Genomic DNA, 144,179 nt, shown 5'->3' with positions numbered 1-144,179 from the left:
TAAGTGAGTTCTACGCTACGTGAGCGGCACAATGGATTGCGACATCGTCTACAAGACCGCGATGCCAATACGACTTGAGGGGTACACAGACGCCGATTGGGCCGGCAACAAAGCCGATAGAAGATCAACCTCTGGATTTGTTTTCTCCCTCGGCAACGAAGCAATATCCTGGAGTAGCAAGAAGCAGCCTACCGTCGCTCTTTCGAGTACGGAGGCGGAATATAGGGGCGCAGCCATAGCTGCATGTGTAGCCGTATGGCTTAAGAGGATTTTGAAGGATTTGGGCGTTCCCATCAAGGATTGAACTCCCCTTTATTGCGACAACATGAGCAGTATTTATCTGGCTCGGAACTCGGTGTTCCACGCGCGGACAAAGCACATCAAAGTGCACTATCACTTCATTTGAGAGCGTGTTCTAGCTGGCGATGTCGACCTACAACACATTAACTCCAATCTCAAACTGCTGACATCTTCACTCAATCCTTAGGAACCGACAAGCTATGGCAATTCATGACCGATCTCGGATTGATGATCCCTGACCTGCCAAGCTTGAGGGGGAGTACTGAAGACACTACGCAATAACGCGTGGATTCCGCAACCACCCAACAAAGCCGCGAAGAAAGACGCAAGTCGAAGCACAGACTTCGCAACTACGCACGCAAGCCGAAGCACAGACTTCGTAACTACGCACAACGCAAGCTGGAGCACGGATTACGCAACTCCGCATACATGCGAGTCGACACGAGTCGACGCGGACTCCAGAATGTGAGTTGAAGTGGATTTCGGATACCGTATGAAACCGACCCGACTTGAGCTTGAGGGGGCGTGTTGAGAATCAAGCTCAACTTGGTCTAGTGTGTGAACTCACCTTGAGAGTGAAGAGACACTCCAACGGTCAAGAGTCACCATTATGTCACCACTTTGTATTCTAGCATTTAGTATGAGTCATAGAATCATATTCTATGACACATAACTTATGAGCTTTCACATTCCCCATGCTCCATGAGTCTTGTAGTTAATGAAGAGAGAGGGTGACTACATAAAGCACCCTCCTCCCACCTTGTAAAATGTTGAGTCTTTCTCCTTTGTCAATATACTTTTACCTTGCGTATTCTCTGTGTTTCTCTCTCTCTCTCTCTCTCTCTCTCTCTCTCTCTCTCTCTCTCTCTCTCTCTCTCTCTTACACACACACATAACTCACATCTCTTCCGCTTCACAAGAATCCATCTCTTGATTCTTTATAGAAAGTCGTGGCCACTATCGGACAGTGTGTTGACATAAATGTCCTTCAGCACGTGGTGAACGACACGAATGCCCACAAGTTGTGGCAGAAGTTGTCGAGTCTTTATGAGAGGAAGAATGCATTCAACAGAACCTCATTGATGAGCAAAATAATAAACCTGAAATACAGAGACGGCGAGAGCATGGTTGAACACATAAGCACATTCATGGGGTATGTAAATCAACTTGCAGCGATCAAGTTCCCCTTGGATGATGCAATGCAGGCAATCATGCTGATGTGTACGTTGCCGGAAAGCTGGGAGAACTTGGTGGTTACTCTCAGCACCTCCTGCCAAGAAGAGAACTTGTCTTTGCAGATCGTGAAGACAAGCATCCTGAACGAGGAGGCGCGTCGGAAGGACAAGGAACCGATCCCCGACTCAAAAGCGCTCCTTTCTGAATCGGAACGTGGAAAACAAAGGAACCGGAGTCCCCAGAACCGGGAAAAATCGGGGACACGGTCAAATTCAAGAGGGAGGCCTACTTGCTTCTACTGCAGGAAGCCGGGGCACTTCCAGAAGAATTGTCGCCATTTCCGGAAAGACAAGGAAATCGATAGTACCAATTCGAAGAAGTCATCGGATCGACGAGGGCAAGACCGGAAAGGAACGACGGCAATCGAGGCAAACGAAGAGGAGCTAATGCTTATCACCGAGGAGAGTGAGCTGAACCTTGCCGGCGACGAGATGACCTGGGTGGTCGATTCCGGAGCGTCGTTCCACCTGATCCCGGATAGAAAATGCTTCTCATCCTACTGGGCCGGTGACCACGGTCGTGTTTGAATGGGGAATGAAGGTACATGCCGAATTGTCGGCATAGGAGATGTGTGGTTGACGACATCAACCGGATGCAAGATGCTGCTGAAGGATGTTCGACATGTTCTGGAGGTTCGATTGAACCTAATATCAGTAGGTCGGCTACACCACTACACGGGTAGCATTCGGAACGGTGTTATGAAGTTTAGCAAAGGGAGCCTAATTGTGGCTCGGGCCCGGAAAGTCAACACTTTGTACCTGATGAATGCCTGGTTATGTCCGGAGGAAATGAACGTGGCATCCGACACTGCCAGTGAGCTGTGGCACAAGAGGTTGTGTCACGTGATCGAGAAGGGGATGAAGAGTCTTGCAGACGACAACCTCATTCCACTGAAGAACGTGAGCTGTGCACTAATTGTCTGGCCGGTAAACAAAACTGGACCTCCTTCCGATCGAGGCCACCGATAAGACGTAATGCACCACTGGAGTTTGTGCATACTGATGTGTGTCAAGTGGACACGAAGTCACATGCCAGATCGCAGTACTTCGTGTCAAGATATGGCAAGACTCGAACCCATGACCTTATGGTATATGGTTCGAGCTCTTAACCATCACACCATCTATTGTAATTCATAGGAGATTATTTTCATTTATGTTTTATCATAACAAAGTAATGTATATTCCAGATTTCTCTAGAAGTTTCAGGATTACTCCTGACAACACTATAAACGAAGGCACTAGGCATTATGTTGAACCAAATTGGTTCAACGCCAGTCCTAAGCCTCTTAGCCACTTTGTACTTATCTTTTCACATAATATATTAGCTACTGTCATCATCTTTCTCTCTCTTTCATTCTCGCTATCTCTCTCTCTCCTCTTCTCACTTCCTCTCTCGGGAATCTTACGCAGTCCCGTCCTCTTAGTACTAATAGTACTACTCTTCTTAGTACTAATTCCATCTCTGCTTTAGTACTATTCCTGACAGTTTGAACCAATTTTCTTCCTCCAACCTACTTGTCGTTCTCCCTCATCCTCCTATCCTTTTCCCTATACTATGGCTACTGTTAGCGCCCAAGAATATCAATCCGTTTTCTCCGAGCTACAGTGCCTAAAAGAAAAGTTTGTTGCCTTGGAACAAGAAAACCAACGGTTGATAGGGGATCTGCAACAAATTGCTCTCAATAAACAACAAACACAACAACAACATGGGGAGTTAGCGTTACGGGTACAACAACTCAAAGTAGCGTTGCAGCAACAAGGATCAAGTCCCCAAGGATTTCATAAAGAGCCCAAGATTGGACTTCCTGTGAAATTTGATGGAACGCGATCGAAATTCCGGGGATTCCTTAATCAGGTACGCTTAGTCATCCAGATGCATCCTTCCCGATATCCCACTGATGCATCTCAAGTTGGCCTAATAGGCACGTTACTTAGTGGCTTAGCTTTGGCATGGTTCGCTCCGCTTCTAGAAAAACAATCGCCCTTGCTTAATAACTTTGAAGATTTTATTGGTGAGTTTAAAGCCTGCTTTGGAGATACCAACAGCATCAGGACGACGATCAACAAGATCCGAAGATTGCGTCAAGGCGATTGTCCAGCCTCTACCTACGTGGCGGATTTCCGTCTACTTGCCTCAGATATCCCCTGGGATGATCAAGCCCTCATGGAGCAATTTCGCTACGGCTTGCGCAATGATGTCAAAGACTTGCTTTTAACCTTCCCCGAAGAACCAAGTCTCTTACGGAGGCAATCAGTCAAGCGGTCCGATGCGACAACCGCCTTTTCGAACGGCGTTCAGAACGTCAGTTACAAATACCACGCTCTCAGCCGGAACCCACAAAAGCCTCAGCCACGACTAAACCGTTTGCACGCGATGTACCTCAAGCCAATATTCCGACACCGATGGAGATCGACACCATGCGTCGACGCAGCCCGTTATCGGAAGAAGAAAAGCAACGACGACGTGCCAATCGATTATATCTTTATTGCGGTGGACCAAGGCATATCGCCATCAATTGTCCCCATAGGCCAAGAAGACGGGTAAATCAAATCGTCGCTTGTACTAAACCCGAGCCAATTCTTCCCTTCGGAGTGTCTGATAGTATTCATAGTACTAATAGCCCAAGTATCTCAAACAAATTTGAAATCCTTAGTCAATTAGATGAAGAGTTAAATGATTGACTCCAGCCAAAATAGGAGTCGTTTGGTTGGACAACAGCCCTAGATCTGTACAGCCCATTAGTGGTTCCATTCCTTCCAAGAAAGTTATCAATGAGTTCCTAGCCCAAGTCATTGTTAGGTCTAAAAGTACTCCCCCAGTACTTGTCCTAGCACTTTTAGATTCCGGAGCTAATTCCTGTTTCATGGATCGAAATTTTGCCCAAGCTTCTCAGATATCCTTAAGAAAACTTCCTTGTCCCGCATCTGTAGTAGTCATTGATGGTCGTCCCATTGCTTCCAGGAATATTGTAGAAGAATCAGAACCCATTCAAGTTGTCCTAGGTAGTTTTGTGTGTGTAGTATCATTTAATATAATTAGTAGTCAAGAGCATCCCATTGTCCTAGGATTACCTTGGTTTGAATTACATAATCCAGCCATAGATTGGAGAACAAGAGAAGTCCGATATCGACCACCCCAAGAATCTACTCACCGAGTTTCGACCATTTCACTCCATCAATTACGCGAAGAAGGACACAAGGAGGCAATGTTCCTATTTGCAATATCAATACATCCTTCCAGCACTATTAAGGACTCCTCAGTACAACTTCCGGCAAAATATCATCCTTATGCCGATGTATTTGACAAGGTAAAAGCTGGTACCCTTCCTCATCACCGTCCCTATGACTGTCCCATCGATTTACAACCAGGAACCGAGCCACCATGGGGACCAATTTACAACTTGTCACCCACCGAGTTAGAAGTCCTTCGAGCCTACATAGAGGAGAACTTGGCAAGCGGGTTCATCCGTCATTCGAAATCTCCGGCCAGTGCACCCATCTTCTTTGTCAAGAAGAAAGATGGCTCACTTCGTCTCGTCGTTGATTACCGCGGATTGAATATGGTCACCATCCGGAATAGGTATGCACTTCCTCTTATATCAAGTCTTTTAGAACGAGTTAATGGTGCCAAGTTTTTTACCAAAATCGATCTACGAGGAGCGTATAACCTCGTGCAGATCCAACCGGGAGATGAATGGAAGACCACCTTTCGCACGCGGTATGGGAATTTCGAGTATACTGTTATGCCGTTCGGCCTAACCAATGCACCCGCAGTCTTCCAACACATGGCAAATGATATATTCAGAGACCTCTTGGATATCTGTTTGATCATCTATCTGGATGATCTATTGATTTATTCGAAGACCCAGCACGAGCACGATTCTCATGTACTATTAGTACTAAAGTGACTTCGCAAGAATGGTCTTTATGCCAAGCTAGAAAAATGTAGCTTTGACTGCAAGCAAGTGGAATTTCTAGGCTACGTCATCTCCTCAAAGGGCATCGCCATGGATCCAGCTAAAGTCCAAACTGTACTAGAGTGGCAAATTCCACGGTCGGTACGAGATGTACAATGTTTTCTAGGTTTTGCTAACTTCTATCGTAAGTTTATACAGGATTACTCGAAGATTATTTTGCCCCTCACACAACTTACAAAGAAGGGCCAAGCATTTCTTTGGTCCATTGAAGCAGATATGGCTTTTCGGCATCTTAAGAAAGCCTTTACATCAGCACCAATTCTAGCTCATGTGGATAAAAGCAAACCATTCATCATGGAGGCCGACACTTCAGATTTCGCCCTCGGTAGCATCCTTTCTCAACAAGGAGATAAAGAAGAGTTGCATCCTATGACTTTCCATTCGCGCAAATTCGATGTCGCGGAAATCAACTACGAAATACATGACAAGGAGTTATTAGCCATCGTGGATTCATTTGTGCAATGGCGGCATTTCTTAGTGGGCTCTCCACATCAGGTCATTGTCTTTAGTGATCATAAAAATCTTGCTTATTTCCAGAACGCTCGCGTACTAAATCGACAGCAAGCTCGGTGGGCGCAATTCCTCACGCGTTTCAACTTCAAAATCACATATCGACCGGGGAAGCAGCAAGGAAAAGCAGATGCACTATCACGACGTTCATATCGTTCATATCTTGCACCTCGTCCTGGTGATCCAACATTTGATAATCAAAAGCAAGTAATCTTGGGACCAACACGATTACGAACGATGCGGATTTTTCACACCCCAATGGATTCACGGATTACCGATGACATACGTGCAAACTTGAAGACGGATAGTTTTGCTCAAGACATCCTGGCACACATTGATATTTCTCGGGCATCCTATTCTCAGTCTCAACAACCAGGTATTTCCTACCGACAATTTGAATATCATGATGGTTTGTTATTCTTTAAAAAGCGCGTATATGTCCCCGATTGCTCCTGTCGCCTTCAAATCGTCCAGCATTGTCACAACACCCATACGGCGGGACATTTCAGTAGTACTAAGACGTTGGAACTAGTGCAACGATCTTTTTGGTGGCCCCACATGCGCCGTTTTGTCGACGACTACTTTCGGACCTGTGATGCTTGCTGCCGAGCAAAGATGCCACGACACCATCCATATGGCTTGTTGGAACCCTTACCGATTCCAAGTAAGCCTGGTAGTCTATTTGTCTTGATTTTATCACAGATCTGCCGGTCTCGAAGGGGTTCGATGCTATCTTAACCATCTTCAATCGATATACGAAGATGGCACATTTTGTGTCGTGTACTAAGGCCATCACTAGCGAGGAAACCACCGCTTTCGTCATGCGTGAGGTATTTCGGCATCATGGCCTCCCAGACAGTATCATCAGTGACTGAGGAACGCAATTTGTCTCCAAATTTTGGCAGCATCTCTTCAAGATGCTCAAGGTCTCTTGCAACCTCTCCTCCGGCTACCATCCTCAAACCGATGGGCAGGCGGAACGAACAAACCAAACGCTGGAGCAATATCTCTGGTGTTTCCTGAGTTATCAACAGGACGATTGGGCCGAGATTCTCCACTTTGCAGAGTTTGGGTATAATAATGTTGTTCACTCCTCGACTCGAGTCTCCCCATTCTATGCTTATACCGGTTCTCATCCTCGTTGGTCGGTGATCGACACCCCGGACCTACCTACCAATCCTCGTGCCGGGGATCATTTGGAGAGACTATGCAAGATCCAGACAGATCTCTCGACTCATCTTCGTCATGCTCAACAGACACAGAAGACTTACGCGGATCGTCATCGGCTTCCCTCCTCTTTTGCCATCGGAGATCGAGTATGACTCTTACGTCGTCACATCAAGACTACTCGACCGTGCAACAAGTTGGATTATCGACGACTCGGTCCTTTCCGTATTACGGGTAAGGTAAATGATGTCACATTCCCCCTTGATCTCCCTCCGCAGATTCAGATACATCCGGTTTTCCATTGTTCTCTTCTTGAACCTTATAAAGCAAACACCATTCCCAATCGTGTTACACCACCGCCGCCCCCGCTGGAGTTGGACGCCGGCCCGGAGTATGAAGTTGCTGCCATCCTCGATTCCAAACTTATTCGCAACAAACTTTATTATTTGGTCGATTGTCCTGGTTCTGGTCCGAGCGAACGCACTTGGGAACCCGTCGAGCATGTTGCCAATGCTCAAGATATGCTTGCTGATTTCCACCGAACAAACCTGGTTCGCAATCAACGCCGACTCGTTCCACTCGTCGTCTTTAAGGGGGAGATAGTGTCATGATATGGCAAGACTCGAACCCATGACCTTATGGTATATGGGTCGAGCTCTTAACCATCACACCATCTACTGTAATTCATAGGATATTATTTTCATTTATGTTTTATTATAACAAAGTAATGTATATTCCAGATTTCTCTAGAACATTCTAGAAGTTTCAGGATTACTCCTGACAACACTATAAAAGAAGGCACTAGGCATTATGTTGAACCAAATTGGTTCAACGCCAATCTTAAGCCTCTTAGCCACTTTGTACTTATCTTTTCACATAATATATTAGTTGTTGTCATCATCTTTCTCTCTCTTTCATTCTTGCTATCTCTCTCTCTCCTCTTCTCACTTCCTCTCTCGGGAATCTTACGCAGTCCCGTCCTCTTAGTACTAATAGTACTGTTCTTCTTAGTACTAATTCCATCTCTGCTTTAGTACTATTCCTGACACTCCGTGACGTTCATAGATGACCACAACCGGAAGTTGTGGGGCACACCGTTGAAGACGAAGGATCAGGTGCTATCCGTCTTCAAAGAGCTCCAAGCGAAAGTGGAAAGAGATACCGGTCGGAAATTGAAGGCGGTTCGAGGAGATAACGGAGGAGAATATCGGGGGCAGTTCAAGGAGTACTGTCGCTCAAAGGGAATCCGGCTTGAATTTACCATGCCAAAGACGCCGGAACTAAATGTTGAAAACTACACGCTCCCTATACGCAACGCTCGGCCACGACCTAGCTTAGAATCATACACAAAAAACGGGAAATGAAAAACACGACACAATGGAGAGAAAGAGTACACTGGATGTTTAACGTGGAAAACCCTGAGAGGGAAAAACCACGGCAGTCCACTGACTGTTAACTATCATTATGTCACAATAATTACAACAGTGAGCTCACGGATGCAACGACCTCGCGCTCACGATCTTCGCCACAGGCGGCGGTTACAACAGAGGCAACAACCTCGTTCTCTCTCTCTCTCTGTACATGGTTACGCGCTCTCTCTCTTCTTGCACCAACAAGAATAACCACCACAACTAAAAAATTGCCCTAAGTCATATTTATACTAATATGACTTTTCGGCTATTTACAAATATAGCCATGATGGACTCTCAGAAACATATTTACGAATATGTCTCTTCATCCGGTGAGCACTCCTCACCAGGTCTGCACCATCCGGCTCTCCATAGCCGGGTACTCCTCATCCGGTTCTCACCGGGTCTACACCATCCGGCTCTTCGAAGCCGGGTACTCCTCATCCGGTTCTCACCGGTGTCGCGTTGCTATGCACGTGCGTGGAGAAGGGCGGGACCACGGGGGTCTTGGACTAAGGAGTAGAGGAGAAGGAATCGGACATGGAATGGAAGCTTGCTCAAGAAGAAGAAGAATGAACAAGAGATTAGATCGAACAATAGGAAGATGGAGACAAGATGATCAACAAGATATATTAAAACGAGATGAACGATTACAAAATGATAGCCGCATAGGCCACACCAAACGACTACTCGAAACCCTAACCGACAAAGATGAAGATAAAGATCAAGAAACCCTAACCCTAACCCTAACGCTCGACCTATGTGGTATATCTCGCACACTCAAAATAGGAAACCCCACAATGGTGCCTTCCCTCTCCTTTTATAGCACAAGGAGGGAAGACCTTTTACAAAAGTGAGACTAAAATATCCCCTTTCATTCAAAGGGGATATTTGCCTTGATTTGAGGAGGGTGAGATTGATGGCCCCTTAACTCCCACCTCCACACAAACAACTAGGTACCTATGTACCGCATAGTACCTCTCTCTCTCTCTCTCGCGTGGATGTGCGCACAAGACCACATCACCTTTATACCTAAGGGATCTTATGGGGCATTTCTAGCACCATACACTTTACCCTTATTATTATTACAAATACATTATGTACGTGTGCAACATTGCACATCGCTCTTTCGCTCTCGTTGCTCGGGTTTTCGCTTGTGGACGAAAATCTTCACGACATCCGCCCCCACCTAACTGCACATCCACCGGTATGTGCCAAAACATAGGGGAGAGAACACGAGATTTTCGGTCACGACGACCGACGGATTCCTTAGCGTCCTCGTGGGCCCGCCCGGTTTTGTCTTCCACTTCGAGCAAGACCACCCTGTCCACACGATCCACCGCCGCCTTCCGGTCCACCATCCTCGCCGAATGGTCTCGAACCGTCGGTGCCATCCGATCCGCCACACTCGACAATGTTCGTCGAGTCGTTGCCTCCACCCGATCCGCCACGTCCACCGTGGGTCCTTGAACCACCGACTACATCCAACCCACCGTATCCGATGCCCGTGCTTTCCTCCCCGTTCGGTCCTCCCGAACACCGTCGCCGACCCGGTTGCTCTTCCTTTGTCCGCCTTGTATATCCTCCGGATGCGCTCCCGGTCGCATGCCAGATTCCGCTCTTTGCGTGCCGCACACCTCGGCGTGCCGACTCTCTCCGCTTCGTGCTTGCCTTCCGTAGGCTTTCCCCGTATGTCGATGCTCTCCTCCGAATGCGTGCTCGTGATTCAGTCCTTCGATGACCCCATCACGCGCTTTTCGCTTTCCCCTTGTTCGCCGTGCTCTCTCGCGATAGAGCGTGCCATCACCCCATCCTTCTTCGTGGCTCTCGTTCCCGCTTCGCCTCGACCCGCGCCCTCTTGGCCCGATTGGCCTCGCATGTTCTTCGGGACACTGCGTTTTCTCTTCCCGGTGCGTAGCCCTCCGTTCTCCACGCACCTCCTCCGTTTCCCTAGATACGACTCTCCGCTCATGCCGATCGCGCTCGGCCCATGTCGTCGATCTAGGTGTTTCGCTGCGCCGTCCTTCGTCCCGCGCTTGCCCCTCGAAGGCTTGACCCGACCGTCATCGTCGGTCAATCGTTGTCGCCCATCCGATGTATGCATGCTTGTGTCTTGGCCCTCCACCGGCCGTATTGCATGCGTCTCATGTCGCGCTTCCACCGTAGACCCGACCTCCGCGTCGGTCTCCAACTCCTCGCCGCCACCCACCGTTTCTTCGTTCTCCTTTCGATCCGCAACCGTTGATGCTTCACGGGTAGGTGTGGAGAGTTCCTCCCACTCTCGGTCCACCACCGAGTCCTCGCCTCTCAAAGGCTCAATCGATCCACCGTTTCCGGTCACTCTTTGACGCTCCCCCGAGTGCATGCTTGTTCCTTGACCCTCCGCCGGCCGTAGTGCATGCTTCACTTCACACTCATCCGTCGTAGACCTGACCTCTGCGTTGGTCTCTTCGTCCTTCCCACACCGGGCATCCGCTCCGGTACCCGATTCCGCATTGTCTTCCAACTCCTCGCCACCACCCGCCATCTCTTCGGTCTTCCGTTGATCCGCAACCACCGAAGTCTCAAGCATAGGTGTGGAGGGCTCCTCTTGCTCTGGGCCTCTCACCGACCCGTACTCATCGTGCCCGGCTACGTATTGATCAAGCAATCCCGGTCTTGCCGGCTTCCTTCGGTTCGGGCCCGGTTGACCGGCCCCCGCTTCACTCTTCTTCCGCTCCGCCTCCGGGTCGGGTCGGATTACCGACCGGCTCATCTTTCGGTCGGGTCGGCTCCCGACTCACTCCTTGATGCCGCTCAGGACCTCTCCTTCGGTCTTTTCGCACGTGCCCACTCCGGGCCTCTCATCCTCACGGCCACCGCCCATCTCTCCGGGTTTATGTCCACGCTCGGGCGCAACCGCCGAAGTCTTCCGCCCCGGTGTCGAGGGATCTCGCCTCCGTCCACTACAAACCTCCTCTTCGTCATTTCGGTTGCCCGCCTTGCCGCCGCCACCGTCCGTCTCTCTAGGTCTCACACCGGCTCTCGGGTCGGTTGCCAGAGTCTCTAGGACCGGTGTGTGTAAGGTCGCGGCACCGCCACTTGTCTCCTCCTCTTCCTCGATTTCGCAAGCCTCGAGTATGCTCTCGAAATCCTCGTAGAACGTTTCGGGCAACTACGTCCCAAAACTTTCGCCCACTCTCGAAGTGGTAGATATCGGCCTCATCCATGGTCGTCCTCTTCCCACAAGTCGAGAGGGTCGCTTGCTCCGCACCCTCTCCCACATCGTCGCCGTGGTCGCCCGCCTTGCCGCCACCACCGTTCGTTACCCTAGGTCTCACGCGGGCACTCGGGCTGGCCGCCGAGGTCTCTTGAACCGGTGCGTGTAAGGTAGCAACGTCGCCGCTCGTCGATGCTATGCCCGTAGCCACCTCCATTCGGACATCGTCGTCCGTGGCTTCCCCACCTCCGTATATGCAAGCATCAATTATGCTTGCCGCCTCCTCTTCCACGGTCTCCTTACCGTTGTCTCGGTTGCCCGCCTTGCTGCCGCCACCGCCCGTCACTCTAGGTCTCACGCCGGCAATCGGGCCGACCTCCGGTGCCTCTAGGGCCAGTGTGTGTAAGGTCGCGGCACCGCCGCTTGTCTCCTCCTCACTCGATGTTTCGGGCCGCCATGTCCCGAATCTGTAGTTACCAGCCTCCATGGCCGTCCATTCGCCGCAAGACGAGAGAGTCGCTCTTTCCGCACCCTCTCCCATGTCACCATTGTGGTCGCCCGCCTTGCCACCGCCACCACCCGTCACTCTAGGTCTCACGCCGGCTCTCAGGCCGGTTGCCGGAGTCTCTAGGCCCGGTGTGCGTAAGGTCCCCGCACCACCGCCCATCTTCTCCCCGCTCGATGTTTCGGGCCTCCATGCCCGAACTCCCTCATGTCCGCTCGAACCGGCGATCGCCGCCTCACCGTCCCCGACCTCGTCCTCGGTCGATCTTCCGGCTCTCCAAAGCCGGGTACTCCTCATCCGGTTCCGGCCTCAACCTATCGGCCTTGGCCGAGTTTGTTCATCAACATTGTTCTTCTCCCTTCCCATCCGGAGGGACCTGTCTCCCAACACTAAATGGGTTGGCCGAGAGGATGAACCGGACCATAATGGAGAGGGTCTGGAGTCTGCTGGCGCATGCAAAATTACCCAAGACGTTTTGGGCTGAGGCACTGTCGACGGCGACATATGTGATAAACAGATCACCTTGAGTACCCTTGGACGGAGACACGCCGCAGAGAGTCTGGACCGGTACGGAAGTGTCCTACCGACATCTGAAGGTATTCGGGTGTCTTGCATATGTGCATGTAGCGAAGGACCGGAGAGGAAAATTAGATCTGAAGACACGGCCATGCATATTCCTCGATTACGACGACGATGATTTCGGCTACCGATTGTGGGACCCGGTCGACCAGAAAGTATTCCGGAGTCGAGATATTATCTTCATGGAGGACAAGACGCTCGCCGACTGGGAGTCGGAGAAGAATATAATAAACTCCGAGTATACCGGTAAGGAAAAATTTCGATTTGATGAAATGCAATTCCAACCAGCAAGAAGCTGGTTAGCACTCGATGAACCGGACAGTGACGGTGAGGAGACAAAACCGGCCGAAGAAGAAGGAATAGGTGAAACCGAAACCGGACAAGACCCCGAATCGGATTCGGATAAAGAGCAAATGGAGGAGACAGTTACCGAAGCCCAAGGACGCAGATATCCTCTCAGAGAGAGAAGGGCCCCCCGGAGATTTCCGGATCTAGAGTACGTGTTGCTAACCGATGAGGGGGAGTCAGAAAGCTTCAAGGAAGCTAAAAGTGACGCCCATAGCCACAATGGTTAAGTGCCATGCAGAATGAGATGGATTCCCTGCATGAGAACCATACGTACGAATTGGTGGAGTTACCGAAAGGAAAGCGGGCAATCCGAAACAAGTGGGTGTACAAGTTAAAACCGGGAGATGTCGGCAAACCCCCGTGATACAAAGCAAGGATCGTGGTGAAGGGGTTCCAGCTGAAGAAGGGTGTGGACTTCGATGAGATATTTACCCCCGCAGTGAAGATGACTTCCATGCGGACTGTGCTAAGTATAGCGGCAAACATGAACCTCGAGGTAGAGCAGCTGGACGTGAAGACGCCATTCCTTCACGGTGACCTCGAAGAGGAGATCTACATGCAGCAACCGGAAGGATTCGTGGAGAAAGGGAAGGAGCACCTGGTTTGCCGGTTGAAGAAGAGCCTGTACGGACTGAAGCAGGCTCCCCGACAATGGTACCAGAAGTTCGACTCCTTCATGACCGACCAAGGGTATCACAAAACGCAAACCAATCTTTGCATGTTTATGAAGAAGTTCGAAGGAGGCGACTTCCTGATTCTCCTTCTGTACGTGGACGACATGTTGATCGTCGGACGAGACCAAGCCAAAATACGGATGCTGAAGAAGGCTCTCAACCAAACTTTCTCAGTGAAAGACTTGGGCCCAGCAAGTCAGATATTGGGGATGCACATCATCCGGGACCGGTCAAAGAAGCAATTATGGTTGTCACAGGAGAAATATGTGACAAAGGTGCTTCAGCGATTCAACATGTTAGAAGTGAAACCGGTCGGATCGACACTCCCGGCAAACTGCAGATTATCCGGTAAGCAAAGCCCGAAGACGAAAGCAGAGAAGGCGGATATGATGAAGGTTCCATATGCATGTCCCGTCAGGAGCTTAATGTACGCAATGGTGTGTACTCGACTGGATACTGGATACGCAATCGTAGTGGTGAGCCGGTTTATGAGCAATCCTGGCAAGGAGCACTAGAACGCGGTCCAATGGATACTCCGGTACTTGAAGGGCACTTCGAATATGTGTCTCCGATTCGGCTCTAATAAACCTCAGCTTGACGGTTTCACCGATTCGGATATGTCGGCTAATGTGGATACCAGCCGGTCTATATACGGGTATGTAATGACATATGCATGGGGAGCTGTTTTGTGGCAGTCGAGGCTGCAGAAGACAGTTGCGTTGTCAACCACGGAGGCGGAGTACATGGCGGAGTACATGGCAAGGAAATATTATGGATGAAGGACTTCCTTGGAGAGCTCGGTATCTGGCAAGATGAATACCAGCTCTATTGCGACAGTCAAAGTGCCATCCAGCTTGCTAAGAACGCAGCATACCATTCCAGGACGAAGCACATCTAGTGTAGGTATCACTGGATCCGGGAGCGAGTAGAAGATCGAGAATTCGCGCTAACGATGATCCACACGGCCGAGAACGGGCCAGATATGTTGACCAAAGTACTGATACCCGACAAGCTGCATGCATGTCGGAAGCGGATCGGACTAGTAAGACATCCCATGCCGGAGTGAAGGGGGAGTTTGTTAGGAAACAGGTCCCTCCGGATGGGAAGTGAGAAGAACCATGTTGATGAGCAACTCGGCCGAGGCCGAAACCGGAAATCGTGGAGATAGCCAACACGGAAGGCTAAGTTTGTAAATAGGTTGAATATGCCCCCGTGGGCTAAACTTGTAAATAGTCGAAAGGTTACTTAGGGAAATTATGTTAGAAAAGTGTGTCATGGTAAAGTTACTGTTGATGAGGTCGTTGCCTCTTTAACCGTGAGTGAAAACGAGTGTGAGTGGAAGTGTGTGAGCTCTATAGCCGCCTGTTGGCAAAGTAGGATCTCGAGGTCGTTGCCTCTGAGATCTCTGATTGTATTCCTTTCTCTCATAGTGTTCTGTTTCGGAGTTTGTGGCTTCCACGTGGTTTTTTTCTTGTTCGGGTTTCCACGTTAAAATCTGTGTCATTCTCAGTTTCTGTATTCTGTTTTCCCTTTCCATTAGATTGACTTTATTCTGCACACCTCCAACCGGTTGTGGCCGACAACGATTTGAACTACATGAACTTCGTAATGTTCCTTCCGTCGAATTGACCCTCGAGCTCACGACACACTCGACGGCCTTCTCCACGCTCGCATCGTTGTCTCGAGATCTCATCATTTGTTCGACGATCAACATCATCCTTTCGAAGTCTCCCGCTTGATTGCTTGAGGACACCATCTCCAAGTATTGGTCTCGACTTGATCCTTCCTACCGCCTCTTTCACATCGGGTTCACCACTTGATTATGTCGTGAAGATCCGTCACTACGTGCGGATCGCGAGGCAGAACCGCAGGGGTTCTGGACCAGAAGGATTCGAAGTTGCACTAGACTTAGCGAGAAAGGAATTAAGATAGATTGGAAGATAGAGAGATTGAGATAAGGTAGAACGCTTGATTTTAGATTGAGAGAGCTTAAGATTGGACCCTTGACTTTAGGTTTGAGAAACAAGATACACCATCAATTAGAGAACAAATTTTCTTCTTCTTCAATTCTTGATTCATATATAGCATCCTTTCGATCTTTTTCATCCATCCTTTTATAGATGCTCCCATGCATATGATGCATGCGGGTACAAGACATGCATACAATGCATGGAATGCATGTGATGCATGTTTGCCATTTGGCGCTCATGCATCACATGTCACTCAATCAAGCTCTAATATGAGAATTTACATGTAAAACTATAATGATAAGAAAAACAATTCTAAGGAAATGTCATAGTCTAGTGGTAAGTTTATAGACTCTTAACGTGGAGGTGCAAGGATCAAGTCTTCACTTGCACTCCTTTTGAATATACATATATGTATATATATGTTTATTATTAATGTGTTTTTACAAGGCGTTTCTCTGTCCGGTTGTCGTTTCGCCGGATGATGCCAGATGCCGGATCCCGATCTCGGCGAATGCCAGATGCCATCGGTCGCCGTCGATAACCGTCATCGTCGCCAGTTACCGTCGTCGGATTTGTCCAAAGCACATAGTTATATGCATTTGGCTACATCCATTCATTAAGTCATACAACTTAACCTTTCCATGCTCCACACATAGATATAAAGACAATAGCTTTTGCTCTGCCTTATATATGGTGGGATCTTTATTTGTCCTGTCTATGTGGGATATCACATATTTTTCTCTTCTTCTTTGCAAACTTCATACCTACATAACTTGACACTTAGATGTTTGTTTCTTACGTAGTAAAGTACATTTAGAAGCTCTTCAAGACCTTCACCTTTTTGTACCAAGATATTAAAAAAAATTTAAATAGTAGCTTTACTATTATTGTTTTATATTTCATGAGAAGAACCACACTCGATTTCGTATGTTCCTTACAAGTTTCACACTATCACCGAAAATCTTCACGACACCGGTCTTCAAGAAGGATAGTGATATCTTTTCTAAATCCACCTTTTCTGACTGTAATAGTTCTCAGTCTTTTACTGAGAGCTCATTATATCTTTTCTCGAACTCTCTCAAGAACTCTGACATTGAGAGTCCTTTACCCCCCTTCTCGGTCCATTCGAGAAAGCTTTTCTTTGACATTCGGGTCCCATCATCTAGCTTATATTCATCAAGCAATGCTTGACAAAACCCAGACCAATCTTCACGGAATTTCTCTGATAATTTAGTTACCCTTGCTCGAACATCAAGTGTGCACACCCGGTTGACATGTGAAACTATTTGTACTCCGGTTGCCCCTCTACTAGCCATCTCATATTCGTATCGTAGACCTCTAGGAATCGAGTGACGTCCTCACCATTAAATTTTCTTATCCTCTTGATGACCGTTTGTATGGCGAGTGCTAACTCACTTTCCATCTTATTCATCACACTTTGCTCTTGCAACATACGCATCATGAAACTTGTCATATTTTCATTGAAGCCCTTATTTGCCATCTCTATGTTGGCACCTTTATCCGCCATTTTCTTTGATTTTCTGACCTCTTTGGAAAACTTTAACCAGACATACCCGAATTTTGTCGTTCTTCTTTGGGACAGCGACAATCGAACTTAGCCATGTAGCTTGTTTTACCGGTCCGATAAAACCAACCCTCAACAGCTTCGCTACATAATTCGGGTTCATCCGGAACCTTCCTTGCACTACCGGTTTCGCGCCCTTGCTAAGGTGTTTTTGATACTGGTATAGTTGGGGATCCAACCCTCGCATATCTTTGTATGACCAGGCGAACACGTCTCGAAATTCTTTGAGTTCAATTGTTGATTTCTTCTCCTCTAGGAGCATTTCCTTTGCCACATATATTGCTTTTAGTGCATCCCCAGTCCCAAGGTCCACCTCTTCTAGCTAAGATCCCTTCACTCATTGAGACACCGCCATTTCTCGTTCAAGCGATTCTTGTGGTTGTCGCAGTTCAAGGATCTCCTCCCGATCCGGTTCCTCAAGGACTTCCTCTGAATGCATGACGTACGGTGTGACGGCTTCGACGACATCTACTTCAAATAACAGAACTATCTTCCAGTGTTCATCTTCGTCGTTTGTTAACCCGTCCAACATGTTTATGCTCTTTGCATATAGCGGTGTTAGCTCCTTACTGGTACCCGCACGTGGTTGGGTCAGGACCTGTACCTTCATCTTTCCTCTACGGAAGGTAATGACATTCTTTTCCCAATTTTGCTTTATATACGCCATCCTTAGCCATGGTCTCCCTAACAACATGGGATACGCTCCTTGTGCGTTGAGTTGCAAGACTACCGCGGATATCAGGAAAACATGCCCCCCGATTATAATCTCCAAGTTCCGAATGAGTCCGATTGGCCGAACCGAACTAGTATCCGCCATACGCAGCGAGAACGGGCACAGTTCCCATTCTGTGATACCTAGGTTGTTGCAGGTTCGTCAGTTTATCACGTTTACTGTGGAACCTCCATCCACAATTTTTCCGATTGTTTCTTTTCCTTTAATGATAGCCGTTATTGTCGGACTGCTGGTGTCCACTATTGTCGGTCCTTCCTCTAGGTTGGAGAAGAAGGCCGGCATCGGCTCCAAGTTTTCTGGCATTATCACCGATTTGAGTCCTTCCGTAAATCGAGGGACTACCTGTAATAAGTGACCTAGTGGTAGCATGATATGACATTCTTGTAATGCCTGCCAGGTCGAGTCATTGTCTGTGGTCTCTATTTGTGCTTCCGGAGGTTTGCGTTGTCATCGCAGCTCAGTGACGTTTCGTTCATTGGCCCTCTGTATCCATTCGGTAGCATGCTTTCGGATAGCCTCTTGAATTTCCCACTCGATAGTTTTCCCTTTAGCTCCGTTGGTGACTTCCTGAATGTCGGTCACCTCTGTGGTTACCATATTCACCATTGCCTGCTTTTCGTTGGTCTTGCCCGGGCACTGACTACTATAATATCCTTCCTTCTAACAGTAGTAGCAATAAACCCTTCGGATATTACTTGATTCTCCTTTCTCCATCGTTCCCGGCTTACTACCGGAATTCATCCGATTGGTTTCCTCTAGTCTCTATTGCTCCTGTTGCAGGACTGGGACAGTCGTTTTTGTATTCCTCTCCCTTCGGTATTCTCTAGACGGATCCCAATCTTCTTCTCGGCGATTCTTTCCCTTATGGTTGTGACGGCGGTGGTTCCAGTTCCGTTGGCATTCCGGGTACCGTCTATCCTGATCTGGGTACTCCCGTAATTCCAGGTATCTTCTGTCATCTCTTCTAAGATTATAATCCGGGGAGTAGTCGCGATCGTAACGCTCTTGATTGTAGTCTCCTCCTCACCAGTAGTTGCGGTCATCGTCGTAGTCCTCTCTTCTTCTAATGTCGTAATGGTCCATTTGTTCCGGTCAATATCGTTCTTCCCACTGGAACCGTCCCTCTTATGGTTGTTGTTCGCTCTGGGGCTCCATGTGTCCGATCAGTGCCACTTGCCGATTGAGCAGGTTGTACTCGCACTGGTTCATGGTATGGGACCGAGAGTGGCACAACATGCACTATGTCCGCATCGTGCATTCTAACATCAAGTGATCGGAGTTGAGGCACGTTGTACATTGGACTGCTTGTCGAAACCGTAAGTCCTCTTCTTTGGGTAGCACTCACTATAGAGCTCCCATCGCCATGTGATTGCTATTCTGGGCCCTATCCATTTCTAGCACCCGGTCGACGACATCATCGATGGTGCTTGTCCGCAAGTCGAATACTATCAACATCGTTCGTAGCGGTTCCCAGAGTGTGGCTAGAAAGACCGCTTTTGCCTTGTCTCCCTGAGATGCCCTTGTTAGTTCGTTGCCAGTTTCTGGAAACAGATCACGAATTGCAAGCCTATCTCATTGGATTCCTGGTAGACTGTATAGAATTGGCCGACTAGCTCTCTTCGCTCCACCTTTCGGTGAAACAACCGCAGGAATTTATCCTGCAAAGCTTTGAATATGGCAAAGCTCCCGAGAAGGTGCTTTTTGTGCCACTTTGTTGTTGCTCCCTCCAATGTCATCCCGAATTCTGCTATCTTGCATCGTTTGACCTCTACTTCTATCAACCGATGCGAGATATGGTTCGCTTCCCATGTCTATAGAAAAGCATAGACGTGCGCGTTTGCATCCGGTTCGTCCCAGTACTTTGGGTATGGGTATGGCATGGTGTCATTGGCGAAGGCTAGTATTGGGGGTTGGGGTCGATATCCAATCCTCTTCTTTTTCCAACTTCTAGTTCAGTGGTGGCGTTGGTACGTTGATCCGATGATCCGATGATGGTGTTTTCCTCTAACTGTTGATCTTGGTTTGTGCGTGGTCCGGCGGTGTCGGTATGTGCTCCGAACCGTCTTCCACTGGATTTTCCGGGGTGTCGTGACTGCTTTGATAATTCGACTACACGCTATGCTCGTTGTCCGATTCCAACTCAAAGTTGGAAAATTATTCCGATTCTCCGGCTCCTATGGTGAGAGTGTGTAGTATCGATTTGGTCTATCGTAAGCTGCTTAGGCTACTGCCTTCGTTGGTATATTGGTAGTTAAGCAATTTGAGTGACTCATCCGCGACCCGCCAAATCTCCTCGGCCGCTTACTGGTAGGCCTCCCGCCTCTGTAGTTTCTCGGCTAGTCTTCTCGCTCGTTCGGCGACTGGGTCATTTGTGTTCTAGTCATCCATTCCCCGATGTTCACTACGCTCTACATGAATTGTGGTCGCTAAAATTGTGTTATTCCTGGGCCGGACTAGCCACTAACACAAGGTGTCCTTTTGGATAACTTCACCAAAGGGTGGTTACGAGGTTTATGCTTTCGGCAGATTATAATTATATCCGACTATTTCCGGGTCAGTTCCGGATTAACAACATACACAAATTGATGCCATACGTAAGATAGAACCATAAGCACATAAGGGAAGGTACACAATACTCTCAAAGACAATTCTACTTATATTCATTTCCCCTCTCTTAATACATCATTCTTCGGATCCTTTTATAGGAATCCGGTTCTGATTACAAAACGGTGCCATACTGGCAACGGGCTATGGATCGGTCAGGATCCGGATCGTTGCAACTCTTCCGGATCCGTCCATTCCTATTTTAATTCTAGCTAATTAATAACTAATATTTTTTGCTTCCGACTCGTCCCCCACTTGTCTTTCATACTCCGGCCTCCAGCCAACATTTCTGACTCGGATTGAGTCGGAATATTAGGCCGAATATTTTCGAAACTAAGACCGGTGAGGAGTCACATGGTACGACACATCCGAGTCTAAGAGCCAAGTGCTCGATTATTGAGTTGTGACTAGAACTTTTGACTTGACTGAATTTTTAATGAACAGAATGTTCGGTTGTCCGTTATCGGTTGCCCTTATGATCAGCTATCTAAGCTTTGGCATTTTTGAACTTGAGTGCATAGTAATCGGCCTTAATGTGTCCAAGAGTCTTGCAATAATTGCATATTTGATCGTCCCTAGACTTGCTCCAGCTTTGGCCATTGTTTGGTTGTTGGGAAGAACTTCTTCCTCAATAGTTCGGTCGGTCGAACGAACCTTGTACTACATAGGTGTCGCTTGCCAAATCATGTACGAACAATTTCCTCAATCAAAATTGAGCTTGTGACTTCGGTGTACTTCACTGTGGTAGCAAACAAAAGTTTACCACGAAAGGGGGAGACTACCCATTAGTAACAATGCTTTCAACTCGTCTTCAATCGTTGTCCCCTGAGCTGAAATTTGGGAGTTTAGGCTTTCATAGTCATTGATGTGTGCCTGGACTAAGTCGGACTCTTTCATTCGAAGGTTATAGACGCACCGGATCCAATATATCTTGGTTTCTTGTAGGTGTCTAACAATGTTTTCCATAGTTCAAAGGTTGTCGTACACGACTACACTTTATAGTAGATGGATTCCAATAGGTGCATCTGAATGGTAGAGCGGAAAATTCCATCTACCTTTGTCCACTTATTCTTCTTGTATCCTTTTGGAGTGTTTTCGGTCTCGATTGGGTTGATCTGACCCTTTACTATTAGGTAATCCTGCATTTCCTCCTTCTAGAAGTTGAATTTTGATCTGTAGAGCTTGCTTAGACTCATCTCAGATGAGCTGGATGGTGAGGCCATCTATGTCAATGTTGGTTGGTAAGCTCTGTTTTGAGTTGGCTAAAAATGTAGTAGGGTGCAACCGGTTGGCTCATCCAAATTTGTTCTAGCTGAATTTGAACACAACTTGAATCAACTTCAGATGTTGGTTTGTTCTGTCTAGAGTGGATACGACCGATTTGGTGCATGGCTGAATTGAACCCAAATTTGTCGATTAATCACAAAAGCCCATTTGAATCCAAATAACAATGGATGTCGAACCTGCTCCGAGTGACTACAAGAAGTGGAGGGACAAATCCGTCTGGTTTTCCCGGATATTGCCTAGATTGAGCACGATTATTGTCAGTTTGATTCCTAGTGCCGATTTGCAAATGTTCTTGTACCAAGTGGGTACAATGTGTGAATGGACAATGCCAACTTGCCTTTCTAAATGCCACTTAGTCAAGTGGAGTACAGATGATGTCGACTGGATCAAGATTCCAGGCTAAGCGGCTACAATGACCGGAGAAAGTGTGGTTGATTGGCCTACTAGAAGAGTGGCCTAGCACAGTAGAATGTGAATCAACAAGTGTCTTTCTCTCTTTACGAAATACGACCTTGATAGTTGCCAATCAGAAGGTTTTAGTCCAGCCAAAGACAAAGAATCTATTCCAGTAAGTTTGAGCAACTTGAGACCTGTAGAGGGTGAAAGTAGGGATCATATTGATGAAAAATGACGAATGACAGTAGATTAGCAACCTCACTCTCATACCAGATGTCGGAGATGAGGCCGTCAATATGCGAAAACAAGAACAACACCAATGATGAAGAACAACAAGTTGATTTAGAGAAGATCAACAAGAAGAATAGATTGTGCAACCAAGACAAGTTAAGCAAAGATAAGATCAAGAAACAAAGTATGAGAGGGAGAGAGAGAGACATATAGAGGCACAAAAGCAATGTAACTATATTGTTGAGAGACAAGCTCAACATCGGCCGGATTGGCTGAAGAAGCCGAGGACCGGATCGGTTGGGACCGATCGGTTAGGCCGAGTGCGGAAACCGGGAGGCCGTTAGGAAAGATATTCCGTGAGGAATATATTTGGGAGTTAGTGTAGGAGCTCACAATGAGCATTGAAGTATTGTCAGTACTTCGGTCAGTCCTTCTAGGACTTGTATAAAAGTGTTCACTGAGCACGTCTTATGTACAGATTGAGTATTATTGTTGAATATAGTTTTTTGGTGTGTTTTCACTCTCTCTCTGTCTCTCCCGCGTATACTGTGTAAGCTCAAGCTCTCCATTAAACATGAGTTTCCTTCCTTCTATTCGGTCTTTATACTTGCTTCCGCACGCTACTTTTTACATGGTATCAGAGCGCGAGGGTTGAGAACCTCTCTGCAGCCGACACAGTTTGACGAAGAAGAACAAGAAGAACGATGGATAGAGGCATGGCGAGCTCACATCCAACAAAGAAGCTCGACAGAACCAACTACGCGTCTTGGTCCTACAAGATGCACCAGTACTTGCTCGGGCACGGCTACTGGAGTTATGTCGAAGGAGCTAATGACGCGGCACCCGAATCGACACACAGAGACTTCCCGTCGTGGGAGCAATCGGCGAGCAGGGTATTATACTGCTTCGCGTCGTGTGTGGGCGAACAGCTATTGAGCTATGTTCGGGATGCAAAGACGCCGAAGGGTGCGTGGGAAAATCTGAAGAAGATTTTCGCCGTGAGCACCACAGCCAGGAAGCTTTAGCTCCGACAGGAGTTGAGCAACCTACGACAACGCGACTTGTCCGTGGCGGACTATACCTCGAAGATCAAGGATATCTGCGACTCCCTCGCCTCCATAGAGGTGAACATCGAGGAGAGCGAGATGGTCCAGATCTGTCTCGGAGGTTTGGCGTCGAAGTTCGGAGCGTTCCGAACGGCTGTGTGTACTCGGGAGAATACGCCGTCCTTTTTCGACTTACAGTCGATGCTCCTGGTAGAGGAGAACCACGCGGGTGCATCGACAAGCACGCACACCGACAGCAAGATGTTGTACACGGAGGAAGATAGGCCCCGTGGACGTGGAGGACGAGGCGAGTCGGCGCGCAATGGAGGCGGCCGACGAGATCAAGGAAGAAGGCACCGAAGTGATGCCGACAACAACTCCGGACCCTCTGGAAACAGGGGGAGTCGAAGCGATGAGAACCGGCAAGGGAAGGCCATCGCGGAGTGCTGGTACTGTGGCAAGAAAGGCCACAGGGAAAGTGAGTGCTGGAAGAAGCGCGTCGATTCCGAGAGAACCGGTTCCGGAAACGGCTCCAGACATACCGACAAGGGAAATCAACAACGATCACACTACGTTGAAGACTCCGGGGGAGCCGAAGAAGGGTCTGTCTTCGTGACGAGACACGAAGCAAACTCAATGAAACGGACCACCCCAAGATCAGACGAGGTGTGGTACGTAGACTCCGGCGTGTCAAACCACATGACGAGCCATAAGGAGTGGTTCTCGTACCTTGAAAAACTGATACAACCTGGAGTAGTCGCAACTGGAGACGACACTCCGCATCCGATCACGAATGTCGGAGAAGTTCCCCTTAGCCATGTCGGGCAGAAAGGGAAACTCATGAACGTGTTGCACGTTCCCGACAATCACGAAGAACTTGGTCTCGGTCGGACAGATCGTCGACCAAGGGATGGAGGTTCGGTTTACACACCTCGGGTGCTTCATTGAGGAAGAAGGTTGTGTGATTGCTTAAGGGCGCAGAGACGGGAGGATGTTCATCCTCGACTCCACTGACGGCGGCACCGCAATGTTCGCGAAGGGACAAAAAACCGAGTCGGACATCGACTTGTGGCACAAGCGGATAGGCCACGTCAACCACCAACGGCTTCAAGATCTGCAATCAAAACAAGTAGTGTTCGGATTGCCCAAATTTAGTGGCCAAAAGGCACAAATTTGTGAAGCCTGCCAGCTCGGGAAGCAACACCGACTTCCTTTCCCAAACGAGCGAAACCAGAGCCGGAACAAGCTCGACCTTATACACTCCGATGTATGGGGGCCGGCACAAAACGTTAGTCTTGACGGGAGCCAATATTTCGTCTCCTTCATCGACGACCACACGCGGCACACGTGGATCTACTCATTGAGAGGAAGAGCGAAGTCTTCGACTGTTTCCGGAACCTCAAAAGGTTCGTGGAAACGGAAACGGGACGAAAGATCAAGTGCCTGCGGTCGGATGGAGGGAAAGAGTACTTTTCCGGTCAATTCAACAGTTACCTACAACAAATGGGAATTCGCCGCGAATTCAGTTGTAGATACATGCCAGAGCAGAACGGCGTGGCCGAGAGAAGGAATCGGTCAGTTGTGGAAGCGGCACGGGCAATGCTGGAGGAGAAGAGCTTGCCCAAGTTCTACTGGGCCGAGGCGGTAAGGACCGCGGTATACATCTAGAACCGGATCGGAGACAAGGTGTCAGCGCACGAGCTATACTTCGAAACGAAGCCGAACTTACGACACTTGAGCGTGTTCGGTAGCATTGCGTATGTGCACATACCGAAGGAGAAAAGGAGGAAGCTGGACGCAAAGGCCGAGAAATGCATCTTGGTCGGTTACTCGGATGAGCAAAAGGGTTATAAGTGTTATAACCCTCGCACCAAACAAGCGTGTGTCAGCCGCGACGTTGTGTTTGACGAGTCTACGTCCTGGTACCTGCCCCCGACTACGAACCCCGACTCCAATCCGAGCTCTGGCGATGAGGTCAGCGAGGCCGAGATACCTCCGGATGAGCCCGAAATCGAGACCCGCGAAGAGAGTCCGATTTCACTCCGTTTAAGTGGACCGATTGGACGACTGAGTCGGTATGACCAGTCCGATGAAGAGCCGGCGAGTAGTGGAGACTCGGCCGTGCATTCCCCGCGCAGGAAGCCGAGGAGACGGCTTACGCGCAAAGAGAAAGGGAAGAAGAAGGTGTCGGATTCCGGCACGGATAGGAACGAGTCAGACCGACGGGAGTCCGACTCCGAGGGAACCGGTGACGGGTCTTTAAAGATGAAGACCGCGTCGACCAAGAAGGCCTCGACATCGGCTAATGTGAGATTACGCCGATCTACCCACCAGAAGAATCCTGTTTTGCGGTTCAGATACAACGAGTACATGGCGCATCATTATGCGTACATGACCCGTGTAGCGGAAGTGCGTGAGCCGGAGAGCTACGCAGAAGCGGCTAAAGATGCGAATTGGCGTGCCGCAATGGAGGAAGAGATGCACGCATTGGCGGAGAACAAGACCTGGGACCTCGTTGACGCACCAAGAGGGGTAAAACCGATTGGGTGTAGGTGGGTGTACAAAGTCAAGTACAACACCGATGGCTCGGTCAACCGGTACAAGGCTCGGCTAGTGGCAAAGGGCTACGCGCAGAAACACGGCATCAACTACGATGAGACATTTGCACCGGTCGCGAAAATGACGATCGTCCATGTTTTGCTCGCAGTAGCTGCGGCCAAGGGGTGGCACCTACATCAAATGGATGTAAAGAATGCGTTCCTACAAGGTGACCTTGAGGAACAAGTGTACATGGTACAGCCCCCTGGATTTCCCTCCGGAACGAACTCCTCGGCAGTATGCCGACTGAAGAAGTCCCTTTACAGACTGAAGCAAGCCCTGCGTGCCTGGAACGCGAAGATCACACAACAACTGCGTCGGATGGGCTTCGTCACGACAAAATCGGACTCTTCCCTGTTCATCCAGAAAGGCCAACTCGGACCGGTTAGTATTCTACTATATGTCGATGACTTGGTCATCACCGGCGCCGACCTAGGCGAAATCAACCGCGTGAAGCTCCAGCTTGCGGCATTGTTCGACATGAAGGATCTGGGGGACCTTCATTACTTCCTCGGGATCGAAGTGATCCGTACCCCCGAAGGCATATTGATCAGCCAACGTCATTACGTGCTGGGTATGCTCTTCAAACTCGGGATGGCCGACTGTAAGTCCGTCTCGACTCCTCTGGACAAAACCATCAAGCTTCGTCCCGATACGGGAAAGGTATGCGACCAGATGAGGTTCCGACAAATTGTCGGAAGCCTCATTTACTTGACCATCACCCGACCCGACCTCAGTTATCCGGTCGGGGTGATCAGTCAGTTCATGGCGCGACCTACCAAGGAGCACCTTCAGTGTGCGCGACGCATACTTCGGTATGTCAACGGCACTAAGGACCGGGGACTGCTATATCGGACCGGTGCAGCCGCGCAGTTAGTCGGCTACACCGATGCTGATTAGGCTGGCAACGCCGCCGATCACCGATCCACGTCCGGATACGTGTTCTCCCTCGGGAGTGCCGCGATCGCGTGGAGCAGTAAGAAGCAGCCGACAGTTGCACTGTCGAGCACTGAAGCTGAGTACCGAGGAGCGGATGTCGCGACATGCGAAGCCATATGGTTGAAGCGGCTACTTAAGGACCTGCAAGTGGAGGTGTCAGATCCGACGACGATCTACTACGACAACCTCAGCAGCATCCAGCTCGCGAAGAACCCCGTTTTCCACGCACGGACCAAGCACATTGAGGTGCATTACCATTTCATCCGTGAGCGTGTCCTTTCCAGTGAAGTCGAACTTCAGTACGTTCCGACGGATCGGCAGACTGCCGAAATTTTCACCAAGCCTCTTGGTCTGGACAAGTTGCGGCAATTCTCCGGTGTGCTCGGGTTGCGTCACCTCGACGTGCCAAACTTGAGGAGGAGAACCGTCCCGAACGACCAAGCAAGGCAGCAGGAAAGGAGCGGAGACCGCGACACCGAGTCGGTTGTCGAGTTCGATTTCGGATCGGCTGAAGAAGCCGAGGGCGGACCCGCGGAAAAGTCCGGAGGCGGACAGAAGGGGAGCAGCCGAAGGAGAAAGCCGAAGCCAACCCCGCATGGGGAAGATGACGCCATCGAGGGTGAGAAGACCGAAGACGAGTTGGAGACAGCCAACTCGGACGAGAGCGAAAACCGATCGGAGGTAGCCGAGTCGGTTCGGATGTTTGATTCAGATACGCTGAATCAACCGAGGCCCAAGCAAAAGAAAAGGCAGCAGAAGAAGCGTCAACACCGCAACAACAGAAGAGCTGATAAGAGCTACATGAGCAGACAAGCCGACCAGAAGGGTCGAAGCGCGCGGAGTCAAACAGGCCGTGGAGCGCGAGCGAGGCGTGAAGCCAAGAGGAACCGGAGGTGTGAGCCCGAGGATCCCGAAGAGCCTCGAGTTGAGCTTGAGGGGGAGTGTTGAGAGACAAGCTCAACATCGGCCGGATCGGCTGAAGAAGCCGAGGACCGGATCGGTTGGGACCGATTAGTTAGGCCGAGTGCGGAAACCGGGAGGCCGTTAGGAAAGATATTCCGTGAGGAATATATTTGGGAGTTAGTGTAGGAGCTCACAATGAGCATTGAAGTATTGTCAGTACTTCGGTCAGTCCTTCTAGGACTTGTATAAAAGTGTTCACTGAGCACGTCTTATGTACAAATTGAGTATTATTGTTGAATATAGTTTTTTGGTGTGTTTTCACTCTCTCTCTGTCTCTCCCGCATATACTGTGTAAGCTCAAGCTCTCCATTAAACCTGAGTTTCCTTCCTTCTATTCGGTCTTTATACTTGCTTCCGCACACTACTTTTTACATGTATTATTCAAATGACACAATATGACACAACAACCTCATAAACTAGGTTGTTGAGTCAATTATATAATAACTAAGCTAGGGCAACTGCCCTTTGGTATAATTACATAAATGTCCTAAACCTAGTCTGTCCGAGTGGGATAGTGTGAATACGGCCATTATACAACCGTATTCGTCAACTCGTTGGGTAGTCACTTGAAGAAAAGGAGTACAAATGCTTTAACCCCTCTACAAAAAAGGTATGAGTGAGTAGGGATGTCGTATTCTACGAATCAACATCCTAATACATAGCCAACTAAGCTCACTTTGAACCAATTGAGGAAGAACTAGATATCACATCAAAGGATGAAGGTATTGTCAGAGAAAATGTGCGGAAGCGTTATGTAGAAGGACACTGTCGGTTTTCCGGAACACAATAGTTAGGTATACACAGAGGTGAGAAAGGGAGAGGGAGAGATTGAGTGGAGCAGACAACAGTAAATTCTATTACCAAATGAAACTCAATTTTTCTTAGTACAAACAATAATGCTCAAATGCACTTTATATATACAAGCCCATTTGACAGGACTATGATGAAGTATTGACATGTACTTCAATGCTCTTAAATGAGCCTTTTATATTAATTTCCTATATTAGACTTATTTATTAAAATAGACCTTATCAACACGTGTGATGTTCAGGATCAGCTTCCATAGCCGGTTCGTCATCGGTTGGGAACCTAGTTCCGAGCTTAGGCTTATCATCATAACTAGGCCTAGCTAGCCAAATGATATCTAGTCAGACTTGCCAACTACTCCAACTAGTCCGGCTCAGGTTGAGCTTGCTCGCTCAACACCCCCCCTCAAGCTCAACTTGAGGTCAGTCCCTCATGTAAGTAATAAACGGTCCTTGCATCCAGCTGCTCTTGGCGTCCTCACACCTGTCCTGCTCTCCTCGTCTGGTTTGACCCTACGTCCCACGACCCCTCTGGTCCGATGCTCCTTGACTAGTCTAGTTCCACGCACTTCAACCACGGTAGTCAGCTAATTTGCTCTTCAGGCCCTTATCAGCTCCCTCGTCATTGCGGCATTGGTACTCCCTAACCCATCGGTTCTTCCGTATCGGCCTCAGCCTCGATTGCCCTCTCATCCGCTTGGCCTTCATATGATTTGGCTCATCCGAATCATACATTCCAATTGAATCGACTATCTCCTATTCGTTCCCACTCTTGTCTGAATCAAGTGTCCCCAATTCGCCTTTTGTCTAGCCCTTAACCACATCTGCCCATGTCTTGGTCCTAGCCTTCACTTGGTCAGCTTTGCCCTTCTTGGCCCTACCTCCCCCTTGTTTAGTCGACTCTAGATTCAGCCCATTTTCAGCCGCTCCCCCTACATCTAGCTAGTCTCCACTTAGCCAATCTTCTTCCATCTGTCCACACATCTATCAAGTACTCAGCTTCTTCAACCGATCTAGACATTCTGGCTTGTTCAACCAATTCGGATTTTCGGATTCCAGCTTGGACATATCTCCTCCTAAAAACTTCACTCTGTTGGGAAACATGTCCCTCCGGATGGGAAGAGAAGGACCGTGTTGGTGAGTATCTCGGCCAAGGCCGATAGGCCAATGCCGAAATCAAAATCAAAATCAAAATTGGAAATCAAAATCAAAATTGAAATCGTTTCGGAAGACTATAATTGTAAATAGTCAAAAAATGCTTCCTAGGGCCTATACTTGAAAATATCCAGAAAGTTGCTTTGGTTTATAAGAAACTAGGGCAAACCTTATAGCTAGAGTTAGTGATCATTATTGAAAACTTAGAACGAGGAAGTTGCCTCTCTAACCATGAGTGAGAGAGTGAGAGTGTAACTCTAAAGCCGTCTGTCAGACGAAGGAGAACTCGAGGTCGCTGCCTCCGAGTTCCGTATTTCTACTTCCTCTCTACTATAGTGATCTGTTTTCTTGGGGTTTGTGGACCCCCATGGTTTTTTTCCCATTTCGGGTTTTCCACGTAAAATATCTGTCTTCACGCTTTTTTGTTTGTGTACTAGTTCTTGGTTTCTGCACACGAATATGAACGTGAAATTGGTTGTGGCCCGTCGATTCCTAACAAAGTGGTATCAGAGCGATGGAAGACTCGTTTGGCGTCAAGTTTAAGCTAACCGGCTCCAACTACTCAATGTGGAAGTCGAGGATGAGAGACATGCTCGTGTGCAAAGACCTCTGGCTGTCGGTGCAGTTCGGAGATATAAAAACCAGACAAGATCGATGTAGCGACGTGGGAAGTGTTGCATCTGAAGGCGGCCGCATACATTAGGTGTTATATAGACATGAGTCTATACAACAACTTCGACGAAGAAACAGAAGCAGACGTCCTATGGAAGAAGATCAGCGTCATGTTCGAAAACAAGAAAGGCGTGAACTGAGTCTCAGTATTTTGAAAAATCATGATGCTCCGGTATCAGGATGGCTCCAGTATGGCGGAGCACATCAATGCCTTCCAAGGATTGATGAATCAAACCACCTCTCTACAAGTACCTCTGGCCAACGAGGTATTAGCATTACTATTGTTGGGATCCCTTTCGGACACTTGGGAGACGCTCGTTATCACTTTGGGCAATGTCAGGTCGGAAGGGAAGCATCTATCCTTAGAGTAGGTGAAGTCAAGCTTGCTGAATGAAGAAGCTCGCAGGAAGGACCGTGAGTCGAATACTGACCAGATGGCTTTACTCACAGAAGGTGACATGATTTGAGGAAGACGCCAAAATCGAAGTCCCCAGAACCAAGATAATTCGGGGACCAGGTCAAAGTCGAGGGGGAGACCCATGTGCTTCTATTGTAGGAAGACAGGGAACTTCCAGAAAAATTGTTGACACTTTTGAAAAGAGAAAGGGGGAGTTGATGGTGTAAAACCGAAGAAAATCCCGGACAAAAAGAACACCTCAACAATCGTCGTGAGAGAGGAGTTGTTGCTCATCAGTGAGAAAAATGAAGCGAATCTCGTCGACGAAGAATCGACATGGGTGGTCGATTCGGGTGCGTCATTCCACCTAACCCCTGACCGAAAGTGCTTCTCATCCTACAGAGCCGGATATATCGGATCCATAAAGATGGTAAATGGAGCATGCCAAATTGTCAGCATTGGAGATTTGTGTTTGAAAACCTCAACCGGGTGCAGACTCGTGTTGAGAGATGTACGACACGTTCTGGAGGTTCGATTGAATATAATATCAGTTGGTCGGCTAGATGATGAAGGCTACATGGGTAGCATCTGAAACAGTGTCATGAAGTTTCGCCAAGGAAGTTTGATCATGGCTCGAGCACGGAAGACCAACACACTGTACATAATGAATGCTCGAATATACCGAGGGGAAGCAAACGTGCCAACCGACACGGTCGATGAACTGTGGCACAAGAGGTTGTGCCATATGAGCCAGAAGGGGGTGTGAAAGCTTGCCGAGGACTACCTCATTCCTGAGGTGAAGAACATGCAACTTGAGAAGTGCACGGATTGCTTGGCCGGTAAGCAAAATCGAACATCCTTCTGAACGAGGCCCTCGATGAGGAAGAAAATTCCGCTGGAACTCGTGCATACGAACGTATGCTATGTGGACACGAAGTTGCATGGTGTTTCATGGTATTTCATGACCTTCATTGATGACTGTAGCATGAAGTTGTGGGATTCCATGCTAAAGACAAAGGATCAAGCGTTATCCGTCTTCAAAGAGTTACAAGTGAGGGTCAAGAGAGAAACTAGCAGAAAACTGAAGGCAGTCCGAGCAGACAATGGCGGAGAGTATCGTGGACCGGTCGAGGATTATTGCTGAAATCAAGGAATCCGGCTCGAGTATACCATGCCGAAGACACCAAAGCTTAATGGATTGGCTGAGAGAATGAACCGAACCATAATGGAAAGGGTCTGAAGTATGCTTGCACATGCTAAGTTACCAAAGACATTCTGGGATGAGGCGCTAATACCGGTTGTGTACATGATAAACCTTTCACCCTCAGTACCCTTGGACCGTGATATTCCACAAAGGGTGTGGAGTGGCAAAGACGTATCATACCGAAATTTGAGGGTGTTCGGTTTTCTTGCTTATGTGCATGTGGCAAAGGACCAGAGGGGGAAGTTGGACCCGAAATCTCGGCCATGCATATTTCTCGGCTACGGCAATGATGAATTTGGCTATCGGCTATGGGACTTAGCCGAGAGGAGATGGATTCTTTGCAAGAGGAGATGGATTCTTTGCATGAGAACCATACATATGAACTGACTGAACTACCAAGAGGAAAGAAGGCACTTCGGAATAAATGGGTATACAAGTTGAAACCGTGAGATGGCGGGAATCCACCCAGGTACAAAGCACGAATCGTCATGAAAGGTTTCCAATAGAAGAAGGGTGTCAATTTCGATGAAATATTTTCCCCTGTCGTAAATATGACGTCAATCCGAACCGTCTTGAGCATCGCGGCCAACATGGATCTCGAAGTCGAGCAATTGGAGGTCAAGACGGCGTTTTTGCACGGTGATCTCGAAGAGGAAATCTATATGCACCAGACGGAAGGATTTGTAAAGAAAGGCAAAGAGAACCTAGTATGCCGATTAAGGAAGAGCTTGTACGGGTTCAAGCAAGCACCTTGGCAATGGTACCGAAAATTTGAATCCTTCATGACCGATAACGGGTACCACAAAACGCAGGCCAATCACTGTGTATTTGTGAAAAAATTCGACGCAAGAGATTTCCTCATCCTTCTGTTGTATGTGGAAGACATATTGATTGTCGGACGGGACCATACGAAGATCCAAGTGCTGAAGAAGGCCTTGAGCAAATCATTTTCGATGAAGGATATGGGTCCGGCAAAGCAAATCCTAGGGATGCACATTCTTCGGGATCGAACAAAGAAATTGTTGTGGTTGTCACAAGAAAAATATGTGACAAAGGTGCTCCAGAGATTCGGCATGAAAAGCGCGAAATTGTTGAGAGACAAACTCAACATTGGGTGCGTAAATGGGTACGTAACCCAATACGTAAACTGGGTGCGTAAAACCGTACGCAAAACATGGTCGTGGCGGTATTTAAACCGAAAGGCCGTTAGAACGTTATTCCTAGTAAGGAATAGTTTTGGGAGTTAGTGTAGAAGGCTCATTTATGAGCGGTCAAGTACTATCAGTACTTGTGTCAGCCCAATAATCCGGGCTTTGTATAAAAGGTGCTCACTGAGCACGAAATATGTAATGAGAATATATAGAGAATTATTTTGAATATAATTTGTAGTTTTTGCTCTCTCTCTCTCTCTCTCTCTGACAGTCTGTCTCTCTGTGACAGTCTCTCCCTCTCTTTCTTTGTGATTTTTGTGTTTCATTGAACTGTCGTACTACCAAACCGTGTACTTTGTGTTTTTACGTATACGCTTCCGCACACATATTCTTTTCATGGTATCGGAGTGCAAGGGTTGAGACTCCTCTGCAACCAATAGAAAATCTTGCGATAAAGATAGAGTTAAGTTATTGTTTTTCAGAAAGGTTAAGACATCAATATGGACAGAGGAATGGGAAGCTCGCTACCGACTGAGAAGCTCGACAGGAGCAACTACGCATCTTGGTCGTACAAGATGCACCAGTACCTGCTTGGTCATGGCTACTGGAGTTATGTTGATGGAGCTAATGATGCAGCACCCGAATCAACACACAGAGACTTTTCAGCTTGGGAACAAGCAGCAAGCAGAGTTCTATACTACTTCACGTACTGTGTGAGAGACTAGCTCTTGAGCTACATTCAGGATGCTAAGACGCCAAAGGACATGTGAGCGAATCTCAAGAGAATTTTCACCACTAGCACAACGGCCATGAAGCTGCAACTCATGCAGGAGCTCAGCATTGTCCGACAGAAAGATCTGTCTATGGCCGATTACACGGCCCGAATCAAGGACATCTACGACTCTCTCGCCTACATCAACATCAACGTCAAGGAGGACGAAATAGTGCAGGTTTGTCTTGGTGGGTTAGCATCAAAGTTCGGAGCATTCCAAACAGCGTTCTACACAAGGGAGATTACGCCTTCGTTCTTCGAGCTTAAGTCGATGTTGTTCGTGGAGGAAAATCACGCGGGTGTGTCAATGAGTACGCACATCGACAACAAGATGTTGTACACGGAGCAAGATAGGCCCCGTAGTCATGGCGGACGAGCCGGATGTGTGGGGACCGGCATAGAACGTGAATCTTGGTGGAAGCCGTTACTTCGTAACCTTCATCAACGATTTCACTCAGCACACGTGGGCATGCACAATCACGAAGAAGAGTGAAGTCTTCGCGTGTTGAAGAGCCTTGCGGAAAGGGAAACGGGGCGTAAGATCAAATGCCTATTGTACGATGGCAGAAAGGAATACTTCTCCGACCAATTCACAAGTTATCTACAGAAGGAGGGAATTCGGTGTGAATTCTCGTGTAGATATACGCCGGAGCAGAATGGTGTAGCCGAAAGGAAGTGTAAAGAATCAAGAGATGGATTCTTGTGAAGCGGAATAGGTGTGAACTGTGTGTGTATGAGAGAGAGAGTGAGTGAGACAAGGAGTAATACACAAAGAATACGCAAGGTAAAGTATATTAGCAAAGGAGAAAGACTCAACATTATACAAGGTGGGAGGAGGGTGCTTTATGTAGTCACCCTCTCTCTTCATTAACTACAAGCCTCATGGAGCATGGGGAATGTGAAAGCTCATAAGTTATGTGTCATAGAATATGATTCTATGACTCATACTAAATGCTAGAATACAAAGTGGTGACATAATGGTCACTCTTGACCGTTGGAGTGTCTCTTCACTCTCAAGGTGAGTTCACACACTAGACCAAGTTGAGCTTGATTCTCAACACGCCCCCTCAAGCTCAAGTCGGGTCGGTTTCAGACTATATCCGAAATCCGCTTCAACTCGCGTTCTGGAGTCCGCGTCAACTCGTGTCGATTCGCATATATGTGGAGTTGCGGAATCCGTGCTCCAACTTGCATTGTGCGTAGTTGTGAAGTCTATGCTTCGGCTTGCGTCTTTCTTCGCGGCTTTGTTGCGTGGTTGCGGAATCCACGCGTTATTGCATAGTGCGCGGTTGCGGAATCTACGCATTATTGCGTACTGTCTTCAGTACTCCCCCTCAAGCTTGGTAGGTCAGGGATCGTCAATCCGAGATCGGTCATGAATTGCCATAGCTTGTCGGCTCCTAAGGCTTTAGTGAAGATGTCGGCCGTTTGAAGATTGGTGCTAATGTGTTGTAGGTCGACATCACCAGCCAGAACGTGCTCTCGGATGAAGTAATAGTGCACTTCGATGTGCTTTGTCCGCGCGTGGATCACCGGGTTCCGAGCCAGATAGATACTGCTCATGTTGTCGCAGTAAAGGGAAGTCGGATCCTTGATGGGTACACCCAAATCCTTCAAAATCCTCTTGAGCCATACGGCTTCACATGCAGCTACGGCTCCGCCCCTATATTTTGCCTCCGTACTCGAAAGAGCGACGGTAGGCTGCTTCTTGCTACTCTAGGATATTGCTCCGCTGCCGAGGGAGAAAACAAATATGGAGGTTGATCTTCTATCAGCTTTGTAGCCGGCCCAATCGACGTCTGTGTACCCCTCGAGTCGTATTGGTATAGCGGTCTTGTAGAGGATGCCGCAATCCATTGTGCCGTTCACGTAGCGTAGAACTCGCTTAACGCAATCCAAGTGAGTATCACGCGGTGTTTGCATGAATTGGCTAAGGAGACCGACCGGATAACTAAGATCGGGTCGTGTGATCGTGAGGTCGATGAGACTCCCGATGAGTTGCCGATACTGAGTTGGCTCACACGCTTTGGTGTCGGAGTTCGCATCTAGTTTGAGATTACGATCGAGCGGAGTTGCCATGGATTTGCACTCAGCCATCCCGAACTTGTATGACAAGTTGAGGATGTAGTGCTGTTGAGAGATCATGATTCCGGCCGGAGTCCGAATTACCGCAATGTCGAGGAAGTAGTGGAGCTCCTTCATGTCCGTCATCTCGAACTTGTCAGAAAGGAGGGATTTGACTTTATTGATTTCGACGAGATGCTCACCTCCAATGACTAGGTCATCCACATATAAGATGATGATGATCGGACTTGCGGAATCGCTTCGTATGTACAGGGAGTTGTCTGATTTTGACATACGGAAGCCGATTTGATGAAGATATTGCGTTATCTTCGAATGCCAAGCACGCGGTGCTTGCTTGAGGCCGTAGAGTGGCTTCTTGAGTCGGCATACGGCTTTCGGATGGGTGCTCGAGTTGAAGCCGGGTGGTTGGATCATGTACACCTCCTCTTCTAATTCGCCTTGTAGAAAGGCATTCTTGACGTCCATTTGATGGAGGTGCCACCCTTTCGCCGCAGCAATCGCAATTACGGTCCGCACCGTCGTCATCTTTGCCAACGGGGCAAAGGTTTCTTCGTAGTCAACGCCATGTGTTTCAGCGTATCCTTTCGCTACGAGTCGAGCTTTGTAGCGGTTGACGGAACCGTCCGCGTTGTACTTCACTTTGTAGATCCATCTGCATCCGATCGCCTTTTTGTGTGGTGAGGTGGGAACGAGATCCCATGTCTCGTTCTTCCGTAGTGCCTGCATCTCCTCGTTCATTGCTTCGATCCATAGGGGGTCCTTCGCGGCTTCGGAAAAGGTTTCCGGCTCTCGTACTGTCGCTACCTTCATCATAAAGGTGTAATGATACGCCATATAATCGTTGTAGCCGAATCGTCTTACAGGGTTCTTCTCACGAGTGGATCGGCGGAGCTTTTCATTTGCAGAGATGAGGGCTTTCTTAGCTCCGACTGGTACCTCGAAGCCGCCAAACTTACTATCGAGTGAGTGAGTCGATTCATCGTCATCAAAGCGATCGTCTTCATATTCCGCCATTTTCGCCTTGCCTTTGTCCATCTTCGGGCTAGGCCGTGATGTGCTTTGATCGCTCAAAGGCTCTTGTGGTCCGCTCAGTCGGGTCGTGATCGGACTTTCTTCAATCATGCGCATACGGCGATCTTCATCCCCGATCTCTTGGTCGGCAGATTCCGGGTCAAGCGGAGTCGGAGTCGGAGTTGTCTCTGGTGCGTACCAGGATGCGGACTCGTCAAAGAAGACCTCTCGACTTACCCGAGATTTTCGAGTTGAGGGGTTGTAGCACTTGCTCCAGTGAGTATCTTACGAGGATACATTTCTCCGACTTCGGGTCGAGCTTTTGACACTTCATTGACTGATCAGTATGCCTTTAGGGTTGCGGATCACTTCGATCCCGGGGAAGTAATGAAGGTCACCGAGATCCTTCATTTCGAATGATGCCGCGAGTTGGGATTTGACGCAGCCGATTTCATCCAGGTCGTTGCCGGCAATAACAAGATCATCCACATAGAGCAATATGCTCACCGGCTCATTCTGACCTTGTTGGATGAAAAGTGAAGAGTCTGATTTCGACAAAGAGAGAAAGAGATTAAGAGAGAAATGATCATTGTATTCATTCATTCCCCATAAGGGTTTAAATAGGTACAAAGGGGTAGATACACAAGGGTGTAAGTCCCCGTGGGCATTCACACCTAGTCACTCACCCACACCTCTTTGTATCCACCACACTCACACTTACATTCACACTCATAATCGTATAACATTACACATACATTACATCTTTCACCCTCACTTATCAATCACCCATACATCTCGTACGGTAACAACGTTGTTGTATCGTACAAGCGTAATCGAACAGTTAGTTGGCTCGGATGCCAATTGGGCCGGAAATGCCCACGATTGTAGATCCACATTCGGATACACATTCTCATTGGGAAGCGGGGCGATCGCGTGGAGAAATAAGAAGCAGCCAAATTAGCGTTGTCGAGCATGGAGACCGAATATCAAGGGGTGATTGTCGCTACATGCGAAGTCATTTGGCTGAAACGACTATTACAGGATCTGCATGTGGAGGTGTCCGATCCAACGATGATCTATTGCGACAACCTCAGTAGCATCCACCTTGCAAAAAACCTTGTATTCCATGCCCGGACCAAGCACATTGAGGTGCACCACAATTTTCTCCGCAAGCATGTCCTTTCTCATGAAGTCGAACTAGCGTATGTTGCGACGAGTCGGTAGATTACCGATATCTTCACCAAGCCCCTTGGTCTCGACAAGTTGCGGCATTTCTCAGGTGAGCTGGGTTTGCGTCACCTTGACACGCCGAACTTGAGGGGGAGATAGGAACAGGAGTGTGAAAGGAGCGGTAGTGACCGCGATGCCGAATCTGATGAAGAATTCGATTTCGGGTCGGCTGAAGAAGAAAACAGGGGCCATAATCGCAAGGAAGAGCCAAAGACAACCGAATAAAGGGGAAATACAGCCAAGAAGGGTGTAAAGGCCAAGACCAAGACGTGGTCTGATGTTGTCAAGGGTTGGAAAATAGAAGACGAATTGGAGACAGCCAAGAAGGGCGAAAGTGGAATTGAATCGGAAGTGACTGATTTAATCGAAATGTTCAATTCAAACATTACAAATCGATTGAGGGCCAAGCGGAGGAAAGGGTAGCGAAAGAGGCGCCAACACCGCGACAACAAGGGAACTGAGAAGGGTTGCATGAGTAGACAAGCAGACCGGAAGGGTCGAAGCGCATGGAATCGAACGGGTCGAGGAGCGCAAGTGAGGGGGAGTGTTGAGAGACAAGCTCAACATTGGGTGCGTAACCCAGAGCGAAAACTGGGTGCATAAAACCATATGCACAATATGGTCGTAGTAGTGTGTAAACCGAGAGGCCGTTAGAATGTTATTCCTCGTAAGGAATAATTTTGGGAGTAAGTGTAGGATGCTCATTTATGAGCGGTCAAGTACTGTAAGTACTTGTGTCAGCCCAATAGACAGGGCTTGTATAAAAGGTGCTCATTGAGCATGAAGTAAGTATAGAGAACATACAAAAATTTATATTTGAATATATAGTTTCGGTTTCTGCTCTCTCTCTCTCTCTCTCATATAATGTTCACAATGACTTGGGCTAAACTATTTGGATAGATGGATGTGGCTTAAATACACATAATGCTTTTTTTACTTTGAACGATGAATGGGTAAATATCCCATTTTTTGTAAACCATTTGTCTCATGGGCCAAATTTGGCCTTAGAAGACGTTAATATATCTTTCTTTCTTTCTTTCTTTCTCACTCTGTCTCTCCCTCTCTTTCTCTGTGATTTCTGCGTTTTACTGAACTGTCGTATTTCCGAATCATGTATTCTATGTCTTTCGCATACGCTTCCACACACATATTCTCTTACGATCTTAAAGGACTTGGGCATTCCCATCACTGATTCAATTCGTCTCTTCTGCGACAAAATGAGCAACATCTACCTCGCTTGGAACCCGGTATTCCACGTGTTGAGAATCAAGCTCAACTTGGTCTAGTGTGTGAACTCACCTTGAGAGTGAATAGACACTCCAACGATCAAGAGTCACCATTAAGTCACCACTTTGTATTCTAACATTTAGTATGAGTCATAGAATCATATTCTATGACACATAACTTATGAGCTTTCACATTCCCCATGCTCCATGAGTCTTGTAGTTAATGAAGAGAGAGGGTGACTATATAAAGCACCCTCCTCCCACCTTGTATTTAGTTGAGTCTTTCTCCTTTGTCAATATACTTTTACCTTGTGTATTCTCTGTGTTTCTCTCTCTCTCTCTCTCTCTCTCTCTCTCTCTCTCTCTCTCTCTCTCTCTCTCTCTCTCTCTCTTACACACACACATAACTCACATCTCTTCCGCTTCACAAGAATCCATCTCTTGGTTCTTTACTGTCAGGAACACACGCTCCCAATGAACAACGCTCGGCCACAACCGAGCCTAGGATAAAACACAGAAAACGGGTAATGAACGCACGACACAGTGAAGAGAAGAGTACACAGGATGTTAACGTGGAAAACCCAAACTAGGGAAAAACACGGCAGCCCACAGACTGCAAACTATCACTATATTAGAATGTACAATAGTAAAGCACCGAAGCAACGACCTCGAGCTTGCTATCTTCGCCACATGCGGCAGTTACAACAGAGGCAACGACCTCTTCCTCTCTCTCACTCTCTCTTTGTACACAGTTACGTCTTTTAATCTTGCACCAACAAGAATGACAACAACAGTACTAAGTTTTCCCTAAGTCATATTTATACTAATATGACTTTTCGGATATTTACAAATATAGCCCCGATGGACTCTCAGAAACATATTTACGAATATGTCCCTTCATCCGGTGTCGTGTGAATCTTCACACACTATGTAAAAAAATAATGAAATAATTATTATAGATTAGATTAGTAGCTTACTATAGAAAGATGGATATACTCAAGAGCTTCAAAATGTATTTTACTATATACAAAATGGAGAAATACATATCAAGTTATGAGAAAATGAAGTTTGATTAGATAGAGAAATTAGAACTATCCCACATAGATAGGAAAGTTAAGGCCCTGGCTATATAAACACCTTGAGCTCCCTCATTTTTCATTTGTGCTAAGAGCACTTTGGCCACTTTGTCTTGATGGATGATGGTGGCCAAATTCCCTAAAACCGGAAACCGGCCGGTAAGCAAATTTGGAAATGGGCCCGGTAAGCAAATCCGGAAACGGGCCGGTATGCAATCCGGAAACCGGCGGTATGCAAAACTGGAACCAGCCGGCAAGCAAACCGGAACTGGAACGGGTATGCAAACCGGAAACCGGTCGGCAAGCAAAGCTGGAAATCGGCCGGTAAGCAAAACCGGAACCGGAACCGGTAAGCAAACCGGAACTGGAACCGGCCGGCAAGCAAAACCGGAACTGGAACCGGCCGGCAAGCAAAATCGAAACCGGAACCGGAACCGGCAAGCAATCTGGAAATGGGCCGGTATGCAAACCGGAAACCGGTCGGCAAGCAAAGTCGGAAATCGGGCCGGTAAGCAAAACCGGAACCGGCAAGCAAACCGGTACCGGCCGGCAAGCAAAACCGAAACCGGAACCGGCCGGCAAGCAAAACCGGAACCGGAACCGGCCGGCAAGCAAAATCGGAACCGGAACCGACCGGCAAGCAAAATGGAATCGGCTACCGGACGATGTTGGACGCGGACGGATGAAAGATTGGATCATGCAACAAACTAAAGTAAAGTGAAGAGAACTAAAGTAAAGGCCATGTGGACGCAAGCAACTAAAGAAGGGAGTGCATGGAAAAAGTAAAGGTCATGTGGACAGTCACATGCAACCAAAAGAAAAAGCTAGGCAACTAAAAGTAGAGGCCATGCAACAAAAAGTGAAAAAGTTATGATCAAGGGAGAACTCCATTTTTATTCCATTTTTTTTCCTACACTAGGATATACTCTCCATATTATCTTAATTTTCTTCTCAACTCCCTTATCTTAGGGAAGCCATAACTCTCGAAAACCCTAAAATTCCCTACGGAAGCCATAATACTGATATAACCTAATCCTAATCTTCCCTACGGAAGCGATATCTCTCAAAACCCCTAATTTTTTTCTTTTCTATTAATCTTAGTAAACCTAAAACTTCTAAATCCCAATCTTGGGACATATTGTAATTTCTTTTTCCTTTGTTAATGAAAATTATAAATTTCTTCTTTCTGTTAATTGTTAAAAATATAAACGCACACATGTGATTATCCTTGGGTCGGAGGCCCCGGGGTCCTGCCTCAAGTTCACGTATCCTCGTCGTATTTTCGCGACACCGGTGAGCACTCCTCACCGGGCCTACATCATCTGGCGTGTGCCGGGCACACGTCATCCGGTTCTCACCGGGTCTTCCGTAGTCGGGTACTCCACATCCGGTTCTCACCGGGTCTTCACCATCCGGCTCTTGCTGGGTACTCGTCATCCGGTTCTCATCGGGTCTTCCATAGTCGGGTACTCCACATCTAGTTTCGGCCTCGGCCGAGTTTGCTCATCATCACTGTTCTTTTCACTTCCCATCCGGAGGGACCTGTTTCCTAACATTTACATGGTATCAGAGCGATTTGGTAGCTCGATCTAGCCCATTCGCCTCATCGTGATCGTGTGTTGCGCTCTACGCCGACGACCAAGAACCGGCTCATAGCTATCGTAGCTTCGCTACATAGCTCGCATTCGAAGAGAGAAGAAGAAGAAGAAGAAGAATCGACATAATGAATACTCAAATGGGGAGCGCTCTCCCTACCGAGAAGTTGGATCGAAACAACTTCACATCTTGGGAGTACAAGATGCACCAATACCTTGTTGGACAAGGCTATTGGAGCTACATCAAAGGAGCGCATGAAGACCGACCCGCCGAAGCGGCTCCCGGATACGCGACATGGGAGCAAGCCGCAAGCCACGTGATGTATTGTTTGGCGACATGTGTTCATGACCACATGCTCGGTTACATTCGAGAAGCCAAGACGCTGAAGGAAGCGTGGGAAAATCTACGAAAGATTTTCGCCGCCAACCCGACCGCGAGGAAGCTTCAACTCTGCCAAGAGTTGAACAACATTCAACAAAGGGACATGTCCATCACGACATACACCTTGAAGATCAAGGAGCTTTGCGACTCGCTCGGCTCAATAGGCGTAAGTATAGATGATGATGAAATGGTGCAAATATGCCTCGGCGGCCTCGCACCACGGTTGGGCGCGATGCGAACCGCCGTTCTAGCACGGGAGAAATCTCCCTCCTTCTTCGAGCTCCAATCAATGCTATTGGTCGAAGAAAACCACGTGTGTACAAGGAAGGCCACATGCTCTACACGCACTCTAATGGAGGAAGAGGACACGGACGAGCAAGAGGCCGATTCGGCCAAGGACAAGGCGGACGAGGTCCGACCTACAACAACAACTCCCAATTTCAGCTGCGAAACGGAGGCCAACGAGGAACCTTCGCAAGAAGGGGGAGCTTCCACTCCGGCCTAAGTCGTCAAAATGCAACCGAATGCGGATATTGCGGAAAGCTCGGCCACCACAAAGAAGAGTGCCGAAAGAAGATGCGTGAATCGGCTTCCACAAGCCGACAACTCATGAATTATGCAGACAACTCCGACTACGAAGATCGTGGCGGAATGTATGCGCACAACTCCGACCGTGGCGGAATGTTCATGATGAAACATAGAGCAAACTCTATGTCGGCCGCTACCTCAACTAGTGCCTCCAGTCCGGAAGACGTATGGTTCGTCGATTCCGGTGCCTTGAACCATATGACATCTCATCAAGAATGGTTCTGAGAACTTCGAGAGCCGGACTGACCCAGCTATGTCGAAACCGGAGACGACACTACGCACCTGATTCGGCACATTGGCAATGTTCCATTCGGAAAAGAAGGTAAGCAAAATTACATTAAAAATGTCTTGCATGTACCGACCATTACGAAGAATTTGGTCTCCGTCGGCCAAATTGTAGAGCAAGGGATGCAAGTTCGATTTAATCAAGGCGGTTGCTTCATCGAAAAAGAGGGCCGACTCATCGCACGCGGACGAAGAGAGAGCCGGATGTTCATTCTCGATTCACACGAGATGAAATCCGCCATGTTCGCGAAAAACACGAAAGCCGACTCCGACATAGAGCTATGGCACAAGCGAATGGGCCACATCAATCTCAACAAACTCAAAGAAATGAAATCGAAAGGAGTCGTCATCGGACTCCCGACATTCAAAGAGAAGGAGATTGAAGGTGTATGCGAAGCATGCCAATTCGGCAAGCAACACCGACACCCATTTCCCAAAGAGCGGAATGTGAGCAAAGGTCTACTCGACGTAGTCCATTCCGACGTATGGGAACCAGCGCAGATGGCTGCATTCGGCGGATGCCGATATTACGTGCTCTTCATCGACGACTTCTCTAGGCACACTTGGATCTACCCGATGCGGCAAAAGAGCAAAGTGTTCGAACACTTCCAAAATTTCAAGAATGAAGTCGAGAAAGCCATGGGCCGACATGTACGATGCCTTCGATCGGATGGCGGCAAGGAGTACTTCTCGGATGATTTCACGGCGTATCTCCGAAAGGAAGGAATTCGGCGAGAATTCACTTGCCGACACACTCCGCAACAAAACGGAGTAGCCGAGCGCAAAAATCGGCACATCCTCGAAGTAGCGCGGGCCATGATGAACGAGAAGCATACGCCCAAGTCATATTGGGCCAAAGCTGCAAATACGGTCGTCTACCTAATGAACCGGTGCACAACATCCGGCGTGCACGAGGTCACTCCACACGAAAAATACTTTGGAAAGAAGCCGGACTTATCGCACATCCGGATATTCGACGCGATAGCATACGTGCACATCCCCAACGAGACACGTCAAAAGCTTGACCCGAAGTCGGAGAAATGTATCCTCGTAGGATACTCATTGGAGCAAAAGGGGTACAAGTGCTACAACCCCTCAACTCAAAAATCTCGAGTAAGTCGAGACGTCGTTTTTGACGAGTCCGCATCCTGGTACGCACCAGAGACAACTCCAACTCCGACTCCGCTCGACCCGGAATTCGCCGAACAAGAGATCGATGATGAAGATCGCCTTATGCGCATATTCGAAGAAAGTCCGATCACGACCCGATTGAGCGGACCACAAGAGCCTTTGAGCGATCAAAGCACATCACGGCCTAGCCCAAAGATGGACAAAGGCAAGGCGAAAATGTCGGAATACGAAGACGATCACTTCAACAACGATGAGTCGACTCACTCACTCGACAATGAGTTCGGCGGTTTCGAGGTACCAATCGGAGCTAAGAAAGCCCTCATCTCTGCAAATGAAAAGCTCCGCCGATCCACTCGTGAAAAGAACCCCGTAAGCCGATTCGGCTACAACAATTATATGGCGTACCATTACACCTTTATGATGAAGGTAGCGACAATACGGGAGCCGGAAACTTTTTCGGAAGCCGCGAAGGACCCGTGATGGATCGAAGCAATGAACGAGGAGATGCAGGCACTACGAAAGAATGAGATGTGGAATCTTGTTCCCACCTCACCACACAAAAAGGCGATCGGATGCAGATGGATCTACAAGGTCAAATATAACACCGATGGCTCCGTAAACCGCTACAAAGCTCGACTCGTAGCGAAAGGATACGCTCAGACGCATGGCGTTGACTACGAAGAGACCTTTGCCCCGGTGGCAAAGATGACGACGGTGCGGACCGTAATTGCGCTTGCCGCGGCGAAAGGATGGCACCTCCATCAAATGGACGTCAAGAATGCCTTTCTACAAGGCGAATTAGAAGAGGAGGTGTACATGATACAACCACCCGGCTTCAACTCGAGCACCCATCCGAAAGTTGTATGCTGACTCAAGAAGCCACTCTACGGCCTCAAGCAAGCACCGTGTGCTTGGCATTCGAAGATAACGGTTTAGGGTTTAGGGTTTCGAAGAATCAAGCTCAACTTGGTCTAGTGTGTGAACTCACCTTGAGAGTGAATAAACACTCCAACAATCAAGAGTCACCATTAAGTCACCACTTTGTATTCTGGCATTTAGTATGAGTCATGGAATCATATTCTATGACACATAACTTATGAGCTTTCACATTCCCCATGCTCCATGAGTCTTGTAGTTAATGAAGAGAGAGGGTGACTATATAAAGCACCCTCCTCCCACCTTGTATTTAGTTGAGTCTTTCTCCTTTGTCAATATACTTTTACCTTGTGTATTCTCCGTGTTTCTCTCTCTCTCTCTCTCTCTCTCTCTCTCTCTCTCTCTTACACACACACATAACTCACATCTCTTCCGCTTCACAAGAATCCATCTCTTGGTTCTTTACACCACGTGTAGACTAAACACATCGAAGTGCACTACCACTTCATTTGCGAGCGCGTTCAGGCTGGCGAAATCAACCTCCAACACAGCAATACAAACCTTCAAATTGCTAACATCTTTACGAAGGCCTTAGGAGTCGATAAGCTCGAGCAATTCGTAAATCGATCTCCAACACAACAGTACAAACCTTCAAATTGCTAACATCTTTACGAAGGCCTTAGGAGTCGATAAGCTCGAGCAATTCGTATCGGGCCTTGGTCTCACGATTTCTACATTGCCAAGCTTGAGGGGGAGTATAGCAGGTGACACGGAAGCAACCGAGAAGCAGAAGTAACCGACCAGAGGAGTCGATGTACGATGAACAACGGGCATGAAGCCGAAAAGCGGAATACCAAGTTCGAAGATTTCGAAAGCCAGAAGCTGATTCATCTGAATCGAAGTATTCCAAAGACCGAACCGAAATGACTTTTCGACATACGGAAGTTGTGTTTGAAGGGGCGTGTTGAGAATTGAACTCAACTTCCCATAGAGAGAGTGTTCACACTAGTTAGTGGACATCGTACTAGGACATTTTTGTAATTAGTAGAAAGGGCATTTGCCCTAGACTAGTTGGTATTTAAACCAACCTCTTGTAACCTAGTTATGGTTGGATGTAATATACAGTTTCTTGTTTTAGAACTCTCTCTCTCTCTCTCTCTCTCTCTCTCTCTCTCTCTCGTTCATTCTCTCTAGTCTCACGTGCACATACACACACACAGTCCTTCTGTTGCACATAATCACTCTTGATTCTTTACAGCCCCTAACGGCCTATCGGATTCCATCAGACTTGGCCATCAAACTCAGCCATCCGGTTTGGCTTTCGGCTTATTTAGTCGATCGGTCTCCACCCGATCCGACACTCGGCTTCTTCAGCCGATCCAGCCCAAGTTGAACTTGCTTGCTCAACATGCAACATTCAAGACAACTAGCAAATCGAATCTACCCATTGGCGCAAATTTTGAATTTGGCTCAAAAATTCCAAAGTTGTAATAGTCACAAGGGCGAGCGTTCGACAAGAATGAGCATTCGACAAGATTGAGGCTTACACAAGATGTCAAACTCGGACCAACATTGGCCCAATTACTTCAAACCATAGACCACACCACCAAACGAGACGGCTCGATCAGAAACAAATCAAGAGGCCACCACATCCAACCCTACACGCTACTATGGAGGACGGGTAACCGCAAGGGTATCACCAAATATAAACCTCGCTCTTAGCCCTTTCACCAACATACCTCTCAACACCCCCTCTCACCATGGGAGTTGTTTTAAAGACCAACAAAACATAGAACAACATACCCATGATACGACACAAGAAATTCAAGCCATCGAGCAAGAGATCGAGTTATGAATGGTCCAACTCACAAAGGGAGGTCGATCTGACTTTCTCACACATCTTCTATTTGGTTACACTCTTAAAAACACGTGTTTAACCTATAGAGAAAATGGTGCTATAGAGAGTATATGGATTACCATGTATTGCTTGGAATGTTGGATGCGAAAATGCAAAAGAATCACAATACCAAAATTCTCTCATTTGGTTGGGTAATTGAAATAAAAAAATGGTTCAAAAGATGGGATGTGGGAGATATCTTAGAGCTGTCGAGTGATGGTATGAAATATGTAGTTATTGAGGAAAGATTAATAGAACTAGTAAGGAAAAGGTGGAAATATGCTAAACAGACAAAATTAGAATATCACATTGCAAGCATCATTCCTGAATGTTAGGGTCATATAAGATAAGAAGACCTATTGATCATATCCAACCTTACCTCGTTACTAACATGAGTATTAACTCTCGTAGAGCCCTAATACTCCTTTGCATTCGATCACACAACCTAAGTATTGAGGTTGCATTATGGCATTAGAATCAACCAAATATAAAGGCATGTAAGGAATACAAGGACGGGCTAGTAGAGGATGAGCATTACTTGCTTTTTACATGCTTTACATACATATAGTGCAATTTGTAAAAGCTAGAATGACATATTAAGAAAAGGTGATGACTTTGAAGTTTGAGTGTCACACTAAAGAAAACACCGGGAAGGTTGAAGTTGATATGGGTATGCATTATTCATACATCGAGATTTTGTGCTTTATTTAAAGTATGAACATCTCTTCTTTAGGAAGGAGGCACACATAAAGAAAACTTATGTACTTAAAGGTTCCATAGGTCAATATTATGGCATCTCTATGAATGCAAAAATATCTAACCTAATCTAATCTTCTTGTAATCCTCTCCTGGAAACACAATAATCCCGTCATGCATCCCAAACTTCCCTTTTTCCCCCCCCCAAAAGGAAAAGCATCTAACGTTAGGTTAGGCATTTCTCTCTCTCCTTCTTTTTATGTATGACTCCCACAATGATTACACGTGACTCTATTCTCCAAAAGAAAATGTTACACGTGCACACACATATTCAGAGCAAAAACAAAAAAGAAGAAGACATATTACATATTTATTATGTACAATCCCCTTTCCCCTCCTCCTCTCACTACCTACCGCTACTCACTCACTTCTCCTCCCATGAATCAATCAATCAATTAATCGCACGAGAGAGAGAGAACAAGAACAATAAGAAGAAGAAGAACGAAGAACGAAGTCTGGAAAGAGGAGATGAGAAATGCGATTTGTGTGTGAAACAAACGCATGGAGTGAGTGAGTGAGTGAATGAATGAATGCGCGAGTGAGTGAGTGAATAGATAGATAGATAGATAGATAGATAGATAGCAACAAACAACAGTGGAGACGAACGAACGAAGATATTTTTATCTGTGTCTGTTTTTGATCCACAGATGATGATGATGATGATGATGATGATCGAATGATGGCGATGATGAGATCAATCTCTTCCTCTTCTTCTTCTTCTTCCTCCTCCTTCTTCCACTTCTTCAGAAGGGCGAGCAGCAGAAGTAGCTTTCGTGAAAGCTTCCTGGCGAATCATAATGACAGCCCAAAAACAACGATCAACAAACCTTACCACCGCAATGCCAGTTCCTCTTCTGAGAATGACAATTCTCTCAACGAGAAGAATAGCACCCCTTGGGTTCGCACTGTTCAGAGGTATTCGTCCCCCCCCTCCCCTCTTATTTGCGTTCCTCTTTCTGTTATAACTGAGAAATTGCTGTTGTTGCTTCCGTTATGCTGCCACAAGTTTCTTTTAAATGAGCTTTAGATTGCTAGGCTTACGTTTTTGAGCTTCATACGCAATGATCCAAGACTTTTTGAATGCGTTTTAGATTTCCAGGCTTACATATCCTACATTTCTAGTGCTTGTATTTCTTAAAACTCTGCAATTTTTTCTGAAGGAGTTTTAGAACCCTAGGGTTTAATTTCTGAGCCGCATACAAAAGATGCATGATCTTGAAGGAAATTCAAATTTCTGTTGTTTAATTTTCTCAGCTTAATATGGAAGAACGGTCTAAAATTGCTTGAATGAGTTTTAGCTTGCCAAGCTTACATTTTTAAACTTCAAACGTGAAGATACAAGGTTTGAATGAAGTTTAATTTGTTTCTAGGTAAGGTTTCTGTGCTTCATAGAAGGAAGATCTGACCTTTTCCCAAAGATATATCCGTTTTGTAGAAACTTTTGTTTTCTCATCGTGTTACTTAGTTGATGAGATTTTTATGAGCTAGCAAGGAATGCTGATGGGGCCATATATGAACATGATCATGGGAATTCATAGGTTTCATCAGACCATTGGGTCTTGGAAAGTGAATTTATCTTTGCATCCCTACTTATCTGATGACATCCATTTCCTAGCTTGTAAGAAATGCTGAGAAATTTCGAAAAACAAACAAAAAGAATCACTCTCTGAGATGTCAGCCCATGTTGTTGCTAATGTTTTAGCATATGAAATCCATAGAAGGAAGATCCATGATTTCTGAAGATAGAAAGATCCAAGTTTTGTGAATGATATTGAGATTTTTCTGTTATGGATATTTCTTTCTTCTTTACTTAGTGGATGAGATTCATTGTTAGCTAGCAAGAAATGCTGAAGCTACATATCTATGTAAAATGTCCCCTCCCCCTTTCCTGGGTTTCAAAACTTCAGAGGGAAGTGATTTTATTTTTTCATTTTTATTTTTGCCCAGTGGTATCGACCTGTTGCGTAATCCCAAGTATAATAAAGGGATGGCTTTTACAAAATTGGAACGGAATCGACATCATTTGCATGGTCTATTGCCACCAGCGTACATGAGCCAAGATTTACAGGTTTGCATAGGTTTCATTGTCACCTTTCTTGATAATGGGAGGTCAAATGTCTCTATGCTTTTCTTTCCTCATAAAAAGGAAAAACTTTGAAATATGGCGAGTTTTTCTCTGTTTCCCCAAATGCCCCTTATTCATCCTCAAAACGAGTTTGTTTTAAATGCTCAAATAGCAATATAATTGACAAAAGAGGGAAATTTGGCCAAATATTAATTGCTTTTTGAGGCTCTTTGCCAAGTGCTTTGAGGGTTTCAACAAAAAATTACTCCATATGGGGAAATAAATAAGAATACAAGGGTATTTCATAGTGTTTCTTAGATGAAAGTATCCATAGAAAAAGAGTTTATTAAGGTTTATGGAGGTACGATGTTGTTGGCAAACTTGGCATATATAGGATATCTGGCTAGCAAATTAAATTTGTTGAATGAAATATATGGATGGTTGTTTTAACTGTTTTTTTTGCTTTGTGGAGGTCATCTAAGATGTTAAATATGCATTCCAAGAAAATCATAGTATGCATTGACAATTTGCTTTGAGTTATAAAATATATATATATATATATATATATATATATACGAAGCTACATTCATGCAGGTACAACGTGTCATGTCTAATATAAGAGAGACTGATTCTGACCTGCAAAAATATATTTTTCTAATGGCCTTACAAGTAAGCATTCTCTAATCATTTTTGTATCTTGTTGATCTGAAACACTGTCTGGCTACAGTGGAGATATTCACAATTTTCATTATCTTCACTTTTAGGAACGGAATGAAAAGTTATTCTTCAGGGTCCTTTTGGATAATTTAGAGGAGCTTCTTCCTATTGTGTACACTCCGACTGTAGGGATAGTTTGCCAGAAGTATGGGTTGTTGTTTAGAAGGCCAAGAGGACTGTTCATCACAATTGAAGACAAGGGACAAGTTATGGAGATTTTAAAGAATTGGCCAGAGAGACATCTTCAAGTGATTGTAGTCACAGATGGAGAACGCGTTTTGGGTATGGGAGACCTTGGTGTGCAGGTTAACCTCGACAAATGCAGATTGTTTGCTCAAAAATATGTCTATGAGTCTGGATTGTCATTTTTAAAAATATAATGTGGAAATTCAGGGCATGGGAATACCTGTTGGAAAAATAACCTTGTATACAGCTTGTGGTGGCATTCACCCTAAGGAGGTGCTTGATGGAATTTCTAATTCTTTTTATGATAAACTCTAATAATTGTGCTGGTTAAGAACTTGATGTGTCCAAATTTTATCTTCATTTAGTGTTTACCAGTCATGATTGATGTTGGGACAAACAATAAGGCATTGCTTAAAGATCCGTTTTACCCTGGCATTCGTCGATTACGTGTTGAAGAGGAGGTAAATCGTCCTCTCCCTTTTCTCTCTTTCTATGAGCAACATGCCTTATTTTCACATAGAGTTTTTATGAAAGAGTAGTACCCTCCCTTCTTAGGAAGGAGTCAAATACAAGATGAAAAGTTTATTCGATGTCATAGGTCAAAATTGGCCTTCTTATGAACAATAAAAAAATCTAATCTAATCTAATCTAATCTACATGAGTCTATCCATGTGTAAGAGGCTATTACACCTCTTTTGAGAAAAACCATTGTGTGAATCGTCTTATAGAATTGGAGGCCTATCACCTAAATGCAGATGGTAAATAAGTATTTGTGAAAATAATATTGATTTGGACATCTTAATCTTTGCGCAACATAGATATATTCAAAGGAGGCAATCATTGACGATATATAAAATGCATATATTGGGATGAGATGTGAATTATAGAAGCCAAGATGCTCTTCTTACATATTTTTATAGAACGATCTTTATAAAATGTAATAAGATTATATAGTAGATCTCACCATTACAGATATTATTGTCAGATGCTTATCGCAAACATAAACTTATAGGTGTCAAAAAAATTTAACATTAGACACAGGTTATAATGTCAATATTGCCAGGTTAAAATAGATCTAGTTCCCTTTTCTCTGTACTATGGTAGAAAATAAACAAAATGTGTTCTTGAATTGACAGTTAATAACATCATAGAGGATATCCATTGTTTTTGTTTTTCTTCAGCAGGAGTAAAATATATATATTATTCTAGAAATCAACCACAATTTCTGGTAACAGTCTAAACAGATTTAGAACCTAAACTTGAGAGACTCATGATTCAGATAGAAAGTAGTAATGAAAAGTTTAAAGCTTGACAAAAAGGACCTTCTATGGGTAACTATCGTTAACAATTATGGATATGAGATTTTTTGTTCTCTAAACTTAATTTGCTTACAAAGGGGATCGAGGCCAAATCTTGCTAAGGTAAATTTTGCCTTCTTACTTCCCCAAAGTGCTGATTCAGAAGAGATAAGTATAGGACATTAAAAGGAAGAGATTGGTCCTGCATTGTGTATTAAAGATGAGTACACACCTTATTACTTAAATAAGCTTTTTTGTCATTTTATTTAAAGAAGTTTGGTTACCTTTCTACTTTAAAAGTGAGCATGCATGCCTATTTGCAAGTAAACAAACTATCTGTCTGATGTTTAATGTAATCCTACGTGCCAGTTGTACAATGAACTTATTGATGAGTTCATGGATGCAGTCAAGTCAAGATATGGCGACAAAGTTCTTATTCAGGTGGTTAATTGATCATTAGTTCAAAAATTGGTTTAAGTGTATTTCCTTTGGACACCAGAATTGGTTAATCTCATTGTGACTTTTTGAATGCATGTTGTTCTGAATGATTAGTTTGAAGATTTTGCCAATAAGAATGCGTTTCGCTTACTTCTTCAATATCGTGGTACTCATCTTGTATTCAATGGTGATATCCAGGTCAGCAGTTCATTATTTCTTTTTTTTGACAAACTGTTTTGAAATGCTGTCTTTCGCTATAAATGTAAAATAAGTGACAAACATTTGGGAAATGAAAATAATGGGATCTTCTTTCTCTAGGCAGTTGGAGCAGTTGCTTTGGCAGGGATAATTGCATCATTGCCCTTGACTGGGGGCAGGATTTCTGATCATGTTTTTCTCTTCAGGGGAGCTGGTGAGGTAACATAAAATATTACTACGTCATACTCATGCATAGTAATTGATTTTTTGTGTCAGGATCTTAATAGTTCTTAACTATGGATTTCGGGTGACAACAATGAGAAACACAAGCATAAGCTTTTAGAATCTAACTGCTGCAGGATGGTTATTCTACCCAGTTCATGACTAGTTTGAGGGTGGCTAAAGTTGTTTTATGTGGGTTGATGAAGCGTATCTGCCACCTGTTGGAAGCTTATTCCATGCTCTAAACTTTAGATAGTGACCATTAACTTATCCCCTTGCATCCCATCATCTATCTGCCATCTATACTAGTGCACATACATATGATTCACTGGCACATCATACACCTTGTGATGTCTCTGCCTGCAGGAATTCTGACCAACTCAAGGCCCCAATGTCTTGGTTCATAACTGTTTTCTCTCACAATCTTTCTTCCTCAAAAACCTGTTGGCGTACATGTTAAGAGTAAAACCTATATACCTCTCCCCTTTTTAAGTACTTTCTGCTGCTCATCCTTTATTTGCTGAATGATGCTTATGTTTTCCCAAGTGGATCCCTCTTTGGGAAGTGCTTTTACTATAGGATATATCAAGCACTAGCATGGTTATACGACACACATAGAATCCTTGATAATGCAACAAGACATGTGAGACCTAATGCGGCTACACTCTTGTACCTATTAAAGCACGCGGAACCATACAAGCTATGGAGAAGTGTTGTGGAGAAGTGGTTCCTCCTGATGGGAGGAGAGCCTATCCGGCCAGGTGCCGGCTGTATGCCGGTTAGTTCGGTTGTGAGCCGGACAAATATGAGGGCCAGCTAAACTAGGAGCCGATTTGGCCGATCCGACCAGGGGCAAGCTGGCTGAAGCAAATGTATGGCTATATTTGTAAATACCTATATGTATGTATGTATATAGAGCTAGGGCAACAGAGATATAGAGAGATTATTATTAGAGTTGTAGAGGAGTGTGTTGTGTGTGTTATTCTACTTCCTGCTCTCTCTCTCTCTCTCTCCCCCTCTCTCTGTGTCGGGAAGGGATCGTAAATCTGTGAGGAAACTATGCAGAAATACACAACTCAGAACAGAGAACAATAAAATAGACAGACTATGCACAATACACAGTGTTTTACGTGGAAACCCTTAAATAGGGAAAAACCATGGGAGAACAGATCTTCACTATAATAGTGGATATACAAGAGAAGGATAAAACAGATTACAACACTTTCATACAGAGTGTACCAACCACACATGGCTCTTGGCATCTACTGTTACACACACAGCTATGGCACCACTCACGCTCTTGCACGTCTCACTCTTCTTCTCTCACACACTACAAAAACTCTATTCAGCATCTACTATTCTACAGTTCTACGGTTCTACACTCCTAAAGTTTTTGCCCTAGAGGTATTTATACCTCAGCACAGTATGGGCTATTTACAAATATGTCTGTTATTATAAACCTAATAATAACAGTAACAATCACTAATCAGCCGATTGATCGATTAGTCGTTTTGACTAGCCGACTCTCCATGTTGACTCTCCTTGTCTTCGACTGTCGGCTCTTAGCCTGACCAGTCGGCTACTCCTTGTATTCAATTGTCGGCACTTACTCAGCCGAACAGTCGGCTCCTCCTACAGGAGGGACATATTCCTAACACTCTGTATATCCATCCATTGAAACGAAGATTAGACCAAGGTTGTGGCCTTGGGTCTTGTACACACTCACATATGGTGAATCTGTTTGGGATTTGTGGGCTCCCGTGGTTTTCCCTTTTAGGGTTTGTCTTTGTTATTGTCATCTTTTGTTTTGTTGCGGTTTCATTTTTGCTTGTTAGCCGGTTGTGGCCGGCTCCATATTCACAACAAATTGGTATAAGAGCGAAGGTTGATAACCTCTGAAGTTCTGGAATATGGACGATCCTTTGGTGGGATGTTCAAGTTGACTGGCCCAAACTATTCAGTTTGGAAGTAGAAGATGAGAGACATGTTAGTTTGCAAGGATCTATGGTTGCGTGTACAATATGGCAAGTCTAAACTAGACAAGTAGATGCACTGACTTGGGAAGCTTTTCACATTCTAGACTCGAACCTTTGACATGTAACACACCCAATACATAGTGTTGTGTTAGGTAAACCATATGGAAACTCTTGAGGTTGGTTTAGTATTATATAGTCTTGCATATAGTACATTCCAGAATATTTTAGAAATATCCTACAGTATATTCTAGATGGTTATACTCTAGAGATATTCAATCTCAGAACTTGTATATATATGTGTGTTCACCTAGATTACAATCAAGGGATTCAACACCAGAGATTCACAAGAGAAATACGTGACAAAGGTGCTCCAAAGATTCAACGTGCAGAATGCCAAGCCGGTCGGCTCAACGTTGCCGACAAATAGCAAACTGAGAGCCAGTCAATGTCCTAAGACAAAAAGAAAAAGTTGAGATGAGGAAGGTTCCATATACGTCAGCTATCGGAAGCTTGATGTATGCAATGGTATGTACCAGGCCGGACATTTCATATGTTGTCGAAACAATTTGCCGTTACATGAGCAAATCCCGGAAAGGAGCATTGGGCTGTAGTGTAGTCAGTGCTCAGATACCTGAAAGGCATGTCGGGTGTATGCCTTAGATACGGCTCCGGTAAACCTGTACTCGAAGGGTTTACTGACTCTGACATGTCGGCTGATGTTGATACCAACTGATCTACAGTGGGGTATGTGATGACTTATGCAGGGGGAGCTGTGTCCTAGCGATCAAGGTTGTAGAAGGCTGTAGCTCTGTCAACCACAAAAGCTGAGTACATGGCTGCCGTAGAAGCCGGCAAGGAAGTAATATGGATGAGAGATTTTATGAGTGAGTTAGGAATGAAGCAAAATCAGTTCCTACTACATTGTGACAATCAAAGTGCCATCCACCTTGTAAAGAAGGCTGCCTATCATTCTCAGACAAAACATATCCAGAGGAGATATCATTCGCTACGAGAGAGAGTGGAAGAAAAGGAATTTTCCCTTGAAAAGATCCATACGGATGATAATGTATCGAACATGCTGATGAAGGCATTGACTGTGGACAAGCTGAAAGCATGCCGGTTGAAGGTTGCTTTGGTCAACTTTCCCATATAGGAGTGAAGGGGGAGTTTGTTGTGGAGAAGAGGTCCCTCCTGATGGGAAGAGAACCTATCCGGCCAAGAACCGGCTGTATGCTGGCTAGTCCAGCTGTGAGCTGCCGATTTGGCCGATCTGACGAGGGGCAAGCTGGCTGAAGCCGATGCATGGCTATATTTATAAATACCTATATATATATATAGAGCTAGGGCAACAGAGATATGGAGAGATTATTATTAGAGTTGTATGATCAGAGAGTTGTAGAGGAGTGTGTGTGTGTGTTATTCTACTTCCTGCTCTCTCTCTCTCTCTCTCTCTTTGTATATCCGTCGATTGAAATGAAGATCAAACCAAGGTTGTGGCCTTGGGTCTTGTACACACTCACATATAGTGAATCTGTTTGGGGTCTGGGCTCCTGTTTTTTTCCTTTTTAGGGTTTCCATCTTAAAACTGTGTCTCTGTTATTGTCATCTTCTGTTTTGTTGCGTTTCCATTTCTGCTTGTTAGCCGGTTGTGGCTGGCTCCATAGTCACAACAAGAAGGATCTTGATATCCATGATTCATTGGGAATGGTATTCAATTTTTGGAAGATGTTGCCAATTTGGTGGGGTGGATGTCTCGACATGATTGGCTCACGGGGAGAAAATTGGTGAATACATAAGATTTTGTTAGATTAAGAAAGGTTAAGAATAATTTTGATAAATTAAGATCAAAATCAAGGGGGATGCTGATATCTTGATGTAAGTTTCCCAATGATATAAATTCGGAACTAGTTTTGTTTTCAATCAATTTGTGTACTCGGGTCTTTATATGTGGTTTTTGGGTACTTGCATGTTCTTTTCCTTCTTGATCCATCCCCACTCTCAGATAGATGCCTTGTGCATGTCCACCCACACGACATGTTCAAATGTTCTCACCACAATAGCGAATTGTTGGCCTTAAGGTCAACCCCTTTGTTGCTACCTCCCAGGCTAGGGGAATAGCTCACATTGCCTTTTTTACTGGGAGATGAGTCTGATGTTCACCTAGATTCATGCTATGCTTTATTTCAAATAGAGACGTGCAATTGTAGGGATGCTTTCAAACTAGATAAGTGACAGGAATTTGGAAATGCATGCATTCATGCCTTTTATTTCTGACCATGTCTTTGTTGATTAAATAGAAGATGTACATTGTTTCTTGGCTGCAGACCAGTACAGGAATAGCTGAATTACTGGCAACGTATATCAGCAAAGAGGTGATGAATCTTCTTTAATATAGTAAAGAATCAGGATCATTTATGGTTTTGACCATTTCCAGTGGCACAAAATAAGTTGAAGTTTTTTTTTCCAGGCAAACATATCAATCCAAGAAGCACGGGAACATATATGGTTGGTTGATTCCAAGGTATGTTAAGAGCATGAGTGAAATAGAAAATGAATTTTCGTAAATTTCATAGATGTAACAATATGATTTCAGAATATAAAGAATCTACTAGGCATCCAGCATCATACTTTTTAAATCATATGATTAGGAAACAAAAGATTGAAATTGAGTCCCTTGGTGAGACACCAAGATTTAAATGGGGAAAAATGTATGAGAAATGGAGAAAGAGGCTTCCATCCAAGAGGAAATAAATATGTTTTTGCAGGATGAGTTTCCTCTTTTGTCATACATATACCATTCTCAATTGCGTTACTGGCATGCTATTATCTTAACATAGGAGACTACTTTATGTCTTTCTGGATGTTGTATTGTTCTTGTTATGCTGCCTAATGGTCATATTATGGCATTATGATCTCTACATTGATTTTATGTTTGTATATCATTCATCAATAGAACATTATGTCATGTATACATCTTCCTCATGATGAGAAACTATTGTTCTTATTGTCATTTTGAAGCTGACTTAGTTAATTGTAGGAAAACAATTTAACTATATAGCCTTTTCTATGCACAATTATGTACTTAGAATATGCATAACCCAAAAAGCAACTCTTTTAAGGTTTCAAGCATTGCCATCTCTAAGGTAGTAGAAATGTCTGTTTTCTACACGCATGTTGTTCAACTGAAGTATATGATGAATTCTATAGGGTCTGGTGGTCAAATCTCGTATTGATACCTTGGAAAATCATAAATTACCTTTCGCAAAAGACTGCCTGTATCAGGAAAACCTAATTAACTCTGTGAAAGTAAGTGTTACATTCATGTATATTTATTTGCTTTTTTGTGCATTACTTAAGCTGGTTAATTATTTTAGGCTGTACGCCCCACTGCTCTTCTTGGATTTTCTGGGATGGAAAATTGCTTCACCAAAGACGTATGTGAAGAGATGGCGAGCCTCAATAAGGTGTGCTAATATTATTCTCTGATTGTAAATGGCGTCACATGCTTTCCTTTTAGGAAGATCCCACAGTTCCATCATCAGATTGCCTTTATGAAGGCATCCAATAAACTAATGCAAGCAATACTGATTATCAACGAGGGCATGATTCATAGGAATGCCTCTTAAACCTGAGGTGCAGAGCAAAACATAAGGAGCAGTTGAAGATACACATGTTTTTAGAGTTCCTAAATATCTGTTTAAGGTCAGAAGTACATTGTTCTATTAGAATGTGATTGTAGGTACGTGTGCCAGTTCACACTGGCCAAGTGACCCAAATATGTCCTAGAAGCTCTTAAGAGAGCTTTTGTGTGAAATGGATTTTATAAATTTACAAATGGGGAGTTCTTGGACCTTTATATCCAACAAGCTACATGGCAAAACCAATTATTATAATATTATTGCAATGTTGTGTACAACATGAGGCTTGGCTTATGAAGGTATTAGACGAATACTAGAATGTCACCTATAAATCTGTAGTGTTTTTTTAGTAATACTCGTAGCACAACGGGGAGATTGGGTTGCAATGTGCTTAACCCCTGGGTTATATACAGTCTTCTAGTAGATCGGTGAGATTTTAAGCCCAGCTGTCCAGGTAAATATGGCTTACAAGAATGATAGAGCTGAGGACCAATGTTCCCAAACTTGGAACTAGCAATAATTACAAATTTAAAGAGTGATGAGAGATATTGCGAGAATTTATTTTCCCCACCAAATACCTCTGAGCTTACTGTCGAACAGTGGATGCACCACATAGTATACCCAGCAACGTAAACCAGCCAATCCTGAATCTGTCTTGACAAAGGACGTCTAATTATTTTACCTCTCTAGACTTAATCTGACTCAGTAATCTTAGCTTGCAGCTAATTTGCCTCTCTAGGCTTAATTTCACTCCATAATCTTGGTTATGTGAATGTTTGTAATATAAATGCAGGTGAAAAAACATCTCTAATATTCTTGAATTTTCAGCAATGATATAGAGAATGTTGAACAGTGTTTTGAAGAAACCTATGTGGCATTGTAGATACATTTCCTCGTTTCCTCATAAATACAATTGTTTTATCAAATATAGTTTATAATCGGTGTTGCTGTAAGATTGCAGGACAGCAAGAGTGATGAAGTAGAAAACCAGATCACAATATAAGGGATAGATCTTTTTATTTTGACTAGATTTCCTGAGAATAGTTCACTCAGCTTTCCTCTCTGCTATCATAATTCTTGTAATTTACACAACTGAATTTGTTACTTTGTTCTAGAGACCCATCATTTTTGCTTTGTCACATCCCACTACACCAGAGTGTACAGCTGAGCAAGCATACAGTTGGACTCAGGTAATAGACATATTTCAATGCTTATTCTATTTCAGTGCTCTCTTTTAAATAACTATTGGCAATAAACACATTATATGCCATTAGGGACGTTGCATATTTGCATGTGCCAGCCACAGTGATCCAGTGAATGTTAATGGGAGATTGTTTCATGCAGGACAGGTTTGCATTCCATATTTACATGATTCTTATCCAGTAAATATAAGAAAGGAAAATTCTGAATATACCTGAGCTTTTGTATTAAATTGCTACTGAATTTTGTTATCTCTCCTCTGCTCAACTTCATAAAGAGAAAAGAAAGAAAGAAAGATGTATTAATGTCTTTTAAGAGGCCAAAATAATTGCGTCTTTATGGGGTTTGACCAGAGGCATTTGGGGTAATAAATAAAAATACTGAACTGTATTTTGGAGTTTTACCTATAATATCATATATGATGTATATTGTTTGTTGTGAACCAGGGTAATAGTGCTTTCATATTTCCTGGAATTGGTTTAGGATGTGCTCTTTCTGGTGCAACACGAGTACGAGATGAAATGTTTTTAGCAGCAGGTGAAAATCATGTTTATGTGAAAAATCATGGTATTATGTTTAAAACCAGAATTTACATGGAATTTTCTAAACAGTTTTGCATCACTTCAATGTAATAATCAAGAACCATGTGCTGATGCAGCTGATGCTCTTGCATCACAAGTTACAGATGAAGATAGAGAAGTGGGACTTGTGTACCCTCCACTCAACAGAATTCGGAAGACTTCATTGCATGTTGGCAAGGCAGTTGCCAACATGGCCTATAAACTTGGTATGTTTATTTGGGGTGGGAAAGGTGTTGCTCATAATTCGTCCTATGGTTTATTCACATTGCTGTTTGTTCATAATCATTATAACATATGAGACCATATACACAAACCATCATTTATGACATGAATTAGTCACAAGAGTGGAAACACAAATCAACAGGTACATGAAGAAAATCTTGATCATTCAGTAATCATACCACCAGGGTATGTGATGCAAAAAAACAATGTAGATAGCTTAAAGTGGATTTATAACATGTTGATTTAAAAGTTCTATATAGAGTATACTTCTGTTTAGTGTATTCTACATTAAAATTTTTGAATGTCTTTGGTTATCCTTTCAACTAGACAGTATAGATTTTCAATGAAGTATATGTACTTTTAATTGAATGATTAATTTGGTCATTATTGGTTCATTAGAAATCAATAAACTATGTGGTTGAAACAGGAATTGCAACAAATTTACCGAAACCAGATGATTTACTGGAAGCAGCTAAATCCCGAATGTGGGACCCATCATACCGATGCTATAGTTGATCTTTAGAATGATGATCAACTTCTGTTTATGAGCAGGTACGAGACAGAATAATGGAAATCCTCATTTAACGTGTCATAATGATTTATTTTTACATAATTCGACTTGTTTACACACTGATATGATACTATCAAAATTAATTAAAGTAACGTATTCTCTCCTAAGTTTATTGCAAATTTTGTATACTACAGACCTGTCATAAAATTCACATTAACCATAGTTTACATGCTCAGATTATATTTATGGGTTTCTTTAGTGTGTCTAAGCAAGCAGGCCTTGAAGAAAATCAGCATGGAGTCTAGTTAAGTTCCTTGGAGTCTTAAGACATCAAACATTTTGCTCGTATTCAGTTTACGTTTTATATCATAAGAAAGAGAATATGCCATTTACATTTTTGCAGGAAAATAACATGGCATTTATTTGCTCAGCGTTGGCTACTATACCACTTGCCAGAGTGCATGAAGTTCGTGCTTCTATGTTTAGTGGGAATTTCTTGAGAATAAAATGAACAAAACTTTTCATAGATTACTTGAAAAGAGATGTTGATTGTAATATCTTTGAGTAGTCTTAGAAGCAAGAAAACATGTTGAGTTAGTAAGCACATGATCACAAGTCCGTATATCTAATTTATATCAACATAATATATATATTGAGCACATCCTCAAAAAACTTCCATATGTTTATTCTGTAGTCTATATAAAGAAACACACCAAGGATCTATGTATGATTGAAACTTGTACTTTTAAATAATGAGCTTCCTCTTTTTTCTGTGCATTGAATTTGAACACAACTTGCTTTGAAGGTTTGACATCAATGCCAGATCATTCTTGTGCACGCAATGATTGAATCAGTTAATGTTTTATATTGATGTTTAACTGTTCCCATATTCGTAGAACTGAATCGGTTGGATAAAATGGTGTCAAAGATGACTTTCGAATGAAGAAACGAAGTTACATAAAAAATAAACATAGAATGGAACCCATGATCTAGGTGTTTTGCCTCAACAACTTTTATTTGCAGACCGTTGTTGGTTTACTGTCTGGTTTGTTGAGGAATAGTTGGAGGTTGAGACGTGTTGTGTATATATAGCATAACAGTTCTTAGTTTGCTTTACATATGAGACCATTTCTTAAAATAGTATGTTCTTAAAGTCGTATGCCATTAAGGTGATTAGATTCCGGCATGAACTGAGTGAATTGGTTTGTGCGACAGTAGCTTGAAGTTATAGAATTTCAGGATGAGTCCGCGGACCACAAGGATGGCTTTCATCTCGAAATCATCACTGTGTTAGCTGGCTTTTCCAGTTAATTGGGGTAAATCAGCCAAGTAGGAAATTGCGACCTATAAATATAAAGAAGGGGCTCAAACTAGTTTTTTGTTGAACTAGGCCTTTAGTTTCTCTCATAGAGCAAAAAGGAAATACAGTTGATGATGTACAAAGAGTTGAAAGGAACGGATAAACATTGATTTTGGTACAAGTGGATATATTGGGTGGAAGCATGGTATCATCCCAACACCAAGATCTATAAAAGCATGAATGATAGTTAACTAGTGCTGTGGATAGTGCCCAAAATTAAGAACATAGACCCAGAAAGCTTGGGTGTGTAAGATGGTTTACATAGAGATTAATGTAGCCATTGTTGATTAATGTTTTGAACTCCTTTTAAATAACCATTTAGTGCCCACTAGTCTCTCCTTATTTAAACCAATGTTTTTTGGTCAGACAATTGAAATACTTTACGATATTTTTGACTATAGTTTCTTTTCTTACTTTTTCATTGTTGTTTACATTTGCATCACAACCAATACTTCCAATGTCTTTAGTTGAGGTGTCTAATATATCCTTTCTAATTTCTTGATGTCCCTTTAGGATTTTATGATGGCTAGTGATAAACAAGCATGGTCACTTTCCATTGATAAACCATACCTAGCTAGTTAAAAGAAGAATGAGATAAAAAGGGGGGAAATAATGAGTATTACTTGCATGATTAAGCGATGACCACATGGAGGAGCACAGAACAATTATACACTAAAGATGGGAAGGCACAGCCGTTATCGAATGCAGAATAATTAGTGAAACCAAATTGGCGGTCTATTGAGCATGTATATGTATATATATATATATATATATATATTCATGCATGAATTATATACCATCGAACACAAAGAAGCCATAAGCAAACAATAGCATGTGCAGAGGCATGCACAAAGGAATGATGGTGGCAATGTGTAGAGGCGATGACCGATGGCCTCAACACCATGTGCAGAGGCAGAAAGGAACGATAGCATATATGAACAAGAACAATGCCGAGGAGGGGCAAAGAAGGATCATGCAGCAACAGGAACATGGGGATGCCACACTAACATTACCAATGTGATTGATATTGTGGAAATCAACCTTTCTACAAATCCATCTATATGAGAGCTTTGCCTCAATAGTAAAACTTTGGATGTCCATGTCCTAGTATAAATAGGTTCCTGCTTATCCTACCACTAAAACTAGACTTTAGAATTAGTTCATAAGGCTATGATTGGAGCATGGAAATATGTGACCATCTCATTTTACAACTATATTGACCTTCATTCAACCATCTCCATCCTCGCTTGCAATCTGGAGTGATCAAGAGCCTTCAGTCTTTAAGTTGGATGTCAAAAACACCAAACTTTTCAACCTTCAAATTTGATGTAACTAAGCTAAATGTAACAAGCTACAAGGACATAAGTAGCACACATCTGGACATCCATTGATGTGTTTTGAAACGGGAGGAGGATTGGAAGTAAAATCCTCCAGCATAAAACAAGATTTGTTTATTCTCCTCTTAAGACTGACCTCCCTATTCTATGTCCATCCATCTACACCATCAATTGTGCTGCTCTCTATTCATTTGTTCGGACTTATGATGATAAACCGATATCATTCCTCCATTAACATGAGTTATTTATGCTACAGCCTACAAACAGATTATCAAATTATCGCAACACTGCAGCACAAAAATATCAGTTATCAAGTAATAACAAGAGTTGTTTAAATGAATCGCACAAATATCAGTCATCCAATATGACAGGAATTGTTTAAATGGTCAAACTAATTGCATTAAATCTTTATTATCAGTCATCCAGAATGACACGAGTTGTTTAGACGATCAAACTAATTGCATTAAATCTTTATTATCAAGAACTTGAAAACAAAACATTGATGTAATTAGAGTAAAATGTATGTATCGTTATGAGATGGTTGGGTTATTGGTTTTCTACTTCCCATTGATTAAAAGAAAAAGGCAAGTCTTTTCATCTACTAATCCAATCATGCAAATACCAGTTCCTAACCATGTTTACATATGGTCTTCTCAAAAATCAAAAGAACCTTTTTGTGGCTATTTGACATTGGAAGCAAGTGATTTTACATCATTTCAGGCATTAATAGTTTTACATCCAACAGATTCATATACAAAGGTTTATGTGTCTTCTGATGGAAGAACGCCTTTACAAGAAGAAGTTCCACAAAAGCATGGGTGAGCATCAGACCTATCAATGCTCTCACCATAACTAAAAGTTAGTTCCTCTTCATCAAGGATATCTAACCGAGCAAAAAATACAACCCTAGGGATGATGGAGCCAGTCAACCTAACCAGGCATGGTTGAAGATTACCTCCATCACAAGAATGGTTTACGAATCGAGCTACATTACCCACTCTTGTTGCATCAATATTCCAACGTATGCACATGTTCCCCGATGGCAAATGTTCCCTTATGACTAACAGAGAATGGACAAAGTTCTTCCGAGTTTTGCGCAATCGATCATACATTCTTTGCCTTTCCTGGGCTTCTGATGTGGTGAGGAATTCTCCTGCAACAATGTTGTCATTTTTAGGGTCAAAATGTTCAAGAAAATTACAATGCAGATGTGTGTCAGTATATTGCAAGAGCATTATAGATATGTGTGTAGTTTTGATCTAATGAAAGATATTTACGAGTTATGCATGTATGTGTATATGGACGTGCATTCATTTTTGGCAACATATCCAAGTTTTAATTCTTGAGCTTGCCAATAGATGAGACACTAGAAAAATATTAACCACCATGAATGCCTCTAACTCACTTCCCATTGTTCTTATCAGAGTGCTCTACAAATCTCATCATTCTGTATTGAGACGACTTATGCCCTCACCTAACAAATTATCCAAAGACTTTCTCAGAATATGTACATTAATGTAGAACTACCTCCGAGTAATAAAATTGGGATCAGGTATAAATAACAAAAGTTTAGCCTCTTAAAAGAAAGAAATAAACCTGTAAAGAAACATATAACATTAGGTTTCTATATCCCCAGTAGAAATCAAGTTTGGCACAAACTTCAAGTTCATACAAAAGATCTTTCATGGATATGATTGAAATTCCAAATTATATGGAATATTGAAAAGAAAGATTTTCAAGAAGGTGGTATGATCATCCCCGCAGTCTTCACCTCATATAAGCTTAAAACCATTCCTTACAAAGTCATGGACATTCTTCTCTCGTCACTTGTTAGAACTGTCCACAAACTTTTTCCAATTTTTGGGCTTGATTCACCCTTCCAGAATTCACTCTCACAGCCTTCACCTCATATAACCTTCAAACCATTATTTACTAGGTCCATGGAAATTCGTCTCTCATCACTTGTTGATCTGTTCCAATCTCTTTCCACTTTTATGTGGTTGATCCCACTTTCCCAAACTCAGTCCGATTGCACTTGATATTGACCTTTTCATAGCTTAACTCATATGTAACTTCACTCTGAATAATATGCAAAGGGTTTGAATTTGTCTTCTTTTCTTAAGGGTATTCTATATGATTCTAAGCTAGTTCATCGCAGTGTATCCATTTCGTCTTGCTCCAAGTGCATATCTCATCCTCAAAATCCATTTCATCCATCTCTTGGTCCAGAACCCGGGAGGTTCCATCGACATATGCAGAGATCTGACAGTCTTTCATATGACAGCGTTCAGAAGGGTCAGTGGCCCACTGGACCAGATTCCCACGGACTTACAATGACAGATTCCCTTGGATGCAGTGAGGATTACATGCTTATTCTAGATTACTACAGTCAACCTCATTGAAAACAGCATGCCCTCCTCACCTTCAAAAAATGCTTAGTAGGTAGAAAATGAACACAATTAGGAGCTACGAAAGGTGGAAAGTACATCTCTGGAGGTATTAGAGTTTAGTGAAACATGCACTTCACCTGAGAGTGAGGTGAAACAACTGAATAACAGTGAAAATGACATGAGCTATCTTTGTGCAAAGAAGTTCTCCGAGAAAGTTTTGGGCGGTAGCAGTGGTTATTTCAGTGCATAATCTTAACAGTCTCCTATACAATGGTACCTGAGAGGACTCCATCAATAGCCTAGTTTGGTAGGCAGCCTACTGAGAACTCTTACTTTGCATATCAGATGTGCTGCCTATGCACACGTGACCAAGACTTGGTTGGAGGGAGAAAATGGAAACTTGATCTCCTAGCCTTTACTTTCTGAGTAACTACCTGACTTTCTACAGGATGTATAACCCAAATTGCAGGTTAGACTACAAAAAAGACCTAGCTAGATCTTCCTTCATTCAGGTAAATGTAAGCTGATCTAGTCAATCAGCTTTTTAAAACATACCAAGGAAGTATCCATTATTGGCTCTTCTGCATAAACACACGGGTATGCTTGCGGCAGAGGGTATAATGTGTATTCTAAAGCCAGAGGTGGACTTTGTTGATACTTTTGCAACCCCCAGTTTGGATGATGGCAGCTGTAAGAAGTAGTACTATGAAGAATGTGGTGCAAACCAGAAAAGGTTTTGGGTAGGCTAGACTTGGAAAGTGCGTTTCCCTGAATGGCGATCTCATGGAGGAGGTAATATGTTGTTGAGAAATCCCCTGAACTCATGGCTACAAGTGTATAAAGCCATGGATGGATGGATGGATGGAGGAGTGATGGCTTTCTAAACTTCATCAGGACCAACCAAGCAATCAAAATTATGATTCAGTTATGCCTCAAAGCCCTTTTCAGAATAAACACAGAAAACCCCTAGAATTCTCTTCAGACTATGCTTCAAAAGCCTACAATTTGTTAAGAATATACTATCAAAAACCCAAAATTACTGGAAATTGTAGATCAACGGAGAGAGCGTACCTGCATATTCAAAGACAAATGAACCTTTGGGGATGAACTGGGAAGCTCGGACACACCAACCCTTTCTTCTATCTCTAACAACACATACTTTCACAGCTAGCCCTCTCTGAGTGACTCTATATATACATCTCTGAGAGCAAGAGCAAGAAGGCCCACATTCTGTGAAAGAAATCAAGCCTTGGAAATCTCGATCTTCAGCCAAATAGCGAAGTTTTGATTCTGCATTGTATGCAAGGTCTCCGTCAATCTGCTGTCGGCCACAAAGTGAAGAGGATGAAGTTGCTGATGACGAAGAAGAAGAAGAAGATGCCAAAGAAGCTTGGACGCAGAGGCAGGAAGAAGAGAATGATGCAGATGAGGATGAAGGCATGGAAGCTTGGGTGTAAAGGACAGACGAAGAAGAAGGAGAAGAAGGGATGATGGGGTGGTTGGGGAGTATGGAAGAAGAAGAATAGATGAAGAAGGAGGAGGGAATAGTGTCTACTGAGGAGTTGGAGTTGGAGTTGGAATTGTTGGAATTGTTGGTGTTGGTGTTGGTGTTGGTGTTGGTGTTGTTGATGATAATGGGAATGGGCCATGCCTCCACACCTGAACCCAAATCTCTGTCACTCGTTAGCCATGGGAAAGCTTCTTCTTCTTCTTCTTCTTCTTCTTCTTCTTCTTCTTCTTCTTCTTCTTCTGCTGCTGCTGCTGCTGTGACGGTAGTATCATCATCCTTCATCATATGAATTAGAGGGACATTTTGCAACCGAGGCAGATCTTGCCGTCACATTACCTAACCCAAGAAAATCATGCCATTAGATTACCACTTCCAGAAACATAACATGAAATGACTTATGGATATGTTGTAATGCCCTACATGAGTTTCTTTTAATAATGGGACCATTGCAACCCTCGTTTGTGTTGACATAATAAAAGTCTGACTCCTTTCACTTTGTATCCTAAGTGTGAACACGTCTTTGAGTTAGGGCTTGAGTATATAAGCCCAACCTTAACATTGTAACGAGACACTCGGAGTGTAAGCGTTGCAACACGAGAGAATAAGAAGTTACATTGAAGCTCTGAAGCTGTGTTCATAGTATGTCTCCCTTCTTGTTTTGTTGAGATACAAGCTCAACATTGGGTGCGTAGACTGGGTGCGTAAACCGGGTGCACAACGAGAGGCCGTAGCGGTGCGTAAACCGGGAGGCCATTGGATAATAGAGGAATATATTTTGGGAGTTAGCGTAGAGTCTCATTGATGAGCATTGAAGTACGTGTTAGTACTTCTGTTAGTCCGTATGGACTTGTATAAAAGTGCTCTTTGAGCACATCGTATGTACAGAGTTTTAGAGTATTGTTTTGGTGTACAATTTTTTGTGTTCTGCTCTCTCCGTCTATCCCTGCCTATGCTTTGTTGATTAAGCTTTCCATTAAACCTTCCTCATCTTCTTTGTCTCTTGTCTGTTGTTATCCGGTTGTGTTTGTTAAGCTTCCGCATGTATTCTTTTTCATGGTATCAAAGCCCGAGGGTTGAGATCCTCTACTACCGACAAATAGACAAACCCTAATCACGGTGAAAGAACAGAAGAAGAAAAGAATGGATAGAGGAATGACTAGCTCGCTTTCGACGAAGAAGCTTGACAGAAGCAACTACACATCTTGGTCGTACAAGATGCACCAGTACCTACTCGGGCATGGCTACTAGAGTTATGTCGATGGAGCTAATGAAACAACGCCCGAATCGACACACAGAGATTTCCCGGCCTAGAAACATGCGGCAAGCAGAGTTCTCTACTGCTTCACATCTTGTGTGAGCGATCAACTTCTTTGCTACATTCGGGATGTGAAGACGCCGAAGGGCTTGGGGAAATCTGAAAAAGATTTTCACCGCGAGCACCACAGTCAGGAAGCTCCAACTCAGGCAAGAGTTGAGCAATGTTCGACAACGAAATATGTCGATGGTTGACTACACCTCCAAGATCAAGGACATTTGCCAATCTCTCGCCTCCGTCGATGTAAACGCCGAGGAGGATGAAACGGTGCAGGTCTACCTCAGAGGGTTAGTGTCGAAGTTTGGAGCTTTTCCGAACTACGGTCTGTACGAGGGAGAATACGACGTCGTTTTTCGAGTTATAGTTGATGCTCCTAGTAGAGGAGAACCATGCGGGTGTGTCAACAAGTACGCACGCCGACAACAAGATGTTGTACACGGAGGAAGATAGGCCCCGTGGTCGTGGCAAACGAGGCGAGTCGGCGCGCAATGGAGGCGGCTGACAGGAGCAAGATAGAAAGGCATGGTCGTAATGCCAACCAATAGTAGTTCCGGACCCTCCGGAAGTAGGGGGAGTCGAGGCGGGGCCGGAAACCGGCAAGGAAAACCTGCCTCAAAATGTTGGTATTGTGGCAAGAAAGGCCATAGGGAGAGCGAGTGCTAGAAGAAACGCGTCGATTCAGAGAAAACCGCATCCGGATCCGGCAACGATCGCACTACGCCGAGGCTCCGAACGAGCCGAAAATGGATCGGGCCCAGCCTTCATAATGAAGCACAAGGCCAATTCGATGGTGGTGAACACCTTGAAACCGAACGAGGTGTGGTATGTTGATTCCAGAGCATCAAATCATATGACGTGTCTCGAGGAATGGTTCTCATACTTGGGGAAACCAGAAAAACAAGGAGTGGTCAAAACTGGAGACGACACTCCGCATACCATCGAACATGTCGGAGAAGTTCCCCTTAGCCACGTCGGGCAGAACGGGAAACTCATGAACGTGCTACACATCCTGACAATAACCAAGAACCTGGTATCGGTCGGACTGATCGTCGACCAGGGGATGCAAGTTCGATTCACGCATCGCGGTTGGTACTTCGTAACCTTCATCGATAACTTCTGATAGAGTTATGATCTAAAGTAAGCAATGATAAGGATAAAAGATAGATAGATAGAAAGGAGAGAGAGAAAGAAGGGTGTCGATCCACCCGACCACCCTCTGCGAAGGGATCGAGACGAACTCAAGCCTCGATCAGTGTCCCATACCACCGTCGTGGTGTCGAGTCGTACCTGGAGCTGGCGCGCTCGCTACAAGAGTTGACCCACCACGAAACAGAGTCTCAACGTAGTCAAGATATCATGAAATGAGGGTAGCTAGGCCTCATATTTATAGCGATACCCAAGGCCCCTAGGCAAGTTCACACTTGGCCTAATGGGTTGTCGCAATCCTGAGGATTAAAAGTAATCCTCCCCTTCTTTATACTCTCATTTAACCCTCACACTTATCCATGTGTATTGAATACTACGGTAAATTCTCATCACGGGATATTATATGGTCATGCCTGTAACAACTTCACTCGACACACTTGGGCGTACTTGATCGCGAAAAAGAGCGAAGTTTCCGAGTGTTTCTTGAAGGTGAAGAGCCTTGCGGAAAGGGAAACTGGGCGAAAGATCAAGTGCCTAAGGTCCGATGGCGGGAAGGAGTACTTCTCCAACCAATTCTCGAGTTATCTACAGAAGGAGAGAATTCGACGCGAATTCTCGTGTAGATACACGCCGCAGCAAAACGACGTGGCCGAGAGGATGAATCGGATGATCGAGGAGGCGGCAAGGGCAATGCTTGAAGAGAAGCATCTGCCGAAGTTCTATTGGGCCGAAGCGATCAGAACAGTCGTCTACCTCCAGAATTGGGCATCTACCACTAGAGGAGTGTCTCCACATGAGTTGTACTTCAAGAAGAAGCCGAACTTGGCACACTTGAGGGTTTTCGGTAGCATCGCGTATGTGCATGTGCCGAAGGAGAAATGGAGGAAGCTAGATGCCAAAGCCGAGAAGTGTATCTTGGTTGGCTACTTGAACAAACAGAAGGGTTATAAGTGTTATAACCCCCAAACCAAACAAGGTCGCATAAGTTGTGATATTGTGTTCGACGAGTCCGCATCGTGGTACTTGCCTTCGCCTCCAACCCCTGACGACTGCATTCCCATCTGTGACGAAGAGGTCAACGAGGCTGAAATGCCTCGGGACGAAGGAGACATCGGAGCTCCTGAAGAGAGTTTGATCTCATTTAGGCTAAGTGGGCCGAATTAGCGACTGAGTCGGTATGACCAGTTAGACACAGAGCCAGGGAGTAGTTGAGACTCGGTTGTGCAATCCCCGTGCAGGAAGCCGAGGAAATGGTTTACGCGCAAAGAGAAGGGAAAGAAGAAGATGCCGGAGTACGACACTAATAAAGACGAGTCGGATCGAAACGAATCTGACTCAGAGAAGAACGAAGACGGACCTTTGGAAACGAAGTCCCCGTCGGCCAAGAGGGCCTCAAAATCGGTAATGAGCAATTACGCCAATCCGCTCGCCAGAAGAACCCTATGGTGCGGTTCAGATACAATGAGTACATGGTGCATTATTACGCGTACATGACGCGAGTGGCGGAAGTGCATGAGCCAGAGAGCTACGCAGAAGCGGCAAAGGACGCAACTTGGCATGCCACAATGGAGGAAGAGATGCACACATTAGCAGAAAATGAAACCTGGGACCTGGTTGACGCCCCGAAGGGTGTAAAGTCGATTGGATGCAGGTGGGTGTAAAAGGTCCAGTACAACACCAACGACTCTATCAACCGCTACAAGGCCCGGTTAGTGGCAAAGGGATACGCACAACAACACGACATCGACTACTATGAGACCTTTGCGCCTGTTGCAAAGATGACAATCGTTCGTGTCCTGCTTCCGGTAGCCGCGATAAAAGGGTGGCATTTACATAAGATGGATGTAAAGAATGTGTTCCTGCAAGGAGAACTTGAAGAACAGGTGTACATGGTACAACCCCCCCGATTTCTTTCAAGAAAGAACACCTTAACAGTATGCCGACTGAAGAAGTCCCTTTACGGACCAAAACAAGCCCCGCGCACGTGGAACACGAAGATCACACAACGCTTGCGTCAGATGGGATTTCTGACGTCCAAATCGGACTCTTCATTGTTTGTCCACCAAGGTCGATATGGACCGGTTAGTATTTTTCTTTATGTTGATGATTTAGTCATCGTCGACGCCAACCTAAAAGAAATTGGCCGCATAAAGTCCCAACTCGCGGTGTCCTGAGGATTTTCGGCCATGGTGAGAAAACCAAGTGGGATGGATAAAATGGGGATGTGCATCATTGCGAATACACTTGGAAGATTTGTAAAAGAAACAAATGTAAACAAGGAAGGGTAAATGTAAGGTGTTAAAAGTGCACTACAAGATAGGAGAGGGAGTTAAGGCTCCATCAATCTCTCCTCCTAAGATCAAGGCCAAATATTCCCCCATTGAAAGAATGGGGGGTTGACCTCTTCTTTATGTAATGTGCCTCACCCCTTACTACTATAAAAGGGAGTGAAGGGCCATTTTTGAGGGGCTTCCACTTTTGGGTTTTCTTTGGGGAGTCGCCATATTTGTCATTAGAGGTAGACCGTTAGGATTTTCTTCATCATCTTTTCCCCGATTTCATTTTAGGGTTTCGGTTTTAGGTTCCCCTTTCGTATCATTTCCCTTCTCTCGATTAGGGTTTAGTTCTTCTTCCTATTTGCTTGAGTTTTCTTCTATTTGTGCTTTTTGAGTCTGGCTTATGGCCGCGGTTGTAATCATATCATGGCTTTCATGCCTTATAGTGTAATTTGTTTGTTTAACCTTGACTTGATCTAATTCTCTATCGTGTTAATCTCTTCTTCTTTCTCCTCCCCTTTTGAGCTCGAAGATCGTAATGGATAAACTCCCATTTCCTGTCTATTCCCTAGTCCAAGACCCCCTGTGGTCCCGCCCAAGTAACACACATGCATGAAACTTCGCGACATAAATTGGTGAATCCGATGTGAAGGACGACAAGGGAGGACGAGGATGGAAGCTTCATTGAAGGCATACGGGTACAAGAAACCGGACTGGAGAAGTCAGCGTCGGTGAAGGCCCATCGAAGCGTTGTCGAGGAAATCCTCGCGGATGAGTAGAAGTCGGGCAGCACCATGGGGGTCTTGAACCAAGGAATCGAGAAAACGAGGAGGGAGGAGTTTGAGGATCGCGTAGGTCTCGAGACCATGGGAAAACAGGTAAGGCTAGCGAACAAGAGAGGGTAAGAGAGTCGTGCGTAGACACAGACATGGGCAAGACACTGACAACAATGTATGTTAGGTAGAGAAGGTTTCTATTAAACAACACAGGTGCACGGTGCTGTGGGTGATTACAACCGGATCAGAGCCGGTGATGGAGCGCAGAGCTTGGCAATAGCAAGACACAAAGGTACGTTGGCACATGGAAGGTCGATCCCCCTGGACAGGAGCACTCAGGCGTTTGATGCGTGCAGGGGAAGCGCCTTCCGAAGATCTGTGCTTACTCTCCCCTCTGTATATCCTCTCCTCTCAAAAATGGCATCCTCAAGACAGTCGAAGGTCGTCCCCTTTATAGCACAAAGGGGCGACCGTTACAAGCATTCATGACCCGTCGCTTTCCCTTCCAAGATTCTCTCCCTTGATTCACTCCCCTCGTAACTCTCCCTACATATGCGATGTTCTATTTCTTCTTTATGCTCTAACTACCTAATGCCCCTCCGTATACTCATGCCTAGTACTTTCCCTATTTAATTCTCTCGAGGCGTGCACTTGCGTAAACCGGTGTTCCTGCGCATTTCACCTTGTTTCTACCTATGGCCCGGAATCTTCACGACATCCACCCCCACTAAACTGCACATCCTCCGGTATGTGCCGGATGGTGAATTTAGTGGAGGATTCCGGGCCATCGGTTATATCGTCCTCCTCTCCTGAACTAGTGCTTTCGGCTCCCGGGTCCGGTTCCTCGTTTCGTCTCTTGAAGGCTTTTATCCGCTTCCCGGCCACCAGAGTCGTTATTTGCGTCTCATCGAGCTCCGCGAGATGATATGTGGCGTTGTCGTTGACGCTATTTACCACGTACGGCCCGAACCATTGCTTTGCGAACTTGGGCGTAGACCTATGCTGGTTGTCGAGGCTGTTGTCGTAGACTAACACCCAGTCGCCTTCCTCGATCTTCCTTGGCTGGAGCCGGTGCGTTCGGTCGAACCGGGCTTTGTTCTGGATCCTTGCTTCTCTCACCCTTGTCGTGGCTCATTCCACGTCTTCCGGTCTTCGCTTGAGTTGCCGGATTCGTGCCGCTAGCAACTCTTCTCTACTCATTTCATTGGCCCAATCGATCACTGCCCATGAGGCGATCGTTCGCCCTACTCGCATGATGGGTTTCTGTCCGTACATTAGTTCTGCCGGCATGTACCCTGTCACCGAAGTGTGGGTAGTCCTGTCCGCCCATAACGCATACGGGAGCAACCTCGGCCAGTTGCCGACTCGACCCTTGCATGCGCATACAATGGCCTTTACAATCAGAATGTGGCCCCGTTCAATCTTTTCGTTTGCCTCCGGGTTGTACGCCGTTGTGAGGGACAGTTTTACGCCTAACTAATCGAACAGTTCCTCAGCCTCTTTCGCGTCTAGCTCTCCTCGGTCAGCTACGATTTTCCCCACGCACTTGTATCGGCATATGACATCCTCGATCAAAAACTTGCATACGGTCGCGGTGGTCTTATTCGTTAGTGCTCGTCCCTTTACCTGGTTGGTTAGGTCCTCTCTAGCCAACACTAGGTATCACTTCTGACCTTCGCCCATCGCATCGTAACTAAGTCAACCATCCATTTGAAGTGCACGGTCAGAGGATAAGTTGGGTGAAGTTCATCGCGACGTCGAACCACCGAGTGCATATGGTAGCTTTCGCACGTGGACACGAAGTCGTGCACGCTCTTGTACATGCTTGGCCACCAGTATTTTCCCTTTAACTTCTCGAATGTAGCCCATGTACCCCAGTGTCCAGACCAAGGGCTCTCGTGGAACTCCGACATCAGCTTCTGTCGGTCATCCGCCCGCGCTATTACCCGGAGCGGCGCATCATTTCGCCTTTTTGGGATCCTCCAGATTTTTCCGTCCCACAGGAAATATTGGTATGCCTTCTTCTGGAGCTGTCCGGCCTCCTCCTTAGTCATCATGGCGTCTGTCGTCATTGTCTCTAGAAACCTCCTGATTAGAAGCCACTCACCATCGTAGCCGACTTCGTCGAACTCATTCACAGGCGGAGTGCTTTGCCCTTTTATCCTCATCCTTGCCGATTTGCAGAAGTTTGCGCCGACTTCTTCACTCTCTGATACCATGCTGTCCTCATCCTCAAATCTTGCTCTAGAAAGCATATCGGCCATGGCGTTGTCTTTACCCGAGATGTGTCGTATCTCCGGGTTCAGGGACTTGATGTACGCAATCCACATGACCATGGCTAGGTCGGGAGTTGCGCATCCGGAGATCATACCGAGAATCGGCAAGTAGTCTGTTTCGATAATTACTCTGTCCCAATTAGGTAATCTTTGTCGACCTTAACCGCTGAAACGATACCCCACAGCTTACGCTTGACTTGGGCGTACCCTTGCTGTTGCTCGCTCAGTACCTTCGCACCGAACCGGATAGGGAAGCGCGTGCCGTCTTCGTCCTTTTGATTCACGACCCACCCGATCCCGGTTGGGCTGGTGTCCACAATGATGTAGACCGGAGTTCCTGGTGCGTATTCCGCTTTGCGCAAAGCCGGTGCCGCGGTAAGCGTTCGTTTTAGTTTCCGGACCGCCTCCGTATGTTCCTTCATCCATTCAAATTTCTTGTTCTTCTTTAGCAGGCCATAGAGTGGTTCGGCGACCATATGTGGTAGAAGGCGCATGCCCCTAGGAACCGCCAGACCTCTGTGATGGATCCTATTGAGCGGCAAGCTCAACCGGATCCGGATCGGCATCCAGAAGGATGAGCCGGATTGGTGAGCCGGTGAGCAAGTGAGCCGGTTAGCTGGATCAAGCCGTAACCGGAAGCCAAGTAGCAGCTAGTCTACTAAGGAGTTAATATCTCGTAGTTAGTGTTAGACGCTCGTGTGAGCATTGAAGTACACCGTACTTCTGTCAATCCGGATGGACTTGTATAAAAGTGTTCATTGAACACATACGATGTATAGACTGAGTAGTATTTTTGAATTGAGTTTTTGTGTGCTCTCTCTCTGTCTCTCCCACATACTGTTAAGCTCTCCATTAAACATGTTCTCTGTTTTCTGTTTTCTATTGCTTCTGCTTTCGCACGCTATTTGTTTCTACATGGTATCAGAGCGCGAGGGTTGAGAACCTCTGCAACCGACATTTGCTTTCACAAGAAGAAAACCTAACCTTTGTAAGGAACAAAAAAAAAGAAAAAGGATAGAGGAATGGCTAGCTCGCTCTCGATGGAGAAGCTCGACAGATCCAACTACGCATCTTGGTCATACAAATGCACTAGTACCTGCTTGGGCATGGTTACTGGAGCTATGTCGACGGAGCTAACGACACAACACCTGATGCGGCACAAAAGGACTTCCCGGTGTGGGAACAATTGACAAGTAGAGTGATGTACTGCTTTGCGTCCAGTGTCGGAGACCAGCTGTTGAGCCACGTCCGAGATGCCAAGACGCCAAAAGAGGCTTGGGGAAACCTGAAGAAGGTGTTCGCCGCAAGCACTACAGCCCGGAAGCTGCAACTCCGACATGAGTTGAGCAATGTCCGACAGAAGGACATGTCGGTGGCTGATTACATGGCCCGAATCAAAGAGATATGTGACTCGCTTTCCATTGCTAAATATGTGAGCCTTGTCTACAAACGAAGTAGGAGATTTTAGTTGATCAATAAAGGTCCAATTACTATAAATTAACTTGGTTATATGAGAGAACATTCCAAGATGTAACCCTTCGTTTCAAAGACATTTAAAGAACAATAATTTTGTACCTTGTGATGATCACACCATGTTGCCAAGCATCTCTTAACAACACATTGAATTCATTAATTAAAGTTCTACGAAGGCGGATCGGCCCCGTGGGCGTGGTGGACGAGGCGGGTCGGCACGCACTAGAGGCGACCTACAAGAGCAGGAAAGACGGCACAAAGACTGTGCCGACAACAGTTCCAGGACCTCCACAACCAGGGGGAGTCAAGGTGGCGTCGGAGGCCGGCAAGACAAATCTGCCACGGAATGCTGGTACTATGGCAAAAAGGGCCACAGAGAAAGCGAGTGCTAGAAGAAGCGCGCCGATTCGGACAGATCTGGATCCAGCAAAACCGGCAAAGCTCGCACTACGCGCAAGGATCGAAAGGATCCGGAACCAGGAAGAACGGTAAGGGGCCAGCCTTGGTGATGAAGCACGAGGCAAATTCGATGAAGAAGACCACTTCCAAATCAGAGGAAGTGTGGTACGTTGATTCCGGTGCATCAAATCACATGACAAACCACAAAGAGTGGTTCTCCTTCCTGGAGAAACCGGAACAACCCAGAGTTGTTGAAACCGGAGACGACACTCCTCACCCAATCGTGCATATCGGTGAAGTCCCTTGGAGCCACATCGGACAAAGGGGAAAGGTAATGAACATATTACACGTTTCGACTATCATGAAGAATGTTAATCGGCTAATTACTAACTACTACCGATACAGAAGAGTGAACGTCGCTATCAATGACTTGTTCGATAGTCTGATTTCGAAAATCGAACACTTTCAATGTCGTCCTTAATGGTTCTTTTACAGCTTCTAGAAAGACTTCTTTTAATTCCTTATCTGGAATCGGCCTTGAAATCTGAAGCTATAAGTTCTGAAATCGTATCACAAACTGAGATACTGTTTCATTTTTTTCTTGATATAACGCATAAAATTGCGCAATCAAATCCTTCTGCGGAATTTGTTGATGAAATAATTGTAAAAATTTACTAGTTAACACTTCAAAGGATGGAAATCCTTGAAGACCATTCTGCGCAAACCAATTAGCGGAATATCCGTCTAATGATAAGACGAACTCAACGATTTTTGACTTATCTTCGGCATCTGCCGACAATCGCTGAGCTCCATGGTTAATCTCCCATGTCGTTAAGAAATCCCTAACATGTGCTTCCGCATCTGTTCCTTCCCGGAACTTAGAATAAGTATAAGGCATATCGTCCCAAATGTCGTAAAACGATACCTCTTCCGTCTGTTTTTCGTCTGAAGGTAATTGATCGGATAAGTCAGGAAGTTTCGACCACTTTGTGCTTGATTCCGGCTGTTCTTGCGCAATGAACGCTTGCTGCACTACCTTCGTAACTGACCTTGTACGAGAGCGCTTACAACTGACCGGTGCCTCCTCTTCATACGACATCCATTCGAATTGTTCTCTGCTTAATTGCAGATGTAACCGGGCGTGCCAAAATTCTTCTGTGTTAATCGGCTAATTACTAACTACTACCGATACAGAAGAGTGAACGTCGCTACTCAACGTTCTAACAAGGAATTGTGTTTTACGAACGGAATTATACTATATTAATCGGTAATTACCGTGATCGTTACTTAGTTATAAATTAGGAAGCTTGCACTTAAGATCATAGACAATAGAAGGAACACAGAATCCGTACAAGATATTCCTAACTTAAACTTATATTACTAAATAAAACGACCTTTCTTACAATGCCTTCGGTTCCCTTTTATAGGTATACCGAAGGTCTTTTCTCATCAAGAACTATTCCTACTTACTATCAAGATTTACAAAATTATCTAACTAACTTAGTTCTCTTCGTTTACTGCTGAGTCATTGATCCGAACAGTCGATCCGAACCGACTCTGTTTTCGACGCTTTCCCACTTGTTCGGTAAAACTGACTGTCCGGGTCCGGGTAACAAAGAACCTGGTGTCGGTCGGATAGATCATCGACCAGGGAATGCAGGTGCGGTTTATGCACCTTGGGTGCTTCATCGAGGAGGAGGGCCAGATTATTGCGCAAGGGCGCAGAGACGGGAGGATGTTTATCCTCAACACCAATGACGTCGGCACTGCCTTGTTTGCCAAAGGACAGAAGATTGAATTGGACATCGATCTTTGGCACAAGCAGATCGACCAATCGACCACGTCAATTACCGGAGTCTTCAAGACCTGTAAATGAAACAAGTTGTTTTTGGTTTTCCGAAGTTCAGCGGCCAGAAGGCCCCAGTATGTGAAGCCTGCCAACTCGGGAAGCAACACTGGCTTCCATTCCCCACAGAAAGAAACTGTAGCCGTAACAAGCTCGACCTTATTCATTCAGATGTATGGGGACCGGCACAGAACGTGAGTCTTGGCGGGAGGCGATACTTGGTCTCCTTCATCGACGACTATAGCCGACACACATGGATCTACCTCATTGAGCGGAAGATCGAAGTCTTCGACTGTTTCCAGAACCTCCAAAGCATGGTGGAACGGGAATCGGAGAGGAAGATCAAGTGTCTGCGGTTGGATAGCTGAAAAGAATATTTTTCCAGCCAATTCAACAGTTATTTGGAACAAACAGGAATTCGGAGAGAGTTCAGCTGCAGATACACACCGGAGCAAAATGGTGTGGCAGCATAGCATATGTGCATGTGCCGGATGAGAAGTGGAGGAAGCTAGATGCAAAATCAGAGAAGTGCATCCTCGTCGGCTACTCACATGAGCAAAAGGGGTATAAGTGTTATAACCCCCGGATGAAGCAGGTCCGAGTTAGCCGCGATGTTGAGTTTGATGAGACGGCATCATGGTACGCCTTACCGGCTCCGATTCCGACCCCGACCCGATACCGGAGGATGAGGCTAGTGAGCTGAACCGGTCCAACTAGAAGATGATGAATCCGGGACTCAAGAAGAGAGTCTGGAATCGTTTCGGTTGAGTGGGACAAACAAGAGAATGGGTCAATCCGACCAGTCAGAAGAGGAACCGACGAGTAGTGAAGACTTTGCCGTGCTCTCCCCGCGTAAGGAACTGAGGAGACGGTTCACGCGCAAAGAGAAGGGGAATAAGAAGGTGCCGGATTATGAAACCAGTAATGATGAGTCGGATCAGAGCGGATCCGACTCCGGAAAGAAAAATGACGGTTCTTCGGCACCGAAGACTAAACCGGCCAAGAAGGGCCTCAAACCGGGTAACGGTGGGTTACACCGGTCAACCCGCCAGAAGGAACCTGTCAAGCGGTACGGATACAATGAGTACATGGCGCATCACTATGCGTACATGACCAAGGTGGCGGAAGTGCGTGAGCCGGAGAGCTATGTAGAAGCGGCAAAGGATGCACATTGATGTGCCGCTATGGAAGAAGAGATGTGGGCACTTGATGCCAACGAGACATGGGACCTAGTTGACCCTCCCCGTCACTGTAAACCGATTAGATGCAAGTGGGTGTACAAGGTAAAGTACAACGCCGACGGTTCAGTTAACTGGTACAAGGGCCGGTTAGTCGCGAAGGGATATGCGCAGACCCACGGAATCGACTACGACGAGACCTTGACTCTGGTAGCGAAGATGACGACGGTTCGGGTAGTACTAGTAGTTGCTGCGGCAAGGGAGTGGCATCTTCACCAGATGGACGTGAAGAATGCATTTCTTCAAGGCGATCTAGAAGAAGAGGTCTTTATGACCCAACCTCCCGGTTTTCAGTCAGAGATGAACAAATCGGCTGTATGCCGGCTGAAGAAGTCACTTTATGGCTTGAAGCAAGCCCCCCGAGCTTGGAATGCGAAGATCACACACCAGTTGCGTAACATGGGGTTTGCGGCCTCCAAGTCTGACTCTTCGTTGTTCATCCAACAAGGTTCAGACGATCCGGTATGCATCTTGTTGTATGTTGATGATCTAGTCATCACCGGACCCGGACTCGATGAAATCAGCCGAGTCAAGTCCCAGCTGTCGGACGCATTTGGGATGAAGGACTTGGGGGACCTTCACTATTTTCTTGGGATCAAGGTGATCCAAACCCCCGATGACATATTGCTCTCACAAAGACACTATGTGTTGAATATGTTGTACAAGTTTGGCATGACGGAATGCCGCCCTATTTCTACACCCTTGAACTGGAAACAGAAGCTCTGTCCCAACTCCAGACCGGCCTGCGATGAGAAACGGTTCCAACAAATTGTCGGAAGCCTCATATATTTGACCATCACCTGACCTGACATCAGCTATCCGGTTGGTGTGATTAGCCAATTCATGCAGAAGCCGACCGTAGAGCATCTTCAGTGAGCATACCAAATATTGCGGTATGTGAGCGACACGAAGGACTGGGGACTGTTATACCTGAGAGGTATAACCGAAGAGCTAGTCGGTTACACTGATGCCAACTGGGCCGACGATGCATCAGATCGCAGTTCCACTTCCGGTTACATGTTTTCGCTAGGTAGCGCGGCTGTTGCGTGGAGCAGCAAAAAAGCAGCCAACAGTGGCTTTGTCGAGCACTGAGGATGAGTATCGGGGCGCTACCATCGCCACCTGTGAAGCCATTTGGCTTCGACGACTGCTCCAAGACCTGTGGATTGAGGTGCCGACCCCGATCCTGATCTACTACGACAATATGAGCAGCATGCAGCGTGCCAAGAACCCCGTATTCCATGCTCGCACAAAGCACATAGAAGTGCGCTATCACTTCGGGCGTGAGCGTGTCCTGAGCGGTGAAGTCGAACTTCGGTATGTTCATTCGGATCAGCAAGTTGTCGGCATCTTCACCAAACCGCTCGAATCGGACAAGTTGCAACACTTTACCGAAATGCTTGGTGTTCAACATCTCGACATGCCACACTTGAGGGGGAGAATGGGCAAAGACACCACCGAAACGGGCAAAGGGAAAGAGATTGCCGATTGTGCCGGTGGGGGAAGAACGGACAAGGGGAGAGACAGGAAGAAGAAAGGAGCCGAGTCGACAAAGGAAGTTGACACATCCGAACAAGTCGGAACAAGCAACAGCGGAGGCAGAGTCAAGAAGGACAGAGCCGACCGAAAGAAGAAGGCCAAAACCCGGACATGGTCCGATGTGGTGAAGGGCCCGGAACCAGAAGACGAATCGGGAGCAACCAATTTGGACAAGATCTGGAACGAATCAGAGATAGCCGATTCGGTTCTACAGAAAGATTCGGAAGAACCGGATCAATTCAAGGCCAAGAGGACGAGATGGCAACAAAAGTCGACGCCAACACGAAGGAATCGGCGGGTCTACAAGCGTAGAAGTCACAACAGTGAGGGAGCTAATTCTGGCCTGTTGAGCAGACAAGCCGACCAAGGAGGTCGTGATGCGCAGAAACAGAAGGGTCGCGACAAACGGGACCGAACCGGACGAGGAGCGCGAGCGAGGCGGAGTGACGCCAGAAGGAGCCAGGTGAAAGGACTAGCTGCCATGGAGACGGACACTACGATCCGACCTCAAGTTGAGCTTGAGGGGGAGTGTTGAGTGGCAAGCTCAACCGGATCCGGATCAACTGAATAAGCCTGAGCCGGATCGGTGAGCTGGTGAGTTGGGGAGTCTGTTAGCTGGATCAAGCAGTAACGGAAGCCAAGTAGCAGCTAGTCTACTAAGGAGTTAATATCTCGTAGTTAGTGTCAGACGCTCGTGTGAGCATTGAAGTACACCGTACTTTTGTCAGTCTGAATGGACTTGTATAAAAGTGTTCATTGAACACATACGATGTACAGACTGAGTAGTATTTTTGAATTGAGTTTCTGTGTGCTCTCTCTCTATCTGTCCTGCGTACTGTTAAGCTCTCCATTAAACCTGTTCTCTGTTTTCTATTTTCTATTGCTTCCACTTTCGCACACTATTTGTTTCTATAGATCCACACTCCTCCATTTCCGAGATGGCCTCTATCTTGGTCGGCGATGGCTTCCAACCGTACGGCCCACATAGGTGGCCAACCACTAATATCTCCAGTTGTCTGAAAGCCGCTTTTCTCCCGAGAAGGTAAGCCGTGTGCCGTGGAGCCTCTGTAGTACCTTCTTGCAGTCGGAGATGTGGTCCGCGACAAACCTTCGGCACCCGTCCGCGCTGATCGACTCATCCTTAGCGTCTTCTGGACACCCCTTTATAGGGATGTCGTCTAGGAAAGGCATGGTGATGTCTGGGATGCAGTCCCTCAGAACTCTGTTCATTACGTTTACCATGTGTGCCACTGAGTTGGTTCCGCCTTGTGGTAGGGTACACATTCGAACTAGGCCGAGAGGGGTCCGCATCGTCGTGATGTCCCTACTTTCCACAACAAGCTGGAATTGGTCGTACCCCGAGTAAAGATCTCCGACTGAGTATATGGACCTTCCGGCGAAGGCTTCAACGAACTCATCGATCAAGGCCCGACCCCCGTATTGTGGATGGTCACTTTGTTGACCGACTGTAAGTCCTGGATGAACCGCAGCGTGCCGTTCTTCTTTGGTACCGTAAACCACCGGTTAGAGTAGGGGGCACTCAACGGTTTGAGGATGCCCAACTCCACTTTCTGCTTAAGAAGCTTCATCAGCATCAGCATGTGAGCTTTCGGTACTGGGATCGGCTTGAGACTCCATGGTATGTGTGGTATTGTAAAGATCATCATTGGCTCGACCATGGTCAGGTCGACACACCCGATCTCCCCTGGTGAGAATGCGAAGGCCTTCCCGTGCCTCTCGAGCATTCTTCTAAACCGGTCCTCTTCCGCCGGCAGTAGGAAGCCACCCCCACTGATCTTCAGCTCTCATAGCGTTTTGTTGGTGAAACGATGTCCTATGCCAGTCGGATTTTGTAGGCTCGGGTCGGTAGTGACCCCCTTTATTCGTCCCCAGCTGCCCTCCGGTAAGGGGGCCATGACGGGCTTCACCTTCTGGTCCACAGTCTTGTATTTTGTGTCTACTCCGGCGATCCGATGCGCCTTGGTTCCTCTTTCGAAGTCCACAATGACTTCATACATGTCAATCGAGTTGACCGGTATGACTCGGTCTTCGCTTAGACCTCCTTCAACTACCTTCCCAATTTCCCCCAAGGTGTCATTGAACGAGATCACCTCCACGGCTTCCCCAATTCCTTCGTCGTGGCTAAAGGCTCCACACGTCTTCAAGCGTATCTTGGCCCGTTTCCTTTCTCTCCCGCTGATGCTGGCTATGGTACACCCTCCGTTGCTGGAGATCAAAACTTTCCTACCTATTTTACAGGTGTAGGGAGTTTCCCAGTTGTCCGGACTATCGTGGCCCCACGCCTTGATAGCCCTATCTAAAAATCCGGCTTATCATCATTCGTTCGTGGTTCTTTCGAACGGTAAAAAATTGGACGAAGTGACGGCCGTCTTGACTTTTTACCCTCGCATAGGCTGAACCATTGTCCAACACTTTCGTCTCCATTCTAGCCGCCGTGATGTATGGTTCCCTGAGGATGACCGGGTGGGAGGACGTTTCTTGCACAAAAAAGTGCTGGTTTATGTCGACGTCTCTGACGCTCACCTTGACGTTCGGGCAGGCCCCGTGCAACTCTTCCGTGGCTCTTGTTGCCGCGCGTATCTTCCACCCGTGTTTGGTGTTGATCGGCCAATTTCCCTTTTTGTAGAAGTCCATGGACATTAGGTTAATTTCCGACCCGTGGTCGATTAATGCCACTACTGGTTCCTTGACATTCCCGATTCGAACCGGGGTCTCTGTTGTAGCTCTTGCCCAGTGCGGCTTGGCATAGTGGCTCTCCGCGAGCTCGTCTTCCATGGCAATCTTGTCGAGGAGTGCCACCCTCACCTCAACCGACTTCTCGGGCTCCGGTTCCGTCGCGAGACACTTTCTTTTCACGAGGTCCACGATGCTGTCGTGGAACTCCCTTCTTGCTATACTGAGCACTTCCCTAAGCGTGAGTTCTATGCGACTGTCGAGAACTCGCTCCTCTAGAACCTTTCGTAGGTTCGTTGTTTTCTCGATTTCCGAGCTTACGTGGAAGCTTGGAATCTTGCCCTTCTCCTTCTCTTGGGACCCGGTCGGAGCGGCATCGTTCTTTTTGGGCGTGCTTCGGGTGTCATACATCCCCAAAGGGCCCACTCCCGTGGTTTTCCCCGCTCGTCTTTCGTCGATCAGGGCCTTGTAGTTCCTGCACGCGGCTTCCACAAAGCCAGTGCTTTCTTCAACGGGGTCACTCCACTTGGTAACTTCGTGCACACGTTCTTCTACGCGCTCCGCGTCCCCCTTTTGCAACCTTCCTCCGGTCAAGGTCTCGAGAATAACTGGCCAAAACCCAGGGTTTGAATCGGGTTTGGCACCCTTTTCCCCTACTCGGATGCCGGCCGAAGCCGAATAGTGGATGGCTTCGACGTGCCGGGCTGCAACCTCTTCATGCCACCTCGTCCGAAATTAGTGTCGAGCAATCTTCGTGTGTCGCTTGCATGTACCTGCCCATTTGAAAGGTAGACTACATTACTCCTGAGCGCTTCTCTGAAGTCTGCGCATTCTCTCCAGGCATGCCCAGTGGCATCGCAACATATGCACCTCTGATTGGCCGACGGTCACGGTCGCGCGGCTGACCCTCGTCGCTTCGGCGGGCTTGGGCGATCTGGAGGTCGCGTACCATCTTTGTTAGTTCTTCTAGCCCTGTGCCGCCTGCAGGTCCCGCGATTATGTTCGTCGGGGTTGGACCTAGCTCGAGCCGCCTCCTCATTTCTTCCATTTGGGTCGGCGTCGGTTCGACCCTGATTTCGACAGTTGATCCGACCGACGAGGATCCCTTTTCTTTCCTGTCTCGGTGTTTGTCAATCCTGCTGCATACTTCTTTGACGGTCACCCAGTCAATTGTGAGACCTCGGTTGGTTTCTAGAAGAAGACCCACGCTTTCCCAGACGCGTGAGTCGAAAGATGTCATGAAAAATAGGACTTTGCTTGTTTCGAGCACAGTTTGGTCCAATCTAGAGAGTTGCGCGAACCGTGACTCGAACTCCTGGAGGAGCGCCGAAGCATTCTGACCCTTGTCGGGGCTGTTGACCTAGTCCATAAAATCCTTTCTTGATAGCTGGAGTGAGTCATCATAGTTGTACCTCTCGAGAACTTCCTTTGCGAATTCCATCCAATCGTGACAGCCTGCTTGTATCTCGACCATCTTTGTATATGGATGTATGGTGTTACGACTCGGGGAAACCCCGCTAGCCGTCTATCTTCGGATATGTTCCTCATCTCCATTTCAGATTTGTAGGCCTCTAAGTAACTCGTGGTGTCCTTTCCGCCGAATCGGCCTATCTTGCCGACCGTTGGTTCTATGGCCCGGTCGAGGGCACTCGCGCCCTCGCGAGCACTAACCAGACGGTCGGGCAGGACCACGGGGGTCTTGAACCAAGGAATCGAGAAAACGAGGAGGGAGGAGTTTGAGGATCGCGTAGGTCTCGAGACCACGGGAAAACAGGTAAGGCTAGCGAACAAGAGAGGGTAAGAGAATTGTGCGTAGACACATACACGGGCAAGACACTGAGAACAACGTCTGTTAGGTAGAGAAGGTTTCTATTAAACAACATAGGTGCACGGTGCTGTGGATGATTACAACTGGATCAGAGCCGGTGATGGAGCGCAGAGCTTGGCAATAGCCAAACACAAAGGTACGTTGGCATGTGGAATGTCGACCCCCTGGACGGGAGCACTCGGGCGTCTGACGTGTGCAGGGGAAGCGCCTTCCGAAGATCTGTGCTTACTCTCCCGTCTGTATATCCTCTCCTCTCAAAAAGGGCATCCTCAAGACAGTCGAAGGTGTTCCCCTTTATAGCACAAAGGGGCGACCGTTACAAACATTCATGACCCGTCGCTTTCCCTTCCAAGATTCTCTCCCTTGATTCACTCCCCTCGTAACTCTCCCTACATATGCGATGTTCTATTTCTTCTTTAATGCTCTAACTACCAAGTGCCCCTCTGTATACTCATGCCTAGTACTTTCCCTATTTAATTCTCTCGAGGCGTGCACTTGCGTAAACCGGGTTTCACCTTGTTTCTACCTATGGCCCGGAATCTTCACGACAGTGTGATGGACACATTCCAAGAGTTCGAGCGTCGTTTTGCTCAACTCTTGGAGCGGGATCAGAGATCGGTGGGGGCAGGCAAAGTCCTCCTATTTTTTAAGACGGTCCATCGGGAGGAAAGGATAGACATTTTATTCGAGCTCGAAGATGATCATGGAGCAAATGGCCTCACCGATGATTGGTCCGAAGTGGAGTGGGTATGCCGGCAACACGATGAGAAGCGGTCGGCCACAACACGGCCCACGAGTGACGGAGAAGAGAGGGTGCTGAGTGACTACGCACTATCACCGGAAGAGAGCTCAACGCGTAATGGTTCAGAGGAGTTCGACCTAGCAGCATTGATACGGGAGGCATACGAGATCGTGAAGTCAAAGATCGAAGCCGAAGAGGGGTTTATTAAGGAGTCGGGTCCGAGAGGATCGGAGGATGCGGAGGAGTACTCCTCCCTGCGCACGGAGGACAGGGCCTATGTGGAGGCCAAAAGAGCGTATGATGGCGACATGGGAGAGGGTGCAGAGCGAGCGACTCTCTCGTCTTGAGGAAAAGGGACGACCATGGAGAAGGCCTGAAACTACGGAGCAGGGAGCGCCACTTCGAGAGTGGGCGGAAGTTTTGGGACACGGTTTCCCGAAACATTGAGCGGGGAGGAAGCAAGCGTAATCGAGGCTTGCGCGATCGGGCACGAGATAGCCACAGACAACGACTTCCGGATGGAGGTGGCTACGGACATGACGAGTGGTGCTGCCGGGACCTTGCTCACACCGGTTCTTGAGACTTTGGCAGTCGGCCATGAGGGCCCAGCTGAGACCGGAGAGAGGGACGGTGGCTGCGCCAAGGCAGGCGACCAAGACGACGACAAGGCGAAGGAGGAAGATTGGACCGGATGGAGGCGAGACCCCTTGACACCAGTGCCGGAGGCTAGGACGGTTGCGCTCGAGTGCCAATATAAGACCGAAGAGACGGTGGGTGGCGGCGAGGAGTTGGAGATCGAAGCGGATGACGATGCCGAAGCATGTATCCGGTGCGGAATGACAACCATGAAGGGGGGAGAGTTCGACGCGGAGGTCGGGACTACGGCGAATGAAGGGCAAAAAGTGAAGCATGCACTACGGCCGCTCAAGGTCCAAGAAACAAGCATGCACCCGGAGGAGCCGCAACGAGTGACCGACGATAGTGGTCGGGTCGAGCCTTTGAGAGGCAAGTACGAGAAGAAAGACGGCGCCACCAGGTGGCGAGATCGACGGAAAGAACCGAGCAAGATCGGCATGAGCGGAGGGTCGTGTCTAGGGAAATGGAGGAGGTGCGTGGAGAACGAAGGGTTACGCACTGGGAAGAGCAAACATGGCATCCCAAAGGATGGATGGGGCCGAGTGGGCCGAGAGGGTGTGCATCAAGACGAAGCAGTAACGAGAGCCCTGGAGGACACTGAAGCGGGGATCCCCGACGCAGAGTTCGGGATGGAGGTACACCCTACCGTGAGAGAGCACAACGGGCAAGGGCGAAATGGGGAACGCGTAATGTGGTCACATAATGACCTAAGAAGGAGTGTGTATTCGGAGGTCAGCATCGATGCGTGGGTAGAGCCTAAGGAAGGCAAGCACGGAACGGAGGGAGATGGCACGCCTAGGTGCTTGGGATGAGGAGACGATCGGGCCGAAGGAGGAACATACGAGGTGCGTGAAGGATGGTATCCAACATGCGGTTGGAGTGGTCGGGAATCCAATCGGAGGACACACGCGGCGGACAAAGGAAGAGCGATCAGATCGACGACATCGTTCAGGAGGTCTACTATGACCAGCTGGGGAGGAAGGTGTGACCATCATATATGGTGGATCGGATGGAGCCGATGGTTCGGGTGTCAAATACGAGTGTATAATGGCCGTATTCACACTGTCCTTTTGGACAACCAAAGTTTGGGTTATTTCTGTAAATAGCATAAAGGGCAGTTGCCCTAAGATAGTCACTATATAAAGTGACTTTGTAACCTTTAGTTAAAGGTGTGTTATTATTTTGTAACTGTTGCTATTGAGAAATATAACGTTTCTTTTGTGCCTATCTCTGTGTGTGTGTATCTTGTTTCATTCTCATACACAGGTCCTTCAACATCACAGATGTGGTTTGTTCTTCCGCATTGATGACCTTGTCCCCAACATTTGGTATCAGAGCGTTGGAGGTTCTTCAACCCGCTGTCGGCCGTCATAGTACACCACACAACATTCTGTTTACATTTTCTTTGAAGAACAGAGAAGGGATAAGAAAAACAAAAAGCTCGCATCTCACTGTGTTAAATCACAAATTGGAGTAAGCCAGCCGACTCTACTCTATTCCTGTGATTGTAACCGCTTGAGGGGAGCTCCTTGTGCAACAACCGACCCAATCATGCTTTGTTCGGTTAAATGACATCCGAATAGGTTGCGGACGCTATTCACTCGCTTGTTGTAACTACCCGCTGCAGATTGGTCTCCTGGCAACAACCAAATTCGTGCTTCATTCGGCTGATTGACATTCGGGAGGATAAGTAGGATCCGTCCCTCTCATTGCTACAATCATCCGAAGCAGAATCGGCCCAAATAATCGGTTTCTCGTAATCGGTATTCGGCATACAATCGGAAGCTAAGTCAGCTCACTCCGACTCGGCAACATTCGGGAAGACCAGCCGGTTCTGTCCCTCAAGTTACCGCAGTCACTCCGAGCAAGTTCAACAACAAGTATCCGAAACCAAACTGACTCGGGTTCAAAACCGACTAGAACGATATTGAGTGAGCCGTCTAGCTACACCCCACTAAGGTTCGTAGTCAACTCCAAACCGAGTCTTACCAACCGAAACCGAATTAGATGGCATCAACATCAACTTCAACGGTTCGACGGTTCGAACTTCAACTTCTGGAAGGAACAAATGCAGGACTATCTCATAGTCAAGGGTCAGATAGACGCGATTGAGAATGAAAATCCTCCAGAATCATACAAGGCAAACGAGTGGCTAAAGCTGGATAGAATTGTCCACGCCACGATTCGGATGCACTTGTCGGAGTTAGTGTACTTCACAGTGCAATCATGCACGACAACTTTTGAACTTTGGAAAACATTGTCGGAAACTTATGAAAAGAAGGTTGCGGCAACGAAGATGTATCTGATCCGGCGCCTCTAAAACTTGCGGATGAAAGAATCAAATTCGGTTCAGGCACACCTCAACGAGTACGAAAGCATAAGCTCCCAAATCTCGTCTCAGGGGACGGCAATCGAGGATGAAGTCAGAGCAATGATACTCATGAGTAGTCTCCCCTCTTCATGGGAAACTTTTGTTACAACCGTGTGCAATGCTTCAACAACTTCCATTAAGTACTCCGAAGTCACGAGCGCAATCCTGACTGAAGTAGCTTGGAGAAAGTTTTTCGCCAAAGACTCGGCAGATGAAGCTTACGTAGTACAAGGTTTGACTGACCAATCGAACAACCGGGGAAGAAGTTCTTCCTGACCGCCGAACAATCAGCGAAGCCGGAGCAAGTCCTGGGACAACCGAATCTACAACTACTACAAGAAACCGAGACACATCAAAGCCGACTACTGGGCACTAAAAGCAAAAACCGACAAAGATCAGAGAGTGGATCAGAAGAGTAGCCGGCATGAGGAGGTCAACTACGTCGGCTCTTTAGCCGAAATTTTGACGACTGACCCGAACATACTGTCCATAGAGAACCCAGTCGAATCAGAAGTTCTGCTTACGACTGAGGAATCGAGCACATGGCTCCTGGACTTGGGCACATCGTATCATGTGACACCTCACCAATCTCAGTTTCGGCAATACTCGGACCGGCACTCTGACTCAGTTCAAGTCGGAAACTCGCATCACTGTGCTATAATCGGAATCGGCACCGTAGAGCTCAACCTTCCGGGTGGCTCTACACTCGTACTACACAACATCCGACACGTTCCTGAGCTCTCAAGACCCTTGATCTCAGTCGAACATCTTGACGAAGCCGGCATCCGTGCCGGATTCTCATCAGGAGGGTGGGCACTCCACAAAGGGAACCTCCTGCTTGCTCGAGGACCAAAGGTACATTCCTTGTATCCTTTATATGTCACACTCAAAGAGGGTGACTTATTTTTGGTTGATATCCCCGTGTCATCGTTATGGCACAGACGACTTGGACATCTCAGTAAGTCCGGCATAACGCACCTATCCAAAGCCGGTTACATCCCTAAACTCTCCTTCTCGGATCACCAATTCTGTGAGCATTGCTAATACGGCAAATAGGTAGCCACATCACACCAGACATCAGCACCAAGGGAATCAAGTCCCCTCGATTTGGTCCACTCGGACGTCTGTGGCCCGATGCCACATCAGTCTCTCGGCGGTGCTTCGTACTTCGTTAGTTTTATTGACGACTCGACTCAGAAGGTGTGGGCTTACCCCATTAGAACCAAAGATCGGGTGTTCTCGATCTTCCTTGAATGGCTTGCAATGGTCGAAAATTAGACCGGTCGGAAACTGAAATGTCTCCGAACCGACAATAGAGGGGAATTCAAGTCTGAAGAATTCGTCAAATTTTTCCGGGAATGCAGCATTCGACGTGAATATACGACACCTTATAGTCCGGAGCAGAACGGAATTGCAGAACGCATGAATTAGATGATTCAAGAATGCATAATATCCATGCTCCAACACTCTGGACTATCGGATGGCTTCTGGGCAGAGGCTCTACTTACGGTAGTACACATCATAAATATGTCGCCAAGTAGACCTCGAGGACTTAAAATACCTCAGGAAATATGGACCAGCAGTACGCCGAATTATGACAAGCTGAGGATCTTCGGCTGCGAGGCGTATGCCCTCATACCGAAAGACGACTGTAGGAAACTCAAACAAAGATCAAGGAAATGTGTTTTCCTTGGATATGGACCCGACAACGAGATTAGATACCGACTCTGGGACCCCGAGCACAGACAAATCGTCCGAAGTTCGGAAATCGTGTTCAACGAGTCGGCTATGCATAAAACGGCCGAAAGGCCTATTGAAGTCAGAAGGGTAATATTTTCCGAAGTGCCAACCTTTCATGAAAGCCCAGCCCACAACACGAGATAGGTTTCACAGGTAACCGACACCTCTCGTCTTGAATCCACCGATTCAACACAGCCGAATGGATCAGCTTTCGACCATCCGACATCTATACCCCGTGCGACCAGTCCAGTCATACCTCGAAGATCCGAGAGACTATCGGAACCTCCGGAAAGGTACTCTCCTGGAATTTTCTTTACCGATGCCGGCGAACCGACGTCTTACGAAGAAGCATCGGCATCTGCCGACTCAACCACCTGGCATTTGGCGATGGAGTTGGAAATGCACTCCATTCACGCAAATAAGACTTGGGACTTGGTTGAATTATCGAAGAATCGACGTGCTCTTCCGTGTAAGTGGGTCTATCGACTAAAAGAGACGTCCAACTTGACCAACTCAAAGTACAAGGCCAGATTAGTTGTGAAGGGATTTCGACAAGAATATGGCGTCGACTTTGACGAAATCTTTTCACTAGTGGTGAAAATGACAACCCTTCGTTTCATGCTCGGCATTGTGGCCGCCGACAACTTGGAGCTGATTTAGCTAGATGTAAAAACGACATTCCTCCACGTTGACCTACAGGAGGAAATCTATATGGAGCAGCCAAAAGGCTTTGTGGCATCCGGCTAGGAACATCTAGTCTGCCGACTCAGGAAGAGTTTATACAACCTGAAACAAGCACCCCTATAGTGGTACAAAAAGTTCGACGACTTCATCCAGTTGGTCGGCTTCTCTAAGAGCGATGAGGAGCATTGTCTCTTCACCAAAACAGGTCAAGATGGGTCTCTCATCCTCCTCATCATTTACGTGGACGACATGCTACTCTCCAGCCGACATGCCGGAGAGCTCACCGAACTTGTTCGGAAACTGCGGTTGAAGTTTGCCATGAAGGACCTTGGTTCGGCAAGACACATACTTGGTATGAAGATTGGTCGGCATCGCGATACACGACAACTTTTCTTGTCTCAAACCGACTACATCGGACGTGTCTTGGAACGCTTCAACATGCACTCGGCCAAGTCTGCTTCGATCCCACTCCCCATTAACCTTCGGCTGTCTCAACGAGACCTCCCGACATCTGGTTTGGAGGGGGAAGATATGAAGTTGGTACCGTATGCACCGACAGTCGGCTCCCTTATGTACGCGATGGTCGCGACACGGCCTGATATTTCTCACATCGTAGGAGTCGTCAACAGATTCATGCAGAACCCATGCCGATTGCACTAGAATGCAGTCAAGCATGTGTTCAGATATCTAGCTGGCACAAAAGACCACGACATCCTGTTTGGCCCGAACCCAACCTCAGGCGTAGTCGGTTACACCGACTCGGACTTCGCGGGCTGTGTGGACAGTCGGAAATCAACAACCGGATATTGCTTCAAATTCGGCAATGGAGCAATCTCGTGGAAGTCAAAACTCCAGGAGTGCACAACCACCTCAACGACCGAAGCAGAATATGTAGCTGCGTCCGATGCGGCAAAAGAAACCTTATGGCTCGGTCGGCTAGCGCACACGTTTTGACAAGTCGACTCCGACTCGGCTCCAATTGTCTACAACGACAGTCAGGGTGTTGTTGCTTTGTTAAAGAATCCGGTTCACCACAACGCCTCCAAGCGTATCAACGTTTGATATCACTTCGTTCGGGGCTGCATAATTTCAGGGAAAATCGGTCTTGAGAAAATATCCATAACCAATAATGTTGCAGATGGAATGACCAAGTGTCTTTCGGCGGATCGTTTCCGGTCCCTTCGGCACAAGATGGGCGTAACAAAAAATCGGTCCGGTTAAAGTCGAACACACAACACAGGATGGTTTCGGACAACAGACATCGGTTCTTTGAGGATCGGCTTCAGCTCTTCCGACCCGGCCGGTTCGGGCTTCAGTCTTCAGACCCTGCTGACTCGAACAAAACCGATCTGTCCGACCACCTTGTATATACTTGTAACTTTAGTATAACCCATGTATACGCCCATTACGGGGGAGTGTCGAATACGAGTGTATAATGGCCGTATTCACACTGTCCTTTTAGACTGCCCAAGTTTGGGCTATTTCTGTAAATAGCATAAAGGGCAGTTGCCCTAAGATAGTCACTATATAAAGTGACTTTGTAACCTTTAGTTAAAGGTGTGTTGTTATTTTGTAACTATTGCTATTGAGAAATATAAGGTTTCTTTTGTGCCTATATCGCTCTCTCTCTCTCTCTCTCTGTATCTTGTTTCATTCTCATACACAAGTCCTTCAACATCACAGATGTGGTTTGTTCTTCCGCACTGACGACCTTGTCCCCAACATCGGGGACATGTGACGAACACAATGGATCGGGAGGTTACGATGTTCGTATGGGAAAGACGAAGTTGGGCAAGGCCAACGAGGAAGCGGCGGAACTTGGTTAATCACCATTGTCGAAAATCTCACCTCTTTCCCTTTCTTGGCACATATCGGTGGATGTGCGGTTTGGTTGGGGTGGATGTCGTGAGGATTTTCGGCCATGCTGAGAAAACCAAGTGGGATGGATAAAATGGGGATGTGCAATATTGCACATGCACTTGGAAGATTTGTAAAAGAAACAAATGTAAAAAAGGAAGGGTAAATGTAAGGTGTTAAAAGTGCACTACAAAGATTCATAAAGTGTAAATGTGATGTGCACTTATGTGCACATGCACATGTAGACTAAAGGGAGAGTACATGAATTACGGGTGTAGTGAGTAGTGGGCATAGTGTGTCTGTGAGGAGAGGGAGTTAAGGCTCCATGAATCTCTCCTCCTAAGATCAAGGCCAAATATTCCCCCATTGAAAGAAGGGGGGGTTGACCTCTTCTTTATGTAATGTGCCTCACACCTTACTACTATAAAAGGGAGTGAGGGGCCATTTTTGAGGGGCTTCCACTTTTGGGTTTTCTTTGGGGAGTCGCCATTTTTGTCATTAGAGGTAGACCGTTAGGATTTTCTTCATCATCTTTTCCCTGATTTCGTTTTAGGGTTTCGGTTTTAGGTTCCCCTTTCGTATCATTTCCCTTCTCTCGATTAGGGTTTAGTTCTTCTTCCTATTCGCTTGGGTTTTCTTCTATTTGTGCTTTTTGAGTCTGGCTTATGGCCGCGGTTGTAATCATATCATGGCTTTCATGCCTTATAGTGTAATTTGTTTATTTAACCTTGACTTGATCTATTTCTCTATTGTGTTAATCTCTTCTTCTTTCTCCTCCCCTTTTGAGCTCGAAGGCCGGAAGGGATAAACTCCCATTTCCTGTCCATTCCCTAGTCCAAGATCCCCGTGGTCCCGCCCAACTAACACACATGCGTGAAGCTTCGCGACAACGTCATCATTCGCCATGAAGGACATAGGGGACCTTCATTACTTCCTAGGGATCGAAGTGATTTGCACCCCAGAAGGCTTACTGAAAAAGATTATGTGCAGAAGCAATAGAAAACCAAACACACAGAAAATACGTAGGTTTAATGGAGAGCTTGAGTATACATAGTACGCGGGAGAGACAGAGAGAGAGCACACTAAAAAACTAAATTCAAATTAATACTCTCTATTTGTACACCGTGCTTAGTGAGCACCTTTTATACAAGCCCTGACAATCGGGCTGACACAAGTACTGACAGTACTTGACTGCTCATAAATGAGCCTCGACACTCACTCCCAAAATTATTCCTTACGAGGAATATCTCTCTAACGGCCTTTCGGTTTACACACCGATACGGCCTCTTGTTACGCACTGGTCCGGCCTAACTGATCGGTCCCAACCGATCCGATTCTCGGCTTGCACAGCTGATCCGGCCAATGTTGAGCTTGTATCTCAACACTCCCCCTCAAGCTCAACTTGAGGTTCCATCTACTCTTTCGGTTCTATGCTCTGGTTCCTTCTGACTTCACGCCTTGCTCGCGGTCCTCGACCTGTTCGATTCCGCGCGCCTCTACCCTTCCGGTTGGCTTGTTTGCTGACACGGCCCTTCTCAGCTTCCTTGCTGTTGCGGTGTTGGCGCCTCTTCTGCTGCCTTCTCTTCCGCTTGGCCCTTGGTTTATTCAGCGTATCCGAATCAAACATCCGTACCGACTCGGCTTCCTTCGATCGGTTTTCGCTCTCATCTGAGGTGGCTACCTCCAACTCGTCTTCGGTCTTCTCGCCCTTGATGGCTTCGTCTCCCCCTCGCTTGGTTGGCTTCGGCTCTTTCTTTCGACCGCTCCCCTTATGTCCACTTTTGGAATCTTCCGCGGGTCCGCCCTCGGCTTCTTCAACTGATCCAAAATCTAATTCGTCATCAGACTCGGCGTCACGGTCTTTTTCACTCCTTTCCTGCTCCCTTCCGTGGTCATCATGGATGTCGAATTCGTCATCAGACTCGGCGTCATGGTCTTTTCCGCTCCTTTCTTGCTCCCTTCCGTGGTCATCATGGATGTCTCTCCCCCTCAAGGTCTGCATGTCGAGGTGATACAACCCAAGCGCTCCTGAGAATTGCCGCAACTTGTCCAAACCAAGAGGCTTGGTGAAGATGTCGGTGATCTACCGATCCGTCGGAACATACTGAAGTTCGACTTCACCAGAGAGGACACGCTCACAAACGAAATGGTAGTGCACCTCAATGTGCTTTGTCCGGGCATGGAAAACGGGGTTCTTTGCGAGCTGGATACTATTGAGGTTGTCGCAGTAGATTGTGGTTGGATCGGATACCTCCACTTGCAGATCCTTAAGTAGCTGCTTCAACCATATGGCTTCGCATGTCGCGAAAACCGCTCCTCTATACTCGGCTTCGGTGCTCGATAACGCAACTATCGGCTTCTTCTTGCTACTCCACGCGATCGCAACACTCCCAAGAGAGAACGCGAACCCGGACGTGGATCGGCGATCGGTGGCGTTTCCGGCCCAATCAGCATCGGTGTAACCGACCAACTGCGCGGTTGTATCGGTCCGATATAGTAGCCCCCGGGCCTTAGTGCCACTGACATACCAGAGTACGCGTCGTGCACACTGAAGGGGCTCCTCGGTCGGTCGCGCCATGAACTGACTAATCACCCCGACCGGGTAGCAGAGATCTGGTCGGGTGATGGTCAAGTATATAAGGCTTTTGACTATCTGTCGGAACCTCGTCGGGTCGCATACCTTGCCAGAATCGGGGCGAAGCTTGACGGTTCTTTCAAGAGGAGTTGAGATGGACCGACAGTCGGCCATCCTGAATTTGAAGAGCATACTCAGCACGTAATGGCATTGGTTGATCAGTATGCCTTCGGGGGTGCGGATCACTTCGATCCTGAGGAAGTAATGAAGGTCCCCCAGATCCTTCATGTCGAATGATGTCGCAAGCCGGAGCTTCACGCCGTTGATTTCACTTAGGTCGGCGCTGGTGATGACCAAGTCATCAACATAAAGTAAAATGCTAATCGGCCCGAGTCGACCTTTCCGGATGAACAATGAGGAGTCCGATTGTGATGTCGCAAAGCCCAACCGAAGCAATCGTTGCATGATCTTCATGTTCCAGGCACGCAGGGCTTGCTTCAGGCCGTAAAGGGACTTCTTCAATCGGCACACCGCCGAAGTGTTCGTTCCAGAGTGAAAGCCAGGGGACTGTACCATGTACACCTGTTCTTGGCACATACCGTTAGTGTTCTACTTGACCTTGTAAACCCACCTGCATCTGATTGGCTTCACACCTTTCGGTGTGTCAACTAGGTCCGAGGTTTCATTCTCTGCTAATGCGCGCATCTCTTCCTCCATCGCGGCAGGCCAGTCCACATCTCTCACCGCTTCTGCGTAAATCTCTGGCTCACGCACTTCCGACACACGCGTCATATACTCGTTGATGCGCCATGTACTCGTTGTAACCGAACCGCACAACAGGGTTCTTCTGGCGGGTAGATCGGCACAACTGCTCATTAGCCGATGTTGAGGTTTCCTTAGCCTATGATGACTTCGCTCTCGAAGGTCCGTCATCACTTCCCTCGGAGTCGGACTCGCGTAGATCCGACTCGTTCCTATCCGTGTCGTAATTCGACACCTTCTTCTTCCCTTTTTCCTTGCGCGTAAGCTGTCTCCTTGGCTGCCTACGCGGGGAATGCACGACCGAGTCTCCACTACTCGCTGGCTCTTCATCGGACTGGTCGAACCGACTGAGTCGTCCATCCGGTCCGCTTAACAGAAACAAAATTGGACTCTCTTCGCGGGTCCCGATTTCAGGCTCATCCGGAGGCATCTCGGCCTCACTGACCTCATCATTAGAACTCGGATTGGAGATGAGGTCCGGAGTCGGAGGCAAGTACCAGGATGCATAGCCGACCAAGATACATTTCTCGGCTTTCGCGTCCAACTTCCTCCATTTCTCTTTCGGCACATGCACATACGCAATGCTATCGAAAACTCTCAAGTGTCGCAAATTCGGCTTTCTTTCGAAATACAGCTCATGCGCTGACACTTTTTCTCCAATCCGATTCTGGATGTATACCACGGTTCGTACCACTTCGGCCCAATAGAACTTGGGCAAGCTCATTTCCTCTAGCATTGCCCGTGCCGCTTCTACAATTGATCGGTTCCTCCTCTCGGCCATACCGTTTTGCTCCGGCGTGTATCTACAACAGAATTCGCGCCGAATTCCCATGTGTTGTAGATAGCCGTTGAATTGACTGTCATCCGACCGCAAGCACTTGATCTTTCGTCCTATTTCCGTTTCCACGAATCCTTTGAGGTCCCAGAACAATCGAAGACTTCACTCTTTTGCTCGATGAGGTAGATCCACGTGTGTCGCGTATAGTCGTCGATGAAGGACACGAAATATCGACTCCCTCTAAGACTAACGTTTTGTGTCGGCCCCCATACATCGGAATGTATCAAGTCGAGCTTGTTCCGACTCCAGGTACGCTCGTTGGGAAAAGGAAGTCGGTGTTGCTTCCCTAGCTGGCAGGCATCACAAATTTGTGCCTTCTAGCCACTAAATTTGGGCAATCCGAACACCACCTGTTTCGATTGCAGGTCATGAAGCCGTTGATAGTTGATGTGGCCTATCCGCTTGTGCCATAAGTCGATATCCGACTCGACTTTTTGTCTTTTTGTGAACATTGCGGTGCCACCGTTACTAGAGTCGAGGATAAACATCCTCCTGTCTCTACGCCCTTGCGCAATAACTCGGCCTTCTTCCTCGATGAAACACCCAAGATGCGTGAACCGGACTTGCATCCCCTGGTTGATGATCTGCCCGACTGATACCAGATTCTTCGTGATTGTCGGGACGTGTAACACGTTCATAAGTTTCCCTTTCTACTCGACATGGCTCAAGGGAACTTCACCGACATTCGCGATCAGATGCAGAGTGTCGTCTCCGGTTGCGACTACTCCCGGTTGCATCGGTTTTTCCAAGTACAAGAACCACTCCTTGTGGCACGTCATGTGGTTTGACGCGCTGGAGTCGACGTACCACACCTCATCCGATGTCGGGGTGATCTTCTTCATCGAGTTTGCCTCGTGTCTCATCACAAAGGCTGATCCTTTTCCGGCTTTTCCGGATCCTTCGGCATAGTGCGATCGTTGCCGATTTCCTTTGTCGGTCTGTCCGGAACCTGTTTCTGACCTGTTTCTCTCCGAATCGGCTCGCTTTTTCCAGCACTCGCTCTCCTTGTGGCCTTTCTTGCCACAGTACCAGCATTCTGTGGCGGATTTCCCTTGCCGATTCTCGTCGCCTCGACTCCCCCTGTTTCCGGAGGGTCCAGAATTGCTGTCGGCATCACTTCGGTGCCTTCTTCCTTTATCCTGTCGGCCGCCTCCATTGCACACCGACTTGCCTCGTCCGCCACAACCACGGGGCCTATCTCCCTCTATGTACAACATCTTGCTATCGGCATGCGTGCTCATCGACGCACCCGCATGGTTCTACTCTATAAGGAGCATCGATTGTAAGTCGAAAAATGACGGCGTATTCTCCCGTGTACACACAGTAGTTCGGAACGCTCCTAACTTCGACGCCAATCCCCCAAGATAGATCTGCACTATCTCGCCTTCCTCGACGTTCACATCGATGGAGGCTAAAGAGTCACATATATCTTTGATCTTCGAGGTGTAATCGGCCACCGACAAGTCGTGTTGTCGTAGGTTGCTCAGCTCCTGTCGGAGTTGAAGCTTCCTGGTTGTAGTGCTTGCGGCGAAAATCTTCTCCAGATTTCCCCAAGCATCCTTTGGCATTTTCGCATCCCGAATGTAGCTTAGGAGTTGCTCGCCCACAGAAGATGCGAAGCAGTACAGTACTCTGTTCGTCGACTGTTCCCACGTCAGGAAATCTTTGTGTGTAGATTCGTGTGCTGTGTCATTTGCTCTGTCGACATAGCTCTAGTAACTGTGCCTAAGCAGGTACTGGTGCATCTTGTAGGACCAAGATGCGTAGTTGTTTTTGTCGAGCTTCTCCGTCGGAGGCGAGCTAGCCATGCCTCTATCCATCGGTTTTACCTGTTCTTCTTGGTTTGTTTTTCTTTTCAAGCTATGTCGGCCGTAGAGGTTCTCAACCCTCACGCTCTGATACCATGAAAAAGATTATGTGCGGAAGCAATAGAAAGCCAAACACAAAGAAAATACGCAGGTTTAATGGAGAGCTTGAGTATACACAGTACGCGGGAGAGACATAGAGAGAGCACACTAAACAACTAAATTCAAAATAATACTCTCTATTTGTACACCGTGCTCAATGAGCACCTTTTATACAAGCCCTGACAATCGGGCTGACACAAGTACTGACAGTACTTGACTGCTCATAAATGAGCCTCGACACTCACTCCCAAAATTATTCCTTATGAGGAATATCTCTCTAACGGCTTTCGGTTTACGCACCAATACGGCCTCTCGTTACGCACTGGTCCGGCCTAACCGATCGGTCCCAACCGATCCGGTTCTCGGCTTGCACAACCGAACCGGCCAATGTTGAGCTTGTATCTCAACACTTACTAATCAACCAACAACATTACGTGCTGAGTATGCTCTTCAAGTTCGAGATGGCTGACTGTAAGTCCATCTCAACTCCTCTGGACAGAACTTCAAGCTTCGTTGAGATTCAAGAAAGGCATGCGACCCGACACGGTTCCGATAGATTGTCGGAAGCCTAATTTGTTTGACAATCACTCGGCCGGATCTCAGTTACCTGGTCGGCCTGATCAGTGAATTTATGTCGCAGCCCATGGGCGAACACCTTCAGTGCGCACAAAGAATATTGCGCTATGTCCGCTGCACTAAGGATAGGGCGCTGCAATATCAGACGAGTATTGCCTAACAACTCATCGACTACTCAAATTCCAATTGGGTCGGAAACGCCGACGATCGTAGATCCACATATGGGTTCCCTTTCTCGCTTGGGAGCGCCGCGATTGCCTGGAGTTGCAAGAAGCAGCCAACAATTGTGTTGTCGAGCGCGAAGGCTAAGTATCGAGGAGCGGCTATCACGACATGTGAAGCCATTCGGCCCAAGAGGCTACTCAAGGATCTGCAGGTGGAGGTGTTGTCACGAATAGTACTAAAAACACAAAGAGAATTAATACTAGAGAAGGAAAGTATTATGAGGATTAGTACTAAGAGGAAGGGAGTGTGTAAGACTTACGAGAGAGAGAGAGAGAGAGAGAGAGAGAGAGAGAGAGAGAGAGAGAGTGAGAGTGATGATAACATGATATATATTATATGAAGAATAAGTACAAGAATAACTAGGAGGTTTAAGACTAGCATTGAACCGAATTGGTTCGAAATAATGCCTTGTGCCTCTTTTTATAGTGCTATTAGGAGTATCCTAAAGTTTCTAGAATATTCCAGAGAAATTTGCAATATACATCAATTTTCTATAGTGAAATAATAAATGAAAACAATATTCTTTGTATTACAATATATAGCTTAACGGTAAGGCTTAAACCCATGTGACACTAGGTTATGGGTTCAAATCCCTTTAATGACATAGCCGAGAAATTCCACCTAGCTACAGTCAAAACTACACTTGTCCAGCTTTGCAGAAAGACCATGTTCTGGTAGTCGTCTTAGTACTAATACTACATGAGAATCAATGGGACAATCATACGGTCGATAATGAGGAAGAGTACTAGCTTTTACCTTATCAAAAACGTCGACATAATGATGATACTTTTTTGGAAGTTGAATTGTTGACTCCTCCTTAGCAGTGTTGGAAGGTTTCACTGATACTGCGAATACAAACATGACAGGAACACACACTCCCGATGAACAATGCTCGGCCACAACCGAGTTTAGAATCATAAAACACAGGAAAAACGGGGAAAGAAGGTACGACACAGTGAGGAGAAGAGTACACAGGATGTTTATGTGGAAAACCCAAATACGGGAAAAACCACGGCAGCCCACAGACTGCAAACTATCACTGTGTCAGAATGCACAAAATAGTAAAGCACCGAGGCAACGACCTCGAGCTTTCTATCTTTGCCACAGGCGGCGGTTACAATAGAGGCAACGACCTCTTCCTCTCTCTCACTCTCTCTGTACACAGTTGCACGCTCTAATCTTGCGCCAAAAATAACAACAACATCACAGACATCAACAACAGTTTTCCCTAAGTCATATTTATACTAAAATGACTTTTCGGCTATTTACAAATATAGCCCCAATGGACTCTCAAAAACATATTTACGAATATGTCCCTTCATCCGGTGAGCACTCTTCACCGGGCCTGCATCATCCAGCACTTGCCGGGTACTCGTCATCCGATTCTCACCAGGCCATCCGTAGCCGGGTACTCCTCATCCGGTTCTAACCGGGTCTTCATCATCCGGTTCTCTGTAGCCGGGTACTCTTCATCCGGTTCTCATCGGGTCTGCACCATCCGGCTCTCAGTAGCCGAGTACTCTTCATCCAGTTCTCTCCGGGTCTGCACCATCTGGCTCTCCGTAGCCGGGTACTCTTCGTCCGGTTCTCACCGGGTCTGCACCATTCGGCTCTCCGTAGCATGGTACTCTTCATCCAGTTCTCATCGGGTCTTCACCATCCGGAGGGACCTATTTCCTAACAAACTCCCCCTTCACTCTGGCATGGGATGTCTTACTAGTCCGACCCGCTTCCGACATGCATCCAGCTTGTCAGGTGTCAGTACTTTGGTCAGCATATCTGACTCATTCTCGGCCGTGTGGATCTTCGTCAGCGCGAACTCCTGGTCATCTACTCTTTCCCGGATCCAATGATACCTTCGCTAGATATGCTTTGTTCGGGAATGGTAGGCCGCATTCTTAGCTAGGTGGATGGCACTTTGACTGTCGCAGTAGAGTCGATATTCATCTTGCCGGATACCGAGCTCTCCGATGAAGTCCTTCATCCATAATATTTCCTTGCCGGCTTCCACAGCCGCCATGTACTCCGCTTTCGTGGTTGACATCGCAACTGTCTTCTGCAGCCTCGACTGCCACGAAACAGCTCCCCCTGCATATGTCATTATATACCCGGATGTAGACCGGCTAGTATCCACATAAGCCGACATGTCTGAATCGGTAAAACCGTCAAGTTGAGGTTTACCGGAGCCGAATCGAAGACACATGTTCGAAGTGCCCTTCACGTGCCGGAGTATCCATTTGACCGCGCTCCAGTGCTCCTTGCTGGGATTGCTCATAAACCGGCTCACCACTCCAACTGCGTATCCAATATCTGGTCGAGTACACACCATTGCGTACATTAAGCTCCCGACAGTAGAGGCATATGGAACCTTTATCATATCCGCCTTCTCTACTTTCGTCTTCGGGCTTTGCTTACCGGATAACCTGCAGTTTGCCGGAAGTGTCGATCCGACCGGTTTCGCATCTGACATGTTGAACCACTGAAGCACCTTTGTCACGTACTTCTCCTGTGACAGCCACAGTTGCTTCTTAGGCCGGTTCCGGATGATATGCATCCCCAACATCTATCTTGCCGGACCCAAGTCTTTCATTGAGAAGGTCCGGTTGAGAGCCTTCTTCAGCATCCGTATTTTGGCTTGGTCCCGTCCGACGATCAGCATGTCGTCCACGTACAGATGAAGTATCAGGAAGTCGCCTCCTTCGAACTTCTTCACAAACACGCAGTGATCGGCCTACGTCTTGTGGTACCCTTGATCTGTTATGAAGGAGTCGAACTTCCGGTACCATTGCCGGGGGGCCTAGTTAAACCCGTAGAGTCTCTTCTTCAACCGGCAAACCAGGTGCTCCTTCCCTTTCTCCACGAATCCTTCCGGTTGCTGTATGTAGATCTCCTCTTTGAGGTCACCGTGAAGGAATGTCGTCTTCACGTCTAGCTGCTCTACCTCGAGGTCCATGCTTGCCGCTATACTCAGCACTGTCCGGATTGAGGTCATCTTTACTACCGGGGTAAATATCTTGTCGAAGTCCACACCCTTCTTCTGCTGGAACCCCTTCACCACGATCCTGGCTTTGTATCTCGGGGGGTTGCCGGCATCTCCCGGTTTCAACTTGTACACCCACTTGTTTCGGAGTGTCCGCTTTCCTTTCGGCAACTCCACCAATTCGTACGTATGGTTCTCATGCAGGGAATCCATCTCATCCTTCATGGCATTTAACCATTTTCGGCTGTGGGTGTTATCCTTCGCTTCTTCGAAGCTTTCTGGCTCACCCTCAATGGTTAGCAGCACATGCTTTGCATCCGGAAATCTCTGGGGGGCCCTTTTCTCTCTGAGAGGATATCTCCGTCTCTGGGCTTCGGTAACCGGCTCCTCCATTTGCTCTTCATCCGAATCCGATTCGGGGTCTTGGCCGGTTCCGGTTTCAGCTTCCTCTACTTCTTCTTCTACTGGTTCGGTATCCTCACCGTAACCGGGTGGTTCCTCGAGTGCTAACCGGTCTCTTGCCGGTTGGGTCTGCTCATCATGGAATCGATCCTTACCTCTCGACTTGGAGTTCATTATCTTCTTCTCCGACTCCCAATTGGCGAGCATCTTGTCCTCCATGAAGATAATATCTCGACTCCGGAATACCTTCTTGTCGACGAGGTCCCACACTTGGTAGCCGAACTCATCGTCGCCGTAACCGAGGAATATGCATGGCCGGGTCTTTGGATCCAACTTTCCTCTCTGGTCCTTAGCTACATGCACGTACGCGAGACACCCGAATACCTTCAGATGCCGGTAGGATACTTCCTTACCGGTCCATACTCTCTGTGGCGTGTCTCCGTCCAAGGGTACTGAGGGTGATCTGTTTATCACATATGTCGCCGTCGACAATGCCTTAGCCTAAAACTTCTTGGGTAGTTTTGCATGCGCCAGCATACTCTGGACCCTCTCCATTATGGTCCGGTTGATCCTCTTGGCCAGCCCGTTTAGTTCCGGCGTCTTCGGCACGGTAAATTCGAGCCATATTCCCTTCAAGCAACAATACTCCTTGAACTGCCCCCGGTATTCACCTCCATTATCTACTCGAACCGCCTTCAGCTTCCAGCCGGTTTCTCTTTCCACTCTCGCGTGGAGCTCTTTGAAGACGGATAACACCTGATCCTTCGTCTTCAACGGTGTGGCCCACAACTCCCGGCTATGGTCATCTATGAACGTCACGAAGTACTGCGATCCTGCATGTGATTTCGTGTCCACTTGACACACATCAGTATGCACCAACTCCAGTGGTGCATTACGTCTCATCGGTGGTCTTGGTCGGAAGGAGGTCCGGTTTTGCTTTCCGGCCAAACAATCAGTGGACTTCTCCAAGTGCACGTTCTTCACTGGAATGAGGTTGTCGTTTGCAAGCCTCTTCATCGCCTTCTCGCTCATGTGACATATCCTCTTGTGCCACAGCTCACTGGCAGTGTCGGATGCCATGTTCACTTCCTCCGGACATAACCGGGCATTCATCAAGTATAGTGTGTTTACCTTCCAGGCCCGAGCCACAATCTGGCTCCCTTTGCTGAACTTTATAACACCGTTCCGGATGCTACCCTTGTAGGCTTCATCATCTAGCCGACCCGCGGATATCAGGTTCAGACGATCCTCCGGAACGTGTCAGACATCCTTCAACAGCATCTTGCATCCGGTTGGTGTTGTTAGCCACACGTCTCCTATGCCGATAATTCGGCATGTACCTTCATTCCCCATCCGGACACAGCCGAGATCACCGGCTGAGTAGGATGAGAAGCATTTCCGGTCCGGGGTAAGGTGGAATGACTCTCCGGAGTCGACCACCCAGGTCATCTCGTCGCCGGCAAGGTTTATCTCACTCTCCTCGGTGATGAGCATCAACTCTTCTTCACTTGCCGCGATTGCCGTCGTTCCCTTCCGGTCCGGCCCCCTCCGATCTTTACCGTTCCGGTCCGGTGTCCGCTTCGAATCGGTACCGTCGGTTTCCTTGTCTTTCCGGAAATGCCGACAGTTCTTCTGGAAGAGTCCTGGCTTGCCGCAATAGAAGCAAGTAGGCCTCCCCCTTGACTTTGACCGTGTCCCCGACTTCTCCCAGTTCTGGGGACTACGGTTCTTTTGTCTTCCGCGTTCCGATTCGGTAAGGAGCGCTTTGGAGTCGGAGCTCATATCCTTATTTTTCCGATGCGCCTCCTCATCTAGCAAGCTCGACTTTACTCTTGCTAGGGATAACCGTTTCCCTTCCGGCCCAGCGTTGCCCAAGGTGACAACCAATGTCTCCTAGCTATCCGGGAGGGAACCGAGCAGGAGTAGCGCTAGTACCTCATCTGCGAGAGGTACTTCCAATGATGTTGCCTGGTGGATCAGCTCCTGGAAGGCATTCATGTGCTCCGCCATGCTAGAGCCATCTTGGTACCGGAGACTTAGTAGCTTCCGGAATACCGAAACCTGATTAACAACATTTTTGTTCTGAAACATAATGCCGATCTTCTCCCAGAGCTCATGAGCCTTGCTCTCTTCATTGAAGTTGTTGTATAGGCTCATGTCGATGAAGCACCGTATGTACGTCGTTGTCTTCATGTGTATCACCTCCCATATCGTGGCGTCGATTTTGTCCGGTCTCTTGTCCCCCAAACTGAACCGCTCCCGATGAACAACGCTCAGCCACAACCGAGCTTAGAATCATAAAACACAGGAAAAACGAGGAAAGAAGGTACAACACAGTGAGGAGAAGAGTACACAGGATGTTTACGTGGAAAACCCAAATACGGGAAAAACCACGGCAGCCCACAGACTGCAAACTATCACTATGCCAGAATGCACAAAATGGTAAAGCACCGAGGCAACGACCTCGAGCTTTCTATCTTCGCCACAGGCAGCGGTTACAACAGAGGCAACGACGTCTTCCTCTCTCACACTCTCTTTGTACACAATTGCGCGCTCTAATCTTGCACCAACAATAACAACAACATCACAGACATCAACAACAGTTTTCCCTAAGTCATATTTATACTAAAATGACTTTTCAGCTATTTACAAATATAGCCCTGATGGACTCTCAGAAACATATTTACGAATATGTCCCTTCATCCGGTGAGCACTCTTCACCGAGCCTGCATCATCCGACGCTTGCCGGGTACTCGTCATCCGGTTCTCACCGGGTCTTCATCATCCGGTTCTCTGTAGCCGGGTACTCTTCATTCGGTTCTCACCGGGTCTGCACCATCCGACTCTCCGTAGCCGGGTATTCTTCATCCGGTTCTCACCGGGTCTGCACCGTCCGGCTCTCTGTAGCCGGGTACTCTTCGTCCAGTTCTCACCGGGTCTATACCATCCGGCTCTTCGTAGTCGGGTACTCTTCATCTGGTTCTCACCGGGTCTTCACCATCCGGAGGGACCTATTTCCTAACAAAACATTGATTCTGTGTGTCCTTCCTTTCACAGTTGATGTAGCGAAATGGTTGAAACCTTATGAGTAGATTCTTGAGGTTGTCAATACCTGATTTCTCTTGTTCTCCAATTTATGTCTAGATTGTGTAATTCGAACCATGGTAACCCCAAAACACTGGGATGTTTTGGGCTACTAATTATATTAAATGATACTACACATGCAAAATTATCTAAGACAATACTAATTGGCTCTGATTCTTCTATGATATATCCAGAAGCAATGGCATGACCATCAATGACTACAACAGATGCTGGGTAGGGAAGTTTTCTTAGGGATATCTGATGAGCTTGTGCAAAATTCCTATCCATGAAGCAAGAGTTAGCTATGGAATCCAAGAGTGCTAAGATATGTGTTGGAGGGGTACTTTTAGTACTAACTGTTACTTGGGCTAAGAACACATTGCTAACTTGCTTATAGGGAATGGAACCACTAATGGGCTGCACAGATCTAGGGTTGTCCAACCAAACGTCTCCTATTTTGGCTGGACTTAGTCGTTTAACTCTTCTTCTAACTGACTAAGGACATCAAATTTGTTCGATAGACTTGGGCTATTAGTACTATTAGGACTATCAGATATTCCTACTGAAATAGACTCGGGTTTAGTACAATTAGTACTAGCGACTATTTGGTTTACCTTTCTTCTTGGCCTATGGGGACAGTTCACTGCAATATGCCCCGGTTCACCACAATAAATACATAGCCGATTTGCTTGGCATCGCTGCTTTTCCTCTTCCGATAATGGTCCGCGACAATGTGTGGTGTCGATTTCCATCGGAGTTGGAGTATCTGCTGGAGACGCATTATATGACTCACATGGAAAAGGTTTTGCTACAATTGAGGCATAGGTGGGCTCTGATCTTGTCCTTGGCATCTAGGACTAACGTTCCGAACGTCGTTCGAAAAGGTGGTTATTGCATCGCACCATACGAATGATTGATTATGTCAATGACTTTGGCTCTTCGGGGAAAGTCAAGAGTAAATCCTTGACATCATTACATAGGCCATAACAAAATTGCTCCATTAATGCCTGGTCAGCCTAGGGAATATCGGTGGCGAGAAGACGGAAATCCACGGCATAAGCTGAGGCCAGCCGATCACCTTGGCACAATCTTTAGATTTTGTTGATTGCCATTCTAACATCGTCGGTATCTCCAAAACAGGCTTTAAACTCACTAATAAGCTCTTCAAAATCATTTAACAAGGGAGAGCTTTTTTCTAATAGGGGGGCAAACCATGCCAAAGTTGTGCCACTAAGTAGCGTGCCTACTAGTCCCACTTGTGATGCGTTGGTGGGATATCGAGAAGGATGCATTTGAATCACTACTCATACCTAATTAAGAAAACCTCTAAACTGTGATTGGGTCCTATCAAATATCATAGGAAGACTGATCTTGGGTTCTTTGTGAGTCCCTTGCATGCTTGATCCTTGTTGTTGTAATGATACAATAGTTTCTTCAAGTTGTTGCACATGTAACGTCAGCTCCCCATGTTGTTGTTTTTCTAGAGCTATTTGTTGAAGATCCCCCAACAGACGATGTTTTTCTTGTTCTAGTGCTACAAACTTCTCTTTTAAGTACTGGAACTCCAAGAAAACAGATTGGTATTCTTGAGCGCTAATAGTTTCCATTTACTAGGGAGGATAAGAAGATTAGTATGAAGGGATGGAGGGATAAGAGGATGACTAAATACGGTTCAAACAGTCAGGATAGTACTAAACACAGAGAGAGAATTAGTACTAGAGAAGGAAAGTATTATGAGGATTAGTACTAAGAGGAAGGGAATGTGTAAGACTTACGAGACATAGATACATAGATAGATACATACATACATAGATAGATTATATTATCGTCTTCGGAGGTCAAATATGACCTATGAGACCAAAAATATTACATTTCACGTGATACGTGTGAAAGTGAGTAGTGACTCTCGATGTTCAAGAACTTTACCAATGAATGTTTCAATCGAGAGTGCACATTGTGGTTGTGAGAGGAATTCATGCAAAGATTGGGCTCGATCGAAGAGATGTGGAAAGCATGGTCGAATATGATCAAAGGAAGAGCATTGTATCAAAGTGTGATACTCAGACTTGCGAACTTGTTTAGGGCAAAGTGTGCATAGCCGACCACTCTCATCACTTGTACCCCAACGCCCTGTTTCACATCGCAATTCATGTGAACTAAGTCGCATGGAAGCAATGGTTCAAATTGTTGATAGACAAGCTCAACATCGGCCGGATCGGCTGAAGAAGCTGAGGACCGGATCGGTTGGGACCGATCGGTTAGGCTGAGTGCGGAAACCGGGAGGCCGTTAGGAAAGATATTCCGTGAGGAATATATTTGGGAGTTAGCGTAGGAGCTCTCAATGAGCATTGAAGTACTGTTAGTACTTCGGTCAGTCCTTCTAGGACTTGTATAAAAGTGTTCACTGAGCACGTCTTATGTACAGATTGAGTATTATTGTTGAATATAGTTCTCTCTCATTCTCTCTGTCTCTCCCGTGTATATTGTGTAAGCTCAAGTTCTCCATTAAACCTGAGTTTCCTTCCTTCTGTTCGGTCTTCATACTTGCTTCCGCACGCTACTTTTTACATGGTATCAGAGCGCGAGGGTTGAGAACCTCTCTGCAACCGACACAACTTGACGAAGAAGAACAAGAAGAATGATGGATAGAGGCATGGCGAGCTCGCTTCAAACAGAGAAGCTTGACAGAACCAACTACGCGTCTTGGTCCTACAAGATGCAGCAGTACCTGCTCGGGCACGGCTACTGGAGTTTTGTCGAAGGAGCTAATGACGCGGCACCCGAATCGACACACAGAGACTTCCCGTCGTGGGAGCAATCGGCGAGCAGGGTATTATACTGCTTCGCATCGTGTGTGGACGAACAACTATTGAGCTATGTTCGGGATGCAAAGACGCCGAAGGGTGCGTGGGAAAATCTGAAGAAGATTTTCGCCACGAGCACCACAGCCAGGAAGCTTCAGCTCCGACAGGAGTTGAGCAACCTACGACAATGCAACTTGTCGGTGGCGGACTATACCTCGAAGATCAAGGATATCTGCGACTCCCTCGCCTCCATAGAGGTGAACATCGAGGAGAGTGAGATGGTCCAGATCTGTCTCAGAGGTTTGGTGTCGAAGTTCAGAGCGTTCCGAACGGCTGTGTGTACCCGGGAGAATACGCCGTCCTTTTTCGACTTACAGTCGATGCTCCTGGTAGAGGAGAACCACACGGGTGCATCGACGAGCACGCACACCGACAACAAGATGTTGTACACGGAGGGAGAAAGGCCCCGTGGTCATGGCGGACGAGGCGAGATGGTACGCAATGGAAGCGGTCGACGAGATCAAGGAAGAAGGCACCGAAGTGATGCCGACAGCAACTCCGGATCCTCCGGAAACAGGGGGAGTCGAAGCGATGAGAACCGGCAAGGGAAGGTCATCGCGGAGTGCTGGTACTGTGGCAAGAAAGGCCACAGGGAAAGTGAGTGCTGGAAGAAGCGCGCCGATTCCGAGAGAACCGGTTCCGGAAACGGCTCCAGACATACCGACAAGGGAAATCAGTAGCGATCGCACCACGCCGAAGACTCCGGGAGAGCCGAAGAAGGGTCTGTCTTCGTGACGAGACACGAAGCAAACTCAATAAAACAGAGCACCCCGAGATCGGACGAGGTGTGGTACGTAGACTCCGACGCGTCAAACCACATGATGAGCCATAAGGAGTGGTTCTCGTACCTTGAAAAACCGATACAACCTGGAGTAGTCGCAACTGGAGACGACACTCCGCATCCGATCACGAATGTCGGAGAAGTTCCCCTTAGCCATGTCGGGCAGAAAGGGAAACTCATGAACGTGCTGCACGTTCTGACAATCACGAAAAACTTGGTCTCGGTCAGACAGATCGTCGACCAAGGGATGGAGGTTCGGTTTACACACCTCGGGTGCTTCATTGAGGAAGAAGGCCGTGTGATTGCGCAAGGGCGCAGAGACGGGAGGATGTTCATCCTCGACTCCATTGACGGCGGCACCGCAATGTTCGCGAAGGGACAAAAATCCGAGTCGGACATCGACTTGTGGCACAAGTGGATAGGCCACGTCAACCACCAGCGGCTTGAAGATCTGCAATCGAAACAGGTAGTGTTCGGATTGCCCAAATTTAGTGGCCGAAAGGCACAAATTTGTGAAGCCTGTCAGCTCGGGAAGCAACACCGACTTCCCTTCCCCAACGAGCGATACCGGAGCTGTAACAAGCTCGACCTTATACACTCCGATGTATGGGGGCCGACACAAAACGTTAGTCTTGGCGGGAGCCGATATTTCGTCTCCTTCATCGACGACCACACGCGGCACACGTGGATCTACCTCATTGAGAGGAAGAGCGAAGCCTTCGACTGTTTCCGGGACCTCAAAAGGTTCGTGGAAACGGAAACGGGACGAAAGATCAAGTGCCTGCGGTCGGATGGCGGGAAAGAGTACTTTTCTGGTCAATTCAACAGTTATCTACAACAAATGGGAATTCGGCGCGAATTCAGTTGTAGATACACGCCGGAGCAGAACGACGTGGCCGAGAGAAAGAATCGGTCAGTTGTGGAAGTGGCACGGGCAATGCTGGAGGAGAAGAGCTTGCCCAAGTTCTACTGGGCCGAGGCGGTAAGGACCGCGGTATACATCCAGAACCGGATCGGAGACAAAGTGTCGGCGCACGAGCTATATTTCGGAACGAAGCCGAACTTGCGACACTTAAGGGTGTTCGGTAGCATTGCGTATGTGCATGTACCGAAGGAGAAAAGGAGGAAGCTGGACGCAAAGGCCGAGAAATGCATCTTGGTTGGTTACTCAGACGAGCAGAAGTGTTATAAGTGCTATAACCCTCGCACCAAACAAGCGCGTGTCAGCCGCGACGTTGTGTTTGACGAGTCCGCGTCCTGGTACCTGCCCCCGACTACGAACCCCGACTCCAATCCGAGCTCTGACGATGAGGTCAGCGAGGCTGAGATGCCTCCGGATGAGCCCGAAATCGAGACCCGCGAAGAGAGTCCGATTTCCCTCCGGTTAACTGGACCGATTGGACGACTGAGTCGGTACGACCAGTCCGATGAAGAGCCGGCGAGTAGTGGAGACTCGACTGTGCATTCCCCGCGCAGGAAGCCGAGGAGTTGGCTTACGCGCAAAGAGAAAGGGAAGAAGAAGGTGTCGGATTCCGGCACGGAAAGGAACGAGTCAGACCGACGCGAGTCCGACTCCGAGGGAACCAGTGACAGGTCTTTAAAGATGAAGACCGCGTCGACTGAGAAGGCCTCGACATCGGCTAATGTGAGATTACGCCGATCTACCCGCCAGAAGAATCCTGTTTTGCGGTTCGGATACAACGAGTACATGGCGCATCATTATGCGTACATGACCCGTGTAGCGGAAGTGCGTGAGCCGGAGAGCTACGCAGAAGCGGCTAAAGACGTGAATTGGCGTGCCGCGATGGAGGAAGAGATGCACGCATTGGCGGAGAACGAGACCTGGGACCTGGTTGACGCACCAAGAGGGGTAAAAACGATCGGGTGTAGGTGGGTGTACAAAGTCAAGTACAACACTGATGCCTCGGTCAACTGGTACAAGGCTCGGCTAGTGGCAAAGGGCTACGCGCAGAAGCACGACATTGACTACGGTGAGACATTTGCGTCAGTCGCGAAAATGACGACTGTCCGTGTTTTGCTCGCAGTAGCCGCGGCCAAGGGGTGGCACCTACATCAAATGGATGTAAAGAATGCGTTCCTACAAGGTGACCTTGAGGAACAAGTGTACATAGTATAGCCCCCCGGATTTCCCTCCGGATTAAACTCCTCGGCAGTATGCCGACTGAAGAAGTCCCTTTACGTACTGAAGCAAGCCCCGTGTGCCTGGAACGCGAAGATCACACAACAACTGCGTCGGATGGGCTTTGTCACGTCAAAATCGGACTCTTAACTGTTCATCCGGAAAGGCCGACTCGGACCGGTTAGTATTCTACTATATGTCGATGACTTGGTCATTACCGGCGCCGACCTAGGTGAAATCGACCGCGTGAAGCTCCAACTTGCGGCATCGTTCAACATGAAGGATCTGGGGGACCTTCATCACTTCCTCGGGATCGAAGTGATCCGTACCCCCGAAGGCATATTGATCAGCCAACGTCATTACGTGCTGGGTATGCTCTTCAAACTTGGGATGGCCAACTGTAAGTCCGTCTCGACTCCTTTGGACAGAACCATCAAGCTTCGTCCCAATACGGGAAAGGTATGCGACCCGACGAGGTTCCGACAAATTGTCGGAAGCCTCATATACTTGACCATCACCCGACCTGACCTCAGTTATCCGGTCGGGGTGATCAGTCATTTCATGGCGCGACCTACCGAGGAGCACCTTCAGTGTGCGCAACGCGTACTACGGTACGTAAGTGGCACTAAGGACCGAGGACTGCTATATCGGACCGGTGCATCCGCGCAGTTAGTCGGCTACACCGATGCTGATTGGGCTGGCAATGCCGTCGATCGCCGATCCACGTCCGGATACGCGTTCTCCCTCGGGAGTGCCGCGATCGCGTGGAGCAGTAAGAAGCAGCCGACAGTTGCACTGTCGAGCACCGAAGCTGAGTACCGAGGAGCGGCTATCGCGACATGCGAAGCCATATGGTTGAAGCGGCTACTTAAGGACCTGCAAGAGGAAGTGTCCGATCCGACGACGATCTACTGCGACAACCTCAGCAACATCCAGCTCGCGAAAAAACCCGTTTTCCATGCACGGACCAAGCACATTGAGGTGCACTACCATTTCGTCCGTGAGCGTGTCCTTTCCGGTGAAGTCGAACTTCAGTACGTGCCGACGGATCGACAGACTGCTGACATCTTCACAAAGCCTCTTGGTCTGGACAAGTTGCGGCAATTCTCAGGTGCACTCGGATTGCGTCACCTCGATGTGCCGTTCTTGAGGGGGAGAATAGTCCCGAACGACCAAGCAAGGCATCAGGAAAGGAGCGGAGACCGCGACACCGAGTCGGTTGTCGAGTTCGACTTCGGATTGGCTGAAGAAGCTGAGGGCGGACCGAAAAGTCTGGAAGCGGACTGAAGGGGAGCAGCCGAAGGAGAGAGCTGAAGCCAACCACGCATGGGGGAGATGACGCCATCGAGGGCGAGAAGACTAAAGACGAGTTGGAGACAGCCAACTCGGACGAGAGCGAAAACCGATCGAAGGTAGCCGAGTCGGTTCGGATGTTTGATTCAGATACGCTAAATCAACCGAGGCCCAAGTGGAAGAAAAGGCAGCAGGAGAAGCGTCAACACCGCAACAACAGAAGAGCTAATAAGGGCCACATGAGCAGACAAGCCGACCGGAAGGGTCGAAGTGCGCGGAGTCGAACAGGTCGAGGAGCGCGAGCGAGGCGTGAAGCTAGGAGGAACCGGAGCTGTGAGCCCGAGGATCCCGAAGAGCCTCGAGTTGAGCTTGAGGGGGAGTGTTGAGAGACAAGCTCAACATCGGCCGGATCGGCTGAAGAAGCCGAGGACCAGATCGGTTGGGACCGATCGGTTAGGCCGAGTGCGGAAACCGGGAGGCTGTTAAGAAAGATATTCCGTGAGGAATATATTTGGGAGTTAGTGTAGGAGCTCTCAATGAGCATTGAAGTACTGTCAGTACTTCGGTCAGTCCTTCTAGGACTTGTATAAAAGTGTTCACTGAGCACGTCTTATGTACAGATTGAGTATTATTGTTGAATATAGTTCTCTCTCATTCTCTCTGTCTCTCCCGTTTATATTGTGTAAGCTCAAGTTCTCCATTAAACCTGAGTTTCCTTCCTTCTGTTCGGTCTTCATACTTGCTTCCGCACGCTACTTTTTACACAAATGATAGATAACGGTATGGCCTCTAACATGTATGGATGTGTACGATTTCCCCGTTCCGCAAAGAATATGGTTTTGTAGTTAGGTGCAACATGTGTAGTATAATGTGTGAAGCGTGAGCCTCCACATTTGTCCCATGTCATGATACATTGGCATTGCAAAAATGCCTCATTTACAGAGGAATCTAATGATGCATCATGAAGAAAGTGTCCCGCATCCCATCTACCAAACCATTTTTCTATATCTTGCATCCAACCGGAACACAAAATTTTGCTTTTATGCGTCTTTTGGATCTTTTTGCTTGCTTCCCACGCAATTCTAGGAAGTCGATGTGAGGGACTTTTTTGAACCTTAAGCATGTATTCAACAACCCTTTCCATGGTCATGATCTCAATGGGAAGCGATCCCGTCTCAAGGAGGAGGAGGGTGTAGGGCGTTTGTTTCTTAACTTGTAGAAACTTGGTAAGAAAATGCTTTTGGACATTTTCAAACTCTTTCCACATAGATTTAGGGATGCTACCGCCCCATACTTCCACCCCATAGAGAAGAACCGGTGTCACCAAAGTGTCGAAAAGATATTTCTTGAGGACCCAACACTTAATATCTCCAAGATTGCATGTGTTCTCAAATGCATAGTATGCTTGCTTGCCCGCCTCTAAGCGGCGTGTAGCACATTTATTCCATCTATGATTTGAAGGAACTTCGAGGCCAAGATATTTGAAGCTTTCCACACATTCAAGTGGCTTATTGTTGTACATAATGCATGGTTTATCTCTTTTTTGGCTCTTCACAAGCATAATCTTTGTTTTAGAGCTATTGACACTTAATTTAGTATGCATGCAAATTTTTTCCAATGCCTTCATAAGCTTTTGTGCATCTCCTAAAGTATTTGCAAAAAGCACTACATCATCTGCATATAACAAAAGCATAATCACAACATTCCCAATGGCAACTTCTTCAACACATTCTTCCTTTGCAAACTTGGTAACCATTTCTTCCAATTCATCAATGCATAGACCAAATAGTGTTGGTGAGAGTGGGCATCATTGCTTAACACCAATAGTGCTTTTGAAAAAATCTGAAAGTTTATCTCTCATGCGTACACAACATATAACCTTCTAATAAATTCGGGAAATTGCAAGCATATATTCACTTGGCACCTCAAGTTCTTCCATTCGCCTCCAAAGATGCTCACGAGGTACCATGTCAAAAGCTTTCTTGAAGTCTACAAAGCAACAATATAAACCTTTACCTCTAAGGCGACTTCCTCCATTAATACTCGAAGGGTGATAAGGTGATCAATGGTGCTATTGTGTTTCCGAAAGTCAGCTTGTCCATAAGCTCTCTTACCACTTTTTTCAGCCCATACACTTATCTTTGATTCCATTATACATCCAAATAGTTTTGCCATTAATGAGCCAACCATGATGGTTCGATAGTTGTTTACATTATTTATATCTCCACCTTTATGTAAAGGTTTGATCCAATTTGTAGTCCAATCGTACGGCATACCATGCTGCAATGCATCATTAAACATATCGCTTATCCATATATGTGCTTCCTTTCCCGTCCATTTGAGCATTTCAGCCTTTATACATTGAAGATCACGTGTCTTTCGAGAGGCCAATTTCTTAAGTCCTATGCATATATCTTCAATTGTAAAGAAGGGAGGCATATGTGAAAGAGAACCATAACACATCATCTTTCCGGCAAGAGATAACTCATATAAATTCTTACAATGCATAGACAAGTCGTGAAGAGTTAAGTCACCATAACTCTCAACACGTTTTCCCTTTAGATTTCCCCAAAATTTAGCACATGCATGTGCTTTCTCTTGCGTTTGGATAAATTGTTGAGTAACTTCCCATATTCTTCTCTTTCTTTGAATAAGCCTTTTATACTCATGCAAATTCTTTTGGTAATTCTCTTTATCCTTAACTACATCCAAAACCATAAGGCACTTTCGAGCTTCACGACATTCTTTATCAAACCATTTTTTCCTAAGTTTCTTGGTGCACTTCCAAGATGTGCGGTTGGTCGAAAAACATTTGTTTGTACATGAGAGAATGACTTTCTTGAAAGCTTCCCATTTGCATTCTAGTGTGGCACCATGTTGTATCTTTGTCATTTGTAACATATCCTCAACCATCTTGGAATACATGGGTGCTCGCTTAAGGTTCATGCTCAAGTGGGGTTGTTTATTATCCTCAATAGCCTTCTCACAATCAAACCTATGCATACATTTGAGATCAATACATAAAGGCCTATGATCGGATTCCGATGTCCATTCACCAAGTGAGAATTTATGTATACGATCCAAAATACCTTCGAAAGTAGCACATAGTCAATCACACTATTTCTGTTGTGTTTTCTACATGTAAAACCAATTGCAATAAGCAATCCGGTACTATTGCACATTTGTAGGAGTAACTTCCCAAATTGGTCCGGATCTTTTTCATCGCTAGAAGAGCGGTTATACATTTGCATATCCTCTTTCATCCTTGAGATATGTGGCATGAAAGATTCTTGTGAATCAAGTTGGAAACTTCTTGTACGAGCATTCATGTCACCAAAGACAATAACTTCCCCTTTGGATTTGAAATAAGCAATATCATCTTCTAGATTGGCAAACGGTTGATCTTTGTCCAAACAAGCATAAAAGTTAAAATCTTGATGAGGAATGTAACATCCAACTACAAAAGTGGGCAAATCATTAGGTGTTTCTATTTTGAGCCATATGTAGCATTTATTTTCATCATTTTTTATGATTGACACATATTTCTCTATTTCCTTCTTAATCAAACATGTCCCCCCTCCTTGTCCTCTTCTTTGTCTTGGATGTTTCTTCCATATCAAAGAGTGTACATTATAGTTTCCTAAACCTTGAATCCTTTGAGTATCATGCTCCCATGTTTCAACAAGAAGTGTGATATCCGAGTCATCGGTGAACTCCTCTATGCCATATCCCGCATTCCATAGGTATCCATTGCAATTCCAAAAGCATAGTCGTAAAAGGCGTGGGTTAGTCTCATAGATCACGTGTCCCTATTTGCCTACATTTCCATCTTTAGGCACATCCTTAACCTTGTTTTTCAATCTTTCTTCATATGCTTTACGAAGAGCATTTTGTTGTGAGATAGTACGATCTTCACTCACAAAGCATTGTGTACCTTTGAGGTATACCCAACTATTTTCGAGTATGATCCGCCGCTTTGTATCATCTGTCATTGTACATACAATAGGCCTTTCTCTGGAGCGAGTAACACCATGTTTCCCAACTCGGTGTGCCCCATATACATTCACATCTGACATCCCATAATGCATGATAAAAAATTCACCAATGGTCTTTCCGAGGGATGCGGGTGTTTCCATACTCTCTTCTTTAATCCCACGGACGACAATGTTCTTTGATCGTCGTTCACGTTCTTTCAATTCTCAGACATCTATGCTTTCTATATTCTTCTCTTGATGCATCACATGCATATTAGATGAGTTTGATAGCACATCCCCACCACATACATCGGCCCATGACTTCGTTGTACATACATTTTTCATCTCACTTACATCCCGCCTCATCGTGTCCAATTTTTCTTCTTTTAATGCTTCCTTTAACAAAATCTTGTTAAGGCGCTCATTTGTTTCAAAAGAAGCTCTTTTACATTCTTGAATCTCTTCTTGAAGTTTTGCAACCACTTATTTAAGACTTTCATTCTCAATGAAAACACTTTGGAGCTTGGTATTCTTTTCATTAACGTCCTAATCTCTTCACCTTGCTTGTTTATGGTTTCTTGAAGAGAAATCAAGTGACTCATAAGCATTTTGTCCATTGCATTAGAATTGAGATTTGTTGGAGATCTCGGCTCATTATCAATCATACCCTGAACTTTGCCGCGGTTTTATGAGTATTTGCCATTGTAGGGACAAACCCTACGGGAAAAGAGAGACAGAGAGGGAAGGAGAGAGAATGTACCTTTCACTCGATTTAGGGCTTCAAATCTACCTTCCGTTTGAGGAACCGTGGGGCAAAGATGGTTGCAGATGAAAATGCTCATAACTTCTCGCCACGGTAACGGAATTCAGTAAACGAACATTCTTTAGAAAGCTCTCTCAAAGCTTTCCAATGAGCTATAGAACGTAGAAAACGATGCCAGAGTGAACTTATAGAGAGCTTTGAAAGAGAGAGAGAGAGAGAGAGAGATGATAACAGGATATAATTATATGAAGATGAAGTACAAGAATAGCTAGGAGGTTTAAGACTGGCGTTGAACCGAATTGGTTCGAAATAATGCCTTGTGCCTCTTTTTATAGTGCTGTCAGAGTACTCCTAAAGTTTCTAGAATGTTCTAGAGAAATCTAGAATATACATCAATTTTCTATAGTGAAATAATAAATGAAAACAATATTTTTTGTATTACAACGTATAGCTTAATGGGAAGGCTTGGACCCATTTGACACTAGGTCATGGGTAATACCATACCACGCTATATCATGACAAGTGCCCGCTTTGACGATGATCTACTACGACAACGTCAACAACATCCAACTTGAGAAAAAGCCAATCTTCCACACCCGAACCAAGCACATTGAGGTGCACTACCATTTTGTTTGCGAGCGTGTCCTCTTCGGTGAAGTCGAACTAGCGTAAGTTCCGACGGATCGGCAGACTACCGACATCTTCACCAAGCCCCTTGGTCTTGACAAGTTGTGGCAATTCTTGGGTGAGCTTGGTTTGCAACACCTCGATGTGCCGAACTTGAGGGGGGAGAAAAGACCAGGAAAGGGAGCAGGAAAGGAGCTAAAGTGACCGCGAAACTCAGCCGGATGAAGAATTCGATTTCGGGTCAGCTGAAGAAGCCGAAGGCGGAAACAAGGCCAACAACCGAAGGGAAGAGCCATAGTCAGCCGAACAAGGGAGAGTTGAAGCCAAGAAGGGCGTGAAGGCCAAGACCAAGACATGGTCTGATGTGGTTAAGGGTGTGAGGAATAGCGTGAAATACTACTCGGCCACGACCGAGTCTTGAATTACTTCGATAAGAGTGCAACACAGGAATGGGAATAGACGTACACACAAAAAAGAGAGTACACAGGATGTTTACGTGGAAAACCCTGAATGGGAAAAACCATGGGAGCCCACAGACTCCAACTATCCCTATGAAGAAAAATAGAGTACAATCAGAGACTTGGAGGCAACGACCTCTAGCTATGTTTCTTCACCAACCGGCGGTTACAACAGAGTATTTCATTTTATCTCACACTCTCTCTTTGTCGCTCTATCTCTATACAACAATATAACAACAACAATAACAACAAACACATATTGTGATTGCCCTAAGTCATATTTATACTTATATGACCTTAGGGCTATTTACAAATATAGCCTCAATAGGCTTGCTCAAATCATATTAACAGATATGTCTCTCTTCCGGTTCTCACCGGTTCTCCTCTGGTTTCCGGATCTCTTCCTGTTCTCGCCGGGTCCTCTTCATTCATCATCGGGTCCCATCTGGAGGGACCGATTTCCCAACAATCTCCCCCTTCACTCCGGCATGGGATGTCTCGTCAGCCCGATTCGCTCGTGGTACGCATCCAACTTGTCGGTCATCAACACCTTGGTTAGCATATCCGACCCGTTCTCCTCCGCGTGAATCTTCGCCAGCACGAACTCTTGATCTTCTCTCTCTCCCAGATCCAGTGGTACTTCCGTTGGATATGTTTGTCCGGGAATGGTAGGTTGTGTTCTTTGCAAGGTGGATGGCGCTTTGACTATCGCAGTAGAGCTGGTATTTCTCATGTTGGATCCCTAGCTCTCCGATGAAGTCCTTCATCTAGATTATCTCCTTGCCAGCTTGTACAACTGCCATGTACTCCACCTCCATGGTTGACAATGCAACCGTCTTCTGCAACCTCGACTGCCACAAAACAACTCCCCCTGCATAAGTCATGACATATCTGGATGTCGACGGGCTAGTATCTGCATCAACCGACATATCCAAATCCGTGAAACCATCGAGTTGGGGTTTTCCAGAGCGAAACCAAAGGCACATACTCGAGTATCCACTTGATCACGTTCCAGTGCTCTCTTTTGAGATTGTTCATGAACCGGCTCACCACTCCGACTGCATATCCGATATCCGGCTGGGTACATACCATCGCGTACATCAAGCTCCCGACGGTAGAGGCATATGGGATCTTCATCATATCCGTCTTCTCCGCCTTTGTCCTCGGACTTTGTTTTCTGGATAGTTTGCAGTTTTCCAGAAGTGTCGATCTGACCGGTTTCGCCTCCGACATGTTGAACCGTTGAAGCACCTTTGTCACATACTTCTCCTGTGACAACCACAACAGCTTCTTCGACCGGTCCCAGATGATGTGCATTCCCAATATCTGGCTTGCCGACCCCAAGTCTTTCATTGAGAAGGTCCAGTTTAGAGCCTTCTTCAACATCCAAATCTTGCCTTGGTCTCGTCCGACGATCAACATATCATCCACATATAGGAGGAGTATCAGGAAATCTCCTCCATCAAATTTCTTCACAAACACGCAATGATCGACCCGCGTCTTGTGGTACCCTTGGTCGGTCATGAAGGAGTCGAACTTACGGTACCATTGTCGGGGTGCTTGCTTCAGTCCGTATAAGCTCTTCTTCAGCCGGCACACCAGGTGCTCCTTCCCTTTCCTCTCAAATCCTTCTGGTTGATACATGTAGATCTCTTCTTTGAGGTCACCATGTAGGAATGCCGTCTTGACATCCAGTTTCTCTACCTCGAGGTCCATGCTTGCCACTAAGCCCAATACCATCCGGATGGATGTCATCTTTACTATTAGGGCAAAGATCTCATCGAACTCCACTCCTTTCTTCTGTTGGAAGCCCTTCACCATAATTTGGGTGGATTTACGGCATGTCTTGGTTTCAACTTGTACACCCACTTGTTTCGGAGTGCTCTCTTCCCTTTCGGCAACTCCGTTAGTTCATATGTGTGGTTCTCATGCAAGGAATCCATCTCATCCTGCATGGCACTTAACCACTTGCGGCTATGGGTGTCTCTCTTTGCTTCTTCGAAGCTTTCCGGCTCCCCCTCATCGGTTAGCAACACATGCTCTGCATTCGGAAATCTCCGGAGGGCTCTTCTCTCTCGGAGAGGATATCTCCGTCCTTAGTTTCTGACTGCTGATTCCTCTGTTTGTTCCTCATCCTCATCCGATTCAGGATCTTGTCCGGTTCCGATGTCTTCTTCTTCTTATTCTTCTTCTTCTTCTTCGGTCGGTTCGGTTTCCTGTCCATATCCGGCCGGTTCGTTGAGTGTCATCCGGTTACCGGCTAGCGTCCAGTTTTCAACCGGGTAAGTCCTTGTGTCCTCAAGCCAGTTTTCATTGAATGATCCGGAGTTCATCACCTTCTTCTCAGACTCCCAGTCGGCAATGGTCCTGTCTTCCATGAAGACTATGTCCCAACTTCAGAACACCTTCTTCTCGACCAGATCCCACCCTCGGTAACCGAACTCATCATCACCGTATCCAAGGATTATGCATGGCCTGGACTTCGGATTTAGCTTTGCTCTCTTGTCCTTTGAAACATGCACATATGTGAGACACCTGATGCCGGTAAGATACATCTTTACCGGTCCATACTTTCTCAAGTGAGTCTCCTTCCAAGGGTGCTAAGGGTGATCTATTTATTACATAGGTCTCCATCGTCAGCGCCTCAACCCAAAACGTCTTGGGTAACTTTGCATGCGCTAGCATGCTCCGAACTCTCTCCATTATGGTCCGGTTTATCCTTTCGGCCAACCCGTTTAGTTTCGGCGTCTTCAGCACAGTAAACTCGAGCTAGATTCCCTTCGATCGGCAGTGCTCCTCGAACTGCCCCTGGTATTCTCCTTCGTTATCTACTCGAACAGCCTTCAGCTTCCGACTGGTTTCTCTTTCCACTCTCGCGTGGAGCTCCTTGAAGACGGATATCACCTGTTCCTTCGTCTTCAATGGTGAGACCCACAACTTCCGGCTGTGGTCATCTATGAAAGTCACGAAGTACTGCGATCTGGCATGTGACTTCATGTCCACTTGACACACATCGATATGCACCAGCTCCAGTGGTGCATTTCGTCTCATCAGTGGTCTTGACCGGAAGGAGGTTCAGTTTTGCTTAACGGCCAAGAAATCGGTGCACTTCTCAAGTTGCACATCCTTCACCGAAATGAGGTTGTCTTTGGTGAGCCTCTTCATCCCCTTCTCACTCATGTGACATAGTCTTTTGTGCCACAACTCATCGGTAGTGTCGGATGCTACGTTCACTTCTTCCCGACATATTCGGGCATTCATCAAGTATAGTGTGTTGATCTTCTAGTGTCATGTGAATCTTCTCACACTATGTAAAAAATAATAATAAATAATAATAAATAATAAAATAAGTACTTTATATTAGCTTAATGGCATGTTATAGAAGATGGATGTTTGAGAAGATAAGGAAAATAGAATTATTATTTATCCCACATAGAAAGGAAACTTAAGGCCCTGGCTATATAAGCACCTTGAGTCCCTCATTTTCATTTGTGCTAAGAGCACTTTGGCCATTTTGTCTTGATGGATGATGGTGGCTGTCATGATATGGCAAGACTCGAACCCATGACCTTAGGTTATATGGGTCAAGCTCTTGACCATTGAACCATCTATTGTAATACGTAGGATATTATTTTCATTTACATTTTATTATAGGAAATTAGTGTATATTCTAGATTTCTCTGGAACATTCTAGAAGCTTTAGGATTACTCCTGAAAACACTATAAAAGAGGGCACTAGGCATTATGTTGAACCAAATTGGTTCAACGCCAGTCTTAAGCCTTTTAGCCACCATTGTATATTCTCTTCATATAATAAATATCTTTCTTATCATCACTCACTCACTCTCTCTCTCTCTCTCTCTCTCTTTCTCTCTGTCTCGCTCACTTCTTCCTTCTCTCGAAGAAGTTCCACACCTCTCATAGTACTAATCCTTCGTTTAGTACTAATTCCTTCTCTGTCTCAGTACTGTTCATGACAGTTTGAACCAATTTGCCTACCTTCTGTCTCTCTCATTTCCTACTAATCTTTTATTCCTCTTTTCTTTCATCCCATGGCCACTGTTAGCGCTGAAGAATATCAATCTGTTTTCTCGGAATTTCAATGCTTGAAGGAGAAGTTCCATGCTCTGGAACAAGAAAACCAACAGTTGCTGGGGGATCTTCAGCAAATCTCCTTAGAAAAGCAGCAAACGCAACAACAACATGGGGAACTTGCATTACGCGTGCAACAACTCGAAGCCACCATCGTAGCGATGCAACAACACGGGCCCGGAACACAAGGGATTCATAAAGAAACTAAGATTGGCCTTCCCACGAAGTTCGATGGAACGCGATCGCAGTTTAGAGGGTTCCTTAACCAGGTACGATTATTTATTCAAATGCATCCTTCCCGATATCCCACCGATGCATCACGAGTGGGTTTAGTAGGCACTTTGTTAAGTGGCTCAGCGTTGTCATGGTTCGCTCCACTATTAGAAAAGGAATCTCCGTTACTCAACAATTTTGAAGAGTTTCTAGGTGAGTTTAAAGCATGTTTCGGAGATACTGACAGCATCAGGACCGCAATCAACAAAATCCGGCGATTACGCCAAGGTGACCGTCCAGCCTCCGCATACGCTGTAGATTTTCGCCTACTCGCCGCCGATATCCCTTGGGATGATCAAGCGTTGATGGAGCAATTCCGTTATGGTTTACGCAACGACGTCAAGGATTTACTCTTGACCTTCCCCGAAGAGCCAAAGTCCTTAACAGAAGCAATCAGTCGCGCGGTGAGATGTGACAACCGCCTCTTTGAGCGACGTTCGGAACGACAAATACAGATGCCGAGGGCAAGATCAGAGCCCACCTACGCCTCAGTGGTAGCAAGACCTTTTCCAAGGGAGTCATATAATACGCCTCCAGTGAATACTCCGACTCCGATGGAGATTGACACTACACGTCGTCGAGGGCCATTATCCGAAGAAGAAAAGCAGCGACGCCGTACAAATCAACTATGTCTTTACTGCGGTGGACCAGGACATATCGCAATAAATTGCCCCCATAGGCCAAGAAGACAGGTAAACCAAATAGTCGCTAGTTCTAATTGTACTAAATCCGAGCCTATTTCAGTAGGGATATCTGATAGTCCTAATAGTACTAATATCCCAGATCTAGCAAACAAATTTGATGTCCTTAGTTAGTTAGAAGAACAGTTAAACGACTAAGTCCAGCCAAAATAGGAGCCGTTTGGTTGGACAACCCTAGATCTGTGCAACCCATTAGTGGTTCCATTCCCTCTAAGCAAGTTAGTGATGTGTTCGTAGCCCAAGTAATAGTTAGTACTAAAAGTACCCCTCCAGTACATGTCCTAGCACTCCTAGATTCCGGAGCTAACTCTTGCTTTATGGATAAGAAATTTGCTCAAGCTCATAAGATATCCCTAAGAAAACTCCAGTGTCTAGCCTCTGTAATAGTTATTGATGGACGTCCCATTGCTTCCGGAAATATTCTAGAAGAGTCAGAGCCCATTAATATTGTCCTAGATAACTTAGCATGTGTAGTATCATTTAATATTATTAGTATCCCAGAACATCCTATAGTTTTAGGACTACCGTGGTTCGAGTTACATAACCCAGACATAGATTGGAGAACAAGAGAAATCCGGTGTCGACAAACCCAAGGGTCAACTCAGAAGATGGCAACCATTTCGCTACGTCAGTTGCGTAAAGAAGGGCACAAGGAGGAAATGTTCCTCTTTGCAATATCAGTAAACCCCTCCAACACCACTAAAGAAGAATCCACCGTTCAACTTCCCGAGAAGTATCGTGATTACACCGATGTGTTCGATAAAGTACAAGCCAACACACTTCCTCATCATCGACTGTACGATTGCCCCATCGATTTACAACCGGGAAAAGAGTCGCCATGGGGACCGATCTACAATTTGTCACCAACCGAGCTGGAAGTCCTTCGGGCCTATATAGAGGAGAATTTGGAAAATGGTTTCATTCGGCATTCGAAATCTCCAGCCGGCGCGCCCATTTTCTTCGTCAAGAAAAAAGATGGATCGCTTCGTCTCGTTGTAGATTACCGTGGCTTGAATAAGGTTACAATCAGGAATAGGTATGCTCTTCCCCTTATCTCAAGTCTTTTAGAATGGATCAATGGTGTCAGGTTCTTCACGAAGATCGACTTACGGGGAGCATATAACCTCGTACGGATCCGACCAAGAGACGAATGGAAGACCGCGTTTCGCACCAGATATGGGCACTTCGAGTATATTGTCATGCCGTTCGGCCTCACTAATGCGCCGACAGTCTTCCAGCACATGGCTAATGATATATTCCGAGATCTATTGGATGATTGTTTGATCATCTATTTGGATGATCTACTGGTTTATTCAAAGACCCAAGAAGAACATGATTCTCATGTACTATTAGTACTAAAACGACTTCGAGAACATGGTCTGTATGCAAAGCTAGAAAAATGTAGTTTCGGGTGCGACCAAGTGGAATTTCTCGGCTACATCATTTCGTCAGAAGGCATCTCCATGGACCCAGCTAAGGTCAAAACGGTGGTAGAATGGTAGACTCTGTGTTCGGTGCGGGATGTGCAATGCTTCTTAGGCTTTGCCAATTTTTACCGGAAGTTCATACAAGATTACTCAAAGATCATTCTACCTCTCACACAACTTACCAGGAAGGGAAAACCGTTCATCTGGTCTGAAGAAACGGACATGGCTTTCGAGAGTCTTAAAAAAGCATTTACATCAGCTCCAATTCTAGCTCATGTCGATCCGGAGAAACCATTCATTATCGAAGCTGACGCATCGGATTTTGCATTGGGAAGCATTCTGTCACAACAGGGGAATGATGAAAAGCTACATCCTGTGGCTTTTCACTCACGCAAGTTTGATGCCGCCGAAATCAACTACGAAATTCATGATAAGGAGCTATTGGCAATAGTGGATTCTTTTATGCAATGGAGGCATTTTTTGGAGGGATCCTCTCATCCAGTCACCGTATTTAGTGACCACAAGAATCTTGCCTACTTTCAGGATGCTCGTGTGTTGAATCGACGTCAAGATCGGTGGGCCCACTTCCTCACGCGTTTCGACTTCAAAATTACATATCGTCCGGGGAGGCACCAAGGGAAAGCAGATGCATTATCACGACGTTCGTATCTAGCACCCCGTCCCGACGAGCCAGCTTTCGATAACCAAAAACAAGTCATCTTGGGACCGGCACGACTACAAGCAACACAAATCTTTGACATGCCTATGGATTCCCGCGTTATCGATACCATACGTGAAGACTTGAAGACAGATGCGTTCGCCCAAGCTATACTAGCACAAATTGATCCCTCTCGAGCGTCGTGTTCACAGTCGCAACCACCAGGTACGGACTATCGGCAATTCAAATATCATGATGGATTACTCTTCTTTAAAGAACTTTTGTATGTTCCTAATGGTTCTTGCCGCCTTCGAGTAGTACAAAACTGTCATGACACATATACAGCTGGGCATTTTGGTAGTACTAAAACATTACATTTAGTACAACGATCATTCTGGTGGCCCTGTATGTGACAATTTGTCAAGGATTTTGTTCGGACTTGTGATACATGTTGCAGAGCAAAAATGCCAAGGCATCATCCATATGGTTTATTAGAACCATTACCAATTCCAAGCAAGCCGTGGCACTCCATTGCTCTAGACTTCATCACAGATCTTCCAGTCTCTAAGGGGTTCAATGCGATTCTAACGGTGGTCGATCGATATACGAAGATGGCTCATTTCTTGCCATGTACTAAGGAGATCTCTAGTGAAGACACTGCCGAAATTGTCATGCGTGAAGTATGTCGGCATCATGGACTTCCCGATAGTATCATCAGCGACCGTGGACCCCAGTTCGTGTCAAAATTCTGGAAGCACCTTTTTAACATGCTCAAGGTCACTTGTAACCTCTCCTCCGGCTACCACCCACAAACTGACGGCCAAGCTGAATGAACAAATCAAACGTTGGAGCAGTATCTGCGGTGCTTTCTCAGCTATCATCAGGACGACTGGGCAGATATTCTCCACTTCGCCGAATTTGCCTATAACAACTCTATCCACGCATCCACTAAAGTTACGCCCTTTTATGCTTATACGGGATGTCACCCCCGATGGAGTGTACTTGAAATCCCAGAGGTGTCCACAAATCCGTGCGCGGAGGATCGTTTGGAGCGGTTACGCAAGATACAAGCGGATTTATCTACTCATCTCCAGCAAGCTCAACAAACACACAAGGTCTACGCGGATCGTCAGCGACTTCCATCTAGTTTTAATATTGGAGATCGGGTGTGGCTGCTACGCCCATGTGAGAAGTTGGATTATCGGCGATTAGGTCCTTTTCGTATTATTGGAAAGATTAATGATGTCGCTTTTCGTCTCGATCTACCTCCTCAACTTCGGATACATCCGGTGTTTCATAGTTCTCTCTTCGAACCCTACCACGAGAGCACCATCCCAGAACGTCTTATCCAACCTCCACCCCCGATCGAGCTTGAAGATGGGCCGGAGTACGAGGTTGCCACCATCCTTGATTCCAAGATTGTTCGCAACAAGCTCTACTATCTAGTCGATTGGCTAGGCTATAGTCCCAGCGAACGTACTTGGGAACCGATTGTGCTCTTCTTGAAGACTTCCATCGTCAATATCCACACAAACCGGGTCCTCTATCCAAGACGACTCGTGACACTCGTCGTTTTAAAAGGGGGATAGTGTCATGATATGGCAAGACTCGAACCCATGACCTTAGGTTATATGGGTCGAGCTCTTGACCATTGGACCATCTATTGTAATACGTAGGATATTATTTTCATTTACATTTTATTATAGGAAATTAGTGTATATTCCAGATTTCTGTGGAACATTCTAGAAGCTTCAGGATTACTCCTGAAAACACTATAAAAGAGGGCACTAGGCATTATGTTGAACCAAATTGGTTCAACACCAGTCTTAAGCCTTTTAGCCACCATTGTATATTCTCTTCATATAATAAATATCTTTCTTATCATCACTCTCTCTCTCTGTCTCGCTCACTTCTTCCTTCTCTCGAAGAAGTTCCACACCTCTCATAGTACTAATCCTTCGTTTAGTACTAATTCCTTCTCTGTCTCAGTACTGTTCATGACAGTGGCCAAGTTCCCAAAAACTGGAAACTGGGCCGGTAAGCAAAACCGGAAACTGGGCCGACAAGCAAAACCGGAAACCGGTCGGCAAGCAAAACCGAAACCGGGCCGGCAAGCAAAACCGGAAACCGGTCGGCAAGCAAAACCAAAACCGGGCCGACAAGCAAAACTGGAAACCGGTCTGCAAGCAAAACTGGAAATCGGGCTAGCAAGCAAAACCGGAAATCGGCTGGTAAGCAAACCGGATTCGGCGGCAGAGCCGGCGAGGCGGCGAGAATCGGCGATCGGACGGAACCGGTGACCGGACGAGGTTGGACGCAAACCGAATGGATAAAAGGATCATGTGGCTAATTAAAGAAAGTTAAAAGAGACTAAAGTAAAGGTCATGTGGACGGTTGGATGCAACTAAAAGAAAAAAACCATGCAACTAAAAATAGATGCAACTAAAAGAAAAAGCTATGCAACTAAAAGTAGAGGCCATGCAACAGAAAGTGGACATGCAGATGATCAAGGGAGAACTCCATATAAAATTTCATCTTTTTTTTACACTCATGCTCTCTTCATATTATCTTAAATTTTTTTCTTTTCCTTCTTAGCTCTCTTATCTTAGGGAAGCCATAACTCTCAAGTAAACCATAATCTTCCCTACGGAAGCATAACACTCAAGAACCCTAATCTTCCCTACGGAAGCCATAACACTCAAAAACCCTAATTTTCCCTACAGAAGCCAAAAACCCTAATTTTCTATAGAATTCATATCTTAATTTCCTCTTATCTATTACTCTAGTAATCTCCATTAGCTAAACTTTTTGTAATCTCAATCTTGAGATTGATTGTAATCTTTCTTTTCCTTTGTTAATGAAAATTATTAAATTTCTTATTTCCATTAACTATTAAAAATATAAACACATGAATCTGATATCTTCCGGTCGGAGGCCTCGGGGTCCTGCCTCAAGTTCACGTATCCTCATCGTATTTTCGCGACACTAGGCTCGAGCCACTATCAAGCTTCCCTTGCTGAACTTCATAACCTCGTTTTGGATGCTACTCGTGTAGCCTTCATCATCTAGCCGACCGGCTGGTATTAGGTTCAGTCGAACCTCTGGAACGTGTCAGACATCCTTCAACAACAATTTGCATCCGGTTGATGTCGTCAACAACACATCTCCTATGCCAATAATTTGACATGTACCTTCATTGCCCATCCGGACACAACCATGCTCACCGCCTGTGTAGGATGAGAGGCATTTCCGATTTGGTGTCCGGCTGAACGACGCTCCGGAATCGACAACCCACGTTGTCTCGTCGCCGACAAGGTTTAACTCATTCTCTTTGGTAATGAGCATCGGTTCTTCTTCACTTGTCGCAATTTCTGGCGTTCCCTTCCAATCCGGGCCTCTCCGGTCCACACTGTTTCGGTTCGAACTCTTCTTCGAATCGGTAGTGCCGGTTTCTTTCTCCTTCTGGAAATGCCGACAGTTCTTCTAGAAGTGTCCCGGCTTCCTGCAATAGAAGCACGTGGGCCTCCCCCTTGACTTCGACCTTGTCCCCGATTTGTCCCAGTTTTGGGGACTCCGATACCGGCCTCTTCCCCGGTTGTGGTCATCTTCCGTGACCAAGGCCTTCGGATCGGTTCCGGACTCCCGGTCCTTCCGGCATGCTTCTTCATCTAGCAAGCTTGATTTTACCCTTGCTAGGGACAACTGTTTTCCTTTTGGCTCGGCGTTGCCCAATGTGACAACTAACATTTCCCAGCTATCCGGGAGGGAACCATGCAGGAGCAATGTGAGTACCTCATCGGCGAGAGGTACTTCCAACGAGGTTGCTTGATGTATCAGCCCCTGGAAGGCATTCATGTCCTCCATCATACTCGAGCAGTCTTGGTACCGGAGCCTCACCAGCTTCCGGAATACCAAAACCCGATTAATGACATTCTTGTTCTGGAACATGATGCCGATCTTCTCCCAGAGTTCATGAGCCTTGCTCTCTTCATTGAAGTTGTTGTACATGCTCATGTCGATGAAGCACCGAATATATGCCGTAGTCTTCATGTGCATCAGCTCCCACATTGTGGCGTCGAAATTATCCGGTCTCTTGTCCCCGAACTGAACCGGCAACCAAAGATCTGTGTATTACTTTTGAATTGAGTTTCTGTGTATTCTCTCTCTGTCTCTCCCTCTCCCTCTCCATCTCTGCATCTTCTATGTTTTACCAAACTGTCTTGTTCCTTCGAACTGTGTACTTTGTGTTTCGCATACACTTCCGCACAACGTATTCTTTTACATGGTATCAGAGTGCGAGGGTTGAAGTCCTCTGCAGCCGACAAGAAAAGTTTGTGACGAAACAGAGTTGAAGTTGTTCGCACTCAGAGAAGAAAAAGACAGTACTATGGACAGAGGAATGGGAATCTCACTTCCAACTGAAAAGCTTGACAGAAGCAACTACGCATCTTGGTCTTACAAGATGCCCCAATAGCTGCTCGGCCATGGCTACTGGAGTTATGTCGAAGGAGAAAACGATGTGGCACCCGACTTGACACACAAGGACTATCTGGCTTGGGAACAAGCGGCAAGAAGAGTGTTGTACTGCTTCGCGTCTTGTGTGAGCGATCAACTTTTGAGCTATATTCGGGATGCCAAGATGCGGAAGGACACATGGGCGAATCTCAAAAGGATTTTCGCCGCCAGCACAATGACCAGAAAGCTACAGCTTAGACAGGAGCTCAACAATGTACGACAAAGAGATATTTCAATGGCTGATTACACCACCAAGATCAAGGAAATCTACGACTCTCTCGCCTCTGTCAATGTGAACGTCGAGGGAGATTACACCTTCATTTTTCGAGCTTCAATCAATGTTGCTCGTAGAAGAAAACCATGCGGGTGTGTCGATGAGTGCGCATGCCAATGGCAAGATGCTTTACACGGAGGATCATAGGCCCCGTGGTAGTGGTGGACGAGGCGGATCGACGCGCAATGGAGGAGGCCAAAAAGAGTAGAATGTACGGCATAATCGAGATGCCGGAAGCAATTCCAAACCCCCCACAAGCAGGGGGAGTCATGGCGGCGCCAGAAGACTGCGCCGGAATGTTGGTACTGTGGCAAGAAAGGCCACAAGGAGAGCAAGTGTTGGAAGAAACAAGCCGACTCGGACAAAGCCGGACCAAGTGGAAGAGATGCAAGAAGGAGTCAAAGATCGCACTACGCTGAGCGCTTTGAACGAGCTGGAGATGGAGCGGGCCCTGCCTTTGTAATGAAGCATAAGGCCAACTCGATGGCCGTGAACACCTAGAAATCAAGTGAGGTGTGGTGTCGATTCCGGAGTGTCAAATCATATGACGAGTCACGAGGAATGGTTCTCGTACTTGGAGAAGCTGGAGTCACGAGGGGTAGTCGAAACGAGAGATGACACCCCACATACCATCGAACATGTTGGTGAAGTTCCCCTAAGCCACGTCGGGCAGAAGGGGAAGCTTATGAACGTGTTGCACGTCCCGACAATAGCGAAGAACTTGGTGTCGGTCAGTCAGATCATTGACCAAGGTATGCAAGTTTGATTCACGCACCTCGGCTGCTTCATAGAAGAGGAAGGCAAAGTAATCGCACAAGGGTGCCGTGAAGGGAGGATGTTTATCCTTGACACTAATCAAGCTGGAACCACGTTGTACATGAAAGGACAAAAAGTCGAATCAGATATTGACCTGTGGCACAAGCGGTTTGGCCATGTAAATTTCCCATAGCTTCGTGAAATGCAGACGAAGAACATTGTTTTCGGGTTGCCGAAATTTCGTGACCGGAATGGCCAAGTCTGCGAAGCCTGTCAGATGGGAAAACAACACCGACTTCCATTCCCCAACGAGCGTAATCGGAGTTGTAATCCACTCGATTTGATCCATTCGGATGTGTGGGGTCTGGCATAGAATGTGAGTCTCAGTGGAAGCCGTTACTTTGTAACCTTCATCGATAATTTCACTCAGTACACGTGGGCATGCACGATCGCAAAGAAGAGCGAAGTTTTCGCATGTTTCTTGGAGGTGATGAGCCTCGCATAAAGGGAAACAGGGCGTAAAATCAGATGCCTATGGTCCGATGGCGGGAAGGAGTACTTCTCCGACTAGTTCACAAGTTATCTACGCAAGGAGGGAATTCGACGCGAATTCTCGTGTAGTTATACGCCGGAGCATAACGGCGTAGCTGAGCGGAAGAATCAGACGATTGAAGAAATGGTCAGGGCAATGCTTGAAGAGAAGCATATGCCAAAATTCTATTGGGCCGAAGTCGTGAAGATGGATGGCTACTTGCAGAATCAGACTTCTGCTAATGGAGGAGTGTCGCCACATGAGCTGTATTTCGGGAAGAAGCCAAACTTGGCACACTTGAGGATCTTTGGTAGCATTGCATATGTGCATGTGCCAAAGGAAAAGAGGAGGAAGTTGGATGTCAAAACTGAAAAGTGTATCTTAGTCAGCTATCAAGATGAACAGAAGGGGTATAAATGTTATAACCCCCGAACAAAGGAAGTACGAGTAAGTCGAGATGTCGTATTTGACGAATCCGCTTCATGGTACTTGCCTTCACCTCCAGAACCTCATGACTCCATTTCGATTTCTGAAGACGAACTCAGTGAGGCTGAGATGCCTCTGTATGATGAGGACTTCGGAGCTCTAAGAGAGAGTCCGATCTCATTTTGGCTAAGCAGGCCGAATGAGGGGTTGGGCCGACATGGCCAACCAGATGATGAGATGGCGAGTCGTGGAGACTCAACTGTGCATTTTCCGCGCAGGAAGCCGAGGAGACGGCTTACGAGCAAGGAAAAAGGCAAGAAGAAAATGCCGGAATATGACTTCGGTAGCGCCGAGTCTGATAGGAGTGAGTCTGACTACGGGCAAAATGAAAAGGAACCTCCCTGGAAGAGGTCGACGGTAGCCGAAAAGGTCGTGAACTCGGGTAATCATGGATTACGCCGATCTACCCACCTCAAGAACCCCGTAAAGAGATACGGGTATAATGAGTACATGGCGCACCATTACGCGTACATGATGTGTGTAGCAGAAGTGCGTGAGTTGGAGAGCTACACAGAAGCGGCGAAAGACATGAATTGGCATGCCGCAATGGAGGAAGAGATGTGCGCCTTAATGCAGAACGAGACATGGGACCTGGTTGATGCACCGAAGGGTGTGAAGCCGATCGGATGTCGGTGGGTGTATAAAGTGAAATACAATACTGACAGCTCCGTCAACCGCTACAAGTCCCGTTTAGTAGCAAAAGGCTACGCGCAACAACACGACATCGACTATGATGAGACGTTTGCGCCAGTTGCAAAGATGACGATCGTCCGTGTTTTGCTTGCGGTAGTTGCGGCAAAGGGGTGGCACTTACATCAGATGGATGTAAAGAATGCATTCCTGCAAGGTGAGCTTGAGGAACAAGTGTACTTGATACAACCCCCTGGATTTCTATCCGAACGAAACACCTCGGCAGTTTGCCGACTGAAGAAGTCATTGTACGGACTTAACCAAGCCCTGGGAGCCTGGAACGCGAAATTACATAACAACTACGTAGGATGGGTTTTTCGACATCAAAGTCTGACTCTTCATTATTTGTTCGGCAAAGTCAACATGGCCCGGTAAGCCTTCTATTGTATGTTGATGATTTAGTAATCGCCGGTGCCGATCTAGAAGAAATTTTCCACGTAAAGTCTGAACTTGCGGCATCATTCGGAATGAAGGATCTCGGAGACCTTCATTACTTCCGCAACCCCGAAGGCATTTTGATCAGCCATCGTCATTACACGTTGAGTATGCTCTTCAAGTTCGGGATGGCAAACTGTAAGCCCATCCCGACCCCTTTGGATTGAAACGTAAAGCTTCGCCCAGATTCGGGCAAGGAGTGCGACCCAACACGGTTCCGACAGATTGTCGGGAGCCTTATCTATTTGACGATAACTCGGTCGGATCTTAGCTACCCAGTCGGCTTAATTAGTCAATTCATGTCACAGCCTACAGCCGAACACTTTCAATGTGCACAACGGATACTGCGTTATGTCAGCGGCACGAAAGACATGGCGCTGCTATATCATGTAGGCATAGTCGAACAGTTAGTTGGCTACATGGATGCCGATTGGGCCGGAAACACCCACGATCGTCGATCCACATCTGGATACGCATTCTCATTGGGAAGTGCGGCGATCGCATGGAGCAGCAAGAAGCAGCCGATAGTTGCACTGTCGAGCACGGAGGCCGAATATCGAGGGGCGACTGTCGCTACATGCGAAGTCATTTGGCTGAAACATCTATTACGGGATCTACAGGTAGAGGTGTTTGATCCGACGACGATCCATTGTGACAACCTTAGTAGTATCCACCTTGCGAAGAACCCCGTGTTTCATGCCCGGACCAAGCACATTGAGGTGCATTACCATTTTGTCCACGAGTGGGTCCTTTCAGGAGAATCGAATTGGTGCATGTTTCGACTGATCGCCAGATTGTTGACATCTTCACAAAACCTCTTGGTCATGACAAGTTACGACATTTCTCGGATGAGCTAGGGTTGCATCAGCTCGACATGACAAACTTGAGGGGGAGAAAGCAAGACGAACAGGAACAAGAGCGTGAAAGGAACGGAGGTGTTCATCACAACGGAAGTGGCCGTGATGAGGAATCGGATAAAGAATTCGATTTCGGACCGACTGAAGAAGCCGAAGAAGAAAGCAAGGGCCGCAATCGTAGGGAAGAGCCGAGGATAGCCGAATCAGGGGGAGATACAATCAAGAAGGGTGTAAAGGCCAAGACCAAGATGTGGTCTGATGTAGTCAAAAGCCTAAAGACAGGAGACGAATTGGAGACAACCAATTCGGATGAGAGCGGATGAGGCCGTTAGAAAGATATTCCTCGTAAGGGAATAATTTTGGGAGTTTGTGTAGTAGGCTCATTTATGAGCAGTCAAGTACTGTCAGTACTTGTGTCAGCCCTATTGTCAGGGCTTGTATAAAAGGTGCTCACGGAGCACGGTGTATGTACAGATTAAGTATTATTTTTGAATTGAGTTTCTGTATATTCTCTCTCTATCTCTCCCTCTCCATCTCCATCTCTGTGTCTTCTGTGTTTTACCAAACTGTCTTGTTCCTTCGAATTGTGTACTCTGTGTTTCGGATACGCTTCCGCACAACGTATTCTTTTACAACTATGAAGAAAAAAAAGGGTACAATCAAAGACTTGGAGGCATTGACCTCGAGCTCTGTTTCTTCGGCAATCAGGGGTTACAATAGAGTATTTCTCTATATCTTACACTCTCTCTTTGTCGCTCTCTCTCTGTACAACAATGTAACAACAAAAATAACAACACACACATATTGTGATTGCCCTAAGTTATATTTATACCTATATGAACTTAGGGCTATTTACAAATATAGCCTCAATAGGCTTGCTCAAAACATATTTACAGATATGTCTCTCTTCCAGTTCTCACTGAGTCTCCTCCGGTTTCCGAATCTCTTTCGGTTCTCACTAGGTTCTCTTCATTCATCACCGGGTCCAATCCGGAGGGACCGATTTCCCAACAAAGGGCCTGAAGACAGAAGACGAATTGGAGACAACCAATTCAGCCAAGAACGGAAATGAATTGGAAATGAATCGCAAAAAAATTAGTCACAATGTTTTCGACTGCTGGTCATTCAAGAGGAAGGAGAACGGGCGGCGATTCGTGCGGAACTCAAGACGATCTGACTCGAACCATTCTCCAGACGAAAATCAAATCATTGTTCTTCATTTCCGATTAGGTGAGATTCAGTCTTTGGAGGAATGAATGATTGAAGAAGTCAAATACAGTGTGCAAGACACGATTCTGGCTACTGGACTTCGGTGCCACATTTCACTTGACCCCGAATATCGAATGGTTTTCAAACTATTCAGCCGGAGCCAATGGCACAACCCGACTAGGCAACGAGTAGGAGTGCACAATCGCAGGGATCAGAGAGGTCCCCATCCAATTGCCAAATGGAAATACTATCACCCTGCACCAAGTCCGTGTTCAGCGGACAAGCTCAACTGGAGCCGTATCGGCTGAATAAGCCAGAGCCGGATCGGTATTCGGGACGGAGAACCGGATCGGTGTCTGCATGGTGTTCGGAACCATGAGCCGAATCGGATTGTAACTGGTAGGTCGTTAGAGGCCTATGAATCTAGCCTAGTACGTAGGCATATTTTTGGGAGTTAGTGTTAGTCGCTCGTATGAGCATTGAAGTACATGTCAGTACTTCTATCAGTTTGTGTGAGGACTTGTATAAAAGTGCCCATTGAGCACATTTTTATGTACAGAGTGTTATTATTTTGAATTGAGTTTTACTGTTTTGCTCTCTCTGTCTCTCCCGTGTAGTTTTTAAGGTTCCATTAAACCTGTCTGTATTCTGTTGTTGTTCGGCTGAGCCAGTTTTGTCTCCGGTTTTGTCTTAGCTTCCACATTTTTACTTTAACATGGTATTAGAGTGCGAGGGTTGAGAACCTCTGTTGCCAACAAGCGATTTTTGAAGACAGACCCTAATACTTGGTAAAGAACAGTAAAAAAAACTTAGAATGGACAAAAGCATGGTGAGCTCGCGTCCTATAGAAAAGCTCGACTAGAGCAATTATGCGTCCTGGTCGTATAAAATGCACCAGTACCTATTGGGGCATGGATATTGGAGCTACATGGAAGGAGAAAATGTAGCAGCGCCGGATTTACCACACAAGGACTTCCCGGTGTGGGACCAAGGAGTGAGCAAATTATTGTACTGTCTCGTGTCTTGTGTGCATGACCAAATGCTTGGGTACATCAGGCATGCAAAAACGCTGAAGGAGGCCTGGGAAAATCTCCGTAATATTTTCGCCACAAGTACAACGACTCAAAAGTTGCAGCTTTCGCAAGAGCTGAACAGTATCTATCAGCGGAACATATCGGTCACCGATTACACCACCAAGATCAAGGAGATATGCGACATGCTCGGGTCCATCAACGTGACGGAGAACGAGGACGAGATGCTCCAGATCTGCCTCAGTGGTCTTAGGTCTAGCACATCGGTACTGACCAATCCGGATGACAATTTGAACCATGGATAAGCCACAGTCCTTCTTCGACCTGCAATCGATGCTCATGGTCGAAGAAAACCAGATGCGGATCGGCCCTATGGGCGTGGAAACGAGGTGGGTCGGCACGCAATAGCAGCGATGTTGTGAAGGATTTGCTTCACGATATAAAAATCAACTCCAACACTGTATTAAGTAACATTTGAGAGACGCAAACCCATAACCTCACACACCAAGGACAAGGTATATTCCATTAGGATAAATTATTTTTTATAATTATATGTTTATCATCATACTTATGACATGTGTAACTTCATACATTAGAGCTTAGATGAGCATGATCACTATCATGCATCACATGTAATGCATGTGCGCCAAATGGAAATCATGCATCACATGCATTACATGCATGCCATCCACCCCTCATATCATCATATGCATGAGAGAACCTATAAAGAGAGGCAAGGAATTAAAGGATGAATCAAGGGAAAACAAGGTAATCAATCAAGAAGAAAAGGTAAGAAATCTAATAATATAATCAAGAAAAGAAGCTAGCTCATTTGGGGAAGTGTCTTGTCTCTCGGTGTTGAAGTCAAGGGTTCAAATCAAGAGTCGGTAGAGAAAGGTTTCATCTTGCTATCAAGCATTGTAAAGTTGGTAAAATCATGTTCCCTTAATATAAATCATGTTCATATCATATACTCTTGCTTCTGAAATCAAGGGATGATGGCAAGCATCCCTTGATGATGGAGGCATGGCTAGCTCTCCAAAACAACTACGCATCTTGGGAGCGTGATTGTGGCTCGGGCCCGGAAGGTAAACACGTTATACCTGATGAATGCCCGATTATGCCCGGAAGAAGTGAACATGGTTTTCGACACTGCCGGTGAGCTGTGGCACAAGAGGCTGTGTCACATGAGTGAGAAGGGGATGAAGAGGCTTGCAGACGACAACCTCATTCCAGTGAAGAACGTGCACTTGGAGAAGTGCACTGATTGTCTGGCCGGTAAACAAAACCGGACCTCCTTCCGATCGAGGCCACTGATGAGATGTAATGCACCATTGGAGTTAGTGCATACTAATGTATGTCAATTGGACACGAAGTCACATGCCGGATCGCAGTACTTCGTGACGTTCATAGATGACCACAACCGGAAGCTGTGGGTCACACCGTTGAAGACGAAGGATCAGGTGCTATCCGTCTTCAAAGAGCTCCATGCGAGAGTGGAAAGAGAAACCGGCCAGAAGCTGAAGGCGGTTCGAGTAGATAACGGAGGTTAATACCGGGGGCAGTTCGAGGAGTACTGTCGCTCGAAGGGAATCCGGCTCGAATTTACCGTGTCGAAGACGCCGGAACTAAACGGGCTGGCCGAGAGGATGAACCGGACCATAATGGAAAGGGTCTGGAGAATGCTGGGGCATGCAAAATTACCCAAGACGTTTTGGGCTGAGGTGCTGTTGACAGCGACGTATGTGATAAACAGATCACCCCCAGTACCCTTGGATGGAGACACACCGCAAAAGGTGTGGACCGGTAAGGAAATGTCCTACCGGCATCTGAAGGTGTTCGGGTGTCTCCTATACGTGCATGTTGCTAAGGACCGGAGAGGAAAGTTGGATCCAAAGACCCGGCCATGCATATTCCTCGGATACGGCGATGATGAGTTCGGCTACCGAGTGTGCGATCCGGTTGACAAGAAGGCTTTCTGGAATCGAGATATTATCTTCATGGAGGACAAGACTCTTGCCGACTAGGAGTCGGAAAAGAAGATAATGAACTCCGATGAGATTCAGACACACCCGGCTAAGAGCCGGTCGACACTCGAGGAACGAGCCAGTTACGGTGAGAATACAGAACCGGCAGAAGAACAAGTAGAGGAAGCTGAAATCGGAACTGGCCAAGACCCCGAATCAGATTCGGATGAAGAACAAATAGTGGAACCGGTTGCCGAAAACCAAAGACGGAGATATCCTCTCAGAGAGAGAAGGGCCCCCCTGAGATTTCCGGATGCAGAGCATGTCCTGCTGACCGATGAGGGAGAGCTAGAAAGCTTTGAAGAAGCGAAGGATGACACCAACAGCCACAAATGGTTAAGTGCCATGCAGGATGAGATGGATTCCCCCATGAGAACCATACATACGAATTGGTGGAGTTGCCAAAAGGAAAGTGGGCACTCCAAAATAAGTGGGTGTACAAGTTGAAACCGGGAGATGCCGGCAACCCCCCGAGATACAAAGCCAGGATCGTGGTGAAGGGGTTCCAGCAGATTATCCGGTAAGCAAAGCCCGAAGACGAAAGCAGAGAAGGCTGATATGATGAAGGTTCCATATGCCTCTGTTGTCGGGAGCTTAATGTACGCAATGGTGTGTACCCGACCGGATATAGGATACGCAGTCAGAGTGGTGAGCCGGTTTATGAGCAATCCCGACAAGGAGCACTGGAACGCGGTCAAATGGATACTCCGGTACTTGAAGGGCACTTTGAATATGTGTCTCTGATTTGGCTCCGGTAAACCTCAACTTGACGATTTTACCGATTCGGATATGTCGGCTGATGTGGATACCAGCCGGTCTACATCCGGGTATGTAATGACATATGCAGGGGGAGCTGTTTCGTGGCAGTCGAGGCTGCAGAAGACGGTTGCGTTGTCAACCACGGAAGCGGAGTACATGGCAGTTGTGGAATCCGGAAAGGAAATACTATTGATGAAGGACTTCATCGGAGAGCTCGGTATCCGGCAAGATGAATACCGGCTCTATTGCGACAGTCAAAGTGCCAGCCACCTTGCTAAGAACGCAGCTTACCACTCCAGGACAAAGCACATCCAGCGTAGGTATCACTAGATCCAGGAGCGAGTAGAAGATCGAGAGTTCGTGCTGATGAAGATCCACACGACCGAGAACGGGTCCGATATGCTGACCAAAGTACTAATACCCGACAAGTTGGATGTATGTCGGAAGAGGATCAGACTAGTAAGACATCCCATGCCAGAGTGAAGGGGGAGTTTGTTAGGAAACAGGTCCCTCCAGATGGGAAGTGAGAAAAACAATGTTGATGAGCAAACTCGGCCGAGGCTGAAACCGGATGTGGAGTACCCGACAACGAAAGACCCGGTGAGAACCGGATGACGAGTACCCGGCAACGGAAGACCCGGGGAGAACCGGATGACGAGTACCCGACAAGAGCCGGATGGCGAAGGCCCGATGAGAAGCGCTCACCGGATGAAGGGACATATTCGTAAATATGTTTTCTGAGAGTCCAATGGGGCTATATTTGTAAATAGCCAAAAAGTCATATTAGTATAAATATGACAGTGGCCAAACTTAGTGATAGTTGTTGTTGTCATTCTTGTTGGTGCAAGATTTGAATGCGTAAGTGTGTATAGAGAGAGAGAGAGAGAGAGAGAGGAAGAGGTCGTTGCCTCTGTTGTAACCGCCGCCTATGGCGAAGATAGCAAGCTTGAGGTTGTTGCCTTGGTGCTTTACTATTGTACATTGTGATATAGTGATAGTTTGCAGTATGTGGGTTGCCGTGGTTTTTCCCTAGTTTGGGTTTTCCACGTAAACATACTGTGTAATCTTCTCTTCATTGTGTCGTGTGTACCTTACCCGTTTTCTGTGTTTGATCCTAGACTCGGTTGTGGCCGAGCGTTGTGCTTAGGGAGCATGTATTCCTGACAGTGGGTGTACAAGGTCAAGTACAACACCGACGACTTGGTCAACCAATAAAAGGCTCGGTTAGTAGCAAAAGGCTACGCGCAGCAACACGACATTGACTACGATGAGACGTTTGCGCCGGTCGCAAAGATGGCGACCGTCCGTGTTTTGCTTGCGGTAGCTGTGATGAAGGGGTGGAATTTACATCAGATGGATGTCAAGAATGTGTTCCTGCAAGGCAAGCTTGAGGAATAGGTGTACATGGTACAACCTCCCGGATTTCACTCCAGACTGAACACATTGGCGGTCTGCTGGTTGAAAAAGTCCCTTTTGTTGAGAAATCGCCTCTCCGATTCGCCTTCACCGCTCGGCCACAACCGAGTAAGCGCGAATCAATGCAGCAGAAAATAGGAACCACAGAGAGAGAAAAAAAACACGAATACACAGGGATTAACGTGGAAAACCCTAGACGGGAAAAACCACGGGAGTGCGAGACTCCAACTATCACTATATGCAGGGAATGTACAATGGCGAGTTGCAAGGCGACGACCTTGAGCTCGCTGTCCTCGCCACAGGCGGCAGTATTACACAGAGGCGTCGACCTCTTCCTTTCGCTCTCTCTCTCTCTCTCTCGGCTGCTCTCACTTCGCTCCCTCTAAGTGAAAACAGAAAAATGAGTAACAACATTAAGACTGTTTGCCCTAAGTCATATTTATACACATATGACTTTGGGGCTATTTACAACTATGGCCTCAAGGGCCCTTAGCAAACATATTCACGGATATGTCCCCGCATCCGGATCTCTCTCCGGGTACATTCGTCATCCGGCT

At 46.5% G+C, this 144,179-nt stretch overlaps 2 protein-coding genes across 4 annotated transcripts; one reads left to right on the top strand and one right to left on the bottom strand.

Annotated features, from left to right (window-relative positions):
• Positions 1-49,248: 49,248 nt before the first annotated feature.
• On the top strand, positions 49,249-62,575 carry LOC147869136 (NADP-dependent malic enzyme 1-like). Of its 3 annotated transcripts, none has more exons than XM_087326727.1 (19): positions 49,249-49,465; positions 50,498-50,618; positions 51,210-51,284; positions 51,380-51,637; positions 51,726-51,791; positions 51,884-51,979; positions 53,186-53,257; positions 53,369-53,452; positions 53,573-53,671; positions 57,975-58,022; positions 58,118-58,171; positions 58,858-58,956; positions 59,025-59,114; positions 60,404-60,478; positions 60,563-60,637; positions 60,935-61,025; positions 61,147-61,275; positions 61,719-61,843; positions 62,206-62,575. In XM_087326727.1, exons 2-18 carry the CDS (start codon positions 50,538-50,540, stop codon positions 61,805-61,807), a joined length of 1,581 nt encoding a protein of 526 aa, XP_087182853.1. In that variant the 5' UTR covers positions 49,249-49,465; positions 50,498-50,537; the 3' UTR covers positions 61,808-61,843; positions 62,206-62,575. The 3 variants fall into 3 exon arrangements, with proteins under 3 accessions (XP_087182853.1, XP_087182844.1, XP_087182835.1); XM_087326718.1 differs by lacking the exon at positions 62,206-62,575 and adding an exon at positions 62,062-62,180; XM_087326709.1 differs by lacking the exon at positions 62,206-62,575 and having other exon boundaries at positions 61,719-61,990.
• A 2,584-nt stretch (positions 62,576-65,159) lies between these two features.
• On the bottom strand, positions 65,160-108,663 carry LOC147869135 (uncharacterized). The gene is made up of 4 exons (XM_087319182.1): positions 108,613-108,663; positions 105,147-105,180; positions 67,961-68,653; positions 65,160-65,652 (listed from the first exon to the last, which is right to left on the bottom strand). Exons 1-4 carry the CDS (start codon positions 108,661-108,663, stop codon positions 65,261-65,263), a joined length of 1,170 nt encoding a protein of 389 aa, XP_087175308.1. The 3' UTR covers positions 65,160-65,260.
• Between the last annotated feature and the right edge of the window lie 35,516 nt (positions 108,664-144,179).

Source organism: Azolla caroliniana, unplaced genomic scaffold (assembly GCF_043228905.1).
Source record: "Azolla caroliniana isolate FFs.n. ecotype wild unplaced genomic scaffold, voAzoCaro1.0.p SCAF_1, whole genome shotgun sequence".
NCBI classification, from domain to species: Eukaryota; Viridiplantae; Streptophyta; class Polypodiopsida; order Salviniales; family Salviniaceae; genus Azolla; species Azolla caroliniana.
The sequence above is the reverse complement of the archived record's forward strand: the minus strand, read 5'-3'. Positions and strand labels throughout refer to the sequence as shown.

Excerpts from the sequence above, each read along its gene's own strand:
- LOC147869136 (XM_087326727.1), top strand. The coding sequence starts at position 50,538 with ATGGCTTTTACAAAATTGGAACGGAATCGACATCATTTGCATGGTCTA. Across the intron at positions 50,619-51,209 it reads ACATGAGCCAAGATTTACAG|GTACAACGTGTCATGTCTAA; the intron begins GTTTGCATAGGT and ends ACATTCATGCAG. Across the intron at positions 51,980-53,185 it reads GATTACGTGTTGAAGAGGAG|TTGTACAATGAACTTATTGA; the intron begins GTAAATCGTCCT and ends CCTACGTGCCAG.
- LOC147869135 (XM_087319182.1), bottom strand. The coding sequence starts at position 108,663 with ATGGTTCGAATTACACAATCTAGACATAAATTGGAGAACAAGAGAAAT. Across the intron at positions 68,654-105,146 it reads GGTTCCAGCAGAAGAAGGGT|CAGCAGCAGCAGCAGAAGAA; the intron begins GTGGACTTCGAC and ends CTACCGTCACAG. Across the intron at positions 65,653-67,960 it reads ATTTGTCTTTGAATATGCAG|GAGAATTCCTCACCACATCA; the intron begins GTACGCTCTCTC and ends ACATTGTTGCAG.